General features: G+C 38.5%; 3 protein-coding genes and 1 long non-coding RNA gene across 6 annotated transcripts in view; 1 reads left to right on the forward strand and 3 right to left on the reverse strand.

Moving 5' to 3' along the window:
• Window positions 1-4,383: 4,383 nt before the first annotated feature.
• Window positions 4,384-24,571, reverse strand: LOC115220690 (TAR DNA-binding protein 43). Of its 3 annotated transcripts, XM_036510265.1 has the most exons (6): window positions 24,454-24,571; window positions 24,116-24,354; window positions 18,241-18,294; window positions 9,066-9,232; window positions 8,750-8,890; window positions 4,384-8,633 (listed from the first exon to the last, which is right to left on the reverse strand). In XM_036510265.1, the coding sequence occupies exons 2-6, from the start codon at window positions 24,351-24,353 to the stop codon at window positions 7,974-7,976; spliced, it is 1,260 nt and encodes a 419-aa protein (XP_036366158.1). In that variant the 5' UTR covers window position 24,354; window positions 24,454-24,571; the 3' UTR covers window positions 4,384-7,973. The 3 variants fall into 3 exon arrangements, with proteins under 3 accessions (XP_036366158.1, XP_029646681.1, XP_029646682.1); XM_029790821.2 differs by having other exon boundaries at window positions 24,116-24,561; XM_029790822.2 differs by lacking the exon at window positions 18,241-18,294 and having other exon boundaries at window positions 24,116-24,559.
• Window positions 24,572-47,267: 22,696 nt separating this feature from the next.
• On the reverse strand, window positions 47,268-53,626 carry LOC115220693 (TAR DNA-binding protein 43). The gene is made up of 4 exons (XM_029790824.2): window positions 53,016-53,626; window positions 51,220-51,383; window positions 50,253-50,393; window positions 47,268-49,872 (listed from the first exon to the last, which is right to left on the reverse strand). The coding sequence occupies exons 1-4, from the start codon at window positions 53,251-53,253 to the stop codon at window positions 49,228-49,230; spliced, it is 1,188 nt and encodes a 395-aa protein (XP_029646684.1). The 5' UTR covers window positions 53,254-53,626; the 3' UTR covers window positions 47,268-49,227.
• Window positions 53,627-80,030: 26,404 nt separating this feature from the next.
• LOC118766680 lies at window positions 80,031-82,991 on the reverse strand. Its single transcript, XR_005002602.1, has 2 exons — window positions 82,898-82,991; window positions 80,031-80,309 (listed from the first exon to the last, which is right to left on the reverse strand). It is a non-coding gene; the product is annotated as an uncharacterized LOC118766680 (long non-coding RNA).
• Window positions 82,992-93,130: 10,139 nt separating this feature from the next.
• The window catches only part of LOC115220994 (alkyldihydroxyacetonephosphate synthase, peroxisomal), a 70,937-nt gene continuing 19,888 nt past the window's right edge, over window positions 93,131-144,179 (forward strand). The window contains exons 1-14 of the mRNA XM_029791212.2: window positions 93,131-93,443; window positions 101,330-101,419; window positions 109,417-109,507; window positions 109,975-110,095; window positions 114,021-114,095; window positions 117,458-117,529; window positions 122,014-122,093; window positions 124,654-124,734; window positions 126,255-126,380; window positions 131,165-131,273; window positions 134,393-134,520; window positions 139,148-139,199; window positions 140,845-140,984; window positions 143,224-143,273. Coding sequence (XP_029647072.1) covers window positions 93,262-93,443; window positions 101,330-101,419; window positions 109,417-109,507; window positions 109,975-110,095; window positions 114,021-114,095; window positions 117,458-117,529; window positions 122,014-122,093; window positions 124,654-124,734; window positions 126,255-126,380; window positions 131,165-131,273; window positions 134,393-134,520; window positions 139,148-139,199; window positions 140,845-140,984; window positions 143,224-143,273 — 1,397 coding nt within the window. The 5' untranslated portion in view covers window positions 93,131-93,261. The remainder of the gene's footprint in view (window positions 93,444-101,329; window positions 101,420-109,416; window positions 109,508-109,974; window positions 110,096-114,020; window positions 114,096-117,457; window positions 117,530-122,013; window positions 122,094-124,653; window positions 124,735-126,254; window positions 126,381-131,164; window positions 131,274-134,392; window positions 134,521-139,147; window positions 139,200-140,844; window positions 140,985-143,223; window positions 143,274-144,179) is intronic.

Raw genomic sequence — 144,179 nt, forward strand, 5'->3', positions numbered from 1 at the left:
ATTCGGGGTTGATAAAATAAGTACCAGTTGAACACTGGAGTCAATGTAATAGACTGACCCCTTTCCCCGAAAGTGCTGACCTTGTGCCAGAATCTGGAAACCAATATGTTCCAAATATGATATTAAGTCATTAAAGACACGCAAAACAGTTGAGAATCAAAACAATGCTTAGAATATACAATAACATATTCCAATGAATTTGAACATGAATATGCTATTCGCTGATCTCTTTTTTAAGTCCTGGGTGCTATTCAAGAACTAGTTGACAGGTATTTTCTAGTAGATCGATCGACCATGTAGAGCTTCGCGCGTTGGCTTTGATTTTAACCGTTAAGATATAAACAAGTGGTGTTTACTGTTTGTTTTTTCTAGTTTTAATAATTATTTTACAGATATAGTATATCTAATAACTCAAGCTTTATAATACACTTTCTTGCAGAGTAAACTAACTTTACAATCAATAATACCATCGGTCCAAAATCAGTATTTTCCTTTTTAGTCTACAACTCTCTGCATTTGACATTTTCATCAACACGAATTGCTTCAGCTGATATCGTATTTTTTCCTTTAAAAAAAAATCATATCTATTTCTATTATTTCAGTTTTATCTTTCTTAATATGTTAAGTGTATTTTCCTTAATTAGACAGGAAACAAAATTGATGGGGAACCTTCCTAACAAGTGTAGTATACAGAATAAATACAGCCTTCCTAAATGGCTATATCCGATTCACAAATCTGATAAGTAGTATCTTGGGTATCTTTTTGCCAGTTTTCGCTCGACCCACCCTTATAAATGAAACGGAGTGGAAACCTGTCGGGTGGCCTGTACGAAGTCGCGTACGTTCCATTTGTGGATTAGGTTCAGGGTACACCTGTCCGTAGAAACTAATAAGCAGAATTGATCAAATAACTGAATACTTGTCGTCGAAGTCGACGGAGATTGTTTTGCTTCAATATTTTAATTATAAGTTTTGTTATGTAGTAGCATGTTTTATTTCGATTGGAAATTTATTCCATACCATTCGTCTGTGAAGTTCACTTGCAGAGTATATCAACACCCAGATACTAATAAGGATTCGGCTTCGACATGCCGTCGAAATGACAATGTTTAAGAGTATTTTCGAGCATTAGACTGCGGCCATGCTGGGGCACCGCCTTGAAGAAATTTTAGTCCAATGAACCGCCCCAGTACTTTATTTTCTTAAACCTGGTACTTATCTTATTGGTCTTTTTGTCAGACCGCTAAGCTATGGGGACGTAAACACACTAACATCGGTTCTCAAGCGAAGGGGTGAGGGCAAACATTGACACAAAGACACACACAAATATATATATATATATATATATATATATATATAACGGGCTTCTTTCATTCCGTCTACCAAATCCTCTCACAAGGCTCTTGGTCGACCTGAGGTTATCGTAGAAAAAGAAACTGATATAAAGTGATACGCAGTGGAGCTGAACCCGGAACCATGAGGTTGGAAAGCAAGCTTCTTACCACACAGCCACGCCTGCGCCTATATATATTCATGCACAGAACTGAAGAGTCGTCGCACAACAGTATCCTCACCTATGGTCAGTTTGAGTTGTTACTAAGTCATTACACCGTCTTGCACATGGACGAAACAATTGACACAACCTGAGCGCGTTCGTTGCGTACACTTAAGCTAAATGTCGCAGCCAAATCTCCCTAAAATAAATTGTCTTAAATAAAAGACCGCAGACAATAAAGTTCTATATACATAGATCTGCCTTGCACTTCAGACATAACTGATCCGAGTTATAATAAGTTAATCTGTAATTTAATGATATAGGCGTAGGAGTGGAGGGGTCAGTCCCACTGCGTGGCACCTTAGGCAAGTGTCTTCTACTATAGCCTCGGGCCGACCAAAGCCTTGTGAGTAGATTTGGTAGACGGAAACTGGAAGAAGCCCCTCGTGTATATATATATGTATATATGTATGTGAATGCATTTGTGTGTCTGTCTGTCTCCCCAACATCGCTTGACAACCGATGGTGGTGTGTTATGTCCCCGTAACTTAGCGGTTCGGCAAAAAGAAACCGATAGAATAAGTACTAGGCTTACAAAGAATAAGTCCTGGGTTCGATTTGCTCGAATAAAGGCGGTGCTCCAGCATGGCCACAGTCAAATGAGTGAAACAAGTAAAAGAGAGAGAGACTGAACCTAATGTCTCAGCTTGGTACTTACGTTCCTAGGCACCAATTAGTTGCAGCTATTGGTAGGTCATGTAAATCGTTGGGCTCCAGAATACACCTTTCACAGACGATATGACGCAGAGGAATGAGTGAAAATATATGTAAAGCCCTCCGCCTGGTAACTGCAACAGAATCTGGGTAAGCTTCTTGATCAACGGTCGAGCAGGATAACGATTTGATGGTCTCGGCGCTAGAGATGGCGGGGATTTACCTCCCCGCTAGCGATATAAACAAGGGTGCACTTTACACCAAAAGCTAATATGAGAGTTCCTCTCGTCGCATCTACTGCAGTAAAGTTTGTTCTGACAACGGGATAAACATAGCCTTCCAGTACGTTTCTAAACAGATTAATTACTAGACTTAATGGTTTTAAATCTTCAATGCAATTTGTAGGACAATCATGAGTCCTACGCTACGAGACTGGAAACCAAGCAACGTGTTCTCAACAACCTGCAATACGAAAATTTCCATAATCCAAGCAGTTATGGAAATTCCGAGGTTCGAGACTAATCTACGGATTACACGCAATTCTAGCTTTTCCAGTATTCCTGACCACTGTATTTGCTATAATATAATGGTGATGTCTATTCTGCTTCAAAATGTTTTAAGGAATAATCTATAATACAACAGTGAGGTAGAATCTAAAAAATGATACTTTGGAAGAAATTTCTACGTCTCAAGATGCCACCTGTTTCCCCTATCGCAGTAAGGAGCATGCTGTGATTCAATGGCATCAAGAGCGCTCCGGGTTGGAAAAATGCACTTTACTTGAAAGACATTTCTCAGCACTTTCACGTGTTAGTTGGTTCAGCGACATACTCATCTTGATCTTTGCTTCAACATCCACAGAATAGTGACCAGGTATCTTTAGAATTGATAATCCCACTTTGGATAAAATGGTTTGTTGTTCACTTCGTTATAGGTGCGTGGTTTTATTTTACTAGTATAACATGCTCACGCTAGGAAACGCGGTACACAAAACCAAACCCATTTTAATATCAGTAAACTGGAGTTTTATGTAAGCTAGTTGAGAATATAGGAAATGACGAATGGTCGCGGCATTTTCTGACATCTTTCCCATTAAGCCAATTTCACGTTCACTTCCAGACTCGCTGACTAGTTTTAAAAATCAATGCAAAACTAGTTTGCTGCTAGAGTAGCCTCCCCTGATTTGAATGCGAACGAATACAAGATTATACCAATACATTTTTGAAATCGTTAAAATTTCGTGCAAATGCCTAACTCTAAATCAGTTCATTGATTTCACAATTTAACCGACAAATTGTAAACATGAAGATTTTTTCATTTTCTTGCGTAATTTGGGAAAACCCAGTCCTAAACCTTTAACGATCAAATCAACGAAATGTGCACAATATTCCTTAAAATCTTGGGGGGGGGGATATCAACCATCTCCAATAGAACAGCGATGGCTTCAGTTTTATTGGAGCTGATTGAATTCTATTATGTCGTGTTATTTAAACCTATCGTTAACATCGCGAAATTTGTCCAGGCCCAAACTGCGATCCCTCAAGAGCAAATCGCCTTTTAGGCCTCAGCTCCTAGCAGCTATCTTTTTTTTTTTTCTTTTCTTTTTACTACCAAATCATTTGCTATCTCGAGTTCGTATTTCAGGACTGCCATTTATAAAAGCCATCCCTACACATGTGACGCAAGTTACTAAAGATTTCGCGCGATAACTCAAAACACTTCAATGTCGAGCTGGGAAATTTAGTGAAAAGGCTTTGTAGTGTTTGTAGGACGGAGCAGCTAGTTAAAGGGGAATAAACCATGGTGGAGACGAGTTATCTACCGTAGACAGCCTTTTACAATATTATACCTTTAAAGGAATTACAACAGTGGCTTTTCAGAGAGATGCGAAACTATTTTGAAGTTGTAATTCAGGCACTCATGACCACACATTCACGAAAAAGTAACAAGAACACAAGTTTTTTATGAGGTAATTTATTTTGAAAAATTACCACCGAGTATACTACAAAATTTAGCCAAACTTCAACTCACCATGGTTACTTTTTACACTTATGTGCTATTATTTCTTAATGGCATTTTGGTGCCTTGTTTAGTACTTCAGAAATTAAGTTTTAAATTTTCTCTAGTATGATTTATTAATGTTCCCCGTCAATTTTTTTTTTGCTCTCTCTCTCTTACTGCAAAAAAATTAAACGTCATTTATTTAAAATATGACACGTCCATTTTCTCCCGCTTTCTCCACCAAAAGATTCCAGGAGATGTTTTGAGTTGAAAACTCCCCCCACCACATGGATACTCACCTTGTACAACTTACCAATAAGCAATGCATCATCAGCCAAGTGACTGGCATTTCTTAACGCTTAAATGGCTTTCACCTTGTAAAAGTTGAGATAAGGATTAAGTTTTGATCGGTCTCATTTAAAATGCTTGTTGCTATGGTTATTAGTTATTCTTATGCAGAGGACCAATTAGGGTCTGTAAACCCCTGTGAAGAGTGCTCCTGAGTGATAAACAAGCGAAAACGAAGTGCATGCACCAACAGCAAATTTGACTTGGAGCCTTGTTAGTGTCTTAACATTGGGATCTTTAGAGTACTTTAGAAGCAGTGGCCAATACAGATTAGCCTGTAAATTCTTACATGCAATCGAGATTTTATCAGCGATTATGTGGTCTACTAAAAAGCAATAAATAATAGGTGGCTTGACCCAAACCCCGTCATGCTGAAATTATGTGCAAGCAAAGCGAAACTTCTTAGTTTCCAGTCCAACACAGGTGCTCGTGTTCTTCTCTAGTTGCTCCAAGCACTAATCTATTGGATGCAAAGCAAACCTACCTGAATTTTGTGTGTAATAAGGAAACAGGAAAATTAAAAACATGCAAGGAAATTTTGAAATACAAACCTTATTCTGAGAAACACAGCTTGTGAGGTTACGTAACTGCCTGCAAACGTCTCCAACACTGACAATGGAAAAACTCTACAAGCATAGACTTCCTCCATCTGGCTTTCAAATTTTCCACATTTACATGTAAGGAGCAACTTGTTCTGAACAAAGCTAAGATGAAACACTGCTACAAAATCAGCTTTCCTAGTCCTTTAAACATAACTGAACAGTCAATAGCTGTTAATATCAATCAATTATTCAGTTGCTTTGTTAGCTCTATGCTATACTTCATATAGTGATCAGCTTATTTTGTATCAAATTAATTACATCTAATTAATAGAAAGGAAACTTTCTTTTACGATTAGAATCACCTTCTCTACTTCATTAGTTACTCTCTTTTATAATTGTTGTCAATTCTAAAATTAAGACTTGCTGTTGAACTTCCTGGTTTCTGTCCTGGCAGTGTTGAAACAACATAAAATAAAATATACAACCCAAATCATTAGTACAATAAATGTCTAGTGCTTTGGGGAGAGCAGAAAGATCAATGGCAACTTTTCCAAGGCCAATGACCAAAGTGACTTACCTGTGAGTGTGTTTACCTGACATATCAATGGAAGAGGAATTGGCAAAAGATAATATCAATAAAAGCTTATGCTTACTAAATCCCCATTATCCAAGAGTTACTTTTCAACTGCAAACTTACTAAGCTAAAAGGGACCATAGTGGCAATTTAATTTAGTACTAAATTGATTCAAATTTAATAAAGCAACTTAACATTTGTTATATTTGCACACATAAAACACAATGACTTCATCTTCACTCAAACAAAACTTGTAATAGTGTTTAAAAAGATCTAGTAGTTAAGTCATTGACTAACACTTATTCCACAAACAGTTACAAGCCAGATATTCTACACAGAACCACCTTCTGCTTTCACCTGAGTGAACGCCATGTAAAAACTAGTTTCATTTGTCAGCCACTTCACCAAACTCACAATTCATACTTTGCGGAGTGCTGCCATATGCCATGGTAGAAAAGGGAAAAGTTAGGTAGCCTCAGGTTACCCTAACAAATCCTAACTCAGGTATAGGATTCCTGCTGTGACAAATTTTAAATATTAAGATTTATAAACTTTTGGCTGCATTGACTGGCACAAGATAGCTACATATGCATATTCAGAGTGGAGCAAGTATTTTTTTTTTTTTTTACTGGTGATACTCTTTCAAATGAAAATATTTAACACTAAGAAACTCATCTGAACCTTAGCTATATGTGTGTGTGTGTGTGTGTGCATGTGTATATAAGTTGTGCAAGTAAAACTCAGTACAACCTTTCTCGTGAATTGAGATATCACATTAGGTTAGTCTTACCTCTATGAAGTTCATTACAAACTTTACATTAGCTTATAAATTCAACAGTTCCTACACATTATATTGGGGGTACTTCTATATTAGGGTTTAACATAAAATTGATTAACACCCTAATATCATAAATTCAGTACATAGATATTTTCAGAGTATAGTCAAGTAAGTGGTTAAACTTGCATAAGCATTTATCTTATACATTAATCATTCTGCTATTGCATGTATTTTGCTTTGATATTTCATTTGCTGTGGAGTCAGTGGCAACACACGCATAACCAATGACAATTACTGGATTCTGTAGAACTAAGGAACCAATAATAATCACAGAAATTTCTAATTCATTATAAATTGACTTACTTTATATAAATCCATATTTACTTTATATAAATCCTACTCTATTCAGCAGAACTAAAATTTATGCAAATTTCACAATAACCAAGTGTGTTACATAAACTTATGTGTGTGTGTCGTATGTAAGTAATTTAAATCCATCCCAGTTTCACTTCGGTGGATATAAAACTGACTTAAATACGGTGCAGGGGATAGACACACAAACCTATTATATACACACACTTATTTCTTAAGGAACTGATAAAAAGGACCATATATAATGGTAATCATTCTAGTAAAAAATCAAACTGAATAATTTAATCCTTATACCACTATGATCTCTTGGGTTAATGACAGAAGTTAGCAATAAGGGAAGATTTTTTACAGTTTGATCGCAAAGTGGGAGGGAGGAAAATGTTAATGATGAAATCTAGCAATTCCAAAGTAATAAATAGAATAAGGGTTTGGCACAGCTATTGAATACAGTAAGTACTATACATACTTTCATTTTAGGGTTTTGTTTTTCTGTTTTGTTTTCCTCGTCCAAGCCAACTTCGACACCAGACACATTGTGCCTCCATCTTGACCTGCTCTCCTCCATTCGTCCGTCAGGCAAACACATTACAGTAACAGCTATACAAACTAGCAAATGATCTCACACACAACAACAGTGCAAGCATACACGTCATATTTATTTCCTTATACAAACGGCATTCAACCATACTGCAGACATTAAGAGACACACCCTAAGACAGCCATTCCGTGTTCATCAGCATCAGATAATCCGGTGAATCTATCTCATCAAGTCTGTCGAATACACTCAATGTCATGCACTCAGCCAAATGACGCTGGATATACGATGAGTAGTGTTCCCACTTGTCACTGCTGCTATAATGATCCACAGCAGAAACCACACATTAAATGGAGCCAATGAAGAGAAAATAATAATCATAATGGGGTGGAAGGAACTCTCACATCTAACACTTGCAGCACTAAGCACAGGAGTTGGAACTTGGAGATTTAGGGTTGGTTGCTTTTTTTTTTTTTTGATTTTTTTTTTGCTTTTTTCACTTTTCTGGTTGGGAGTGGGAGGGGCTTTCTTTAAAAATAAGTTTATCTGGAACATCATGATTAAATACTGAAATCTGCATACCTCCAACACTTCATTTTAAAACAAATTGTCCTTCAGTTCCAACCACCACCTGGTTTGCTATGCTGACCCCAGCCACCTGCCTGTGCTGAGCCGCTGTCTGAGGTCTGGCCACCCCAACCAAGGAAGCTATTGTTATTAGCACCTTGACCACTAGTATTAAAACTACTTAAGCTCTGATTGCTGTTTTGGTTTGAGGTATCACCTGCTCCTTGGCCAAGCCCTAAAGGGCCCCATCCACCTTGGCTACTAAGCATGGCCTGAGCAGCAGCCAGCATTGCAGGGTTCAACTGGAAAGCACTCAAGTTCAATCCCCCCATATTATTCATATTACTGCCCATATTTTGACCTCCACGTTGGTTTCCCTGTCCCCAACCACCTTGACCATATCCCTGGTTATACGGAGGCTGAACTTGATTTTGACCTTTCTTATCTCCAAACTTGTCGTAGTTTTTTGGGACTGCGCTACTGATATGGACACTGATTCCCTTAACAATATGGTCCTCCCCACAAAGACTTTGAGCGACTTCTGGATTAGAGAAAGTTACAAATGCAAAAGCTCGAAAAGGCTTGGGAATGAAAACATCAATGACCTCTCCAAATTTGCCAAAGTGGCTACGCAGATCATCGGCGGTCATATCTTCAGTGCATCGACCAATGAAAACTTTGCGATTCATCGTTTGTTGACCTCCATCCTGAAATAGAGAAGAAAGGAATCTGTAATAAATTTACATACTTTTTATCTCATGTAAACTAATGGATATTTATGAAATAACAGTTCAAATAGCATTTTGTGAGATTATGAAAATACCTTTGAATTTGGGATTCTGACATCACACCATCTTCCATCAATCATGTGCCGTTGGGAAATGCATTTCAACTGAGCCTCATAATCAACAAAACGAACAAAGCCAAATCCCTTGGACTGGCCACTTTTAAGGTCTTTCTTCACCTGCAAATGTAAGGAAAAACCAACATATTAAGTTTCCAGCAATATTTTTAAAAACTTTACATACTACAATCAAACATTTTATTACAGAAACCGTTAATAGATATTAAAACATAAATTCTAAGAGAAGTTCATTTATTTATAAACTAGATACAATGGAGTAAAACAGACAACATACCTGCACCATTAGAAGTTCTCCATACTGAGAGAAGTAATTCCTCAAGTCCTCTTCTGTACTTTTCCATGGCAAACCAAGCACTATCAAGTCACTACACTTCTGCATATCAAGACGTTTAGTTTTAGCAGTAGGATTTTCTAAGCCATCATCCCCTTTACGCTTGTTATCTGAATTGGAAACAAAAAATTTACAGAAAAACTAATGAGTAAACTCAGTTTATTGCCAAAGCACAACTAATTATAAAAATTTACATTAAAATTGAATATTTGGCTAAGATCATAAAATTGTTGTTTTACATTAATAATGCAAATATAACAGTTCTGAAATAAATTAATCAAGCAAATTACAAAATAATAATCTTGAAACTACTTTAGCACACAAAGTTTCAAGAATATTGAACTGTGTATGAAGTTACAGTACATACTTTCAAGCGAAATTTATTAAATACTTTAAAATAAAAAGCCCTACAAAAAGTATGAATTGGTAAAATAAATAATTTTATGACAAATACAATTGGTTCTAACACTGACAAAAAGTTATAAACTTCAGAAGATTAGTCAAATTGACCCAATATACAACTGGTACTTGATCACAACAGGTTTTGAACACAGATTGTTAAGAACCTAAATAACTACCACAAAGCATTTAATAAACACTAACAATGCTGCCAAATCATTCCACTAGACAGGAGTGTAATGAAATAAAAACTTATCAAATCACTCCATAAAGAAGAATATTCTCCAGACTTAGAATCCAATAACCAATAAATAAATATTCAATACATGCACTAACACACACACACACACACACACCACCATCTTCATTCTCTTAACATCCAATTTTCTGTATATGCACCAGAAGAAAATGGTGCTCTTCCTATTACCAACTTTTGAAAATGACCTTAGTTTTAGAGTATTGCTAACAAGCATCAATATATATAGGATGGTTGCTTTAGTCAAAGTAGGGGGAAATAAATACATAGACATACATACAACTTCTTAAAGACACCATCATATGTATGCTTCCAAATATCATATCTATGTATGCGATTACCATACCTACGTAAATACAATGTTACCATGTGCACATATATACACAAACACGCATATACATAAATACATGACAGGATACTATTTATATACATAATACATATAGATTAGTACAGGACAGCACACTATTGCGTGTGTGTATGTATGTATGTATGTATATATATATGAAAGAGAGACAGACAGACATTTGTATATATCTTGTATACATATACATAGGTATATCTAAGTCTACATACATAAACGTGCATACACAAATAAGCATATGGATGCAACATGTGCATACACACACACACACACACACACATACATGTACACATACGTTAAGGCACTTTGGGCAAGTGTCTTTAGTATAAAGCAACTGATATCATTTGAAGGTCGTCGTGCACAGAGAGAGGAGAGAGAGAGAGAGGGGGGAAAAAAGAGAAATATGTACACACATGGTTGTCTTCCCAAAAGCAGTTAAAAATCAATTATTTGTTGGTATTCCTTGCAAAAAAAATCATCATCACATACTGTACTTGAGAAAGGTATAGATTAGCAACAAGTATCCAGCTGTAATACAATGCTTTAGAATGTTTGTCCATTCACAGAAAAACAAACAAAATAATTGAAATTCACACTTAAAAATACATATGCATTATCTAAGTGCAAGCACATGTAATTGTTTCATCCAAGTATTTGTGTGTGCAACTATACACATGCAGAATACACAACTCGTCACTTGAGTATGGCTTTTACTGCAATATAGCTAATTACTAAAGAAAGCCTTAATATTCACAAGCATCTCTTAATCCCATTTCAAAATGAGTATTAAATCTATCTGGTTTGTAATAGGCCAGAGTGGTGGGTAATCAGGTGGATGAAACGTTTTCTGAAGTGAGTGTTGCATTTTCTGAAACATTTCACTAGGGACAAAAACTGGATATCAGCTTCATGTTGTCAAGCAGCAAGTTTGAATTGAAAGTATTTTTGAAAGAAGACCTTGAAAAATCTATGAAAATATGTGGCAAACATAAAAACCACACATATGATTATGAAATAGATATTTCTATTTCCGAAAGTGAAACAATGCTAACAGTTCCAATAATGATAAAAGTTAATTTACACCTGAATATAATAAGAATTTTAAAACTTCAGTTATTTTTAAGAAACTACATGCAGCCAGTGTCTCCAAAGGAAACAAAACCATTAGATTTTTTTTTTTTTTCACATTTTTCTTTGAAGCAATTACTGTGGAAACAAATCATTTTTCAGAACATAAAGAGAAAAAACAGTTTGAAGTTTCCACATGCTTGGAAGAAAGTGAGAAAACAGATAATTTTTAATGTGTGAGTGTGTGTGTGCATGCACATGCATACATATATAAATTTGATTTATAAACATTTTTTTTCAAATTTACTTCATTATCTCTATCTATCTTATGTGTGTGACAAATTTCAATTAATTTGTATTACAAATCATTAAATGGGTTTGTATTTGTGTATGAGTTTATTTCATTTAGTTAATGACATCTATTTCATTTCCTAGTTTTCTTCAAAGACAAATTCCAGAATTTTCTTCTGCTTTACCTTTCTTATGCGCAATCAGGTTTGACCAATAGATAATCCAGTAATTTGCACAATTTCTCTAGATTAAAATTTTGTAGTCTAAGGAGGGTCATCATGCCAATATTAACACATGCACTGGTTCAATTCCACTCCTTTATTCTTAGTCAGTTGGCTAATCGATTGTTTGTTTAATTTGGTTAAAGTCATTTGTTTGGTTTTTGTTTGTCAAAGCTCTTGTAACCTTTCCAATGACTTTTAAAATTTGGTTTCAGTCTGATGTGGCTTGGTCTCTTACGGCTGAATGCCCTTCCTAACACCAACCACTTTACAGTGTGTGCTGGGTGCTTTTAACATACCACTGGCACAGTGGTATGCATATGCCTATCTACAACTATACACACACACACATTGTATGATGCTCATTTAGAATCTGCAATGCTATACGGTGGTTGAGAATTTGGGCCTGAATGCAGACCCTACAAAGACTGGAAAGAAATAAAGCAAACATTTTGTTGGATCTGCAGTGCCAGAGTACATGAACAACACTACAACTGTGCCAAGAGAAACTAGGAATAACAGGAATCAGATTTAGTGTGCAAGAGAAACAAGTGCACTGGTGTTGGTTCATAATGCATACAGAAATGGCTTATTGTATAACAAGGGCCAATCACAGTCGGTGGAACTTGTGGAAGATGTAGAATGAGGTAATAAAGGCCAATGTCAGGAACCTGAACCTCATGAAGGACATGATTGGTTGTATGTAGTGTTCAAGACCCATCCAGCACTACAGGATCTGGAGTTCAAAAAGCATAATGCACACAAGTTCTGGGAGTAATGTTTAAGCAAACAAGTGGGTCACTCACCAATGTCCTTAACAAGTCAAAATGCAGACTCCACACAACTGGGTCCCTCCTTCAAATCACCCCTCATTTTTACCATCCTTACTCTCCCACTGATGATTATCATCTACTTTATACTAGTTTAAATCCATTCCTTACTCTTACCACACTCTTGCAATCATACAACCAACTCTCCTGATTCTTCCATTCTCCTTCTTGGACAAGCTGCCTCAAGGATAGATTCACTCACTCCATTACCACTAGTTATTTCTCTTACCTGCATCATTTAAATTACCCCCACACACCTACATAAAATGTGAGGTGTTCATTTATCTCCTCGATAAACTTCCAACCAGACTTTAACCTTTCAAATCCTTACATAAAGCACATACCGTATCTCAACTCCTTAGATACATGGTCATATCCTTAGTGCTGATGCCATAAAAAGATCACCTACACCCAGCAAAGTAGGATGGGCACCGAACTGTAGAAATTATGCCAAAACTAAGACACTGGAGCAAAATATATTTCTCCAACCTGCAGGATCCACTTAAAACATCCCATCTCTTAGCATAAAAAAACCAAGAATATATACTGAAACAGGCACGTGTGAAGATTCGTGTATGTATGTATATATATATATATATAAAATTTGTATATTATTTTACTGTCCAATTTTCTATGTTCTCATGGGTTGGATGGAATTAGTTGAAGCAGATTTTTCTGCAAACAGATGAATTCCTGGCATCAAGCCTGCCTCAGCTGTTTCTAAGGTAATATTTTCCCATGACCAGACATTTTCGAATATTGAAAACAGCATCACAGTAACACTTGCTTATAATTATCACAGTCAAGGAAAGGATACAGGAACACTAGCACACGTGCGTACACACACTAACCAATTGTAGTTAGTGTGTACACACGCACGTGGCTGGATTCTTTTAGTTTCAGTCTGTCAAACCTACTCAGGCTTTAGTCAGCCCAGAGCTATAGTAGAAAACATTTGCCCAAGGTGCCATGAAGTGGGACAGAACGCAAAACCAACACAGGCCTGTCTGTGTATACACATATATGCATTAGGTGTGTGTTTGCTGTGGAAATATTTCATCAGCATGTAAGAAATTTCTTTCTCTACAGATAAACAGTTAACTATTTAGGGTATTGTAAAGAAAAAAGAAAAATGAAATGTCTTAAACTATGAACTATTTTTTTTGTTTTTGTATGAATCTTTAACTTTGTCCAACCAAGAAGAGGTTCTCTCCCCTTTAATAGCAATTTCATCAGGGGCAAACCGTGGTTTTTATATACAGTAATCCCCTGTTACGTTTCAAACCCCCACCCCAAGATAGGTGAAAATCCGAAGTAGAAACTGTACTGTATATTATTTTTATTGTCTTGATAATTTGAATACATATATTTTATTATAAATGTAAAACAGCAGAGGAATAGACGTAAGCTTAAATAATAGGTGAACTGCAATATGGCAAGGGATTACTTTGTGTGTGTGTATACATATATTCATATTTAGTGATTCAAGGGCTGAGAGTTTCGTGTGCATTAACTTTTATATGTACCTATTATCCTTAATCTCTCCTGTTCACCTTGTACTTTCTCTCTCTTACCTGGGGGAGTCGTGTATTCAACTCTCCAACAAGACAACTCTTCCCATACCTCAATCATATTTTCACTTTCAATACTTATACCACACTCAGTTGAGGGGGACTTGTCTTCGAAGTAATTAATGACCTCGCTAGTGCCCCCCTCCACTACCGCCCCCCCAAAAAAGCAGACACTGTCCAACCATGCCACATGGAGAAAGGGATGTCAAATAATAATAATTATGCATATACTTGTGTATGAACATATACATATGCATATGTGCGTATCTATATATATATATATATATACATACATACATACATATATATACACACACAGTGTACAATTCAGTTCAATCAACTGAATAACCCATTCCAAATTCACATGCAAGCTGTCAACCATTCCAGATATACTCAACATAATTCTCAGGAATAATCAGCATGCTAGTGTGTGAAACAAGGTTGTGCCTTTCAAATTACTGGTACAATCCACACAATTCTGTCAATCCACTTTTACAAGATTCAGATTAAACTGAAACTACAGAAAATGACCTCTAAGATGCCAAGCACTGAATTAAAGTTAGGATTTTGTCGTTATGAAGGGAACATAACCATTTGGCCTTATGGTGTGTGTGTGTGTGTGTGTGTGTGTGTGTGTGTATATATATATATATAAATAAACATTACGTTGTATAATTAGGGTTCAGTAAAAAAATTTACTTTACCACACACCGAACTTTTAGAAATAGCAGCCAAAAATTTTTAGCTATTTCCTCTACTATAAGAAAAGTCTCCCAGACAATTTCCCTCTATACCTACATGAATTATTTTTGAGTATACATTGTCTGGGAGACTTTTCTTATAGTAGAGGAAATAGCTAAAATTTTTTGGCTGCTATTTCTAAAAGTTCGGTGTGTGGTAAAGTAAATTTTTTTACTGAACCCTAATTAAACAACGTAATGTTTTAAATATACCGTAAATGGTCTTTTTACATACTGAACACTACTTAGTAAAATTATTAATTAATAATTAATTAATTTTACCCTTTTATTATTGACTCTCTCTCTCTCTCTCTCTCTCTCATATATATATATATATATATATATATATATATATATATATATATATATATATATATATATATTATATATATATATACACACACACATTTACATAACCACAGGCACAGCTGCATGGTTACGCAATCCACCCCCCAACTACATTTTCAATTTGGTCAAGTGTCTTGAGCAGAACAAAATATTAACTGGATTTGGTAGATGTAAACCAGAGAAAGAAACCATCAGGTATGTCTTGACACCATAGAAAAGTTAACATAAACCATCATCATCATCATCATACAACCAGTCTCTTACTTCCCAGCCACAGGGAAATAAAATATTACCTCTCTTACAAATGAGGGGGTTGGGTAACATGAGCATCAGGCTGCAAAGAATTTTGCCTCTGCATTCCGAAACATGGGTGGGTTGAGATTAAAATGACAAATGTTATATATACATGTATATGAATATAAATATTACCTCCCATAAAAACAAGGGCATCCAGATATAGAGAATTCCGTGTGATCCAAGCATAAAGAAGAACATTAAAATAATAATCACTACATAAATACATTATACAAACATATATATAAGACCAAATATGCACAACCACCGCTACATACCCAAGAGGTATACTTCAGAAGTAGGATGGCACAAAATGTGACATGGATAGAGCTGGCACATAGAAGGCACTGAGAAAACCTCTACCCAATTTTTATCCACTTAATTTTATTTACAAGGCTGAGGATGACTTCAAACTTTGGTAAATGAGACATTCACAACCATCAAATATCATGTCTATGGTGCAAACAACTTTGCCACTTCAAAATGCAAATCTCATACATTATATATATGCTCAGGAGTGGCTGGTGTGGTATGAAGCTTGCTTCCTAACCACATGGTTTCGGGTTCAATCTCATTGCATGGCACTTTGGGTGTTGACTATAGCCTCGGGCCAACCAAAGCCTTGAATGGATTTGGTAGACGGAAACAAAGAAGCCTGTAGTGTATGTGTGTCTGTACCCTCACCCCACCATCACTTGTCAACTGATTTTCGAGTGTTTACATCCCTTGGCAGTTTGGCAAAAGAGATTGATTGAATGAGTATCAGGCTTACAATAAGTTCTAGGGTTGATTATTTTGACTCAAGGCGGTACATCAGCATGACCACAGTCAACTAGCTGAAACAAGTATATATATAGGTGTGTGTGTGTGTGAATCTACAACTTTATGCACATGTCTGCACAGATTTACAGAAAAATGTATATCACAGGTATCTATGCACATTCACATCTGCATTCACCTGTGAATGTACAGATGCGAATGTGTTCACGTGTGTATATATATGCATATGTTCACATGTATGTATATATATATATATATGCACATTTTCACGTGTACATCATCATCATCGTTTAACGTCCGTTCTCCATGCTAGCATGGGTTGGACGGTTCGACCGGGGATCTGGGAAGCCAGAAGGCTGCACCAGGCTCCAGTGTTATCTGGCAATGTTTCTACAGCTGGATGCCTTTCCTAACGCCAACCACTCCGTGAGTGTAGTGGGTGCTTTTTACGTGCCACCTGCACAGGGGCCAGGCGAGGCTGGCAACGGCCACGTTCGGATTGGTGTATTTTACATGCCACCGGCACGGAAGCCAGTCGAGGCGGTGCTGGCATCGGCCACGAGTCGGATAGTGCTTTTTACGTACCACCAGACCAGGGATCCTGGCTGGTTTAATTCGATTTCGATTTCGCTTGCCCCAACATGTCTTCGCAAGCAAAGGGGGTTGGCATGGGTGCCTGTCGTCGGATGAGGTTCTATATCGACTTCGCTTGCCTCAACAGGTCTTTGTGTCCAAGGGAGGAAAGGCATTCATAAGTGGGCTGGGCTCACTTGTCCTGCCTGGTCTTCTCACGTACAGCATATTTCCAAAGGTCTCGGTCGCTGGTCATTTCCTCAGTGAGGCCTAAAGTTCGAAGGTCGTGCTTCACCACCTCGTCCCAGGTTTTCCTGGGTCTACCTCTTCCACAGGTTCCCTCAACTGCTAGGGATTGGCACTTTCTCACACACCTATCTTCATCCATTCTCGCCACATGACCATACCAGCGCAAACGTCTCTCTTGCACACCACAACTGATGCTTCTTAGGTACAACATTTCTCTCAAGGTACTAACGCTCTGTCAAGTAAGTACACTGACATTACACATCCATCGGAGCATACTGGCTTCATTCCTCACGAGCTTACGCATGTCCTCAGCAGTCACGGCCCATGTTTCATTGCCCTGTAGCATGGCTGTTTGTACACATGCATCATAGTCTGCCTTTTACTCTGAGCGAGAGGCAGCAGAGTCACCAGCAGAGGTAAGAGCTCCCTAAACTTTGCCCAGGCTATTCTTATTCTAGCAGTTACACTTTCAGCGCACCCACCCCCACTACTGACTTGGTCACCTAGATAACGGAAGCTATCAACTACTTCTAGTTTCTCCCCCTGGAAAGTGACGGAAGTTGTTTTCTGCAGATTTTCGGAGGTTAATGCTCCCGAGCATCTGCCACATACAAAAACTATCTTCCCAGTTAGCCTACCTTTGACATTGCTGCACCTCCTATGTGTCCATAGCTTACACTGGGTACTCTTCAGATCGAGCAGGGCCATCTTCCTGAAGACATTTGTGGATTGTCTACCTTCCTACTTATTAGTACTTTGGTTTTAGCTAGGTTGATTCTAAGGCTCCTCGATTCTAAACCCTCCTTCCACACCTGGAACTTCTCCTCCAGCTCTGATAGTGACTCAGCAATTAGAGCAAATAATGATAGTTAAATTTCATTTTACATTGAAGTAGCTATGTTTAATAACATTTTTAGACTTAATCTGCAGACAATTTAAGATTAACTGTATCTTGGGACTCTTTAGCAGAGTTCACTTTGTTACAAGTATTTAGGCCAGGTTTCTAGAGTGATGCTAAATTTTGCTCTTCCCCTTCCAACTAGACCTTAAAAAGCCTGCATTTATGAAAACAACAATTCAATACAAGTGAGAGACAATCTCTAGTTTTAAAGTTCATTAAAAAACAGATATATTTACCGAGTTGTCTTTCACAAGTTTCCCCATGGTTTATCTCAATGCTTGTAAGAGCCACTAAAAAATAGGATGGTCACAGTGGAAATGTTTTTGGTCATAAGTCAGCATTATATATATATATATATATATATATATGCACATGTTCACGTGTATATATATATGCACATGTTCACGTGTATATATATATATATATGCATATATTCAGGTATTTATATATGCACATATTCACGTTTATATATATGCACATTGATGTATATATATTCACACAAGTACATATTCACATATATGCACAGATCCACATGTATAAATGCACTCACATGCACATGTATATATGCAATTCATATGTACATATTCACACGGACATGCGTGCATATTCACACATACACTCGCATGTATTGACATATGCACATACATACACATTCACATGTACAGACATTTACGCATACCTATATATGCACATATTTACATATAAAAACATACATATATATACACATATATATTTACACACACAAGTACATTTTTACACACCTGCATATGCACATATTTACACACACACATACATATGTATATTTACATACACATACATACACATGTACATATGCATATATCTATATACATATTTATGTTTATATGCACATATTTACATATACATACATGTATATATGCACATATTTACACATGCATTATATATATATATATATGCACATTTTACACATATAGATGTACAATGTAACGTATGCACACATATGTATAAATATACAGGCATTAGTTAGTTATGTTAGTTAGTTAATTTGGCTCAAAAGCAAATAGCAAGGCCATGTAGGGGGACATGGAGTTAAGTACAGGGTGGTGTTCATGTAAAGAGTTCAGGCCACTTGAGGTCAAGGGAGGCTTTGAACACAGACATGCACTCACAAGCATAAATACACTCTTGCATTCACCTCCCATATTATCCATTGCATCTCCCCACCACTTTTCTCACTATCCAGAACCAACTCTGTGGCTGTCCCCTCACTAGAACCACTGAATTATTTTTCCTCGTGCATTATGCCCATTTTATCACTCCACTCCTGCAACCTACCCAAAGGTCTTCTCTCCCTCTCTTTCTTTCCTGCCACCACCGTCAACAGTGTTACCATATTGGTAGCAACCCAAACTCAGGCACCCTTCTCCCCTCAATCCCAACAGATGTCGCCAACGTTCCTTCTTCCATTTCTTCCCCTACACGCTTTTGCAAACCTCTATTCTCCCCACCCACTACTGAACTTGCTGAGGTGCCACTCATTTTACTCTTTTAAATGTGAACAGCCATGTAGTTCCTCTACAAAAAAACTGCACTACAACCTCTTCCTCTATACCTTAAACCCTATCTAACAGGGGCAACATCTACTCGCTAAGTTCGTTGATTTGCAAGCTACGTGGTGGCACGTGGCATGAATAAGGCTCCCAAGACACACTGTAAAGTGGTCAATATAAGAAAGTGTATCCAGCCACAGAAATCATACCAAAGACATTTGTATACGATGCAGTCCTCGTCAAACCATCCAACCAATGTTCCATGAAGGCATGGAATATGGGCATTTGATGATGATATAACCTGTGTGAAGACCAGAGTCGCAAGAGACTGATTCTACCAAAATAATATATCATTCACCTCTATTATGGTACTGAATACTTCGTTGACAGCCAACACTAAACAGATTATGTATATGTGTGTGTGTAAAACTATACATATATATACACACACAATTATATGCACATATACACTTACATAGCAATATAAATGAATATATACATGTGTAATATCACAATACATCTCTGATTATATATATAAAATACACACATACCATCATCATTTAACATCCATCTCCATGGTGGCATGGGTTGGACAGTTAAAGTGAAGCTGGCTAACCAGATTGTGCCAGCCTTTGTCTGTTTCGGTATGGCTTCTATGGCTAGATGCCCTTCCTCTGGATGCTTTTCACATGGCACTAACATCAATCAGGTCACCAAGTAACTCACAAGACAAAGACACCTTCGACAGGAAAGTAGAGTAGTATGGGGGGGGGGTTGTGTCAATTGATGAGAACAGAGGGATGGGTGTCTTGCTATAGAGACTAAATGGATACTCCAGATGGAGTGAGTAGGTAGAGAATACAGAGAAAGGTTTCATTAGAATATGGAGCAGAGAGTGTGAGGCAGAAGAGGTGACTAGAGCAAGTGATGGTAAAATATAGGAGTGGCTAGTGGGGGGGAGGGGTTATGACAGGCAGCAAGATAAGCAGGACCAGGATGGAGTGTAGCAAAGGGGAGAGAGCAAGGACTGAAGGTATAGAAAGGGAATGATTGGTGCAAATAGCGGAGGGGGGGGGTGAGAAATAGAAGTGGTTCCAGAGAAGTGGGATCAAAAGAGATGTTACGAGATGGGGCAGTACCCCCAGTCCTCACACATACAAGAATACTCAAGTATTTTAAGATATCACGTCTACTGTGGTAGGTATCTTCTCCATAAGGATCAGTATACTGAGATCAGCTTTCAACAATACTTCATCCAATATCTTCTTGGGTCTCCCTCATCTCTAAGTTCCATTCAGTGAGTGATTAGCACATCTTTATGCAACTATATCCTCGTCCATATGCATCACATGAACTAGTGGTCTTCTCTTGCACACATATATAACGCACACAACTATATATATATATATATATATATATATATATATATATATAATGCGCATGCACACAGTCAACAGCTGAGATTCAGAGATGCTCCATATAGAAAACACGTATTAGTGCTCAAATAATTTGAGTTTACACTCCAAAACCTTTATTGAGGACTATGTCCATAGAACAAAGAGTGGCTACAAAAGGATTCCAAATGAGCTGATATGGAGATGATGTAAATAAACAATACTTACACGGGTGGTATTCTTTTGATATGACTCCACAAAATCAAAATAATTCAATGTGGCTGTTTCTGTGTCTCGTCAATGGGAGGAGGAGAAGAAAGCTAAGGGGTTGTACTTGTGAGTGCGTGCTTGTTCTCATGTTTGTGTGTGTCCTGCTCTGTTTTTATGTATTTATGTGTTGTGGAACATAGATATAACGAAATTATGCCAGCAATGTCTCATTTTAAACTTGAAGAAAGCCTTGTTATTTTCAACAGAGACAATACTTTTATGAATCTCATAAAATGCGTGAGGCAGTCCCTCTTTTTCTCCATGCATGTAGCTTTCTTCGCCTCCTCCTCCCATTTCGTCAACTGACAGTTGACAAGACAGACACGTGCTTTCACGGAAACAGCCGAATTAAAGTGTTTTGACTTTGTCGAGTCATATCGAAAGAATACCATAAATTTTAAATATAGGGTAAAAATTAAATATCAATTTTTTACCAGTGGCCAGCGCGAGTAAAACTGTCCGTAGACTACAAATATTATATTATATGTGTGTATAAAAGAAATGGAAGTCCAATCCCAATAGCTTTCCGTGGTTTGGGATTCAACTCCCATTCCTAGTGTGATGGAAAACCACTTAGTGGCTTTCATCAGTGTATAACTCTTATACACACACATATATGGGGTTATATATATACACACACACACACACAGATATATATATATAAATACAATAGGTATAAATATACAAATATTAACACATTTTCAAATATATCTATACATATATACACACACCTGTATATAAATTTAACAGGTATAAATATACAAATATATTAATATATATTCACAAATATATCTATACATACACACACGTGTATGTGTGTGTGTGTATACATACTACACTGGTGGCAAACCATTGCCAAATGCATTTTGATTTCGCAAACTGTCGTGCGATTTCATGTTCGCTTTGGTAGCCAGCTTTTGACAGAAAGATGTCGGTCGCAAAGATTGCATTTCCAACTCTTAATCTGTCTGATACATTCACAAAACCTCTTTTTTCAAGTTCGTTTTAACTGTGCTGAACGCTAGAAATACCTTCCTTCACCAAAGACTACCGTCCATCTCGACTATCAGACAATCTATCTTCCCAGAACTGAGCATCTTTTCAACACAAATGCACAGCTATACACATACAAATACATTTAGACATATATAAATGTATGCACACACTCGTATATACACATATTAATGCATAACCATAAATGTATATATATATAAACATGTATACCCATATATAAGCATATACAGGTGTGTGTGTGTATGTATTATTCATATATACATACATAGGCGAGCGTCCGTATCTATTCCTACATTTTAACGCTACGCAAATGTTGTGATCGCAACCAATAGTGAAACTAGATTTCGATACGTTTCTGATGGCATCAAAGACTCACTGATTTCAGCAGCGAACACATTTCAGCAAGAAATATTTATTTAGAGCATTAATTGCATGTAATAATTATGCCCAGCTTCGCATAGAAGACCTTTTCAGAATTTTCTTCTCAGAACAAAATGCGTTTTATCTGCCATCCAATACGGAAATAATATTATCGATACCCGATTGATTTGTTAAACCTACCCACATACGCTCTCCACTCAGGCCCCTCCCTCCCCGGCTACTTTGTTTCGTCATAACTTTTTTAAAAGTGCGTACTTTAAAACGAAAATTTCAAACACATTTTTGATTGTGGAGATTAGGATTATACCAACATTATTTTTTTTTTTCCTCATTGAAATTGTTTCGGATCATTCTGTTTCTTATAATTATCTTTAAATTACATTTTTCAGAAATGTATAGTTCTTCAGGAGTGCAGATTAGATTAGGGTTTAATATTAAACGGTTCGTTTGCTTTCACTTTTGTGAAGTACGTCGAATAGGAAATCAATAAGGATTTGAATTATTTCAAGTTTTGTGTCGTTTTAGGGGGTTTTTGTTTCTTTTTTATTAGAGTCAGAATTTATATAATGCTAATTATATTTTTGTTTTTCTTTTTGTTGGGTTTTTCTATGCCGGCAGCAAAAAAAAAGGGGCTTGCAACAAAATGAAGAAAATGCACCTTTTGAGGAAACTTATAATTAAGGCCCTGAAAGAAGATTCACTTGTAACAATTCTTTCATTTGCACCAAAGTGATGCTGTAAACTCGAAATCGCCATATATATGTGTGTGTGTGTGTGTGTGTGTGTGTGTGTATGCGTGTGTGTATGTGTGTGCGTGTGTGTGTATATATATGTGCATGTAATCTACATTTGTTTTAATGTGCAAATTATTCTTCGATCTTATTTCTATGTTCTCGTGATTTTAATATGATAATTATTTGCCAAATATAAGAAATATAAAATTTGCTCAATAATTTTTCTACCTTTAAAATATTTGATCAGTTTCGTGTTTAATATATGAAAATATATAAATTACACAGAAGAAAATTTCATCTAGAAAATTAAAACTTTGTCTTGTCTTGTATGAAAATGAGGAGAAAGGTCAAAAGTAGGCAATAATTTGGGAGAAAAGTGTCTTTTTCGATTTATTTTGTCAACCGTTGAATGCGATTACAAGATTAGTCGTAAGGTGTAAAGGGGTTTATTGTTGTAGCCATGGTAGGTAGGTTGGTCCTTTAGCGGTGGAGAAGGCAAACAAAAGGGTTTCGTGAGCGGAAAAGAGAAAGAATGGCGGACAAAGACGAAGAAGAAGGAAATAAATTAGGAGGGAAAAAAGAAAAAATGATCAGACACAGAAAAATCTTGTAATTTAACGACGAAAAATGGTGAAAGAAACTATGTTAGCGAATTAAGAACATATAAGAAGAGGTTTTTTAAGAAAAAACTTGTGGGATTCGTCGAAAAAAGTGAGAAAAAAGACGTAAAAAAAGGCGAAGGTGAGAAAATGGTGAGGAGGAAGAAGAATGTATTTAAGGGTTTCATACCTTTAGGGAATACGGAGATATAGACAAGGTTTCCCCATCCCTCATCTGGCGGGTGAAGACGGCCGTCGGTGAGCCGGACCCCGCGCATGCCACATGTTTCGGGGTTTCGATATTTGAGGCCGCAGGCTCCGGGGAACTGAGCGACCAGAGTGGTGAGCAGCAATGCCCCATCTTCTTCGGTTGGGACTTCGATCGGTTCGTCGTTCTCATCTTCAGCAACTTGGATGTACTGGCTCATCCTGAAGAGTTTAAGCAACACAAATATATATATATATATATATATCAAGTACTGAAGAAATTTAAGTTTAGGGGGTCTTTTTTTTGGCTATTCTTTTTACCTCGGGATGTCGTTAGTTGCGATCAAAAAAGATAGAGAAACCAACGAAGACGGTCGCACGAGTGGAAATATGGCGGAATGCTCTTCAACGATTCTCCTGGTCTCGCGCTACGCTGACCTGATTTCAAAAGAAAAAATTAAATTTTCACACACATAATTATCTTACGTATACAAAATTACTTTTAAATAATCAAAACTTAACGATTAAATATATTTAAATGTAAAAACTTGACGTAATAATTATATTTACCGAAGCTGCGAGAGAAACGACGCGTTTTGATTGGTTGATTTTTCGAAATCCCGCTGTTCTTCTTTTATTTCTTCCTCCTCTCCAACGGTTTCCAGGCTGTTCAAAGGTCAACCGTCTCCCCCCTCCTTCCTCCTCCAATGTCTCCCTAAAATACTTCGTCATTTTTCTTTTTCTAATTCCTTGCAATATTCAGATATTAAAAATAAGAATCTTTATACTTAAAATGTAGTTTTATAATAGAATCAACACTGATTTTTTTTCTAAAGATATTTTATACTATGCTCAACCCCCTTAAATACCCGCCCTTTTTTTTTTCTTCCTTTACATGAAGAATTTATAAATTATGCAATTAATTAAAATTTTACTTCACAAAAATATCAGATTAATTACTCAGTTAAATATTTTATTTCATATTAATATAAGGAAATAAGCCTCAACTTTTCTCAGTTTACGCATTTAAATTTTATTCCATAAACGCATCATCTAAAAAATGTTCTCTAAAACCGTTTTCTCTCTCAGATTCCCAAGTGCTGAGGTGAATTTTAAAATTCTAACGTCTACCGGAGGACGGTTTTACCATAATTTTCGTTATGCCATGGAAAATAAAATATATTTCGAGTCTTTATATTGCGTTTAAATTAGAAAATTGAGAAATATTTGATAATTTCTTTTACACACATTTAGTACAATTTAGTGGGATTTCGTTTTAAGAGTATCTACGGCTGGCAGCAATAAGCCAGGAATTCTTGTCTGCTACTACTGATTAGAATAATGTCAGTTGATCAACGAATCTCAACTGGGAACACCACATCAGGCTCACCTTGTCTCTATTTAGAGTGCTTGCCCGAGGTATTTTCCCTCAGCCATATTGTTGAGTCATCATACTCACCATATTACCTGTTTCAACACATATATATACATATATATATATATACGGGAGAGAGGGAAATTATACATATATATACTGTATATTTATATACGCACATACATATCTGTGTGTGCGTGTAAATGTATATATATATATATATATATATATATATATATGTATTTGTATTAAATCGTTGGACTGCGGCCATGCTGCAGCACCGGCTTGAAGGGGTTTAGTCGGCGTCATCGACCCTAGTACTTATTTATTTATTTTTAAGCCTGCAACTTATTATATTAGTCTTTCGGCCGAAACACTAGATTAAGTTACAGGGACGTAAACACACCAACACCTGTTGTTAGGCGGTAAGGTGGGGACAAACACCGACAAAAAGACATACAAAGACACATGCAGATGTATACATGTATATATGTATATCTATATATGTGTGTGTGCGTTTCTTTATATATATATATATATATACACATACATACATGTATATATCTGTATGTGTATACAGATCTATATATATATATATATATATATATATATATAGATATATATATATATAATATATATATATATATTATATATATATATATATATATATATATAATATATATATATATATATATATATACAGATATATATATATATATATTATATATACAGATCTATAAATATATATATATATATATACCGTATTTTAACGTATAAGAGGAACCCTATTTCATCAAAAATTATGTTTAAAAGTATGGGAGTTTCTTATACATGGATATTATTATAATCCCTTACAAAACTGTTTTTCGAAATTTTAAGCCCAAAAATACAATATATATATATACTCATTACTCTTTTACTTGTTTCACTCCTTTGACTGTGGCCATGCTGGAGCACCGCCTTTGGTCGAGCAAATCGACCCCAGGACTTATTCTTTGTAAGCCGAGTACTCATTCTATCGGTCTCTTTTGTCGAACGGGGACGTAAACACACCGGCTTCGGTTGTCAAGCGATGTTGGGCGGGGGGACAAACACATACATTCATATGTATATATATATATATATATATATATACATACATATATACGACGGGCTTCTTTCAGTTTCCGTCTACGAAATGCACTCACAAGGCTTTGGTCGACCCGGGGCTATATATATATATATATATATATATATATAGGAAAAAAGCATATATATATACGTGTGTATTTATGTGTGTACTTTATATATATATATATATATAATTAATAGATATAAGGGTAGCAAAAAAATTCTCCGCTACCAGCGGTCTAGTGAGAAAGAAAAGATAGTCAAAGACTATATAATATACATTGAACAACATAAGGAATGGCCCTGATAGGCCATTCGACTCACTAGAAAGAGCAGCCAAACTCAAACCGCTAAATAGTTGTAATTCTGAAATTGGAAGAGAAATAAAAACATTTCTCTTCCAATTTCAGAATTACAACTATTTGGCTGCTCTTTCTAGTGAGTCGAATGGCCTATCAGGGCCATTTTTTATATTGTTGAATATATATATATATATATTGTACTTGGGGATGGTCATTTTATTTTTTGTTTCCTTGCCAAATAAACACACACACACTCGTTTATTACTTTTATTTTATTTTTTGAATGCCTGTCCATTGTCAGGAAATCTTTCATCACACATCTGTGACCTCTTCAGCGACTTCGTTTCGGTGTGTGTTCTTGCACCCACTCCATTCTGTTCTTCTATGATGTGTATCTTTATGTGCGTATGCGTTTGTGTCCCTGTGTGTGTGCGCGTCCGTGTGTGTTTGCGTGTATGTGTATGGGTGTGTATACTTGTGTGTGTGTCACAGCTTTTAGGAGCAGTGTGGCCTACCCCTCAACCCCAACCTCTCACCGCATAGTGCTGCTGCTGTTTCTAAGACCCCAGAAAAAAAAGGGAAGATACAGTTCCTGTGTTCCTCTCCGTATGTGTGTTTGTCCATGGTGTTGCTATCGTGGTAGTTGTTGTTGTTATTGCCATCTTTGGTACTGCTACTGACCATGTTAGTTGTGTTGTTGACAGCATGCAGCTGTCCATGAGGTTTCATGGTCGTGTGTGTTTGGGTTTGCTTTGTGTGTATCCATGCCCTTTATATAGTTTTAATTATTTTACCTATCTCAGATCTTTTCGGTTTGAACGGCAGTTTTTTTCTAGCGGTGTCATATGAAATTGTCACCCATAATTATGACCCTAGTATCGATCTATTGCATTTCAATATGTTTTAGGGTTAGGCTTAGGGGTTGGGGGAAGGGTATCTTTTTTCTTCAGAAATGTAAATAAACCCAATCTGTTTTTTAAACGAGGGACATATTCATACGGCACAGAATGTTTTTTACCTCAATGGACGTCATCGATTGGTTGAAATTGCAGAAATTGAAGAAAAAAACAACAAATATCTTACAAACTATAGAATTTTCTCAATAAAGCCAAGAGAAAAAAATGCTTTATAAACACATTCTACCAGTATACGAAGTTTTAAATTTTTTAGTTACCTAGAAATTATGTTAAAAACTGCCATTCAAACCGAAAAGATCTGTTTTCTTTATTCTTCCTTCTTGCCTCTCTCTTCAAATCATTACTGTCTTTAGTCATGTGGTGTGATGTGGTGAAGGGTGTTACTGTTCCATTCATGCTTTCTACTGAGGCTCTGTCTGTCTACTGTTATGTGTGTAGCCTCTGTGATCTGTCTAAGTGTCGTGTCAGTTCTATGTGTCGATAGTGCTTCAACCTCTATGTTATTAATTGAACCGACATGCTCTACCTGAGCATGTTGGTAGAGCACTGACGAGCTTTTCCCTTTTCTGAGCTCTGGCCAATGTTCACCTGTACACTCCCCTATGCTGTGTGCAGTCTTTCCTATGTAGGTAGTTATGTTTCTGCACCGGCTGCCAGTAAATCGTAAGCTATACACTATATTCCTAACCTTATAGTTAACCTGTGGCTTCATCCTACATGCAACACAATTGTACAGGGGCACCGGGCCTCTCCACTACTTTAATTCATAGATTAGCCTTAATGTTTTTCTAAACAGGTGTGCAAGTTCGCCGCCAAGGGTAGCATCGACGAACATGACACTCAGGTATTTTTTGCTGTCATACCAAGTGTTGGCCCTATTTATCTTATTACTGGTCCTTTCCATGCTGATCCTGGATTTACTCCTGTACAGTGGGCAGATCTCCTAAGCATCACTCTCTATGATGGCTCCTTTGTACTTAGTCCCTGGCTCCTTTGTACACTCTAATCCTGTTCCTTTGCCTGTAGCCAGACAACTGCATGCGGTGGATGAAGCATTGTATGAGTCTTTCCAATTCCATAGGGTCGCACACATGAGACACATGTATATATATATATATATATATATATATAATATATATATATATATATATATATATGTTTATATATATATACATATACATATATATATCAGAGGCATGTAAAAAGCACCATTCGAGCGTGGTTGATGCCAGTGTCGCCTGACTGGCCCCCATGCCAGTGACACATAAAAAGCACCTGCTACACTTTTGAATTGGTTGGCATTAGGAAGGGCATCCAGCTGTAGAAACTCTGCCAGATGAGATTGGAGTCTGGTGCAGCCATCTGGTTCGCCAGACCTCAGTCAAATCGTCCAACCCATGCTAGCATGGAAAGTGGACGTTAAACGATGATGATGATGATAGCAATAATAAATCTCTGAGCGAGATGTAAATAGTAGCAGCACAGCCAGTGCCCAATCAGTATTTGTGAAGGGAAATCATGGTTCCCATCTCTAGCCTTACGTGATACACACGGACTCGAGTTTCACTACTCAGAAATCCAGGTCCATGTGTATCACATAAGACTAGAGATGGGATCGGACACAAACAGTATGTTGTTAGCCAGCTGGAGAAGATGTCATCCTGGGGCTATAAACTATAGTAGCATCGTCCCATATGGGTCAGCCACATTTAGATGACAAATATACTTCACGATAAATATATATATATAAAATAATCCAGGTGGCCAGCAGCAATTTAAAACCAACAAGGAAATAATTCACAGTCACTAAGAGTGACAAGGGTGCAGTGAGCACAAGCATTGCTAGAAATAGGAGTCGTAAGCTCCTTAGCCACAAAAGCACATAGTCTCTTTGTATGGATAGAGGAGATGCATTAGATTAGCATGTTAATTTTGTATAGGAAATTAATACTCATCAGTAATGCTCACTCCATCACAGCTGGTAGAGACCAACACACCCTGTCAATGTTATGGAGGATGCCATTGGAATCAGAGACTGATTTCACAAAATGTGGAAATTATAAAATAATCAAGGTGACTAGCAGTAATTTAAAACCAAGGAGATAATTCACCGTCACTATATATAAACTGACACAGAGTATGATCTAAAAAAAAGAAAAAAAGAAAACAACTAGCCTCTCATCTGCATCTTCACAAAAACTGCAATGGTTTTTTATGAGCATGTGGTTTGTATAATTTTTTGTGGGTAGGAGTGGCTGTGTAGTAAGTAGCTTGCTTACCAACCACATGGTTCCGGGTTCAGTCCCACTGCGTGGCATCTTGGGCAAGTGTGTTCTGCTATAGCCTCGGGCCGACCAATGCCTTGTGAGTGGATTTGGTAGACGGAAACTGAAAGAAGCCTGTCGTATATATGTATATATATATATGTATGTGTGTGTATATGTTTGTGTGTCTGTGTTTGTCCCTCTAGCATTGCTTGACAACCGATGCTGGTGTGTTTACGTCACCGTCACTTAGCAGTTCGGCAAAAAGAGACCGATAGAATGAGTACTGGGCTTACAAAGAATAAGTCCTGGGGTCGATTTGCTCGACTAAAGGCGGTGCTCCAGCATGGCCACAGTCAAATGACTGAAACAAGTAAGAGTAAAAAGAGAGAGGAAGGAGGCAGGACATTTGATCACAGTGTAACCATATTTTGTTTATAGAAATCTCACAGATTGTAGTTTAACATTTGTTACTAGGCTGTTCTAAATTCATGGAAATATTGCTTATAATTTAAAGCATTGTTATTAAACTTTTGAAAATAGTGACACTACCCTGGTAGGAGATGTATTGATGGGGTGATGAATAACCGAGAGGAAGGATGGAATGATGGTCAGAATTTGGTAAGTTCAGAACTTAAAGTTCATTTATTCGTTATTTCATTAAAGACTGCTACTTTGGCTGTGCAGACTTAATCATGAGTGGAATATATATATATATATATATATATATACGTAAAAAGCACCCACTACACTCGCGGAGTGGTTGGCGTTAGGAAGGGCATCCAGCCGTAGAAACTCTGCCAGATCAGACTGGAGCCTGGAGCAGCCCCTGGCTTCCCAGACCCCGGTCGAACCGTCCAACCCGTGCTAGCGCGGAAAATAGACGTTAAACGATGATGATGATATATATATATACCGTTATTTTATATATTATGACATTTATTTCAATTAGGCTATTATACATTTTATTATGTTTATTTAATAGATAATTAAATTACATTAAGAAAATATGAAGTATGCCATAATGATAATTTAACAATCTTGAATAATTTTAATTCATAAATACCTTGCATGATACTCCTCCGGCTGTTTATGGTTGGCCAAGATCATCCTGCCCAGAGTGCGGAAGGACATCGACATCTTGTTGGGGTTCAGTGTCTTGATCTGCCTGACCATGCTAATTAGCTGTTAGCAGATTAGTGAAACTGTGCTCACCATTGTGTATATATGTGTATGTGTGTAAATATCAAATGGAAATAGTAGTTGTGATACCTGTGCCGGTGGGACGTAAAAAGCACCATCTGAACGTGGCTGATGCCAGCGCCGCCTTGACTGGCTTCTGTGCCGGTGGCACGTAAAAAGCACCCACTACACTCACGGAGTGGTTGGCATTAGGAAGGGCATCCAGCTGTAGAAACACTGCCAGATCAGACTGGAGCCTGGTGCAACCTCCTGGCTTCCCAGACCCCGGTCGAACCGTCCAACCCATGCTAGCACAGAAAACGGATGTTAAATGATGATGATGATGATGATACACACACACACGTTTTTATATAATTGTTTTGCAAGATTTTTGATGTGAACAGGAGGAGACACATGGGATGGAGGGTCACAGGTGTATGATGAAAGATTTCAGACATTGGGAACTACATGCAGTGGTAGCATGTTGTCAACAAATAGGTCTACAATCTTTCTGTCCACCATAGACTGATGGATGTCAGTGCCAGAGGTTTGGGCAAACGCTTCGCCAATCCTGGGCTGGCATAATTCCTTTGTTCATGTGATAACTAGCTACTGGCACTGCTACCAGAAGATTGCCTGTGTTTCGCATGAGAAGAGCCGGCCTTGATCCTCTTCTCAAACTAGATGGTATGTGCTTGGTGTTTCCTCGACATGTGACTTCAAGTTGTAGAGGCTCGCTGCTTGTCCCCTGATAGTGGTCACTTTGGGCTGGTACATGATGCACTGGAAGTACAGGATTTTGGCATTCCTCTTATCCCTTAATAAGAGGTGGGGCCATGGCTTCTGAGATGCCTGGGTCTCAACCTGAGTGGCTTCTGCCTCACCCACAGCCGTTGCAGACTCCTCAACAGGCCCTTCATCCTCAGGCCCAACAAAAACGTTTTCACCTTCCATAATGATAAGTGATAACTTGATGAGTTAATAATGTACACTGCTGTTGCTGATACCAAAAGACTGTCAGCAATGGGACAACGTCGTAAGTGAACACAGCTCAAAACAGCAGAATTACACAATACTGCTCAGCTGACTATCTGTATGCATGACAAGATGTGATTGGTTGATGCAACAGCAGCCAGCTGAGCAGCATTGTGTAATTCTGCAGTTTTGAGTTATGTTATTCTTCCTACTACCGTCTGCTCATAACAATAAAGCTATTTCATTGAACAAGAGGGTTCTCTTTCATTTTGCAAGCTAGAAATTGAGCTTCACACATACTGGTGCTATAGAATAAAGCAGAAATAAAGTGGAATTTAAGAGAGCTGATAACAAGGCACTTCTTCTATAGTGTTGGTGCTATAAAAAATGCACCTTGTAATCTCTGTAAAGTGGTTGACATTAAGAATGGCATCCAATCATAGAATGCATGCTTGAACTGAGACACTGGAGCAAAACATTAACCTCTGGTCTGTTGGTTTCTGTTGAACCAGCATGGAAAACAGACATAAACTGCTGCTGCTGTATCATCATCATCATCATCATCATCATTTAACGTCCGCTTTCCATGCTAGCATGGGTTGGACGGTTCAACTGGGGTCTGGGGAGCCCGAAAGCTGCACCAGTCCAGTCAGATCTGGCAGTGTTTCTACAGCTGGATGCCCTTCCTAACGCCAACCACTCCGAGAGTGTAGTGGGTGATTTTATGTGCCACCGACACAGGTGCCAGACGAGGCTGGCAAACGGCCACGCTTGGATGGTGTTTTTTATGTGCCACCGACACAGGTGCCAGACGAGGCTGGCAGACGGCCACGCTCGGATGGTGTTTTTTATGTGCCACCGACACAGGTGCCAGACGAGGCTGGCAGACAGCCACGCTCGGATGGTGTTTTTTATGTGCCACCACACAGGTGCCAGACGAGGCTGGCAGACGGCCACGCTCGGATGGTGTTTTTTATGTGCCACCGACACAGGTGCCAGATGAGGCTGGCAAAAGGCCACGATCGGATGGTGCTTGTTACGTGCCCACAGCACGGAGGCCAGTCGATGTGGTACTGGCTACGGCCACGTTCTGATGGTTTTCTTATGTGCCCCGTGCCACCGGCACTGGTACCACAAGATACAAATTCCATTGATGTTCATCTATTTTGATTTGTTTTGATTTTCACTTGCCTCAGCAGGTCTTCACAAGTGTCACAAGAAGGAAGGTATGCACAGGTGGACTGACTACGTCCCAGGTAGGGGCCATGGGTTATGGCCTGACTAGTCTTGCCGGGTCTTCGGATGGTGTTTTTTATGTGCCACCGACACAGGTGCTAGATGAGGCTGGCGAACGGCCACGATCGGATGGTGTTTGTCATGTGCCCACCGCACTGACTACAGCACTGATGAATTTCTTGTGTGCCACAGGCACTGGTACCACAAGATACAAATTCCATTGATGTTCATCTATTTTGTCTATTTTGATTTCATTTGATTTTCACTTGCCTCAACTGGTCTTCACAAGTGTCACAAGAAGGAAGGTATGCACAGGTGGACTGACTAGTCTTGCCGGACAGATGAGATCCAGAGATTATCCATATATTCCATCTTTTAACTACACTACATTAAGATCTGCAACATAAGATCTTCTCTACCCTAGTGACGGAGGCTCATCTTATCCAATGTTGATTGTGTCCATTACAGCCACATATTGTGATGAACTAAATCTACCATCATTGTTATGGATTGCCGACCTCCCAGAAATGGCTGTCAGAGTTATAACACCTTTCTTCCACTCAATTAATTTTCTCTTTGTTTGTATTCTGTGTAAGCTGGACATATTATAAAATATCTATATATTTACATTTAAAAATTCAGCAACTGAAAGTCTCCACCTTTTGCATGTATACATAGATAGGTATATTGTTGACAGCATAAGAATAAACTTTCAAGACAACACGAAATAATTTTTTTTGAAATAGTATATGCATCTTGAAACACCCAGCGTTTCCATACTATTATTTATAGTTTTACATGATCACTTTAAGATATATTATTCCCAAAAGAAAATATATATATACACACACACATATATACAGCGTGCTATGGGTAGATTGTTACCGTTTTATATTTTCAATTTCACGTATGTGCATTGTTTGTTTTTGATTTTGTTGACTACACAGTATAGTAGGGTCAGTTGGATAACATTTGTGAGAAAAACAGCACCATGACACAATTTACTCTGCCAGAAATTTGGAAATGTCATGCTCTACTGCTTGGCATTCACACTGGAATCTCCACTACAAACATTTCAGTTTTTGGGTGTCAATTTGAGGATATGTACTGAGGGTGATACAAATCAAACATCCATTCACCATCATGTTGTTTGTAGTGACCACTAGTGATGGTGGCGTTATGCCTCCATTCATCTTCCCACATGGCCTCAGACTCAACACGGAGATCTTTATAAAGTTCCCAGTGGAGGTAGTGCTGCTCTGGGTCAAGAGGGTGGCTGCTGGAACACCCTATGTCTAGCAACGGGACTCTGCACTATGCTACACAAGCAGGAGAACCCAATCATGGATGTCAAACAATTTCTGCGACCACATCACCCCTAACATGTGGCAACCTAACTCCCCAGACTGCAACCCCCTTGATAATTATGCATGGGGTGCTGCTGAGCAAGAGACCAACAAAAGTTCTTGTAACACCAAAGATGAAGGCAAGGATTATGGCAGCATTCATCAACTTAAACAAGGAGACCGTCCAGAAGAGTTGCAGGAGATTCCAAAGTTGTCTGGAAGCTGTGATTGAAGCCAATAGTAATTTTATTGAATAGATTTACTCTTTAGTATTTCAAGACATTTTTTTTGTAATTTTGGTAAATATTTCTGTTAAAATGACATGTCAGCATTATTTTCATTTTCGCATAATTTAGACGACAATTTATTCACTGCACCCTGTACATTAGACACTGGCACCGGTGTAGCAGTGTGGTAAGTAGCTTGCTTCCCAACCACATGCTTCTGGGTTTAGTCCCACTACATGGTACCTTGGTGTCTTCTACTAACAGCCTTGTGAGTTGACTTGGTTGGCGGAGATTGAAAGAATTCCATTATATATATATATGTGTATGTGTTTGTCTTTGTGCCAGTGGTTGCCCCTCACCAGCGCTTGATGACAGGTATTGCTTTGTTTACAAGCCCATTAGTTAGCAGTTTGGCAAGAAGACCAATGGAATAAGTACTAGGGGTCAATTCATTCAACTGGAAATTTTTCAAGGCAGTACCCCAGCATGGCCACAGTCTAATAACTGAATCAGATAAATGATAAATCTGAGCTATATGTATGTACATATGTGTATATATATATATATACTAGCAGAGATACCTGGCGTTGCCTGTATTATATGTGATTGAAGAATTAGGCTTTTCTGTAATGAACTGGAATACCTATAATTCGAATTTCATCAAAATTGCGGATGAGGGTTCTTTCCCTCTGTACACACATTTTTTTTCTCTCCTTATTTTCTGTGTCCCTTTCTGTAGAAGAGCGTAGGCTCGAAACGTAAAAGACTTTTTCTATTCCTGAGCGTTATACTAATACATGTTTCTTTTGTACACCTCCTGTCTTCATCTTTTGTTTTTTCGTAAACTCTCCCTACGTATATCACACACTCACGTGGTCGCACATGTTGATCCTGTCATTTCTTACCACTATGAACTTCTCCACTGGACTCTTTATCTACCCTTTACGGATTCTCGTTTGGATATTTACCCTCCGGCTGCACCTCTCCTACCTACGGATCACTGTGGACTCTACTTTTGATGAGAAATCCTTGCAACACACCTCGACGTCAAAAAACCTTTGAACTTTACGTAAAACTGTTATTATTGTCATTACTTTATTTTTATACTTTCTAAACTTCCCTGTGATCGTTAGCCACTACACACATTTTTTTTCTCTCCTTGTTTTTTCTGTGTCCCTTTCTGTAGAAGAGCATAGGCTCGAAACGTAAAAGACTTTTTCTATTCCTGAGTGTTATACTAATACATCTTTTGTTTTTTCGTAAACTCTCCCTATATATATATATATATATATTATATATATATATATTATATATATATATATATATTTATATATATATACATAGACACACACACAAAATGATAAATTGATAGATACATCTGAATGGACAAACAAAAGTATGAGACACTGCCTAGTGCTTTTTTTTTTATTTTGATAAACCTGGTAGTTATTCTATTAGTTTCTTCTTGTGAAACCACTAAGTTATGGGGATGTAAATAAACAAACAGCAGTTGTGAAGCAGTGATGAGGGAGAAACACAGAGACAAAGACACACGCATACACTTACATATATATATATACGATTGATTTCTTTCAATTTCTGTCTACAAAATCAACTGACAAGGCTCTGCTTGGTCTGAGGCTATAGCAGAAGACACATGCCAAGTCACCACACAGTGGGACTGAATCCAGGACCATGTGTTTTGGAACCAAGTTTGTTACCACATAGCCACATCTGCACCTATGTACATATTACATATACATCTACACATATATATATATATATACACATTTGTGCAGATGTATAATATATATATATGTATGTATGCCTGTATATAAATGAGATAATAGTTTCAGTAATAATCTGACATTACAATAGAGAGATGTTTCTCTTTTGACATGTAATACTGAAATAGTGGAGAAGATATGATATTGCTGTGGGCTCGCACTAGGCAAAAAGTTGAAAACTTTTTTGGCCTATGACACTACATGGACCCTAAGTAAGCCTTGTGTAAAATTTGAATGAAATCGGTTGAGTAGTTCTGAAGTTTTAGGGATTCACACAGACATTCTCATCTTTATATATATATATATAGATATACAACAGGCCCATGCATTTGCATACACACACAAATCCCCTTGTTAGGTTACTGGTATACACACACATAATTTTAAGCTGCCCACACACACGCTTGAGCACCTTAGTTCAGCCAGGTCATCACTATTATCTCCCCTTCACTCAACATCTTTCTTCCAGTCATTTCATCATGTTGAACTGTTCATCCTTTTACATTTTTTTCTCTCTTTGCCTTTTTTCGCCCTCAGTCCTTTCTATCAAAACGCATTGGCTCGCAACGTCACAGACTTTTCCACTTTTATCAAGTATGAAACTAATACATCTGCTTGCTGATTTTTCACCCGTTTTCTGTAAATCTGAACTCTATATATAAATATATATTAGTTTGTCCTTCAAATTTAATAATGCCCTAGCAACTCCCAAAACTAAATAGATACATTATAACCTAGTTAGTGACCAGGTCACAACTGATGCAATGAAAATTTTGATATCAAATAATAATGTTTAACCCTTTAGTATTTAAACCAGCCAAAATAGCTAATCTGTTTTATGTTCAAACTGACCAGATCCAGGCCCTCACACCTACCCTACAATGTTATTCTACATTAAGTAATTACACCATCAAGATCTTGAAGATATGAGATAATGCATGATTAATTCAAATCAATGGGAATTAATAGGCATTATGTTTGATTGAATAATCTGAACACTAAAAGGTTAAGGAAACGTTTTGTATAGTTTTGAATGGTTTATATGCCCTCCATGCTGTAATTGTTTTACTTTTAATACAAAGATTCAGATGAAATCCCTTGTTGGACAAGTATATCTCTTGAAATTTAAATAAAAAATGTGAAAAAGAAATAAAGAAGAAAAAACAGAAGCTGCCCAAAGTTATTTTTGTATGTTGGTGATCAGTGAAGTCAATGATTTGGTGCCTCAACAGGTGAGCATGTATCCATGCAGGGAATCAAAGAACCACGGCTGCTACACTTACACTACACCTTCAATATACCTCAATGTATAGTGCATTGTTGCAAATGTGATACCCTCCAAACTCACACACTATTACAATAACAGTCTTGCTGATTGTTGTACCATATTTAGCCATCCATAATAGAATTATGACCATAACTGACCATACGGTGCTTCAACAAGGGCTGCAGTCATTCTGTAGTGAAACAGAAAAGTGCAACTACTCCCATCAACACACCTTCCTTGCACATAAAACAACAGAAATGATGGTATTTCAGAGTCAAAAATGTGTGGAATACTCCAGCAACAAGACTAATTAGCCATTAATTGTGGGAGGAGGGTCAGTTATGTAGCCCATAATCTTATTCCTCTGATTAATACAATGTATTAAGAATGAGCCATGTGCACGATAAATTCCAGACAACTGAACTTGAACAAGAATTTAGGAGACTGCTCACATCAATGAAGATCTCCAGACCACACAGTACCGGCTAATTTGGTGTGTTTACACCATAAACCATCATACCAGATGTCTGCCATAAATCATGGTTTCTAAGTCAGAAGGGAGAATATTGGCTGCTGCCAGCTTTAACCCTTTAGCATTTAAACTGACCACACCTGGTCAAAATTTTTCTACCTGACCTAAGTCCAAATTGACCAGGTCTGGTTTCTCACACCAACCCTACCATATCATTCTAAAAACAATTAAGTTACCTCATCAAAATTTGTATCTATGAGAACAATTAAGCATTAATTTTGATAGAATAATGTGAATGCTAAAGTGTTAAAGATGTGGAGACAAAAGCAATTTTTTTTCATGCTTCGTTTGAATGAAAACATGCTAGTGAGCAGACACACAGATATTCAATATTCATATGTACACATTATTGACATTGACTCCCTTGGGTTTATTTACCCTTCAACAGGTCTTGTTTTTCATCCCGCATGACTTCCAAAATCACCAAACTAGATCTGTGTGGTTGCCATCTTAGTCACCATATGCAAAACACAGGTTATGTTACCAACAACACTCAGTTGTAATTAACATTCATGCGTCCCACGGCAGCAAGCTGACAAAATCCCTTGCACACCAGGCAAAATGCTTGGCAATATTTCATCTATCTTTACATTCTAAGTTCAAATTCTGTCAAAGTCAACTTTACTTATCATTGTTTCTAGGTAAATAAAATAATTACCAGTTGAGTACAGGTATTGATGTATTCAACTTACCCCATCCCTTGAAATTACTGGCCTAATGCCCAAATTTTAAACTAATATTAATTTGTCCTAAGGTAGCAAGCTGGCAGAAGCATTTAAGGCGGTGAGCTGGTAGAAACATTAGCACACCGGGCGAAATGCTTAGCAGTATGTCATCTGCTGTTACGTTCTGAGTTCAAATTCTGCCGAGGTTGACTTTGCCTTTCATGGTCAATTAAATGAGTACCAGTTACGCACCGAGGTCAATATAATTGACTTAATCCATTTGTCTGTCCTTGTTTGTCTCCTCTGTGTTTAGCCCCTTGTGGGTAGTAAAGAAATGGGTATTTCATGTCATTACGCTCAGAGTTCAAATACCACAAGCTCGGCAGTATCTTTCATCATTTAAGATTGATAAAATACGTACCAGCTGCGCACTGGGGGAATCAATGCACTTGTCTTAATTCCTTCCCTGAAATTGCTGGGCTTGCACCAAAATTTTAAAGCAATATTAATTTGTTTTTTTTTCTTTTCATTTTGCTAATTCTTTATATAAAATAATAACAGGAGCAACACAACACATTTCATTAAGCAATTTTTAACAATTATAGCAGGCATTTATCTAAATTTAATTGCAGCAAGAATTCGGGATCTTTTCCTTTTGAACGGCAGACAATTTCTAGTTAACTAAACACTTTAAAACTCCGTATACTGGTAGAATGTGTCAAAATAAAACATTTTTCTCTTTTGGCTTTGAGAAAATTGTAATTTGTTTGTTTAACGTAGTTTAATTTTTCGAATTTTAACCAATCCTATGCTCTCTTTTGAGCTAAAATCATTTGCTGCATCTAAAACTGAGACAACTTCCTGTAACTAACCCTAAATTTTTTTTTTCTTAATTGTTACGTGTGTAAAAAAAAACTAGAGCAATGGAATTAATTTAACAATTAATAAAAAAAAATTTAGGGTTAGTTACAGGATATTGTCTCAGTTTTAGATGCAGTAAATGATTTTAGTTGAATGGAGGTAATCGATTGGTTAAAATTGCCGAAATGCTCGGATTTTCAGACAAAATACCTTACAAACTATAGAATTTTCTCAATAAAACCAAGAGAAAATGATGTTTTATAAACACATTCTACCAGTATACGAAGTTTAAAAGTGTTTAGTTAACTAGAAATTGTGTTGACATCTGCCGTTCAAAAGGAAAAGATCCGACATTTGCCCACGATCTCTTCTATTTGTAATCTCATCAACAAGTAAGCTAGTCTGGACTCGAGAACAATACAATTGAATAAAAATTTGCCTTTCAACTTCTGGGCTCCTCGAAGCTTTATTTGCAGTAAATCCATTCTTCTGCTGAGATGAATCAGTGTTGTATTGTCATTGCAAACGGACAAAAACGAAAATGTTAAGAATACTGAAGATTGAAGAATTTACTTCAAAGCACACAATGTCTTGTGATCTTATTTCTCATTTCTTCCAAGAAATCTCTTACAACTGAAAATTTCATATTTGTAGCAAGAGCCACATATCTATCACTATAATGTATGCCTTTTATTTGCTTGTCACCAGCCAACCTTGAAGAATGTTTTGGTCAAACAAATCGACCCAATACTTATTCCATTGGTCTCTTTTGTCAAACCTCTAAGTTATGGGGATGTAAGCACACCAACACCAGTTATCAAGTGATGGGATTCTTTCAGTTTCTGCCTACCAAATCCACTTAGAAGCAAGCCTTAACACACCTGTACCCGTGTCCAACATTTTGAAATAAAACCATTAACGATAATTTTCTAGATTTTGTATGTTGCATGGAAGGTGTAATCGTTCATGTGTGATGTTAGTATGCCAGAAGTACCAACTAAACCAATGACCTACCTAAAGCAAATTAACATTCCTAATTTCATCTATTGCCCAAAAGATTTCTATCTTGGTTATCGTTATTGATTATAACAGCATGAAAACTCATAGAAGTTAGCATCATTTCTAATTTAGTTCTAGCTGTTCTCTGGGACCAATGAATCTTAAGGATGTGGGCCTAGTCCAAAGATAGTTTAAAGACTGAATGCTTTAAGAGACAAAACCTCAAGAAAAAGGATGGAAACAATGGTATTCCATAAAACAGAGTCATCTAATTCATACTGTATGAGGAAAATTTAATAGCAATTCCTTCTCTTAAAATACCTTTGACCCCCCCCCCCACAAGCATACTGAAAAATAATTTTAAAAAACCAGTTTTGCTTCAGACATTTATATGCACTTGTAGCAACGAAGGTTTGTAATTATAGCAAATTAAAAAATGCACCAAGTATAATTATCCAAGGTAGCTGAATATTTTCAGTATGAAATATAAACTAAAACACTCACAATTTTTGTCAATCAAGATTCTGCTAGGAAAAAGTTTTTTTTTTTTTTACATATCTTTATAACTTTGTGCTTTTATGATAACATTGCTCATTTTGAATATATATTGCTTTACATCATTCAATTTCTAAAGTATAAAAGGGTATCCAACTGTAGAAACCCTTGCAAAAGCAGATGTCAGAGCATGACCTTACACCTATCATATCAGATCAAAGCCAGCCAACCCATGCCAGCATGGAACATGGATGTTAAATGATGATGAGATGTTCAGGTAACATATTTGTGGTGTTTATGGATTACAGAATGTTTACAATCAGAGCTGCTGAGCAAACATTACTCTCACCAACATCACATACAGATTGAGTCACCAAATATTTATCAAAGTAGTAGAGAATCAGGTTTTGGTGAGTCGGCAAGTTCCCAAATATATTCATAAAATGCTTTTACAAGAGACCTGAATGACATTCCATCAAACAATAGCTTAGATGGGTATGGACTCCTCACCACTGAGTTACAATAGTTCAACCTGGCTAATAACAGTTCAGTGTCCTAACATTGTTTTAGAAAATGTCCATCATTCATATCTGTAGTGATTCTCTATTTCAAACCTGTGAAGAACATCCTACAAAACTTTCCTTGCAATATCTCAGAACTTTTCTGCCCAAGCTTTTTCTACATTAACTTAAATTAACCCTACATCAATGTCATCAGTATTGGAAGGCCTTCAATGGGTTATGGATACAGATCATCTCCTTGGAGTAGATCTAATAACATAACTGATAAAATCCATTTCTATAGTTAGATGCTTTTGTTGGCAGGCTATCACCAAATGATTTCTGCTTTACATTTCAATTTACTAGTGAGTTAAACATCTCTTATTAGAATATCTTCCTATAAAGTTGACAGGATGAATGCAATATACTAAGAAGCTTACATTTGCAACTCATACAAAATTCTTTTCAGAGTTGAAGATATCAGGAATTTTCGAAGAACCTGTCACTAAGCCAAGTCTTGCAAGAATAAATACTGTTCTTCACACCTAGCCTTTACGTTAACAATCAAGTTTTGATATCAGTCACAAATTTTTGAATCTCTTAAATCTAAATTGAGGTAAAAAGAAATGAAATAGAACAAGTTTAAAAGCTTAATTCATAATTGCTAAAGAAATAGAAAACCAAAAGGTCTTCTGGTATATGTATATGAAGAATGTGTGAAGTAGTAGAGATTGACTGTAGATCTACAAAAGGCTGAGAAAATTAGAGAATGAACTATGTCTAGGAGAAATAACTATACTGATAAAGACATGTGATACCTTACACGAGCTGTGTATCAAATAAAAGTGCCATGGGTTGTCAATGGAGGATATCCTTAATATAAGTGAAGACAAGCTTTGTTGAACAACAGAACTGTTCGAGCCATACCAGTATAAAGGTATTTAAAACACTTTATATCACCAATATTAATATTTGTTACAATATATCACTATAAATTCATAAAAATTTTGCAAAATTCAGAGAAAAAAAGAATTAACATATCTTCTTTTACTAAATATCTATCTGTTCACTGATATGAATTAAGACAAAATATACATAACCAGTTATAACCTGAGGGTAAAACAGTTGAGTTTGAACCATCTTCAATGTGGTTTGTATCTGCAGCAACAAACTAGATCAATGTTTATCAAACACTTTTACATGGACCCCCTCTAGACATTTGAGGCTAAAAAAAAAACTTTAAACACTTTGTATATTGTAGAAGTATAACCAATTGATTGTACACATTTTTTAACTGCAAAATCTTATATGGACTGGTTGAGAATCACAACTAGATCTGTAAATAACAGGACATGGCTAAGACAGTGTTGAAATGAAGAGGATCTTGAGAGAAAGTAACCTTAGCTGAAGTACTTGAATTGTATCAACCTTGTACTTGACTGGTACTTTAATAGACCTTGAAAAGATTAAAAGCAAAGTTGTCCTCGGAATGTAGAGCTGGAAGAAATACAAGGTAATTTCTGTCCAATCCTAATAATTCTACCAATTATTGCCTTTTAAAAATAGATAAAATTCCTAAACTCGCTAATACAGTAATTTCTCTCACAGCTAAATCACTTCACAGAAACAATAGGGATGAAATTGTGCAAGAGATGCTGAAGAATCCAATAGTAGCAATTCTACAAAATACTCAAATTTTCTCATATAAAGACATTACTTCAGCAAAGTTAGGACCACAAGGGAGGGGATTTTTACTAGAGTACCAATTTCCTAACTCCTTATCAATTGTTAACGGCAAATATCTTTAATCTATCATTCATACCTCAGTATTCTTTGCATTATACTGCACCAACCAACACCCAACTCTTTCATGCCAACTTCTGCTCATCACTGCATCACTACTTACACCGCCAGAAACTGGTATAAAAGGGGGCAGCAATAGAAATTCAGAGACAATTTGAGAAAGGCCAAAAGGCATGCAATTCCAAACCTGTAAAATTTAGATATCATTAATCTTAGCCTCTGTGAGGAATATCTGTAATATATGATAAGACCAGTATTCAAATTTGGTGAGTACACAACTGAGAACACTACCGCTTAGAACTACTTGAATTCACATATTCCACAGTAAAAGCAATATGTCCATTTTTCACCTATCCAAATAAAAGTATTTACAGAAAACTGGTTTTTGTAGATGCCTCAGCAGACATGGAGAAAGATTAGATGCTCACCCAATCAACTCAGTACTAGTACATTAATCTTGAAGTACCCATAACATAGGATTTCTAGAATTTTAGTTACTATGCGACCTCTGCATGATGAACTGCTTGGTTTTGGGTTCAGTTTTATTGTAGAGTACATAAGGACAAGGTCTTTAGTTAATCGAAGATTGGAGTGAGATTTGCAACTGGAAACTGGTAGCTTCTGTTTTGGTGCTGAGTAGTGGTCTTAATCCATTGCTTGGTCCTTGGTTTTTCTTTAGCAAAGTTCAATGTTGCAAGCATCTGTATTGGTACTATTTCAGATGAACAACCTCCTCAGAGCCTGAAAAGAATCCAACAGACCCAACGAAAATCTCCCACCATTTCGTCATATTCAAGCATCAACTTAAGAGAGAACCAAAGTTGATGCATTGCCTGTTTCTCAACCTATTTCACTAACATAGCACTTAAAAGGAAAAAAAAAAAAAAAAACTAAATAGAACTTTACTGCAAAATTTATTTACTTGTTAGCTACACCTGAACTTAGAAAAACAGTTTTCAAAGACTACTTGCTGAAAGGATTCTGCTGGGATGGATATGTATTCCTTATTCATCCAAGCTTTTAGAAACATCTTCAGATTCAATTCTTAAAAATTTGGGACGAAAGTTGTTTTTTTTTTTTTACTAAATCACAAGTTTTTGTAGAATGCCTACATTAAATATGAGAACATTTGAATGTGCAGACCCTTTACCATTCAAACTGGCCATATCAGACCAATATCTCTCACAATGTCATTCTAAAAATAAGCAATTACATTTGACAAAGTAATCCAAAATCGAAAGGGTTAAAATTGTTTTAGTGCTATTTTACACCAGGCTCACTTTCAGCTATGTACCACAGAGCTATCATCTCCATTTGAAAACCATACAATTTCAATGTCTTTTCAAAATCACTTTGGTAGAGACTATGGGACTCTCAGCTCACCTAATGATTAGTATAGATTATACTAATCAACAAATGCTATACTCATTTTTTTCACATACAACCAAGATTTATCTTTTGATGTTACAGACCTACTTCAGGTATTTAAAGCCGTACATGTGAAGAGATCTTTGCTTAAACCCTCAGTAAGAATGCTTGAAACTTCAAAGTATTTCAACATATTTTGTAAATGCTTACTCTAACATACAATAAAATGTCACCTTTTCAGAACGACAAGCCATTTACACTCAATCTGAAATAAATTGTAACTTAATGTTTAACAAATGTCGATCTATATTTTAAAAACTTAATCAGAATTTGGCCAATACCACACTATCCTGCATCCTAGTTACAGACATTTAGGATTTGAGATTCTATCTGGTAGGCAAAGTCAATGAAACCTCTGTAGTTTATAAAACAGTTTGTGTATAGAGTTCCAATGAACAGGCTATGCTTTGAAACCTAACCCTTCCATTACCAACCCACCCAAAACTGATTTTGCTCATGTTGCAAAAACATTTCAACACTAATCTCACAAGTATGCTTGTGAAATGGGTTTTCACTCTAAACAACTAAATTACACTATCCAACATTATTTTATGTGATGTCTGACGGAAGTCTAGAGATCTTTCCACTTTGAAAAAAAAAATTTTTTTTTTAGACAGAAAATACCAGTATCGTATCAAGCATTGAGTTTGAAGCCAAAGGATTTTCAAAAGATGGCCTCCAGCAAAATAAACAGTGGCCATAAACCACGTGCATGATTATGAATCAGATATTTCAATTTCTGAAAGTAAAACAATTCTGACAAGTTAGGATAGCAATGAATAAAAAAAAAATTGCACCTGAATGTAGCAAGAATATGAAAACTGCTTTCCTTAGCTTTTAGTAAGAGACTAAACCTAGCCATGTTCTAGGCAAATGAAAGCATTAGATCTCTCTGCTTGCAGGAACTACTGCAGAAGCAAAATTATAATGCAGAACAGAGGGAAAAAGATTTTTGCTCTCCCACACTTTACATTTTTTTAATCTGCTTGTTAGGTGTGCAACAGTTTGATAATTCACACTGAATCCTGTAGCTGATGACATTTCATTGTCTAGCTTTCTTGAAAAATTCCAACACTTCTATATTAAAATTTTGTGGTATACTCAAATGTTAGCTAGTAACTCCTTTTCTATGGTGGATGTTTAAAAAAAACCCATTTAACTTTATATTTTGTTTAATGTACTATTTATCTGTAATCAGATTTTCAATAGATTTGGATAAGAACCTTTGTTAAATTGTGATCTGAGTATCACAAAATGTTAATCGGTAAGAGTTTAATGAAACCAGCCTAAATTCACAATTTTACAGCTTATAAGACTAAAGGGGTGTATTTTGGTTAGAAATATAGGTTGATGCTAACCATTAAGTTAAAATTGGATACTGCAGCTGTCATAACCTATGCAACACTGCCATCCATATGTCAGATCGACAGCAATTCAATGCAAAGCACAAATTGAATTCAGGGAGACAGGTTTCTCTTGTGTGCAAAAGATATTTGATAATGCACAGAATTGTTATTTAATAGTAGTGGCAATTTTAATATTAATGCAAGTGCAAAAAGCAAACCTAACTATATTAAGCAATGAGAACACCATTACTATATAATTGTACAAGAATAAAAAACTGCTACTATTGACCCCATATATGGCATAGCTAATATGGTTTGAAATAACCAAACCGGATTTGATTACTTACCTTTTCCAAGAGTGTGATATATCTGAAAGAGAAACAAGCACTAACAAGAAGTTTCTCACTGTGTGGCTTCCAAAAGGCATAGGGGAAGGAGAAAATTGCAGAAATATGTAAAGTAAATTTCAACACCTTAAAAAATGCTATTTAAAATTTAAAAAAAAATAAAAAAATATGAAAGGCCAACATCTAAATTTATCCCTGAGATACAGTCAATGGCACTGTATTAAATGTCAGTTTTTTTTGGTTTTTTTTTTCATAAAAATAAAAAAAGGTGTTTACAAATAGCCAACTATGTTATCACAGACAGGTTGCAGACAGCAGCAGCTGTTTTAGGGCAGCAGTGCACGTAGCTGAAGAAACAGGCACCGTAATGGAGGAAATTGTTGAATTTCGCTGTGAAGAAAAACAGTTTCGTCATCATTACGTCGAAATAGGTATCACTTGATACGTCCCTCTCCACCAGTTGAAATGCTGATGAACCATGGCAATCAGGGTTCTGTTGCTGGGTGAAGAACCCATGTCGAGTCATTTGAAATATTAAAAAAAAAATGCAATATGAAAATTACTCAGTTGGAATGACAAAGTATATTGGGAGGGTAAATCAATTGGAATTCTAAAAGTATGAAAGTCAGTAATTTTCCACTATTATTGGTATAATGCAGCATCACTAGTGTTCATACCCATTTCTCATTACTTGAAAATGAAACTTTTTTTTTTTTTAAATGCTACAATCCAAATGGGATCTGAAATCTCCCAACAGGGTATCTTTAAACTCATCTGAACAATTTGCCAAATTGATTTTAATATGAACATTACCCTAAACACTATAAATTTTCACAAAACAATTGTAACAATCATCTCTTATAATCATTATGATGCCAAGCATAAAGGGCAGTTTGCTGTGGAGTGGGACGAAAAAAAAAAATGCAATTTTACCGATACTTGAACCTGTTTCATTTTTAAACAAGTCCCAGACATTCAACTAAATACACAATTTTCTTTGTATTCTTGCCCAGCCCCTGCAACAAAGAGCAAACTCTCTCAACTGCCACAAAACACAAGACCTTCATGCATTTTATATTTATTTACTTTCTCTACAGATCAGCTCCCATTCAACACGCAAAAAAAGGAGACATCCGTCACCCATTCAACAAAGTTGATTCAGTTCGTTCACATCTGTCATGCGTGCATCAGTCCGTGCGTGCAATCCAAACGACTGGCAACTATTTACATATTACCAATGGTCACCCACCACACAACTAAAATGATCTTCACTGACCCAGACCAAAGCTAACACTCATTCAAAAGAAAGAAAAAAAAAATAAAGGGAAATGTTTACAAATAGGAGATATGGAAAAGAAAAGTCAGTAAGGGATTCTTTTCAGGCAATACAGCAGCAGAAAAATCAAACGATGAGGGGGGGAGGGAGATGAAAGTATATTTTAGTGGAATTTCTAGGAGAGTCACATTACTGAGCAGAAAAGAAAAAAAAAGAATGAGTAGATGAAATGATAGAAAGCAGCTCATCCAAGAGCGAAATGAAGGAAACGAAGAAGGAATGTATAGGGTAAGGGGAGACAATTTAGACAGTTCACAATGTCTCTCTTCAAAGTAAAGCTGCACAAAATTTTCACTCAACAATACAAAATTGCACTGAATCAAGTGAAAATGCAAGATATATAGATGTATATAGAGGGACTGTTCTAAAAGTGCTGCTGTCTAAAGTTGGTCGGCAGTTATGGGAAAGTGAAGTATGACAGATCACTCACAACATTCAACAAACGTGTATAACAAAAGTATGAAGAGGGGAAAGAAAGGAGAGGGGAGGGGGAAATATCAAAATAAGATGACAGCCCAGGTAATAAATTTTCAGTGTGTATACATCATATATAAATATACATATATAATACATATATGAACATATATACACTTGCATACACACTGAAAATTAGGAAACTGGACTGAGAGTGATTAAATGAAAAGACCTTGACTTATGGCAAATTTGACAAGATCAAAAAGGAACGTGACAACTGCTAAAGAACAGTGAATCAGGTATGAATGGGACTGAGTGAAGAAAAGACAAAAAGATGGAGGAAAAAATATATTAAAATGCATTGCAAACAATGATCAGCCGTTAATTCCATCCACCAGATTTTGATAGTGAACCCCCCCAATTTGCTGAATGCCCTTGACCATTTTCTGCTGGGCCACCCCAACCCAAATAATTGTTATTGGGACCACTACCAATACTACCAAAGCTTTGGTTGCTATTTTGACTGTTAGACTCTCCCCCTCCACCTTGTCCCATTCCTAATGGCCCCCACCCCCCAGGCCCACTAAGCATGGCCTGAGCAGCTGCCAACATTGCTGGATTTATCTGAAAGTTGCCAAAATTCATCGGGGGTCCATTCATATTGCCATTACTATTGCGGTTTCCCTGATTCCACCCACCCTGTCCATAACCTTGATTATAGTTGCCTTGAGGACCACGCCTATCCCAGTTGCCAGAGTTGCCGCTATTGTGTTTATCTGCAGGTTTCGGCAGTGCACTGCTCACATGAACGCTGACATTCTTCACAATGTGGTCTTCGCCACACAAAGCTTGAGCAATATCAGGATCAGTGAATGTAACAAATGCGAACGCCCGGAATGGTTTGGGGATAAAGACATCAATGACTTCACCATATTTAGAGAAGTAAGTGAGAAGGTCATCTTCGGTCATGTCTTCTGTACACCGGCCAACAAACACTTTACTGTTTACTTGCTGTTGACTACCATCCTAGAAACAGAAAACGAAATGATGCACATAAATACAAGTGAACACAACAGTATAAATAGTAGAAATATACGAAAGACAAGATCAAATTTTTAAGGAAGAATATCTCGTGTCTAGGTACAGATAAGTTTACAAGTTTTAATGCTCTTGTTGGCAGAAATTAATAGTCAAGACTTTCTTTCCATTATAAACATGGTTTGCCATTACAATATTTTAAAAGAAATACTTTCACACCAAAACCAAGTCCTATCGTTAATAAAATATGGAGTGGTGCTATTGGCTCACAAACTAGAGAGAGAGAGAGAGAGAGAGAGAGCTAGCTGACAAAATGGAAGTACAAAGAAATGTATAACAAAGGTTTTTAGTGAGAAAGAACATTTTACCCTGGAGTTTGGAATCCTCACATCACACCAACGCCCGTCAATCATGTGTCTTTGGTTGATACATTTTAATTGCGATTCATAATCTTGGAATCGAACAAAACCAAAGCCCTTTGACTGCCCAGTTTTCAAGTCTTTTTTAACCTGTAAATTATACGACGAGAAAATAGAAAAATCTAATATATTAAAAAATATAACATTTGAAACAACTTAATTATTTCTTAACCTCAAAACTATTCTCTTTCACAGCAAAGCATTACCACTTAGCCCATTTATTTATTTGCCACTATTGGCAGAGTGGGAAGGAAGGTGGACTCCACTAGCAGGAGTTTTAAAAACTGGATTTGCAACAGGAAATCATTTCCATGATTGAATTCGCCTACTTTCTGAAAGACGTAATGTCTTAGATAAACATTTAGACATACCACTCGTCATCCCAGCCCGTATGAATAAAAGTAGTGGAATAGTTACAGCCGACAGTACTCCATAAGTCTCTGAATGTTCATGTCGACAACACTCATTAAAATGAGAGCATCAACAAAACAGCTAACTCGTGTCCGAGTCCCATTCTGGAAGAAGAGAGCAAGAAATAAGACTTCACAATCATTTTCACTGGTCAAACAATTTCTTATGGCGTTCTCGAGACTAAGCAGTTCAAAATACCGGTCTTCCGAATACGAGTCGAGGATCACCACTGGTCAGTAAGAGAGTTAGGTCAAATCCTCGAGGTGACAAACACTGTATATCCCGTTAAAAAAAAAAAACCTCACTATTGTTCCAAAATAGAACGCCACACCTTTGCAAGGTGTGAAACAAAGAAAAAAAAGAGTTAAAATCCTGGTATTTCTATTTTATCATATACACACATTTTCCCTCCCAGGATCAATAATTAAGCAAAGTATTAAAATTCATTTATAGCCCGACACCATTACGGAGATTAAATATGTAGAAGAAGAGATATTAACTTTACCTGCACCATTAACAGTTCACCAAACTGTGAAAAATATTGTCTCAGATCTTCTTCAGTACTTTTCCAAGGTAGGCCCAACACAATAAGGTCGCTACACTTTTTGTTGACTCTCTTGGCTTTGATGGCTCCGCTGTCCATGCCATCATCACTCTTCCTCTTGTTATCTGCACAATAACACAACATAATAATAATTAATACTCGTCAGCCTTGAAAGGGAAAATACTACTCCATGGCAACACAACAACACCAAACAACAACAATACCGTACACAGAAACGGAGCAGGGGGGGGGGGTGAGCAATTATCTGGAAACTGTATTTGCTGCTGATATGTGTGCGCGCGCATGTGTCGTTGGGGGGTGGGGGCATCGCCGACTGCAATTAGCAACACAGGTCAATTGCCAGGGGATTATTTCTATTGCAAAGTGAATTTCACAAGCGTACACCACTCCTTATTATATACACGTGTAATAAAGGAATGGATTAGGATACGGACGAACCGATTAAACTTAGATATAAAAGATACTAGGATGAACGGTAAGGCAGGAAAAAAAAATCCTGTTTAGTGCCGAACATGTAGCAATATGGCGGATATATTGTTTCCCTTTGTGAAGTGACTGTGTCTTGCCTTTCGATATCTCACACACAGCGACCCAATTTCCAGTTTCAAGTGAATACTTTTCATCATCTTTAAGAAGAAACACGATACCCTTTTAAGGGCATAAACACTAATCCTGGTCCTCCCCTCTCGCAAAGTACCAAAGGATTTACACACTTTCATTATTTATAAGATGGTGATTTCGAGAAAAGCGTTTTCAGCCGAAAATTTATTCTCCTCGCCTCCCTCCTTTTTTTTTTTTTTTAACACAAACAAAAATTTTCATTACATCCAGTGTAATATGGAAAAGAGAAAGCTGTTTACTCTTTATGTAATAAACCAACATATATATATACAAATAAAAAAAACCTATTTCATGGTTATCAACGGACTAGCAACAGGTTTTGTTTTTTTTTAGGTTTCCAGGTGATAAGAGAAATAAAAAAGGCTGCAGTTTTATAAAGTCAGAGGTTAAAAGGAAAAATGCGGCAATTCACAGAATCAGGAACAGTATATAATATATTATAGTATATATTATATTGATATATACTACATATCAAAATAAGAGCAGAGAATACTTTGAAAAGGGGCGAATATTAATTAATTAAGTACAGGAATATTTACAAAAGTAAATTGTAACTATTTTTAGGCAAATATCAATTTGAATACTTTAAAACAAAATTACAATTAACTTAGGTACAAGATTATTTCCTAATTTTAACCTATTTGACATTTGAGTCCTCAGAACACACACACACCTCTTAGTTTGAGTCACCCGAGTGAAAACGCTTCATATATAATATATGTGTGTATATATACGAAAAAGGAGCAATATAATATATAGGGTGGTTTCTGAGATATATATATATATGTATATATATATATATAGGAAAAAGGAGCAATATAATATATATATAGGGTGGTTTCTGGTATATATATATATATATATATAGGAAAAAGGAGCAATATAATATATATATTATATATATATATATATATATATATATAGGGTGGTTTCTGGTATATATATAGGAAAAAGGAGCAATATAATATAAAACTGATCATCAAAGCGCATAGGAAATATAAGGAAATATCCCAGTGTGGTGCTGCCAAGGATTTCCAGCATTTAAAATTGTATAGAATGAGTTTTAAAGATGATAAAATGGTTTTTCAGAGATGAGGTTGGTCAAGTTAACTTACCTTTTGGAAAGACACTGAAGTAAACACGATCTTCCCATCCGTCTTCGGGAGGATACAACTGTCCGAGGCTGAGTCGAATCCCGCGCACTGCACATGTGTTGGGGTTGCGGTACTTGAGACCACAAGCGCCGGGGAACTGGGCAGAGAGGGTGCTCAGCAAGAGAGTACCATCCAGCTCGATGGGGATCTCGATCAGCTCCGAATTCTCGTCCTCGGCAACTTGGATGTATTGACTCATTGCAGAAATAATTGTTGTAGTGTAGTGTAGTGTGTCGGGGGGTGAATAAAACGGGGAAAAAGAATAATAAAAAGAGAGAAGATATAAGAGTTTTGTATCTCGGGGAGAGAAGCGGAGAAGAGAAAATGCTAGAAATAGGTGTTAAATAGTGAGCGATAAAGTCTACAGGGAAATAAACGAAGGATAACGAGAAATCGTTGTTGTTTTTGAAAGGAGGTTGTTTCAACAAAAAAGGGTCCCGAGAATGAAATAAATGTATCAGAGCAAAGCACACTCTCACTCCCTTCCGATTTCCTCGTTCACTCTAGCACACAACCGCACAACAGGAAAGCACTATGGCGTCTCTTCCCCAATGGCCTTCTGGGAAGAAGTGGAGGAGGAGGAGGAGACACGAAATAACGGGCCAACGAGACTTCGTTGAAAATAAAGCGAGAGGCAGAGGAGGCAACGGCGGCGGCGGGAGGGGGAGGGGAGGGAGGAAGGATATTATACATATGTATATGTATGTGTGTGCGTGTGTGTGTAAATGTCAGTACAATGAATATACATGTATATACATTTGTGTGTGTGTGTCTCTCTCTCTCTCTCTCTCTCTCTATATATATATATATATATATACTAGCAGTATCGCCCGGCGTTGCTCGGATTTGTAAGGGAAATAACTATATAAGCATTTCTAGAGAGTTATAGCCAAAAAATAGCAAACAAATGCATTAAAAATGGAAAAAAAAATGATGGTAATTTTTTTTAAAAATCGTTGACTCATCGTAGACATTTTTAGAGAGTTACTTCCCTTATATAATAGCGAAAAATGCATTAAAATGGAAAAAATGATGGTAAATTTTTTTTTAAATTGTAGACTCATCGTAGACGCGCGCTAATACCCAGAAGGGCTCGATATGAATCACGACTATAAGATACCCGGTTTTGGTTAAACTGCACCGCAAAATGTGGGAGTAGTTAGGAATCTAAATCGTAGGAGACAGACACACAGCTTCACTTTTATATATAAAGATTTATATATATATATAAAGTTAATCCAAACAAGAAAACACCAAAAAAACACAGCAACGCGAGGACGTGGAACAAATATAGTATTATTGGACGCTCAGGGAAGAAGGAGTGTTTAACATTTCGAGCGGAGCTCTTCGTCGGAAGCATAAGAGAAGGAAAGATCCCGAGAAGGGAAGACAGAGGGAAAATAATCGCCAGCGGTACTCGTGTGTGTGTGTATGTAAACATACATCTGGATACATACTCTTTTTACTTGTTTCAGTCATTTGACTGCGGGCCATGCTGGAGCACCGCCTTTAATCGAGCAACTCGACCCCGGGACTCATTCTTTTGTAAGCCCAGTACTTATACTATCGGTCTCTTTTTGCCGAACCGCTAAGTAACGGGGACGTAAACACACCAGCATCGGTTGTCAAGCAATGCTCGGAGGACAAACACAGACACACAAACATACACACGCATATATATATATATATTTACATCAATTATGTGAATTTATGTGTATGTTTATAAACACATGCATATACACATATGTATATGCTTTTGTAAATATATGACACACACACACATATAGATAAATATGTAAAGGTAAGATCCGAGGATCAAGGTGTAGGAAGTTAGTAAGCTTCAAGCAATCCATCGAAAATATAAAAAACAACTTTCATGAACAACAGTGGTTTATTGGCGCAGAAGGTTGTGAATTGTTTCTACATTTCGATCAAATCTCCAACAAGTTAACATGGAATCTCCTAACGACAATGTAAACTTCATATAATCAAGGTATCCTTGGTCTGAAGTATGCTGTCTACCCTCTACTGAGGTTCCACTAGCTGTGAAATATATGTAGCCTGAACTCTTTATCTACGCTATTCCCTAATTTTTACCTATTTGACATTTGAGTACTCAGAACACACACCTATTAGTTTGAGTCACCCGAGTGAAAACGCTTCATATATAATATATATATATATATACGAAAGAAGGTTTGAAAATGCAATTTAAAAGATGTTTATTTACTTTACCGGTTTCACTCTTTAGAAAAAGATTGTCAAAAGTAACATGAAAAAAGTTTGGTTGTGTTAATCATTGGCTGTCACAAAATGCTACAAATACATATATACAGTCTTTGGTAACAAGGACATGTTAAGGACATAAAAAAGTTTAACAAGTTCCTTAAAATATTGGGCACAAAAGATTCCAACATCAATATACATTCTCAAGAAAATGTTAAAGATAGATTCCAGAACGAATTATTAAAAAGTTCAGTGGAATATTGGTATTGTATCTGTATATTCATACACGCACATATATATATGTATATATATATATCATCATCATCGTTTAGCATCCGCTTTCCATGCTAGCATGGGTTGGACGGTTCTACAGGGGTCTGGGAAGCCAGAAGGCTTCATCAGGCCCAGTCAAATCTGGCAGTGTTTCTATGGCTGGATGCCCTTCCTAACGCCAACCACTCCGTGAGTGTAGTGGGTGCTTTTTACATGCCACCCGCACAGGTGCCAGACAGAGCTGGCAAACGGCCACGAACGGATGGTGCTTTTTATGTGCCACCGACACGAGGGCCAGGCGAGGCTGGCAACGGACACGAAACGGGGCGGTGCTGGCAACGGTTGCGAAACGGAAGGTTCTCTTACATGCCACCGGCACTGGTAACACATCTGCAATTTCCATTGATCGATTTCGATTCTGATCCTCACTTGCCTCAACGGGTCTTCACAAGTAGAGTTTCGACATGCCACCGGCACTGGTAACACATCTGCAATTTCCATTGATCGATATCGATTCTGATCCTCACTTGCCTCAACAGGTCTTCACAAGTAGAGTTTTGTGTCCCAAGAAGGGAAGGTATGCATACGTAGGCTGGCTCCATCCCATGTAGAAGGCCACGGGTTATGGACTCACTTATCCTGCCGGGTCTTCTCGCGCACAGCACACTTCCAGAGGTCTCGGTCTCTAGTCATTTCCTCAGTGAGACCTAAAGTTCGAAGGTCGTGCTTCACCATCTCATCCCAGGTTTTCCTGGGTCTGCCTCTTCCACAGGTTCCCTCAACCGCTAGGGTGTGGCACCTTTTCACACATCTATCTTCATCCATTCTCTCCACATGACCATACCAGCGCAAACGTCTCTCTTGCACACCACAACTGATGCTTCTTAGGTCCAGCTTTTCTCTCAAGGTACTTACACTCTGCCGAGTATGAGTATGACATTACACATCCATCGGAGCATAGTGGCTTCATTTCTTGCGAGCTTACGCATATCCTCAGCAGTCACGGCCCATGTTTCACTGCCATGTAGCATGGCTGTTCGTACACACGCATCATACAGTCTGCCTTTCACTCTGTGCGAGAGGCCTTTTGTCACCAGCAAAGGTAAGAGCTCTCTGAATTTTGCCCAAGCTATTCTTACTCTAGCAGTTACACTTTCAGCACACCCGCCCCCGCTGCTGACTTGGTCACCTAGGTAACGGAAACTATCAACTATTTCTAGTTTTTCTCCCTGGAAAGTGACGGAAGTTGGTCTCAGAGCATTTTCAGTGTTTATTGTTCCTGAGCATCTGCCACATACAAAAACCATCTTCCTAGTTAGCCTTCCTTTGACATTGCTGCACCTCTTATGTGTCCATAGCTTACACTTGGTGCATCTTATAGAGTTTCTACCTACACCTTTTCTACAGATCGAGCAGGGCCATCTACCTGAAGGCGTTTGTGATTTGTCTACCTTCCTACTGATTACGACTTTGGTTTTAGCTAGATTGACTCTGAGGCTCTTCGATTCTAATCCTTGTTTCCACACCTGAAACTTCTCCTCCAGTTCTGATAGCGACTCAGCAATTAGAGCAAGGTCATCAGCATAGAGGAACTTCCAAGGGCATCCTGTCTTGAATTCCTCCGTTATTGCCTGGAGGACTATGATAAATAGGAGGGGGCTGAGTACTGAGCCTTGGTGGACCCCTACCTCTACCCGGAATTCTTCACTGTACTCGTTTCCAACCCTCACCCTACTAACAGCGTCCCTATACATGGCCCGTACAGCTCTCACTAACCATTCATCTATCCCTAGTTTCCTCATTGCCCACCAGATAAGGGATCGGGGGACCCTGTCGAAGGCTTTCTCCATGTCAACAAAAGCCAGGTACAGGGGCTTATCTTTGGCTAGGTATTTCTCCTGCAGCTGCCTTACCAGGAATATAGCATCAGTAGTACTTTTCCCTGGCACAAACCCAAACTGCATCTCATCTAAACTAACTCTCTCTCTAATTAGTTGGGCTATGACCCTCTCCATAACCTTCATCACCTGATCTAACAGCTTGATACCTCTGTAGTTATTTGTATCTAGGGCGTCACCTTTACTACCTTTGTAGCTGTTGACTATGATGCTGCTACACCAGTCATTGGGTATGACTCCTTTGTGTATCACCTGATTAACTATACTGGTGACTAGGCTATAGCCGACACTACCAGACATTTTGAGCCCAGACATTTTGAGATAAATATATATATTATATATTATATATATATATATATATATATTAATTATATATATCATCATCATCATCACATCATCATTTAGCGTCCGTTTTCCATGCTAGCATGGGTTGGACGGTTCAACTGGGGTCTGGGGAGCCGAAGGCTGCACCAGGCCAGTCAATCTGGCAGTGTTTCTACAGCTGGATGCCCTTCCTAACGCCAACCACTCCGAGAGTGTAGTGGGTGATTTTATGTGCCACCGACACAGGTGCCAGACGAGGCTGGCGAACGGCCACGCTCGGATGGTGTTTTTATGTGCCACCACCGACACAGGTGCCAGACGAGGCTGGCAGACGGCCACGCTCGGATGGTGTTTTTATGTGCCACCGACACAGGTGCCAGATGAGGCTGGCAGGTGCCAGACGAGGCTGGCAGACGGCCACGCTCGGATGGTGTTTTTATGTGCCACCGACACAGGTGCCAGATGAGGCTGGCGGACGGCCACGATCGGATGGTGTTTTTTACGTACTCCCCAAAGCACGGAGGCCAGTCTATGCGGTACTGGCTACGGCCACGTTCGGATGATTTTCTTGTGTGCCACCGGCACTGGTACCACAAAGATACAAATTCCATTTATGTTCATCTATTTTGATTTGTTTTGATTTGATTTGATTTTCACTTGCCTCAACAGGTCTTCACAAGTGTCACTTGCCTCAACAGGTCTTCACAAGTGTCACAAGAAGGAAGGTATGCACAGGTGGACTGTCTACGTCGCCGGGTCTTCGGATGGTGTCTTTATGTGCCACCGACACAGGTGCCAGATGTGGCTGGCGAACGGCCACGATCGATGGTTTTTTCTGTGTGCCACCGGTACTGGAACCACAAAGATACAAATTCCTTGATGTTCATCTATTTTGATTTGTTTTGATTTTCACTTGCCTCAACAGGTCTTCACAAGTGTCACGCGTGTCACACACTTGCCTCAACAGGTCTCCACAAGTGTCACACACTTGCCTCTGCCTCAACAGGTCTTCACAAGTGTCACACACTTGCCTCTGCCTCAACAGGTCTTCACAAGTGTCATAAGAGGGAAGGTATGCACATGTGGACTGACTACGTCGCCGGGTCTTTGGATGGTGTTTTTATGTGCCACCGACACAGGTGCCAGGTGAGGCTGGCGAACGGCCACGATCAGATGGTGTTTGTTGTGCCCACAGCACGGAGGCCAGTCGATGCGGTACCAGCTACGGCCACTTCGGATGGTTTTCTTGTGTGCCACCGGTACTGGAACCACAAAGATACAAATTCCATTGGTTTGATTTTCACTTGCCTCAACAGGTCTTCACAAGTGTCACACACTTGCCTCAACAGGTCTTCACAAGTGTCATAAGAGGGAAGGTATGCACAGGTGGACTGACTACGTCGCCGGGTCTTCGGATGGTGTCTTTATGTGCCACCGGCACAGGTGCCAGATGAGGCTGGCGAACGGCCACGATCGGATGGTGTTTGTTGTGCCCACAGCACGGAGGCCAGTCGATGTGGTACTGGTTACGGCCACGTTTGGGTGGTTTTCTTGTGTGCCACCGGCACTGGTACCACAAAGAATACAATTCCACTGATGTTCATCTATTTTGATTTGTTTTGATTTGATTTGATTTTCACTTGCCTCAACAGGTCTTCATAAGTGTCACAAGAAGGAAGGTATGCACAGGACTGACTACGTCCCAGGTCGGGGCCACGGGTTATGGCCTGACTAGTCTTGCCGGGTCTTATAATATTAATTATAGACAAAACCACTATTATGCAAATCAAACAAAGAAAGACTTAATCCAATACATAAAAAATTTTATATAAATTAAATAAAATTAAATTTAATTTTATTTAATTTATATAAAATTTTTTATGTATTGGATTAAGTCTTTCTTTGTTTGATTTGCATAATAGTGGTTTTGTCTCTAATTAATATTATATAATATTTTACTATAAAATTGGATTCAATCCTAAATCTGATTTTTCCCTGTAAATTTGGATTTATTCCCTAATATTTATTATTATATATATATTTATATATATATGTATATATATATTAATAGTTATTGCCAAGCTAACAGGGCAGTCCAGAAAAATAGGACGAATGCTGCCGTTGATCAGCTCCAAGAGGCCATCGCCTCTAGCTTGCTATGTGACACACAAACCTGCGTCCATTATATCCTTCGAACAGGGGAGGTCAGCAGCTTCTCCTTGCTGGTCTGACATCCACAGACTAGTTTCAATGTGTTTACCTCTTATCAATGTGGAGTAGCTGAACCCAGCAGGCGTCACATATATATATATATACGAGTGTGTGTGCATGTATGTATAGTCAAAATTTACTGAAAACAAAAGACGAAGACAGGTATGGGAACAACAAATAGGTGTTTTAGTTAAACACTCAGGAAGAATGGAACAGTCTTTTACGCTTCGAGCGTATGCTCTTTGACAGAAAGGATTAAGAGGGCAAAAAAACAAAGAGAGAAAAAAATGTGCATAGTTCTACAGATGAGTATATATATATATATATTGAGTCTAGTGTAGTCTGCTTTTGAGCAGGTCCTGTGCATGGAACCTTCTCCAGCACTCTCTACATGACCTGGGTAGGTCTACATCCCACTCTGCTGCCATTAAGTAAATTACTGGAACCTAGGCTACTGTGACAAGATTAGGGGTGAATACTGGAGTGGTTTACCATTGCCATTTCCTGGCAGGTGGGATTTGAACCTGGAATATTAGATAGCTAGAGGATATACTATAAAGCATTTCTGCTGAGAAGGGAAATAAAGAAAGCTTCTAACAATGCAAAAGTTTTTCACAAAACCTATATTTTTCGGCTACAAAAGCCTATCTTCTGAAGGAAGCAATCCAAGAAATGTGTTCTTACATCAAGCTTGTAATTTAATTTTAAACTGCTTGACACTTGCATTAGGTGCAGCAACTCTCCAGCTGTTGGTGCAAGCAATACATCACAGTGATTATAATACATGCCACCAACAAAGTCCCACCACCATCACCACATAAAAATACAACACACCTACCACGATAAAGAGTTGAAGAGTTATTTGCACCAACAATTAGTGAGTTGCTGCTGCTGTTGTTGTTGTTTCGCAACTACTGGCTGGATAGTTGGTTAGTGCTGCTCCTCAATCACCACCTGCTTCTCCACCATCTTCAGCCATTTCTCCCACACCTTGAATGCCAGTCTGGCCTCCTTCGCAATTGCCTCAGGGTCCATCAGCTGACTGCGGATCGACGGATGGATAGCTGGGCACACCAACATCATGTGTTCTCCCGTTTCTTCACCCATTTTGCAATAGCAGCAAATAGAGTCCTCAATTCTTTCAATCTTGTGCTGCCAGCTTCTCAAATCCGGATGGTGGCCGCTTCACAATCTGCTAAGCGTGACTTGTTCTTGGCGAGTCAACTGTCATTCCTTGATACGATTGAGCTTTTCTTCTCTTTCACCATAAATCTTTCGCAACAGTTCATGCTGCATTGGAGGGCTTCTTATCAATCGTCTGATAGCCACCTTTGCTGCTGCATAATGCCAATCTGTCCCCTCTTGATCTTGTTCAGATCCCTCCGCCAGCTCATTCCCTACAATCCCGTGATGACTGGGGCACCACGTGAACATCAGGTCGCATTCTTGCTGATGAAGAGTGTGGAGTAATTCAACAACTTCTCTTTCATCACCATCTTGTAAGGGACTGGAGGGGTTCAAGCTCTTCAGCTTTAGGAGCACTGCCTTGTTGTCGCTAACAATTCGGACCTTCTTTCCACTGCAACCATTGATTAAGAGGTTCCGAGCTTGCTTCATGGCTTTCATCTCCGATTGGTACGAAGAGCACCATTTTTCCCCTGGCAGGCTCATTGCTGAAACTATCCTCGGCTCTGACGGTTGACCCATTGTGGTGATGACACCGCCTCATCCATTTTGATTTTCTGATGACGTTGACCTGTCCATGTAGATTGTCAAGTCAAACTCCTCCCAGTCTTTGTTCAATCTAGTGATGGTGTTCCACTGATCTTTCTCACTATCGCTTGACTTCTCCCTTTCTATTTCAGTTTCCTTTTCCTGTCTACAGCATGAAGAACACCAACATCAACCCTAAATGCTGGGAGTAAGATGCAGATGACAGAGCAGCATAGCATCACCTTATCAAGATTGTTGCAGAAAAACATTGTTGAAGAAAGGAAGATAAATGGATATGGCAAAAGACCAGCCAAAGTCTCAAACAAATCATCAGATGTGACCTCTATGGACAACTGTTCCACACAAAAAATTAGAGGAACTGATATATATATATATATATATATATATATATGAAGAAGCACAAATGAAAAAAGAAATACTCAGAAGCAAGCCTGCTGCTAATATATTTCTGTGTTTATTTTTAACACTATATATCTATAAGTGATGTTATTCTCAGAATGAATACTGCAGTTTAGAAGGCTTTTAACAGCATATATGCTTTAAGTATGATATACAGATGACTAGTTTGAACTAATGCCTTTTCTGTGGTTGATAACAAATTTTATTCACCTACCAGCTAAATATGACATCAGTGACCTTTTAGTCACTGTATTATTGCATCACATGGCAATTAATACTTGTAGACACATAAATTTCAATATTTTGATGTTTGTTCTTCTACTCCTCTACATATTTATACATACAGATTCATACATACTTACATACATACCTACATATATATGTGTGCATGTGCATGTGTACACACACATACATACTTGTGTGCAGATAAGAATCTATTCATGTATTTAGGGTTGTAAATATGTGACTATATATGTATAATTAAATGTGAGAGCATGTAAAGAAAATAGCACAAGTGTCTGTGTATATATAAAATACTTATCACAATGTATGTGTGCTTGTGTAAGAATATATGTGCATGAAAATGGATGTAATTAATTATTTTCTTGGATAGTTTCATCAAGGTTATCGGAAATATTGAAAATTTGCCCTTTGATATTCAGACAATAAGTTTGCTGATCAAGTGACAATTTATATCTGTGATGACTGGAAAATGCTAGATTGTCACAGTCAGCTGCCAAGCATCTTTACAAATGGTTACACAATGTGATACATACTTGTACTGATAAACCAAATGGTCAAGCCAGAATGAAGCTAATTACCTTATCAAATCCTACTATTCCTCCTCCATCAATTTTCTTCTCTCTCTCTTCCTATATTTGCCTTGAATGTATATGTTTAGTAGGAACTGCCTACTTCAGAATGGTATGAGAGTACTTACTAGCGAGATTGGCTAATCAGTCAGCATGTTAGTTTTTGTGAAGTTCTGAGGAATCACTTCCAGTGAGAGCAGTGAAAGAAGATTTACAAAGTGACAGAGAATAGATCAATAATTGGTGACATGTTAACAAAATGACACAAGATTGGTTAAAAAGTAAGTTGATGAAACAATTGTTAGCAATGTATGAAAAGGAATATTATGAACTCCATTCTTAGACGATTGTCCCCTCCATTCCTCTCCAGCTGAGCATTGCCAATCTTGTAGGCTAATAGGTGCTGGTGCCACATAAAAAGCACCCATACCCATGTAAATGCACCAGTGCTAGTGCTGCATAAAAGCACTCTGTAATATGGCTGGTGTTAGGAAGGGCATCCAGCCATAGAAACCGTGCCAAAACAGACATGGAGTCTGGGCCACTCCTCAGCTGGTCTGCTCCTGTCAAACCTTCCAACTCATGCCAGCATAGAAAACAGATGTTAAATGATGGTAATGATGATGTATATATATATATATATGTGGCCGTAGCCAGTACCGCATCGACTGGCCTCCGTGCTGTGGGAACATGGTGGCACATAAAAACACCATCCGAAGACCCGGCAAGACTAGTCAGGTCATAACCCGTGGGCCCTACCTGGGACGTAGTCAGTCCACCTGTACATACCTTCCGACTTGTGAAGACCTGCTGAGGCAAGTGAAAATCAAATCAAATCAAAACAAATCAAAATAGATGAACATCAATGGAATTTGTATCCTTGTGGTACCAGTGCCAGTGGCACACAAGAATCCATCCGAACGTGGCCGTAGTCAGTACCGCTTGTGGTACCAGTGCCGGTGGCACACAAGAATCCATCCGAACGTGGCCGTAGTCAGTACCGCTTGTGGTACCAGTGCCGGTGGCACACAAGAATCCATCCGAACGTGGCCGTAGTCAGTACCGCATCACTGGCCATCCGATCGTGGCCGTTCGCCAGCCTCATCTAGCACCTGTGTCGGTGGCACATAAAAACACCATCCGAAGACCCGGCAAGACTAGTCAGCCATAACCCATGGCCCCTACCTGGGACGTAGTCAGTCCACCTGTGCATACCTTCCTTCTTGTGACACTTGTGAAGACCTGTTGAGGCAAGTGAAAATCAAATCAAAACAAATCAAAATAGATGAACATCAATGGAATCTGTATCTTTGTGGTACCAGTGCCGGTGGCACACACTTTGTGGTACCAGTGCCGGTGGCACACATGAGAACCATCCGAACGTGGCCGTAGCCAGTTCCGCATCGACCGGCCTCCGTGCTGTGGGCACGTAACAAACACCATCCGATCATGGCCGTTCGCCAGCCTCATCTGGCACCTGTGTCGGTGGCACATAAAAAACACCTTCCGAAGACCCGCAAGACTAGTCAGTCCACCTGTGCATACCTTCCTTCCTTCTTGTGACACTTGTGAAGACCGGTTGAGGCAAGTGAAAATCAAATCAAATCAAATCAAAATAGACAAAATAGATGAACATCAATGGAATTTGTATCTTGTGGTACCAGTGCCTGTGGCACACAAGAAATCCATCAGTGCCGTAGTCAGTGCGGTGGGCACATGACAAACACCATCCGATCGTGGCCGTTCGCCAGCCTCATCTAGCACCTGTGTCGGTGGCACATAAAAACACCATCCGAAGACCCGGCAAGACTAGTCAGGCCATAACCCATGGCCCCTACCTGGGACGTAGTCAGTCCACCTGTGCATACCTTCCTTCTTGTGACACTTGTGAAGACCTGTTGAGGCAAGTGAAAATCAAATCAAATCAAAACAAATCAAAATAGATGAACATCAATGGAATTTGTATCTTTGTGGTACCAGTGCCGGTGGCACGTGGCACATAAGAAAACCATCCGAACGTGGCCGTAGCCAGTACCGCATCGACTGGCCTCCGTACTGTAGGCACGTAACAAGCACCATCCGATCGTGGCCGTTTGCCAGCCTCATCTGGCACCTGTGTCGGTGGCACATAAAAACACCATCCGAGCGTGGCCGTCTGCCAGCCTCGTCTGGCACCTGTGTCGGTGGCACATAAAAACACCATCCGAGCGTGGCCGTCTGCCAGCCTCGTCTGGCACCTGTGTCGGTGGCACATAAAAACACCATCCGAGCGTGGCCGTCTGCCAGCCTCGTCTGGCACCTGTGTCGGTGGCACATAAAAACACCATCCGAGCGTGGCCGTTTGTCAGCCTCGTCTGGCACCTGTGTCGGTGGCACATAAAATCACCCACTACACTCTCGGAGTGGTTGGCGTTAGGAAGGGCATCCAGCTGTAGAAACACTGCCAGATCTGACTGGACTGGTGCAGCTTTCGGGCTCCCCAGACCCCAGTTGAACCGTCCAACCCATGCTAGCATGGAAAGCGGACGTTAAATGATGATGATGATATATATATATATATATATACGAGACCAAAGTGTACGTAAGCTGCTATATATATATACATATATATATAAAAAATACAAAATGGGACAAGAATGCAAGACATCCAGATAGACAATACAAAGAAAACAAGGTTGGGTCATTTGGAGTTTTCTTTCCTCAGTTGAGTTCCAGATTATCTTTGCAATTTGGGCTGGTTATATTTGAGATTGCTCCAATCTGGCCAGACCCAAGAAAAAACTAAGCTAAGAGTATAGATTCCTTGGAAGAAAGCAGCGAATGTATATGGAAACAAGGACGGAAAAAAAAATGGAGAATGTTACACAAATACAAATAACAGGACATCACAACAGGTGTCTTTCGACTAAGGACAAATTAAATTAAGCTGGCATGCGTGGAAATAAAGCCTTATGGCAGGGATATAAGTTTTCACAGGCACAGGGAGGAATATAGATGTTGCACAGACAACGGCTGAACCAAGAAAGAACAGCCAAAATTGCAAAGATAATCTGGAACTCAACTGAGGAAAGAAAACTCCGAATGACCCGTCCCTGTTTTCTTTGTATCCTCTATCTGGATGTTTTGTTGTCCCTTCTTTGTATCACCTAACTGTCTAGATGTTTTGCGTTCTTGTCGTATTTTGTATTTTATATATATATCATCATCATCATCATCATCATCGTTTAACGTCCGCTTTCCATGCTAGCATGGGTTGGACGGTTCAACTGGGGTCTGGGGAGCCCGAAGGCTGCACCAGGCCAGTCAGATCTGGCAGTGTTTCTACAGCTGGATGCCCTTCCTAACGCCAACCACTCCGAGAGTGTAGTGGGGGATTTTATGTGCCACCGACACATATATATATATGAGACCAAAGTGTATATACGCTGCTATATATATATAAAAAAGAATACAAAAAATGGGACAAGAATGCAACAGGTGACAACAAGACATCCAGACAGTTAGATGATACAAAAAGGAACAAGGGAAAACAGGAACAGGTCATTTAGAGTTTTCTTTTGTCAATCGAGTTCCAGATTGTCTTTGCAGTTTCAGCTGGTTATACTCAAGACTGCTCCAATCTGGCCAACCCCAAGGAAAATGTAAGCTAAGAGCACTAGATTCCTTGGGAGAAAGCAGTGAATGCATACGAAAGCAAGGATGAAAAAACGGAGAAATTGTACACAAATACAAATGCAAACAGCAGGACATAAACAACAGGCGTCTTTCAACTAAGGACAAATTAAATTAAGCTGGCATGTGTGGAAGTGAAGCCTTACTGCAGGGACATAAGAGATGACAGGCATGGGAAGGAATATAAATGTTGCACAGATGGTAGTCAAACCAGGAAAGGTCAGGCTTAGCCAAACACCGGTCACGTGGAAGGAGAGGAGAGCGGTAGAGGCAGAGGAATAGAAAAATTAGAGAGGGATGAGAAAGAAGAAAAGGGACAGAGTGAAGTGAAAGAGGAGGGAAGGTAAGAATGAAGGGAAGGCCAGGAAATGTGAGAGAGGGAGAGCGAAAGAAAGAAGAGAGGAAAGAATGAAGTAAGTGTGAAGGGGCTGAAAGAAAGAAAGAATGAAAGAATAAGAGGGTCATACAAAATTTATATATATCTATCTATCTATCTATATATATGTCGGTGGCACATAAAATCACCCACTACACTCTCGGAGTGGTTGGCGTTAGGAAGGGCATCCAGCTGTAGAAACACTGCCAGATCTGACTGGCCTGGTGCAGCCTTCGGGCTTCCCAGACCCCAGTTGAACCGTCCAACCCATGCTAGCATGGAAAGCGGATGTTAAACGATGATGATGATGATGATGATATGTACTTACATATAAGAGACCAAAATGTGCATACGCCGCCGTTATATGTATATAAAAGGGAATACAAAAATGGGACAAGAACACAACAGGCTACAACAAGCCATCCACACAGTTAGATGATACAAAAAGGGACGAGAAAAAACAGGGACGGGTCATTCGGAATTTTTTTTCGTCAGTTGAGTTCCTGCAAAGATAATCTGGAAGACGACTGATGAAAGAAAACTCCAAATGACCCATCCCTGTTTTTCTTTGTCCCTTTTTGTATCATATAACTGTCTGGATGTCTTGTTGTCACCTGTTGCGTTCTTGTCCCATTTTTTGTATTCTTTTTTATATACATAGGATGCCATGATAGATCGTTAGCTTCTGCAGGCATTTTTTTCTCTCCTTGTTTCTTTTCTGTGTATCTTTCTGTCGAAGAGCGTAGGCTCGAAACGTAAAAGACTTGTTCTATTTCTATTCCTGAGCGCCATACTAATACAATTGTTTGTTTGTACTCCACCTGCCTTCGTCTTTTGTTTATTTTCGTAAACCTTCCCGTTATATATATATATATATATTATATCATGTATAATAAGCACAGGCATAGTTGTGTGATAAGAAGCCAGCTTCCCAATCACATGATTCCAGGTTCACTCCCACTGCATGGCACCTTGGGCAAGTGTTTTCTACTATAGCCTTGGGCCAACTAAAGCCTTGTGTGTGGATTTGGTAGACGGAAACTAAAAGAAGCCCGTTGTGTGTGTGTGTGTGTTTGTGTGTGTGTGTGTTTGTGTGTGTGTGTGTGTGCGTGCATGTGTGTGCATGCGTGTGTTTGAGTCTGTGTTTATCCCTCCACCACTGCTTGACAACTAGTGTTGGTGTGTTTGCATCCTCATAACTTAGGCTCAGCAGAAGAGACTAATAGAATAAAATTCTTCAAGGCAGTGCCCCAGCATGGCCGCAGTCTAATGACTGAAACAATTAAAAGACAAAAACAAATAAAAGATTATATATTACATATTATATATATTATATATATGTATATGTACACTTAATATGTATTTGTTTGGTATTTTGTTTTGTACTTATCTCTCGTGTGTTTGTGTATTTTTCATTCACTGGTGATGTCCTGTACTTTATGTGTACTTTACATATATATTTATGGATCGAGGACTTTCCATCTGAAATACTTCGATCTAATGCACTGTGGTCTAAAGTAACTTTTGTATCAATACGCTATAGTTTAAAAGCATTTTTGTCTAAATGCCCTTTAGTATTAAATACATTTTTGTCTAAACTCACTTTGGTCTAATAACTATTTTGCCTATAGAATCTCAAAAAAAAAAATGTAAAAGCTCTGAATATTCTAATAATCCTTTTTCTACAAAGAACTATTGCCTAACGATTATTTTGGTATAATGACTTGTTTGTTTTATGATACTAACTGGATAAATTTCAGATTCCTAAAAATCCTTTTTGTACAAAGAACTATCACCTGATGATTATTTTGGCATAATGACTACTTTGTTTTATGACACTAACTACATAAATTTCAGTTTCCTCGTTAAGTTGTGAGACATGTCCCCCTCTCCACCATGTCTTATTGTTTTTGAGTTGTAAAGCTTATTATTCATTCTTCGTATTTTAGTTACAGATTAAACCCCAACATGGAAAGTACTATACACTTCATGAAAACAACTCTTTGCTATAATAGCTACTATTATACGAAGAATAGCTCAGCTAAAAGTGCTACTTATTGGCGATGTGAAGATCAAAAGTGTTCCACCTATTTTATCTTAAGCAGAAATCATAAAGTTATGAAAACTTCAGAACGCAACCATGCTGGTGGTGGTGAAAAAGTGAATGTGTTCCAAGCATTAAACAAAATCAAAGAAAAAGCTCTTGCAACATCAGAAAAACCTGCAGGAATAATTTCTGGTGCAACTAGTGAGGTCCCAAAAGGTTCCCAACCATTGCTTCCTACCAATGCTTGCATCACTCAAAATATTTGAAAAGTAAGAAATAAACAGCTGTTTACTCAGATGCTGCCATTCATATTTGAATATCGCTCTATGTGGCATGGACTCTTTGGCCTGTCTTGATCGAGGTGGCATGTTGTACCAGAACACCACTTCCAGCAGTGAGACATGTCCCCCTCTCCACCATGGCCTTAATCATTCAATGATGTCTCTCCATGATCCCATTACCACTTGGCCTGTATGCGTTCTGAAAAAGTGGTGCACTTTCCCCCTGTCAAGCATCTCCTTCAGTGCCTCTGAATGAAATGCTGTGCTGTTGTCCATCAGCAATTCATCCACAGGGCAATTCATCTCCCGAAATTCCAGGACTGGTCTAACTTCGCCCTTTGTTGGCTGCACCACTGCCATTAGAGGTAGCATTCTGCTCATCACCTCCTGCTTCCGCGGGATAAGGACACCTTCCTTAATCCACTTTTCTACCTCTTCTTCAAACTTGCTCCTGGAGTGTCCTTTCAGGGTATGCTGGTAGCAGTTCACCCTGTTCTTCAGCACCAGGGGTCCCTCTTTCCAGTGCCACTCAATCATCCATTGCTGACCGTCAAATGCCACCCAAAAATCTTTGTCTTCAATGGCGTAGGCAGTGCAGCTCCTTGCGGAGCTCTGCTCCTGCTCACATTCCTGACCCAGGGTGCATGACGCCTCCATAGCACTAATTGAAACCATGTCTCCCCCAACACTGACACCTTCAAGGTGGTTGATCGCATCCATCTCCATTACCACGTCAATCACGTCTACCATGTGGTCAATCATGATCGCTCACAGCCTTAGCATTGTGCCTCGCGCCACTATATCCACATCACTGCTACCGTTGCATTTGATTTTGTTGCTGTTGACTGCCCAAACGCTACTTGTCCCCTTCCATTTCTTTGTCTCCAGGGTCATGAGAGTTGCCATGCTGCCCATGTCCACAAGGGCCTTGAACATGTTTCCCCTGACCACAGCCTCAACTACGAGAAGTGACTTCACCAACACCTCTACTCGTTCGCAGGGGAAGTTTGAGAGGCAACATCTTCCCCATGGCCTTTTCCCTGGCTACAATTTCGGGCAATATGCCCAGTCTGTTTGCACTGGTAGCAAACCAGTCCAGACTCTGAGCAGTCCCTCACCATGAGCGGTCCTTGGCACTTGGCACACCAGCCTGTGAATGGCAGGCCCCTTCTCATCCTTTACCAGCCATCGTGCAGTTTCATGGGCTTCTGCAGCTGCCATCACCACTGCCTTCTGCTCAGTGTTTTGTGTCAACACATGGGCTTGAACAATGAGTGAGCTCATTGCCATTTTGTTGCCACCTGGCAACTGTTGTAGTTGTACCGACGTGTCATCGGGAAAGCCATTCACAAAGGCCAGTTGTGCTACTTTCTCAAGTCCCTCACTGGTGAGACCAGACAACACAACCAGCCTCCGTACCTCTGCAGTGTATTCATCAACCTGTTCCCCTCTCCATCTGATCGTTCCCAGCTTCTCTCAAGCGCTGCTCGACCTTCGCCATGCTCAGTTGTTCTTCTTCGTCCATTTTGAGGTACAGTGCCAGTGTACTCTTCTCCAAATACAGCACCATCCAAATACATCACTACATCTTTGATGCTTTGTAGCCCGGCCACAACTTTGACCTTTCGAATCCAGGCTACTACGTCACCTTCACCATAGAAAGGTCTGATGACATTACTCCCGATCCTTATCTTCACTGCCATCATATTAATTCAGCATTTAGTCTCCTTCGAAATAGTCCCCTTCTGAAGCCCGTATTATTTCCATTGTGAAAATCAAAAATCAAAATCGAAATCGATCAACATCAATGGAAATTGTAGCTGTGATACCAGTGCTGGTGGCACATAAGAGAACCATCCGAACATGGCCATTGCCAGCGCCGCCCCGACTGGCCTCCGTGCCGGTGGCACGTAAAAAGCACCATCCGAGCATGGCCGTTGCCAGCCTCGTCTGTCCCCCGTGCAGGTGGCACATAAAAAGCACCCACTACACTCACGGAGTGGTTGGCGTTAGGAAGGGCATCCAGCTGTAGAAGCACTGCCAGATTAGACTGGGCCTGGTGCAGCCTTCTGGCTTCCCAGACCCCAGTTGAACCGTCCAACCCATGCTAGCATGGAAAACGGACGTTAAACGATGATGATGATGATGATGACGATGGAAGCATTCATGGAGTTCCTTTTTTGGGATAGCAAGCAGTTGCCTCATTACATTCTCATAAGTTTCCTTGACATCTTGAAATCTTGTTCTTTTCAAGTGGGAATTGATTTTTGGAAAGAGGAAAAAGTTGTAAGAAGGCAAAATCTTGGTAACACGGTGGTTGTTGGGCCTAGGGAATGTTGTGCTTGACCAAAAACTGTTGCACCAACAGTTGTGGTGTATGATACCTTCCTGTCCTACATGATTAACCATAAGACTTATAGCCCAGATCCTTGTAACTGCTAGATATTTTAGACATCTCGGTAGTAATTCCTAATGGACAAGGGTCTTTCTTTCCTGCACCAGACTTCTATGTCTGTTTTGGTATAGTTTTAATGGCTGGATGCCCTTCCTGACACCAACCACCATGAACTGAGTGCTTTTTACATGGTACAAGCATAGGCAAGGTCAGTTTCGGCATGGTTTTTACAGCTGGATGCCCTCCCAAATGCCAAACACTTTACAGTGTGGAATGGATGCTTTTTATTTGGCACCAGCACTGGTAGGGTCACCAAGTAACTTGCATGACAAAGATCCTTTGAGAAGGGAGGGGGCATTGGAGGAGGGGATCTTGTGTCAGATGATAAAAGGTTATAGTGAGACAGCAAGACAGAAACAGGTGTCTTGCTGTAGGGGAGGTACATGGTTACCTGGCCATGGAAGAGAGAGAGAGAGGGGACAAAAACAGGTGTGCTGTTGTAAAGGAGATATGTGATTACCCAGCCTGAGGGAAGAGAATGAGGAATGAGAGAGTGGGAATAGGTAAGAGTGCGGGAGAGAGATGGTAGCAAAGTGCTGGGCATACTCACAAGGTATGGGGATCAGAATATAAATGGGATGGCAGAGTAAAAGAAGAGAAAGATAGATGGTGACAATGCCCTTGTGGTATGGTGATCATAATATAAATGGCAGGGCATTGCCAAAGAAGTATGAGTAGAGAGTGGGGGTGGGGAATGTAGTGAGTGGTGAAAACCTGGGTATATAGATGGGGTGGAAGGCTACTTGATAACAATGATACAGTGAGCAGAGCTGTGAGGACAGGGCTGAGGAGTGAGAAATAAGAATAGTCCTTGAAAGAGGAAAAGTGAGGAAAAGAAAAGATGTAGTTTGGTTTGTTGGGACAGGATGTGCAAACAGTTTTCTTTTTACACACAGGAGTGGCTGTGTGGTAAGTAGCTTGTTTATCAACCACATGGTTCTGGGTTCACTCCCACTGCATGGCACCTTGGGCAAGTGTCTTCTACTATAGCCTTGGGCCGACCAAAGCCTTGTGAGTGGATTTGGTAGACGGAAACTGAAAGAAGCCCGTCGTATATATGTATATATATATGCGTGTGTGTGTTTGTCCCCCTAGCATTGCTTGACAACCGATGCTGGTGTGTTTATGTCCCCGTTACTTAGCGGTTCGGCAAAAGAGACCGATAGAATAAGTACTGGGCTTACAAAAGAATAAGTCCTGGGGTCGAATTGCTTGATTAAAGGCGGTGCTCCAGCATGGCCGCAGTCAAAATGACTGAAACAAGTAAAAGAGAAAGAGTACAGTACTTCTAGAACTCAGTTTCACTCACAGGGGTGGGTCCTGACGTCTCAGTCCTCTGTGAAGCCCAACATCATGAAATATCTACCTGGGTCTCCCTCTTCCGTGAGTACCATCCACTTTCAGTGATCAGTATATCTTTATATACCTGTCTTCATTCATATGTATCACATATCCAAACCAATGTAGTCTTCTCTCTTGCATGCTGCATTTGATTCCTCGTATGCCCAACTTTTTTATGAATATGTTTGCACTTTGTCATACATGTACACTGATGTTGCACATCCAAAGGAGCATACTGCCTTCATTTCTCTCTAGTCTATGCATGCCTTCTGCTAATTTGGTCACCTAGGTAGCAGAAGCTATCTACAGCCTCAAGATGGTTTCCTGGGCATTATATATATTAGGTCATCTCATAAATAATGCAGTTTTTTCAATTGCATGGACTAAAAGTCGGAGGAGGACAGGATAAACTACGTGCATCAACTTGCTATAAAAGCAGGTAGTAATTTTACTTTTGTACTTATTCTTAATTCAAGTTTTGAAGAGTGCTGTTCGATTTTAACAGCTATTTTTTCAAAGCTATCATGGAAGTAACAAGGAAATATATCCAGCATATTTTGCTTTAGGAGTTCAATAAAGTCGATGATGCAATGGAAAGTGCAAGGAATATTAATCCATATATGGGGATTGGACAATAAGCATAAGCATAAGATGTGGTGTGCAAGAGAGACAACTGCACTGGTATGGTCATGTGGTGAGAATGGATGAGGATAGCTGTGTGAAAAAGTGCCACTCCCTAGTGGTTGAGGGAACCTGTGGAAGAGGTAGACCCAGGAAGACCTTGGATGAGGTGGTGAAGCATGACCTTCGGACATTAGGCCTCACTGAGGCAATGACTAGTGACCAGGACCTATGTTTGTTTGTGCACATGTTTGGATAGTGGAGACATGTTGTTCATTATCCTAACTAAGTCTGCTATCAGTATGTTAATTTTCATGTTGTGTAACAAAGCTGAGTTCTTGTGAACAACATATTTTGAAGTTATGGGTTTCTTGTAATAGGAGTGGAGGAGCTGCACGCTATTGTTCACAGTCTATAACCAAAGTTCACTATCAAGGACAGGAAATCTATTATTAGGGTGCCTGGTGGAGTAATCTATAGTTATCTTGATACTTTGGTAGATGGAGTTAGCTACTTGCCGGAAGTTCTCCATTGTGTTCCTCTCAGTTTCTACTCTACCGTTACTGGAGTTAGTCCTAACTATGATATTAATGTCATCTACATATCTACTGTAGAGTAGAAGAGTTGTGGCCTGTTCTGCTAACATATGCTTAAGTTTTCTGTCCCACCAGGTCACGAAGAGGCCGGCCACATCACCAGCTACACCGACACTGATGGCGACACCTTGAACCTGCATGTGTAGTTTTTGTTAAACTTTACTATGTGGTTCTTCAAGGTGGTTTTAACACTAGTCTCTATTCTACTCTACAGGTAGAGTAGAATAGTTAGTGGGCTGTTATGTAGATAGATATATGTATATGTGTGTGTGTGGGTGTATGTATATATATATGCATATGCACATGTATATAAAAGTAAATAGATCAACATACAGATGGTCGGGTACATAGGTTATATGAACAGACAAGCACACATGCACACATACACAAATGGAGACTGAAACACATGACCATATATACACACACACTATACTTCACATATGGAAACACACGTCCACACATATGGAAATGTACATCCATACACAGTTTGTATGTTGCAAAACACACACACATACATAAAAATACGCAAGCACATGAATATGCAGAATACATACATACAAATAAACATATGCACACACACATACATGAATACACACACATGCATACATAGATACATACTTACATACATACATGCATGCATGCATGTGTAGGCAAGGTACAGGCACACTCTGACCCACACACATGCGCACAAACAAACAAAAAAGAACGCAGTGTGAATAATGGACAGAGTCAACGACTATTGAAATGGTTGCAAGATGCAGTGAAAATTTTTTAAAAAGAAAAAAGAAACCAGTAGAAATTTTACCAGTGAGTGTGTTAAACTATAAGGCACTAAAAGAGAATGACTCTCCTCAACCACAGAGTATATATATATATATATATATATATACATATGCAAACATGTATATAAATACATAGTGAAAGTAGTAGAAATGAAACTAATATATATAGATACCATAAATCCTCGAGTATAGTCTGCCCTTCAGTATAATACGCAGGGGGATTTTTAGGGGGCTGTACCTCTGTAAAACTTAAACTTTGTGTATAATATGCACCCCTTCTCTAACTAGAGTCAAAGAGGTCTATATAACGTCCTTCATCATCATCATCATCATCATCATCATCATCGTTTAACGTCCGTTTTCCGCACTAGCACGGGTTGGACGGTTCGACCGGGGTCTGGGAAGCCAGGGGCTGCACCAGGCTCCAGTCTGATCTGGCAAAGTTTCTACAGCTGGATGCCCTTCCTAACGCCAACCACTTGGTTTGTCAAAATGTATATGTTACCGTCCTTTATTATTATTGTACATATAACATAATGCAAACGTGTAGCTTTTTTGTGCATTTTGTTTGCAGAAAATAAAGAAATAACAGTAATAAGATTTAATAAATGTTGCTTACTGCAAGTTATGGATGATTCTTTTATGACTTCAATGCTTTCAGGCTTAGATTAAGGTATTTTCACACCCAACATCACAAAATGCGTCTGAATAAACATTGCTGGACAACAAATAGAGTCTTGGACATTGCTTAGAAAATATTTTTCATTTTTAACCTCGAATATAGTACACGCTAGGGATTTTGACCTTTAAATTTTGGGGAAAAAATGCGGATTATACTCAAGGATTTACAGTACATAATGAAAGTAATTGAAATTGAAACCATATAATAGTGAAAGTGTTAATTGAGATGTTATTGTTTCACTTTTGACAGGTAATACTCTCATGTGGCGAGAATGGATGAAGATAGGTGTGTGAGAAAGTGCCAATCCCTAGCAGTTGAGGGAACCCGTGGAAGAGGTAGACCCAGGAAAACCTGGGACGAGGTGGTGAAGCACGACCTTCGAACTTTAGGCCTCACTGAGGAAATGACCAGCGACTGAGACCTTTGGAAATATGCTGTACGTGAGAAGACCAGGCAGGACAAGTGAGCCCAGCCCACTTATGCATGCCTTTCCTCCCTTGGACACACAAAGACCTGTTGAGGCAAGCGAAGTCGATATAGAACCTCATCCGACGACAGGCACCCATGCCAACCCCCTTTGCTTGCGAAGACATGTTGGGGCAAGCGAAATCAAAATCGAATTGAACCAGCCAGGATCCCTGGTCTGGTGGTACGTAAAAAGCACTATCCGACTCGTGGCCGATGCCAGCACCGCCTCGACTGGCTTCCGTGCCGGTGGCATGTAAAATACACCAATCCGAACGTGGCCGTTGCCAGCCTCGCCTGGCCCCTGTGCAGGTGGCACATAAAATACACCAATCTGACCGTGGCTGTTGCCAGCCTCGCCTGGCACTTGTGCAGGTGGCACGTAAAAAGCACCCACTACACTCACGGAGTGGTTGGCGTTAGGAAGGGCATCCAGCTGTAGAAACATTGCCAAATAAGACTGGAGCCTGGTGCAGCCTTCTGGCTTCCCAGATCCCTGGTCGAACCGTCCAACCCATGCTAGCATGGAGAACGGACGTTAAACGATGATGATGATGATGATGAACAATTTTTACTAACTGGACCCGCAAAGTCTTCACAGAAAAAAAAAAATGTAAGCATCTGTAAATAGTAACTTCATTTAATAACTATTGAATAATTATGGGCATAACTACAGATGTATACCCCACCGACTTTGTTGCCTCATAAATTCCATAAATAATTGCTTAGATCCTGTTGATTGAGTGTATGTTAAGATTTGTTGGAAAAAAAGTTTTCTGAAGGGCTAGGGAGAGGAGTTTTGGAAAATTCACACAACCTGACATGTTCTGTCTCATAACTTTCAGGAAAATTGATATTTTTAATGAAATTTTACACAAATCCCTTCCAAATGGCATAGAATAACTGTCACAATAGCTTTATCATCCAAAACGAAAAGTTTTCTAGTGTTTTCTCTCTGAGAATAGCTTCATTCTCTTTCACTATCATTCTCTATCCACTCAATATCTTTCTAAATATCTTACTCCCTATTCTTTGCCGCCTTGCCTCCTACTTCAACTATACTTCTCCTGCTTAACAAGTTTCATTTCTCTCTTTTTATCTCTTCCTTTCAACTAAGTGTGACACACACCACAAGTATGTACATAACTAGATAGGTATTAGTATATTAATATAACAATTTTTATAACTTGGAAATAAATTTGGGAATAATCGAAATAAATTGCAAAATCCAGTGAAAATCACCCATGAAATAGAAATAATTATTTGTATGAAAAGTAAGGACCCACGTCATCAAATTGTCTTTAAATTAAGTGGCAGCAGAGGAATTATCGGCAAACTTTTAAAAGGTAGGCTTAAATATTAATGTAATACTTAAATGCAGCGATCAATTTTCATTTCTTCTGTAGTTTATTGTTGCTTATCGCATACAGCAGCAGTATGCCTTGTAAAAATAAATCTCTGCCAACAGAAGACCAGATTACAATCAAAAGAGCCAAGGCTGCAGCGAGGAAAAGAAAGTCTCGTGCAAATGAAAACCCAGATCAAACAGCAGCCAGAAGAGCTCCCAATGCTGAGAATCTGCAAATACTTATGGACTCTCAAACTTCTGAACAAGCTGCATCCAGGAGAGCATCAAATGCTCTTACCAAGAGGAGAGAAAGGGCATTAGAAACACTTGAACAAACTGAATCTAGGAGAACTTCCAATGTAGCCAACATGAGAAGAGTGAGGGACTCAGAATCACTAGAGCAATCAGAAAGCAGGAGAGCTTCCAATGTTGTACAGGAGCTAGCTCAAAAGCTAAACAGTAAAAACAGAAATGACAGTTTTCTTTCAGACATAAATTCAATTTGTACATGTCTGATTAATGACAAAAATATTTCCGATGACTAAAACAAAAAAAAAAAATGAATGAACATACATATATACATGTATATGAGTGTGTATACACACACAACCTATCTCTTTTACTTGTTTCAGTCATTTGACTGCGGCCATGCTGGAGCACCGCTTTTAGTCAAGCAAATCGACCCCAGGACTTATTCTTTGTAAGCCCAGTACTTATTCTATAGGTCTCTTTTGCCGAACCACTAAGTAACGGGGACATAAACACACCAGCATCAGTTGTCAAGCAATGCTAGGAGGACAAACACACTTATATATATATATATATATACATATATATGACAGGCTTCTTTGCGTTTCCATCTACCAAATCCACTCACAAGGCTTTGGTCGGCCCGAGGCTATAGTAGAAGACACTTGCCCAAGGTGTCACGCAGTGGGACTGAACCCGGAACCATGTGGTTGGTAAGCAAGCTAACTACCACATAGCCACTCCTGTGCCTATAATTCTAGAAGTTTTGGAACTTGATTTTCAGGGAAAACCATTCCAACTGTCCTAGATTATTGTAATTCTTGTATATCATTACTATACATTTAATAAGCTGATATGCCAACTTTTGTTATTCCAAATTGAAGAAGACAGCCGCAACAATACTTTCAACACACCCTACTAAACACCACTTGTCATAGCTGACTAGTTTGCAGAATTCGCTCATGAAGACAATTTGGAAGAAACTTCAGACTCCTTATGGCTTAACTTGTATGAGCTGAGCATTTGTTTTTTGCTGGCACAAGAGTCCACTGGGAAGCTCATGATGATCAACTTTTTGAACAGTAGGGGCATCAACTACATCTGATGGGTTCCCTCTGGCCAGTCAACAAAAAGTACTTTGTGGAGGTTTTGAGGAAGAGATTTTGTCACAATAGGCCAGATACCTACATCAGTAAAATGCCCCAGTCCGTAATTCCATCCTAACGAACTACTTGGTAGAGATGAAAGTCAAAACTCTCTCACCCTCCTTAGACCTTGCTTCCAGTGACTTTTGGTTGTTCCCTGAAGCTGAAGAAGATAAAGGAGGCTGTGACAAGTATTCTGAACACCTTCACTTTAGAGGACTTCCTGAAGTGACTGGAGTGCTACAGTATGTGTATTGAAGTGAGAGGATCCTAATTTGAAGGAGATTAGAGTTTTGTATTCTTTGAAATTAATGAATATCTCTCCTGAAAAAGTTTCAAAACTTCTGGAATGTATTTTGTAAAACTCTCTATTAAATCGTGGTCGTCGTCGTCGTCGTCATCGTCATCATCATCATCATCATCATCGTCGTCGTCGTTTAACGTCCGTTTTCCATGCTAGCATGGGTTGGACTATGGTGTGTGTATTTATTATTATACAACTTATAAATTTGCAGGTCTGCGCAAATTAGCTAACAGAAAGAAGAATTGAATGATGATTGACCGGGATTTATGAGTGGGAAGACCTCGATGGTATTAGCAAAAAAAAAAAAAAATCCTATAAACACTTCAAGCGGAATATTCCCGCTTCTTATTATCTGATTGAAAGCATACGTTTCCCACAGAAATACTGAGAACATTCGGTTTTGAACATTTGAACGGAATGGTGGAAGGAATATGGGATTGCATGATTTATTTCCTTTTCAATAGCGTGTAAAGAGAAGAACGTGAACTGGCAAATCGAAACCGGCTCACTGTAATTATCAGATCTACGTCAATATTACTCAAACAGGGCTCTTATAACAGATAGGGCTTGCCGCGAACCCTGATATTTCAATTGAAATACTAACACATCAATCTCCATAAATCTTCTCCCTTATCAAATACCTATTAACTGTTCTTCCTACTAAACAATAAAAACAGAAACGACAGTTTTCTTTCAGACATAAATTTAAACTCAAATTCTCATATATATTTTTTAAAATCTTGTACTTTAATCACGAAAATTGACTACAAATGAATATTAATTTCATCATGTACATGTCTGATTAATGACTAAGAATATTTCCGATACCGGCGTGAATGAACATGCACTGCTAGCTATTAGTAAGCGCAGTCATAATAAAGCTTCCTCTTTCACCAGTCGTATATCATTATTCTCTTCCCTTCATTTGTATTTTTTAATGTTTATTTTAATTTCCCATTTTACTGTCTTCCTTCTTCATCGAAAATATTCATGTAATTACAAGGTTATTCACGGCTGCAAAGAAAAGAATAGTGAAAACTCTAAGCATCGTCTGTTAGAACATGGATGCGGAAATGACGTCGCCATATTAAAGTTTATACATTATTGTCATTTGTCATGTAACCACCACGGCTTATTGTGGAAGGAAGGCTGAAAGAGAAAGTTGGGTTAATATCAGTATGATTCAGAAATGTTAGTGTCGTTCAAAAAATCGAAACACACACACACACACACATATATATATTTCGTTTCTGGATTTGGTTTGCAAGATTATTTATGTGAGTTCGTGCGTTGAAGCATATTCTGTTGTGGCCGGAGAGAGTCATTGTCTTTTAGTGCCTTTTAATTCAATACACCGGTAAAAGTGTTAAATTATAAGGCACTAAAAGAGAATGACTCTCCCCAGACACAACAGTATATATATATATCTATATATATCCACACACACACATATAGATAGATAGATAGAGAGATAGATAGATAGATAGATAGACAGATAGACAGACAGACAGATAGATGGATAGATAGACAGACAGATAGATAGATAGAGAGAGAGAGAGAGAGATAGATAGATAGAGAGAGAGATAGATAGATAGATAGATAGACAGACACAGACAGATAGATGGATAGATAGACAGACAGATAGATAGATAGATAGATAGACAGACAGACAGACAGATAGATAGATAGATAGATAGATAGATAGATAGACAGAGAGACAGATAGATAGATAGATAGATAGATAGATAGATAGATAGACAGATAGACAGATAGATAGACAGACAGATAGATCGATAGATAATGTGTGTGTGTGTGTATTGTTCTCTATAAGGAAGTAGTTCTATCCTTGTTCGAAAATGACGGAGAACATGTTTGAGCACAGGTTAGCTTTATTATAGGACACTAACTAATCAGCCTCTTATCTTGACATAGTGTACCTATGACTATGCCATTACGTTTTTTTTTTTAAGACAGTAGGATGTGATTTGAAGGAAATTTGTCAGACTGCTGTGTGAAGGCTGCTAGTTGGAGAGATGTAGATGTAAGAGTGGAAGGATTTTATTTTGTACTAATTGGATTTCGTTAGTTTTGTTCTAGTTATAAGAATGCGTGTTTTCTTAGATTTAGGGGTACTACTAGCGAACAGTGGTCCCGGTGCGCGCACTCGCGCATCCGTGCTAGCTAGTCATGACTAGTCGATCCTTACTTTGTGTTTTTGTGTTATTTACTTTGTTTAAAAAATTATTTAATTTGTGTTTTTGTGTTTTATTTACTTTGTTTAATAAAAATTATTTACTTTGTGTAAAAAAATTATTTATTTTGTGTTTTATTTACTTTTGATAGGTAGTCGTTGTAGTATCGACTAGTCACGACTAGCTAGCGCGAGTGCGCGCACCGGGACCACTGTTCGCTAGTAGTACCGATTTAGGTAACAGCAATATATAGAACAAATCGTTCGCTAATGTAAATTAAATAATCAGTGTTTGACAAACAATAATAAATCTCTGACTGAGAAGTAAATAGTAGAAGCACGGAATCGTGAAGTATATTTGCTACCTCAATCTGGCGGTCCCATAGGGGACGATGCTACTGTTGTTCATAGCCCCAGGAAGACATCTCCTCCAGCTGGCTAACGACAAACTGTGTCCGAAGGGAAAATCATGATTCCCATCTCTAGCCTTATATATAAAAATAACTAGGGAGACTTATCTATTGAGAATAAAGAGATTTCAGTGTGGATACGATATCATGCAGATAATGATTTAGGAAGTACCACTCCCTCAATTTCAAGTATCCTATCCATGCTCTCATGTATAAAATTAGAGTACACTTTTTTTTTGGCGTTACAGCTTTTAATTTTTAAAAAAATTTGTTCCAATTGTTTTGAAATTTGGTGTACCGATTTAGTTTTGTATGCTAATTATGAAAATGAAATTCATTTTTGCCATAAATTAGCAAATTTTGGGTAATTTTAGCCAATTGAAAGTCACAGATGCATTGGTGCTTATTTCCATAGTAACAAGAGCTGTTGTCACCATCATATGTATTTCTTTTTTTTTTTCTATCCTTATGTATTTTCTCAGAAACTGTATTTTTTCTCTAACCCTTGCCACTAGTTCTAACATACAGTTTGTTGCTTTTGTAATTTTTCTCAAAATATTTCATTGAGGCACAGGAGTGGCTGTGTGGTAAGTAGCTTGCTTACCAGCCACATGGTTCCGGGTTCAGTCCCACTGCATGGCACCTTGGGCAAGTGTCTTCTACTATAGCCTCGGGCCGACCAAAGCCTTGTGAGTGAATTTGGTAGACGGAAACTGAAAGAAGCCCGTCGTATATATGTATATATATGTATGTTTGTGTGTCTGTGTTTGTCCCCCTAGCATTGCTTGACAACCGATGCTGGTATGTTTATGTCCCTGTCACATAGCGGCTTGGCAAAAGAGACCGATAGAATAAGTACTGGGCTTACAAAGAATAAGTCCGGGGTTGAGTTGCTTGATTAAAGGCGGTGCTCCAGCATGGCCGCAGTCAAAATGACTGAAACAAGTAAAAAGAGAAAAGAGAAAGAGAGGAATTTTTTCCTTTCTAAATTATTTACATACTTTTTCAACTGTTTCACATGACTTAAGTTATTAAAATAATTTTTGTCGCTGTAATGTTTTGCTTTCATTTTGGTTATTGAAACTTTTCGTAATGTTCTTGCTTTCACTTTGTGATAGACAGCTTTCACCCACAAAATTGTCAGCTTCCAAATTTCTGTTTTCTGATCGGGTAAAAATGATCAAACTTGAAACTATTTTCTAAAATTTTTCTAGAAAATCGGATTCAGCATGAAAAATTACTTTAATATTACAAAATTTGAAAATTTTCACTTTATTGTAAAATTTCAAAATCTGTGACAGCAACAGAAAAGATGCTAATTCTCAATTATTCTCTTTCAAATCTCTTTTGGGATTGATAAAATAAATAGCAGTTGAGCACTGGGACCTATGTAATTGACTTCCTGGATCTTGTCAGATTTCTTCGAATTTCTTCAAATTTTCACCAGATTATTTTTAAAAAATGTAGTTCTAATGTAGTTTTGCTAGCTGATGAGAATCATATTCATTTTCTCAGGAAATTAATAATAGAATAGTTACAAGCATTTAAAAACTATGTGATTTTAGCCAATCAAAGCGGTGATATTATTTACATTATTTATATTTGATGGATATTTGTCCTCATCTTTTTTGTTGTTAACACAATGTTTTAGCTGATATACCCTCCAGCCTTCATCAGGTGTCTTGGGGAAATTTTGAACCTGGGTTCTCATTCCTAAAGTTTTTTTCGATGTTGTTGTTGTTATTATTATTATTATAATTACTCCAAGATTCTGAGTTCAATTCCAGGCAGTGACTTGAAAAATAATAATAACAACAACAACAACATCGAAAAATACCTTAGGAATGAGAACCCAGGTTTGCAATTTCCCCAAGACACCAGATGAAGGCTGGCGGGGATATCAGCCGAAATGTTGTGTTAACAACAAACAAGATAAAGACAAATACCCATCAAATCACCTCAGGGTAATACTATACCAATACATTTTTCAAGTGCATTTAATGTATCTCAGTGCCAAAGATTTGGCTGCTATTTCTAGCACGCCCTGCTACCAGATAACAGCTATTTGCAATAAAGGACCCGAAATACTTGTTATGTGGTAGCAAGGCGTGCAAGAAATAGCAGCCAAATCTTTCCTTTTCTTGGGAAAGGAGCCTTTTACGCATGATTTCAATGTCACATTTGTTGAAAGCATGAGAAATAACCTGGAAAAGAAGAAAAAACTCACGAATCAAAACTCTGTTGCTAGGAAACTCAGACTTTCCAGTGACCCAACGAGTAACAGGTAGTCTAGTAACTTCTGAATTCCATTAGAAATTTCATCACTAACATTTGCATGTGTTTACAATATGTTACCAAAATATTTAAAGGAAGATATATTTTCCAAGTTTTACTTGATACTGTTATATAAACTGTATATGCTGCCACCGCTATTGGAAAATGGGCCTCAACATTCACTACCATTTGCAACACATACTTTCATTGCATCAGGAAAAGTAGCAGACCTCTTATCAGGCTTCCAGAAATCAAGAAATACTGAGCAACATCATTCAATATATACAGGCGCAGGAGTGGCTGTGTGGTAAGTAGCTTGCTTACCAACCACATGGTTCCGGGTTCAGTCCCACTGCGTGGCATCTTGGGCAAGTGTCTTCTGCTATAGCCCCGGGCCGACCAATGCCTTGTGAGTGGATTTGGTAGACGGAAACTGAAAGAAGCATGTCGTATATATGTATATGTATGTGTATGTGTTTGTCCCCCTAGCATTGCTTGACAACCGATGCTGGTGTGTTTACGTCCCCGTAACTTAGCGGTTCGGCAAAAGAGACTGATAGAATAAGTAATGGGCTTACAAAGAATAAGTCCCGGGGTCGATTTGCTCGACTAAAGGCGGTGCTCCAGCATGGCCGCAGTCAAATGACTGAAACAAGTAAAAGAGTAAAAGAGAGAGAATATCTTTTATCTTTTACTCATTTCAGTTATTTGACAGCAGCCATGCTGGGGCACTGCCCTGAGGGATTTTAGTTGAATAAATTGATTCTAGGGCTTTTTAAAGCCTGGTACTTATTCTATCAGTCACTTTTGCCAAACCACTAAGTTACTGGGATGTAAACACACCAACACCAGTTGTGAAGTGGTGATGGCAGACAAAGACAGACACATATACATCATCATCATCGTTTAATGTCCGTTTTCCACGCTAGCACGGGTTGGACGGTTCGACCGGGGTCTGGGAAGCCAGGAGGCTGCACCAGGCTCCAGTCTGATCTGGCAGTGTTTCTACAGCTGGATGCCCTTCCTAACGCCAACCACTCTGTGAGTGTAGTGGGTGCTTTTAACGTGCCACCGGCACGGAAGCCAGTCAAGGCGGCGCTGGCATCGGCCACGTTCAGATGGTGCTTTTTACGTGCCACCGGCACAGAAGCCACAAAGGCCCTCATGCTTTCCGAAATCCGCCGAAACTACACCTGATTATATATACACTTTAGATGAGTTGTAGTGCACCTGAGCACTGTACACAATTATTATTATTATTATTATTATTATATAAGAAAAAAAGAGACTAAAATATTCAGGCAGATTATATATAAAGCACTCAGTTTTAAATGAATTTGGTTAACTATATCCAACAACCAGACACCAATAAATGCAAGTAGAAAACACGTCCAAAGTAATGCCTCGTGTATGACATGTAGATCCAAATATCATTTAGAAGAATTTCTAGAAATTCAGAGTATTAGACAACAGATATGTGGATAGAGATTGTTGGCTTTATACGGTGAATTCTACGATTAAAGATGTGATTTTCTCTATCCAAACTTTTGCTGTTACACACACACACGACAAATTTCTTTCAGTTTTCATCTACCACATCCACTCACAAGGCTTTGGTCAGCCCAAGGATATAGTAGAAGATACTTGTCAGCTGTGGGACTGAACCCAGAACAATATGGTTGGGAAGCAAGTTTCTTACCACACAGCTGTGCCTATCTGTTAAATAAAATCATGTTCTTTACTATTCTTCATCTAATTTTCACTCTATAGACATTACACTGTATACATGATACAGTAAGATATATCTTAAGAATTTTAAGTGGATTAGTAAATATCAAACAGATACTGCTTTAGAAGAGTATTAATTTGAATCTATTAAATACAATTTAATAGATGGAGGGGATGGATGAGGAGCAGATGGTAAGGAGGGTGATGAAGGCTGAAGAAGTAGGCAGCAGAATTAGGGGCAGACCTCGGTTTGTATGGATGGATGGAGTGAGGAAAGCATTGGTGGGTGGTTAGAGGTGTTGGAGTGAGAGAGAGGCAAGAGAGTTTATAAATGATAGGAAAGCTTGGAGATTGTCTGTGGATGGATGAGTGAATTTGATTTTGCTCAAAAGGGTATGGAACCAGTATGATGTGGCGGAAGTAAACTAGAATATGCTGTCAGGCCCTGCTGCTGATATTGGGGGTTGTGTTCTATGCCTTGACCCAAGAACAGGGCTCACATCTTTGAGCTGGGAAATGAATGGAATGTTTGGTGTGTATCTTGTTGTGGCTACCCACTCCTAAAAAAAATGGGGAATAAGCCCGGGTATATATGTCTAAAAAAAAAAATAAATACAATTTAGTTCATTACATTTCATAGTTAATTTTATATTTTAAGTATATACTTCGGATGTCTTCAAGAAACTGGAAAATGCAGAATTCCTTGTCACTTCTGGTCCCTAGCTTGCAGGATATTTGGTCTGTTCTTGTACTTAAAAATTTGTCAGGATAACCAACTTTGCTGAGAATTTCCCATAATGCAACACAGTTCAATGAATTAAAGTCCTTAATGAGGACAACGGAGTAGTGATAGATGTTTGGACTTTAGCTATGCTGTGGTAATGTCTTGAAGGGTTTTAGCTAATTACATTGACACCCAGACCTTATATTTAAGTTAGGAACTTTCTTTTTATCAGATTGGTAAGTAATGAGACATAACCACAGACCCCATGTTTTCAGACAGTATTAAACATAAAAACAGATGTGGAAACTGTAACATACCTATTTCTTTATTGCCCTCAAGGGGCTAAACATAGAGGGGACAAACAAGGACAGACATAGGTATTAAGTCGATTACATTGACCCCAGTGCATAACTGGTACATAATTTATCGACCCCGAAAGGATGAAAGGCAAAGTCGACCTCGGCGGAATGTGAACTCAGAACATAACGACAGACGAAATACCTATTTCTTTATTACCCACAAGGGGCTAAACATATAGGGGACAAACAAGGACAGACATAGGTATTAAGTCGGTTACATTGACCCCAGTGCGTAACTGGTACTTAATTTATCGACCCCGAAAGGATGAAAGGCAAAGTCAACCTTGGCGGAATTTGAACTCACGACGTAATGGCAGACGAAATGCTGCTAAGCATCTCGCCCGACGTGCTGACATTTCTGCCAGCTCGCCGCAACTGTAACATACCAACACATACACACATCATATCATCATCATAGCTACAATGTTCATATAGTCCCAAGCAAACACAGACATCCTCTCAGTCCTTCCACTCTTAGCTCAGTAGAACATCCAGGATATAAGTCATGAAAGGATATTGTACCAGCATTAAGCCAGTACAACCCCAAAGGATGAAAGGTTAAACTTGATCTCGGTGGGGTTTGAACTCAGTGTGCAGAGAGTTGGAAGAACAGTTTGCAATAAATCTACCAGTACTCGAATGACTCTGCAATTGACCAATTACACACATGCATGCACATCTATTGTTAGAGCCTGGAGGACTATGACAAACAAGAGGGGACTGAGAACCAATCCCTTGTGAACTCCTACCGGCACTGGCATCGGCGTGATGTTTTGTATTTGAGTGCAAAGTTACTTAAGTTGTGTTCTGATATTTTAGACAAATTCCTTTGTCAGAGAGTAAGGAAAATTTTTGTTTGTCCTAAATCCATGAGAGCATCAATATGGAGGGGGAAGAACTGGGAAATAGCTGGAAATTAGCTGTTTTGCATGCAGAGGAGGAAAGTGGCAAGAGAGAGAAGAGAAAGAGGATGAGAATTTGGAAGCAGAGAGAAAATAAGAAGGAAAGGATTAGAATGAGAAGAAAGGGAAGGAATATTGATAAGGTTAAGGCAGAAAGTGTTTATTTCATTTCTTTGCTGGTCTGATCAAGAATTTTGTCAATAACATTATTCACACATGAATAGCTGGAATCAACCTGCTGGCACCCAATCCCCCCACCCTGACTATGCCGCAATGTGGATTGCAAAGATACTTGCATAATTTGGTTCCTTCTTAATACTTATAGCAATTCCATTGACTCATGTCTAAAGCTTCACTTGAAAAAGTGAACGAATTGGAGTTATGTGGTATTTTGCAATAGTTTCATTAACAAGTGAGCTGTGACCTGTTGGATTAATATGCCTCTACTTTATGGACCTCCTTAAATCAAAACTATGCATACCATGAACTGGTTGGACAGAATGATGCAAGCATTATCATAAGATGGGATGCATTTGATGAAGGGAAGTTCATTGCTGTTAGGTAATCCACAGTTTCAATAGTGTCCAAAAGTATCCCATGCTGAATGAAACCTTAAGTGTGGCACAAAAGCATAATAAAAACAGACAAATGAGTTATGTGGTATTTTGCAATAGTTTCATTAACAGTCTGTATTGAAGCATAAACATAATACAGTCAGCTCTGCAATATGCAGATCATCCATATAAGATTATATATGTTATGCAACTCTCAACTCATCAGGCTAACCAAACACACACATGAGCTGTGGCATGTTGGATTAGTCAACAGATTCTCAATAAATGAAATTTCTAATTTGAATAACCAGCATTTAAAAAAATATAAAGTGGGTGGGACTACAATCTGTCAATTAAATGATGGCAGGGAGCAGAATGAGAATGGATGTGAAGAACAGTTAAGGACTTCAAAGCATTTCTATTCCAAAAATGTCATTCGACTTAGCAACCTCATTCATCAAGGCTAGTAGTGGCACAACAGTGGATAGTATACCAGTGGATAGTAAACACTAAGCATGACATCTAACTCTGTTGAAACATGTCAAAGAACAGCTGCAGACTATAATCTTAAAAAAGAAAAAAAAAAGAGAACATTTACAGTGTTATATTGCTTTAGAGAGTTAACTACACAAAGGATTGTCATGGTTGATAAATTCCGGCATTACTTATTCACTTGATTAATTAATCTTGATAAAAGTACTCTGATTAATTATTGAAGAACTAATAGAGTATTAGTTCCAATCAATGAAGGTTCAGGTGGAGGCACATGGCGTAGTGGTTAGAGCAGCAGACTTGCGGTCGAGGGATCGTGGGTTCGAATCTCAGACCGGGCGTTGTGTGTGTTTATGAGCGAATCACCTAAGCTCCACGTGGCTCCGGCAGAAGGTAATGGCAAACTTCTGCTGACTCTTTCGCCACAACTTTCTCTCACTCTTTCCCGGTTTGAACGGCAGTTTTTTCTAGCGGCGTCATATGAAATTGTCACCCATAATTATAACCGTAGTATCGATCTATTGCATTTCAATCTGTTTTAGGGTTAGGAGGAATGGTATCTTTTTTTCTTCACAAATGTAAATAAACTTAATCTGTTTCTTAAACGAGGGACATATTCATACAGCACAGAATGTTTTTTTACTTCAATAGACATCAGTGATTGGTTGAAATTGCAGAAATTGAAGAAAAAAACAACAAATATCTTACAAACGATAGAATTTTCTCAAGAAAGCCAAGAGAAAAAGATGTTTTATAAACACATTCTACCAGTATACGAAGTTTAAAATTTTTTAGTTACCTAGAAATTATGTTAAAAACTGCCGTTCAAACCGAAACGATCCGTTCATTTTGATTCTCTATTTTCAGGGTGATCCAAGCACACAAAATACCTATTTTGCAATTTCGTGTCGAAGTGCAATGAAGTAACAAGTATCTACTAACAAGTGCCCATGTGCAAAGGACAGGCTGAAGCTAGTTACTCGTTTGAGTGTTTAAAGTTTAGTATCAATAAAAACCAAATACATAGTTGATCAGTATATTACTGCTTATGGTATATAACTAGTCACAATGTTACTGTTGGTTTCACGCTGTGAAGTGCAGCAGTTGATAAGAAATTAATGGTAACATTCTCACCAGCGGTATACAAATATAACCTCTCTCTTTCTCATGTTGGGTGAACTTTTCCCGACTTACGAATAACTGATAAATACACACACACATAAATGATCTCTCTCCCTCTCTATACTCTTTTACTTGTTTCAGACCGCGGCCATGCTGGAGCACCGCCTTTAATCGAGCAACTCGACCCTGGGACTTATTCTTTTGTAAGCCCAGTACTTATTCTATCAGTCTCTTTTGCCGAACCGCTGAGTAACGGGGACATAAACACACCAGCATCGGTTGTCAAGCAATGCTAGAGGGACAAACACACACACACACACACACACACATATATATATATATATACATATATACGACGGGCTTCTTTCAGTTTCCGTCTACCAAATCCACTCACAAGGCTTTGGTCGGCCCGATGCTATAGTAGAAGACACTTGCCCAAGATGTCACGCAGTGGGACTAAACCCGGAACCATGTGGTTGGTAAAGAAGCTACTTACCACACAGCCATATATTTATATACATACAAATTACACATATTAATGATATATATATATATAGTGTTTAATTTGAATTTGACCTATGTTCGTTATGCATACACAAATGTCTGTACTGGTGCGCCGACTGTTACCCTTAAGGGGTGTATAGCAAAGGTTGATGGTAGAAGTTTAAGGGATGAATCTAATATAATATGAAAGCATGGTCTTGATGGGCGTAGGCCTTTTACATTAGCAAACAAAAATTTAGAATATATACCGGCTAATAAACCTATATAATAATAGTTAGTATGGATGTTATAAATTGAGAGATAACCTAAACAACAGCGAGCATCTTGGTAGCTATAATGATATAAAGAAACGTCCTCTTCTAGGTTGTAATATCTTATAGGGCGAATTTAAGAAAATTGGAAGCGCGGGAACTGTAGATGTATCGTATCACCCAGATTCTTCAACAGATCAGATAGGAGCCAAAGTGAAAGTTAGAGAAACCGAAAATACATCGGAAGAGCTCGACCAATGTTGGCTATCTCATCCCAGCCTCAATCACCAAACGTTTGTATTACCAACACGTTAGCTTACAATAAAATAAATATAAGTGAATAATTAAAACCGGCATATATATATATATATATATAAAATAATATAGGGTGAAATTAATTAATTTGGAATAATCATTAATTTCACCGAGTAGATTTCGGCATGTAAAAGCCCCATTCGAGGAATGTTTAAGTAATACTAAGTAATTAAGGGTTTGACTGCTATTTCTAAATTCGGTGTGTGGTGAGGCAAATCGTTGCTAAACCCTTACTTTCTTAGTATATATATATATATATATATATATAAAATAATATAGGGTGAAATTAATTAATTTGGAATAATCATTAATTTCACCGAGTAGATTTCGGCATGTAAAAGCCCCATTCGAGGAAGGTTTAAGTAATATTAAGTAATTAAGGGTTTGACTGCTATTTCTAAATTCGGTGAGTGGTGAGGCAAATCGTTGCTAAACCCTTACTTTCTTAGTATATATATATATATTATATATATATATATAGAGAGAGAGAGAGACGAGTCAAAGGGGAAGACTAGGATTGTTCGATCGGCTAGAAATAGCAGCCAAATTCATCCTGCTGTCTTGAAAAGAGAGGGAGATTGGGGAGAAGGTAGTCCTAGATTTGTAATATCGAGGAGGAGGATCGAATGGCTATGGTTGGATTGCGGTTGCACAATAGCAATAATACAGAAAAATTAGATCAATATTGAAGGATTGACCATATAAACCAGAGACCAGTGAACAATCATATCCATTGCTTGTATTTATTATTGGCAATAATAAAAAAATATTTTTAAATATCTGCTCACTATTTGGGTGTGAAGAGAAAAAAAGCAAATATTTTTCATGGAAGAAAAGTATTTTCAAAAATTATTTGAGCGCTTGAAAAAAATTCATTGTATTCATTTAGTACAAAAAGACAAAATAGATCTTTTTACTATTTTACTCACCACACGTTAAACACACGGTTATGGATGAGTGATTCTATAGAATTGACACTGAAATATCTATATATATCATCATCAACGTCTACAAAAATTTATTTTCTTTAAAATAAACTGTTCCGAAAGACAGTTTAAATAAAGAGCATTGCTACTTTCATTGTCTTATTATCTGTGTATCAGACAAAAGACAAACTATGTCTATTTTGTGTGTGACTTTTCGCCCACTCTATGCTTTAATTTTTAAAATAAATTGAGTAAAACAAATAAAATGATGAATACACACACGTACTCGTACATGTGGAACAAAATGATTAATAATACCGTAGTATGTCAAATATGTAGGTGCGTGACTTTTGGCCCACCCTGTATAATATATGCACCTATATTAATGTCGATATATTATATAAACCTTATTTTATATGTGTGTGTGTGATTTACCATAAGTAGTTTCATATCTATATTTCTTATTTTTACCCATCAATCTATCACTACTTGAGTAAAGCTTAAGTTTCAAGCAAGTATATATTCATTTGTTAAAAAACCCAAGCGACGTCAGGTTCTTGAAAATTAATTAATTTTACGATAAACGTTAATTACTCCCTTTCCCTCTCGTTTATATACTGCAACACACATATACGTATAGATATTTTTATACGTCTACGCATAAATATTAGTGTATATATATATATATATATATGTGTGTGTGTAAGTGTGGTACTATTTGAGAACAGTGGTCCCGGTGCGCGCTCTTCCGTACTCGCGCATCCGCGCCAGCTAGTCATGACTAGTCGATCTTTACTTTGCCTTTTTGTTATTTACTGTTTAAAAAATTATTTACTTTGTGTTTTTGTGTTTAATTTGCTTCGTTTAACAAAAAGTATTTACTTTGTGCAAAAAAATTTATCTATTTTGTGTTTTATTTACTTTGCTAGGTAGTCGTTGTAGGATCGACTAGTCACGACTAGCTAGCGCGGATGCGCGACTGCGCGTGTGCGCGCACCGGGACCACTGTTCGCTAGTAGTACCTGTAAGTGTATCACAAGCTGCGGGTCTATGTGTATATATATATATATGTGTGTGTATCTAGGTGCGTGTGTGTGTAGAGTTCATAGTCCGCCATATCAGTGTTGTAGGTTTAACGGAATCTTTGAATAAAAAAAACGAACAGCTTTTTCTCGACCTTTATTCTGAAACTGATCGTCACATGTGGTGGAACCATGTCGGACGACGGACGTATACCCGACGTGAACGAGAGTGTAAGGGCTTCCAGTGTCCCCCAACACGCCACAGATAGTTCTGAATTGATAACAGACACAGTGCAAGTGCAAATGAAAGACTCTAAAGATAATTTCGATAAATTATATGTCGATCAAGAGGCACCAACGATACCAAAACGCCGGTTAGTCGCACCGATTCTCTTCAATTATGTTTCTTACTATTTTTTATTGGCCCCACCCTTTTTGTTATTGTAAAAAATTTACTTATTATATAAGCTGCAAATTATTATAGCCGGAGAAATTCGCATTTTTACATAATTGTCCGAATATCGATGTCTAAATTCTACCCCAGAAATGTTAACCGGAAGTGACCTCTGCAGAAGCAAATGGAAGGAATCATTCCATTGTAAACATTTTCTCTTTGATATTTACATTACACGTTTGCTTTTGTTTACCTGTATATAAGTAACCTATACATGTAATATCATATAAGGTGGATCGGTGGGCAGAACGTGAAAGATTTACACCTTTTTTGACTTTGAGGGAAAATATATTTCTTACAAATGTCCACTACTTTACTAAAACTATATCAGTTAAGCAAGTGACCGTCTGTAAATGCATTAAAAACACTAAAACATATTCAGAAAATTCAAAAAAGTTCAAATTCCGCCGAGGTCGACTTTGCCTTTCATCCTTTCGGGGTCGATAAATTAAGTACCAGTTACGCACTGAGATCGATGTAACCGACTTAATCCGTTTGTCTGTCCTTGTTTGTCCCCTCTGTGTTTAGCCCCTTGTGGGTAGTAAAGAAATATATAACATATTCAGAAAAACTATTTCAGAAAATTGTCACCGTGCTCTTTGTGCATATAAACGAAAAATTTAGCTGGGACAAAATGAATAAAACAAGACTAGATAATTTTACTTCTTCAGTTCTTCAGAATTACAGTTGAAAAAAAAAGACTCCTTAATTCTCCAGAATTACATTTGAAGAAAGACTCATACACATCAATATCTATCCTTTGAACATCAGAAATGCAACACAAATTAAAAATATCTAGGTCAAATAAAAGAGGGTCATGGAAAAATGGCACCTGATATAAAATTAACGAAACTCGACTAAATCTAAAAGCTCCACTTTAAAATTATATCTATATCTCCTTCAAGATCTGCTGGAGTGGCACTCTCCCTGATATATTTGCACACCGTGCAGTTAAAGAGAAGAAATAATTTAAATTAGTTATTACTCATTTTGCCCCTATTTAGAAATCATTTTCTGAAAATCGAAAATTTTCAAATTAGACATTAATGTGGGAAAATATTGACTTGGAATCAACATAGCAAAGAATATTGATTGTTAAACACAAAAAATTACCCAGATATTTCATTAGCAACCTCAACTACAATTGGGTCAAAGTTGAAGAAAAATTTCTTGAAATAAGAGTACCAGTCACCTATGTTTCAAACTTTCTCAACTTCAACAACAGCAACTATGCTCAACAATTTTTACTCTCAAAGATGATGCAACAGTAGAAAATGATGATACAATACTTGCAATTTAATAACTTCAAGTTGGTAGGGAGAAAATAATGAGAAACGAGAAATTACTTGTTTTGCCCTGGCTACCAATTTTACATCCCATCCTATACAGTAAACGAAAATAAAATTGTAATGTAAATATTGGAGAAAATGTATTTAGATTAATCTTGTAACAGTTTGTATACTGTTGGTTTTTCTCTCGAAAAATTATTGAAAAGTGAGCAATTCTTCAAGAGATCATAGAACTGAGCCTTGTGGTGGTCATTCATACATATATAAAAGGGCATTAGTGGGTGTCAGTGAGGATAAGAACAGGGAATATATATGAATTACTTATATTTTGTTTGAATTTCCCTGGTTTTGGTAACATTATTCATTGAGTCTGCAGTTACATATATTGAGAATCTGTTTTGGTAATTGTAGTGTTAACTGAAACAGTTAATTATATTTGTAAACAGTGGCAATTGAAATGGAAAGAAGGTGGTTCTAACTAGGAATCAAAGCTTGAGAGTTGAAACAAATGCTTGCTTGACCTAATTGAAATAGTAGCTAAATGATCTGAGCTAAATCTCCTTTAGATAATTAATACCTTACTGAAAACTAGAAAGATATTGTAATCCTAGATATATTGTGTCTGATGGCGTGGCTTCAATAAAAACACCTGATGATAGCCTTGTTCAATGAGGGTTGACCATGGATGGCATTTTACATATATTGTGTTTTATGTGAGCTGCCTGGCAAAGTTAAGGACCGTTTGGGCAGTAAGAAGGTCAAGTTATGTCACTGTTGCCAAGACTTATTTATTAAGTCAAAACAGTGTAAAGAAATATTAGTTACAACTGTCAATCCTTTTTTGGTTGTTGGCAATAATGTGATGTCGTATTAACATAAATGCGAAACGTTTTGAGCCACTGACAATTGAATTTTCAGTATAACTTTGATAGGATTTACAATTTACTGGTATGTTCCAAGAGCAAAGACTTCAATTTGAGACAATAACCAACCATCTAGTTTCCTACAATCCTTAGATAAATTCTTCTAACAGGAACCCCATAAATTGGAGCATCGGTTCTCTTTCAGTATCCTATTCTTATAAAAAGTTATTGCTAATTGGAAATCTATCTGACTAGTAGCAATTGTGATTCTATCAGAGAGCTGCTTATTTACAATTTACTCTAACTATTTACAATGTAGTCTGAATCAGTGGATGTCTACTGACTTTGCCAACACTGAAAAATACCCCCCTCCGACTCACTTTCATTTTCACACACCCACAAATATTGTCAGACACTGTCTGTGTTGTGGTGCAGGTTTTGGTCTCCAAGAATGCTCTTCATTTAGTGTCTGAGGTGGCCAGTACATCACTTTGATAAAATTAGTGTTCAAAGTGAACCCCACCAACTTACATACAAAAAGCATGGAATGGTGGAAAATGGTTTCATGTGCAGGCTCCCTGCTGGGTCGTCAAAGCTTGATCACAATTATTGGCATCTTTTGTCAAAAATGAGTTTTTATTGAATTTCCCACTAAAATTAGTATCTGCTTATAAAAGTTTTGGTCAATGTAGGCACAATTTTTTAAGGAACACAAAACAATTTATTTTTAATAGGCAAAGCTGAAAACAAAATAATTGGATGGTTCAAAATTATTGGCACCTCTATAACATTTGACAATCAATAGTGTATCCTTTATGCTTAATAACTTGTTTCCATTTGTGAGGGTGATTTTCAATTAACTCCAGGCACAAATAAGAAGGAATTTTATTCCATTCTTCAATTGCATATTCTTCCAACTGCTTCAAATTTGATGGCCTTTTGCTTTCACCTTTTTCTTTAGCTTCCACCATAAGTTTTTTTATCTGGTTTAAGTCAGGGCTTTGAGCCAGCCACGGGAATACATCTGTCTTCTTTTCTCTTAATCAATTTTGGATTAAAAGCAAGGTATGCTTGGGATCATTGACCTGCTTGAAGATCCTATTGTGTCCTAATTTCAGTTGCTTTACTGATGACTTTAGGTTTCCAATCAAAACATTGAGATAATTCTCTTTTTTCATTGTTCCTTCATTTTGAATTAATTTTCCTTTAGCAGAAAAGCAGTTCCATGGCATTATACTGCCTCAGCCATGTTTGATGGTAGGGATGGTATTCTTTGGATTGTAGGCTTCCCCTTTTCCCTCCAAACGGTAGTCCTGTTGTTGTGATTGAATAACTTGAGTTCCAAAAGTGTTCAGGTTTCATCAAAAAGTCCCTTGCACACTTCAAATGAGCTAGATCAGATTGGAGCCTGGTGCAGCCTTCCAGCTCGCCAGCCCTCAGTCAGACCCATGCCAGCATGGAAAGTGGACGTTAAACGATGACGATGATGAATCATGGAATATAACATCCTTCAATTTATGAACTTCTTATTATAAGGAATTTGTAGGATGCTAGATGGCTGATTAAATTTTGACATTTGAATCTTTGCTCTTGAAATATGCCTGAACAATTGAAGTAGAAGAATCTTTAAAAAAATTACTTTATGCATAAAAGTGGCTTAAGATATAGTGAAGCACCTGTGCAGTGTCACGTAAAAACGCCTGTGCAGTGTCACATAAAAGTGCCCGTGTGGTGCCACGTAAAAGCATCAAGCACACTCTGTAAAGTGGTTGGCATTAGGAAGGGCATCCAACTGTAGAAACCATACCAAAACAACTTGCCAGCTCTGGTCAAACCGTCCAGTCCAGCTCAGCATGGAAAACAGACGTTAAATGATGATGATGACGAAACAGAACTCTGTAGATTACTTATAAGTAGTAATAATCACAATCAGTGAGAGCTATTTTTCAAGAAAACATGAACGGTACAGGAACAATTAAAAATGTTTCCAAGGTAACTACCTGGAACAAGTATCAAACTGACAGTCTATAGTGGGTTGTGAGAGTAGCACACTTGTTGGCTTTATCATGAGATGGAAATCCTGTGGGAGTCATAGGTTTAGTAATTACGGTGTTAGTCAGAAATACCAGAGACAAAATGCATCAGCTCTCTCTGATTGTAGTCAGATTGGTCGATATGTGACAGCAAATATGAGTTGAAGAGGAAAGCCGATGATACAGCATGTCTTTTGGCTGCCCCACGTGGTAGCCAAATTGGTTGTCCCTGCCTTTAAATGTAGCATACCTTCAACTACAGTAAGTACACATATATAACGTGGCCACCCTGTATAATCTGCATACTCCACACAACCCATGCTGTACCACTGAAGAAAGCATATATAGTAGACACATTTTTCAACTACCCAGATTTAGTTTGAATTAAACTTAGTTTTTTTTCATGAGTTATATTTGTACTGAAGCCATGTTTGCTATTGCTAGGTGTATTAGGCTTCAAGAAATTTGTTAAAAAAATATGAATGAATGCAAACTCAAGCATTAAAGTAGTTGCTCAGTTGAACTGGTTAATTGAAAAAGTGAACCAAAGTATAGAATGTATCCCAAGATAGTGTATTGAAACTGAAAGGTGCCCATATCTAGGCTTGTTTGTCCACAGAACAACTAATATGGACTTTAGTATATCTCAAGGTGAAATGCTAGTGGGGTGAGAAATAGTTAAGGGATGGCCTACATTGTTACTTAGTTTTCTGAGAAACTGATCAAGTGACAGTTTTAATTACCAGCAATGAGGTGATCTTGTCTGGGTGAGATAATGTGAGCATTGAAGGATATGACTCGTAAAAATAATCAAGAAGAGTGATTATATATGAAGGTTTTGATGAATGTTATTTCCATTATGGAAAATTATGGAGTAGAAACTAATAACACAATGTAACACATGTTTTGTTTATTTGTATTTTTTAATGCTCATATAAGCATTTTTTGCCACTAAATTAAAAAGTCACATTCATTTTGACGTAACATCGATAGTTATTTATTTATTCCTAATTTCATATTTGCTCGTTATATTTGTAACTTTTCTCTACAGCACTTTGTTGGTTCAATCTATTCTAGTATTGTAAGGATAATTACTCAACATTTAGTACTTTTTCATATATTGAAAAGTATTTAGGATATATAATATTAGTTAGAACAAAAAGAAACAATAAAACTCTGCACTGTAAATGCCTTGATAACTCTTTTCTTAAGATGAGAAGTGCTTTGACGATCGAGATTTTCTGGAGTGTATACCTTCATCTCTTCTGACTAGAGACCATATATAATCTCCCATCATGGCAGTATCCCATCGTCCTTGGTATCTTCTTTCCATTGTTGTGATGTCCTGATGAAATCTTTCACCATGCTCCTCACTGACGTCACCCAAGTTTTCGGGGAAAAATCTAGGTGAGAGTGCAAAAAATGAACCTTTAAGGACATACGACAACCCATTTTCTTGAAGTTTTCAATAAGCTTTGCTACCAGCTGTTTGTAATTAGGATCCTTGTGGTTTCCTAGAAATCCATGAACTACATCATGAAACGCACACCAAACTTCTTTTTCAACTTTAGTCATCGCTCTTTCCAGTTTCTTCGACTTTAACATTGCATTTACTTGGGGCCCCAAAAATATGTGCCCTGAGTGGTTCACTCCCCACTCACTTAATACTACACTACTGAGTTAGTATGCACTCATGATTGTTACTGTCTGCCCTGGTTGAGTAGACCTCTGGTCAAAGGCAGTCTATTATTGATCATCCCATTTTTGTTTTCAGATATAGTATTTCTAGAACTTCATTATTTGATGCCTCATAGGGGCCACACAGAAGCTCTCACTTTGGCTCAATGTCTGATGTCAGGTTGAAGTCCTAAATTTTAGGATGTTACGACCTGAATAAAAAAAAGTTATGGCTAAAATGCCAATTAAAAGTGAGTTGAAGAAAGCCTGATTTATTTTGATGTTTCTAATTTTATTATTGATACCGGCAAGCACAACACTTGCGTGTCATCATAAGAAGCAGCTAAAAGAATTAGTGGCAGGAAAGGCATCTGGCTTAAATAAGGAATCATGATACTGCCATGGGGCCTGTAAAGCTAATTCTGGCTTTAGTAGAGAATGGCCTTAAAAATGATGGTTATATTCTTTTACGTGTTTCAGTCATTTGACTGTGGCCATGCTGGAGCACTGCCCTGAAGGGTTTTAGTCAAACAAATCGACCCCAGGACTTACTTTTTTTAAAGCCTAGTACTTACTCTATCAGTCTCTTTTGCTGAATTGCTAAGTTATGAGGATGGAAACACACCAATACCGGTTGTCAAGGGGTAATGCCGGTGGGAGGGGGACAAGCACACACAGACTCACACATAATCTCTCTCTTTCTCTCACACACACACACAAGCAAATGATCATTGTAAGAATTAATTCAATGAGTTCAATAAATGTTTTCAAATAAAATGAAATGAAGCAGATTTTGTTGTTAATGATGGAGTATTCAATTATCCCCGACAGCTGTTTCTGTCAAAAAGACCAATGATATTATCAAAGAAATAATGCATATTATTATCATATAATGTCTTTTTGTACTCATCAGTCGATTGTATGGCTGTGTGTAAGTAGCTTGCTTACCAACCACATGGTTCCAGGTTCAGTCCCACTGCGTGGCATCTCAGACAAGTGTGTTCTACTAGAGCCTTCAGCTGACCAAAGCCTTGTGAGAGGATTTGGTAGATGGAAACTGAAAGAAGCCCATCGTATATATATATATGTATGCATGTATATATATATATAATATATATATATATATATATATATGTATGCATGTATATATATACATATATATATAGATATATATATATGTGTGGAGGTGCAATGGTCCAGTGGTTATGGCAGCGGACTCGCGGTCGTAGGACCGCGGTTTCGATTCCCAGACCAGGCGTTGTGAGTGTTTATTGAGCGAAAACAGCTAAAAGCTCCACGAGGTTCCGGCAGGTTGTGGTGATCCCTGCTGTACTCTTTCACCACTCTTTCTTCTGTTGGCCTGCTTGCTTAGCCAGTGGGGTGGCGTCATTCGAAGGCTAAAACAATGCAAACGCATTGTGACCAGCGATGTGTAACTACATCTGATGGACTGGTCAGTCACGTGATCACGTGATATATATATATATATAGCTTCAGCGGCGTCGTTTAGTGTCTGTTTTCCATGCTGGCATGGCAAACGGAAGGCTGCACCAGGCTCCAATCCATTCTGGTAAGGTTTCTACAGCTGGATGCCCTTCCTAGTGCCAACCACCCCGAGAGTGTATTGGGTGCTTTTTACATGCCACCGGCACGGGGGCCAGTCAGGTTGCACTGGCATCGACCACGTTCAGTGGGCTTCTTTCAGTTTCTGTCTAGCAAATTAACTCTCAAAGCTTGGTTAGCCTGAGGCTATTGTAGAAGTCACTTGGCCAAGCTGCCATGTTGTGGGACTGAACCAGGAACCATGTGGTTAGGAAGAAAACTTCTTACCACACAGCCATCTATATGAGCAAATATTAGATATTTTATTTCTTTATGTATCTTTGTATTCCTTTCTTCCTTCATTTCCTAGTTTTACTATCAGATTTTTCTTTTGAACTTCAGACAGGAACTGTTGAAATGGAACGGCTGGGGTTACAAGGATTCAAAATTTATTGTCAACAAAGCAGGTCAAGTGGAATTCACTGGAGATCGGTCAGTAAATAAAACACAATTATGATTATTTTATTGTAAAAATTTACATAACCAACATACAATTCTCATATGTAACATTTTTTCATAACCATCTTTTATTTATTGTTGTGTGTGATTTATTTTAAACAGTTACTGCACACTGCAAAAGTTTGCTTTAAATTATTGATAGTCTTTAGTGGAAAAATGGCCATCACAATCATTTAAGAAAAAGATTTGCCTAGAAAGGTATCTGAGTAAATTGCTAAATTTCATCATCATCATCATCATTGTTTAACGTCCGTTTTCCATGCTAGCGTGGGTTGGATGGTTCAACTGGGGTCTGGGAAGCCAGAAGGCTGCACCAGGCTCCAGTCTGATCTGGCAGTGTTTCTACAGCTGGATGCCCTTCCTAATGCCAACCACTCCATGAGTGTAGTGGGTGCTTTTTACATGCCAGGCGGGCTGGCAATGGCCACGATCGGTTGGTGCTTTTTACGTGCCACTGGCACAAACTATTTAACCCTTTAGCATGTGGATTACTCTGTCAAATGTAATACTTATTAATTCACATTGTCTTGAATTAATCCTGTATTATATTCTAGCTTCAATATTTCGATGATGTGATTGTTTATTTTTAGAATGATATTGTAGGGTAAGTGTGAGAGGCTAGATCTGGCTAGTTTGAACATAAGACAGGTAGAATATTTTGGGCTTGGTATGGCTGGTTTAAAATAAAATTATGTGTGTATATGTATATGTGTGTGCATTCATGTATTCTTTGTAATATTGCATAAATATCACCATGATATTTTTCCTGTTCTTGTCCGATACTTGATTCATGGTTCTTGCGACTGAACTCGTTTTGTGCTATATTCTGGTGCAAGATACAAACTCTGTTTATTTCTGTTCAGATTATTAGAGTAAATAGTTGATCAACATCTGTAAGACTTTGTTCTTCCTCTTCATCAACTCTTAACTTCCATTCCTCCTTTTCAAGGAATTATTGATGAAGTTGTTAGAGTCCTGGTCTACCAACTGAAGGAACAGTTATTCATATTTTGTTACTGTTGCTACAATAATCAATCGATCAACCTTTGACAAAGTTGAATAACCAATTCCAACCAGTTGGGATTCAGGGTTTGGGTTGTGTTATTCATTCTATCAATTACTGAATACAAAATGTGGTTTGTGAAAATTCCATTTCAGTGATTTTCCCTAAGTCACCATCTCACCCTTGTATGTCGATCTGTCATCAGGGTATGGTACCCATTTACTGCTGAGCAAACTGGAGCAACATGAAGTGTTGTCCAAGAACAAAGCACGTAGCTGGCAGAGGAATCAAAGCCACATTCTCGTGATCATGAGTGCAACACCCTAACCACTAGGCCATGTAACTTTACTACACCCTGTTCTTTAGGCTACACACCTCACTGTTGCAAAAGTGCATCTATGACAAATAAACTGGACTTTCAATGGCTAGACCAGATTTTTAATGGCCAGATCTATTGTAATAGGTGTAATGAAAAGGCATATTTTATGTAATAAATGTGTTTCACTTTGTAGTTCTGAGCTTAAATTGTGCTACAGATGAGGAAGAGATATTACCATTGGTAGAATATAGAGGAATTCAAGACTGGCGGCTGCCCTTGGGAGTTCCTCTACACTGATGACTTTGCAATGTTATTACCATTTTGAATATGCCAGTGGTGCGTTTGAACTTGCAAACAAGCCATTCACTGTATTTTGTCAGGGAGAAAATTTCTCGCTGTAGACAAATGGTGTAAATACACCTATACCAGCTTGTAGCAGCATTGTCCAGTTTCTGTGATGGAGAGGAGATAACCACTCCAAAATGCTTGCATCTTACAGTCTGGATAGGTGGCACTGCAAGCTGATTTAGGTGTATTTATGCCATTTGTCTACAGGGAGACATTTTCTCTGTGACAAAACACAGTGAATGGCTTGTTTACAAGTTTCAATGTGCCACTAACATATTCGAACTGCTAATAACATTGCATTTATACACATCACTGCTTTGTGCTCCCGTAACTGATGACTTTGTTCTTATAGCCGAATCCCTATCAGAACTAGAGAAGAAATTTCAGGTGTGTAAGCAAGGTCTGGAATCAAAGGGCCTTAAGAGTTAATTTAACAAAGACCAAAATCCTAGTAAGTTGGAAAACATCAAATTACTAATCCCTTCAGGGAGATGGCCCTTCTTGATATATAGAAAAGGCGTTGGTAGAAATTCCATATAGTGTATTCAGTGCAAACTAGGGAAGCGTAAGAGGTGCAGTGGTATTAGAAGAAGGTTAACAGAGAAAGTAGTCTTTGAATGTGGCAGATGTGCCAGCACAGTAAACACGAGGAATAGACTTCCTCAAATGTCTGGGGAAATCTTTCGAAGTAGTAGATAGCTTCCGTTACCTAGGTGACCGAGTTAGCAGTGAAAGTGGATGCTCTGAAAGTGTAGTTGCTAGAATAAGAACAGGCTGGGCAAAGTTCAGAGAGCTACTAACTTTTGTTGGTAACAAAGGGCCTCTTCCTCACAGCGAAAGGCAGATTGTATGATACCTGTGTTTGAACAGCTGTGTTATACGGCAGTGAAACATGGGCTGCAACTACGGAGGCCAAGTGTAGGCTTGAAAGAAACAAAGTCAGCTGCTCAACTGGGTGGGTCATGTCAGTGTGCATGTATGACAGAGTGTAATTATTTTAAGAGAAAAATTTTAAGAGGCATGAGATGTAGTGTGCAAGAGAGAAGACTGTGCTAGTATGGTCATGTGATGTGTATGGATGAGGACAACTGCATACAGAAGTGCCAATCTCTAATTGTGGAAGGAACCTGTGGAAGGAACCTGTGGAAGGGATAGACCCAGGATGACATGAGATGGAGTGATGAGAAGGGACTGAGACTTCTGATGATGTTGACAAGGGACTAAGACTTCTGGCAATTTGCTGTGCTTGAGAAGACATGTTAAGATATATAAAATCATTGTCCGCCATACATAAAGGCATGTCCTTTACAGCCATGTCCCCTCTCACATGCACATACACACGCATAATCTGTTCTCTGTCAAAACTACACCATAACCCATCTTCCCAGCACCCTTTCGTCCCACTACCCATGATTGCCACCCACTGCAGGCTCCTCCACTCTCCCTCACATGCCAATCCACACGCTTTCCATGCCCTCACATATCTACCACACCTCACTCTCAGCCCTTTTCTCTCACCATCACTTGCTACAGCCATGTCCTCCCCATCGCTAAACATATCCCCTCATACTCTTATAGAACATCCTCCTCTGTCCTCTCTGTACTTCTAATACTCCCCCACTATTCCCTATAGATAGGTCCCAATACATCTCCAACACTACCTACTTTTCTCTCTCATTCTGACTCTCTCTCTCTAGCTTTCTCTCTAACTTTAACCTTTCCTCTCTTTCCTTGTCCTATTGGGATATCAAAGAATCTCCTTTATAGTAAGACAACTATCTCTGTCTCCCCATTAAACTCTAACCTTTCGCCTGGCACACATCCACTGCCCTTAATTCCACTCCCTCTCTCGGCTGACAGGTCTTTGTCTTGCAAGCTATTTAGTGACACTACTGGAGTTGGTGTCGCATAAAAGGCACCTGTGCTGGTACCACATAAAAAGCCCATGTGCCAATGTCATATTAAAAACCACTCAGCACACTCTGTAAAGTGGTTGGCTTTAGGAAGGGCATCCAGCCATAGAAACCATGCCAAAGCTGACAGTTGGAGCTAGGTGCAGCTCTTCAACATGCCAGCTCCTGTCAAATTGTCCAGCCCATACCAGCATGGAAAATGGAAATTAAATGATGATGATGATGAAATGGCAATGTCCTGATGGTTGTTCCTAGAGTTATGAGGACAACTAGTAAATTAAATTTCACATCCTTTATCTGCCATATTTCTTTTTTTGTGGAACTACACTGAATACGTATTCAGCTCTTTTTTTATCAGAATACAAATTTGAAAGACTGACAATCATTGTTATGTAAAATCATATACACATATTTAATTGGATTAAATTCAGTATTAATGTATATTTTGAAGTGTTAATGTGATAGTTTCTAATCCATTGACCAACATTGAGAGCACTTGAATTATGACGTAGTATTACAATTTTCACCATGATGGAAATACTGTGATGGAAATACAGTTGCATATCTGTAATTTATTAACTGTCATAATTTTAGAACCACATAAATCAGCATTCTGTTTAGGAACAATCTCTCATACTTTGTGGCAATTGTAACAAGCAAAACTGCACTTCAAAACCTTGGTGTATTCATCAGTTGAAGTATTTTGCAATATCTCAATTGTGAATAAAGAAACACTCTAAGGTGCAAATACATTTTATGTGAGAGCACTGTTCATATATCTGCAGCTGCTACACAGCTAAATATTGGTTTCAAATTTTGGTACAAGGCCAGCAATTTTGAGGGAGATGGTCAAGTTAATTCAATTACATCGATCCCAGTACTCAACTAGTACTTATTTTATTGACACCCCAGAAAGATGAACGGCAAGGTTGACCTTGGTGGCATTTCAGCTCATAATGTAAAGACAGAGGAAATGCCCCTATCATTTTGCCTGGCATGCTAACGATTCTTATAGTTTGCTGCCTTAAACACGACTAAATATTGCTTTGCTCATAAATGCACTACAAGCTGATTACAGTCTTTGAAATTATGTTAAATTGTATTATATGAAAATCTGTATCAAGCTACAGACCAGATTTGTGAATGGACAAGACTTCAAGCAAACAGAGGGCGACGTAGTGATGGTATATTAGTAGACAGAAGGCGGTGAGCTGGGCGAAATGCCTAGCGGTATTTCGTCTGCCGCTACGTTCTGAGTTCAAATTCCGCTGAGGTCCACTTTGCCTTTCGTCCTTTCGGGGTCAGTTAAATAAGTACCAGTTACGTACTGGGGTTGATATAATCGACTTAATCCGTTTGTCTGTCATTGTTTGTCCTCTCTGTGTTTAGCCCCTTGTGAGCAGTAAAGAAATAGGTATATTAGTAGACAGAGCTATAAAAGCTAAGAGACATTTCTAGAAAGAATGGAAGGAGAGGAGGGCAAGGAAGGGTTTCAGGTAACTAGAAGAGAAGCAAAATGCTGGACATATCTGGATGGAAGCACTCTGTCGGTTACGACGATGAGGGTTCTGGTTGATGCGATCAACGGAACAGCCTGCTTGTGAAATCAACATGTAAGTGGCTGAGCACTCCACAGACACGTGTACCCTTAACGTAGTTCTCGGGGATATTCAGCGTGACACAGAGTGACAAGGCCGGCCCTTTGAAATACAGGTACAACAGAAACAGGAAGTATGAGTGAGAGAAAGTTGTGGTGAAAGAGTACAGCAGGGATCACCACCATCCCTGCCGGAGCCTCGTGGAGCTTTAGGTGTTTTCGCTCAATAAACACTCACAACGCCCGGTCTTGGAATCGAAACCGCGATCCTACGCCCGTGAGTCCGCTGCCCTAACCACTGGGCCATTGCGCCTCCACTGGACATATCTAGCAAATAAGAAATCTGCCAATGTTCTTTGCCATGAGGAATAAAGCAGGATGTTTACTAAAAGTGCATATGGAATGATGGTGCACACACTTTCAGTGACATTCAGAAGACAGAGGCAAGGAAACTAAGCTATGTATAGTTGTTGTGTGTGTGAAAAAGAGGGGTTACCCTAAGCGGGTCAACAGAAAGACCAGCTGTTGATGTTGACTGGTACTGGTTAAAAGGGCCATTAAGGATATGAAAACAGGGAAAGCATCATAGGGTAGACACCAAGATCCAAGTTAAAGTAGGACATGCTCTGGTTACTTGCATAGCCAATGCAGAAAGGTGCTAATCCTCAGTGATTTGTGTAGCGACATCATTGTCAGCTGTTAGAAGGGCAAAGGTAAAGGAAATAAGAAAGAAGTAGCTATAACGGTATTAGATTAACCCTTTAGTGTTCAGATTATTCTATCAAACATAATGCCTATTGATTCACATTGATTTGAATTAATCGTGCATTATCTCATAGCTTCAAGATCTTGATGGTGTAATTACTTAATGTAGAATAACATTGTAGGGTAGGTGTGAGAGCCTGGATGTGGTCAGTTTGAGCATAAAACAGATTAAATATCTTGGCCGGATAGGGCCGGTTTAAATACTAAAGGGTTAATGGACCAATCAAGGAGAAAATTGGTTTAGATGAGATGCAATTTAGTAACTAATGATACCCTGAGGCCATAGCAGAGGAGTTTAAGACTAGACGTACATGGAAACTCCTGTTTCAGGCAAAGAATTAGAAGGAAGATTACACGTCAAAGCAGTATTTAGAACCAAGAGGTATAAATGGCAATTTAGTTCAGATAAAAGTCGGAAACTAAACAGAGCACCACTTCCATCTGGGAAATGGCTATGCTGAATATGCAGAAAGAGAGTAGGCTGGAACTTTATCTGTGACTGACAGAGAAGAAGGAATTCACATTTAATAAAATCTCAAGTATAAATAACAGTAAGATCTGCTAACAAATGAAGTCTTTCAAATACTTAGAAGTTGATTAGTTTCTGCTACTGTCACGACATATTAAGCAGAGGAGGTGGGTGTTGTGAAATCATAGTAACCAATAGATAGGACAGGGTAGAAAAAGTTCAGGGAACTGTTAATTCTGTTGACGACAAATGATTTTCCTTAGCAAGCGAGTGAGAGTATGGATATGTGGTGTGTACAAAAAGCGATAGTTGGATGCAAAAGTGTCATATGATGTTAAGTGGAAAGGGTCTGTGGAAGAGGAGAAAACTGAAAATGTGGGAAGAAGTGGGGAAGTATGATCTTAGGATGCTGAGCCTGTCAATGAAGCTATTGAAGGGTTTGTAACTAGTGTTGAGACTCTATGCTAAAATAGATCCATGAAACAGATGCCAGCATGGAAAAGCAGGCATGAAAATGATGACGATATTTTAGTCATGCTGTGGAATAGTTTCTAGGCTATAGGGCTTGATAATGAGAAAATAATGGTCGAGACCTGAGGCAGTATGTTGTCCGCACATATCATTTTCTATGTTGTCCTTAAAATTCTATGAATACTGCAATAACATTCAAAACATATTTTTGTTGACCACTTTGCTATATTCATGTTGTTTATGATAATTAAATGGCTGAGGACTATTGTTTAGATGTACCTACAATATTCTTGTTAATTTACTTGCTTTGTCAAGGCAGCTACCCGGCAGAATCATTAGCGTGCTGGGTGAAATGCTTACTCTTTTACTCTTTTACTTATTTCAGTCATTTGACTGTGGCCATGCTGGAGCACTGCCTTTAATCGAGCAACTCGACCCCAGGACTTATTCTTTTGTAAGCCCAGTACTTATTCTATCGTCTTTTGCCGAACCGCTAAGTAACGGGGACATAAACACACCAGCGTTGGTTGTCAAGTGATGTTGGCAGGGACGAACACAGACACACAAACACACACACATGCATGCCTATATATATATATACATATACACACGATGGGCTTCATTCAGTGTCCATCTACCAAATCCTCTCACAAGGCTTTAGTCGGCCCGAGGCTATAGTAGAAGACACTTGCCCAAGGTCTTGAACCCGGAACCATGTGGTTGGTAAACAAGCTACTTACCACACAGCCACTCCTGCGCCTTATCTGCATTTCATCCAGCTTTATATTCTGAGTTCAAATTCCACCAGGGTCAACTTTGCCTTTCATTCTTTTGGGATTAATAAAATAAGTACCAGTTGAGCACTGGGGTTCAATGTTATCGACTTATCCTGTCCCCTGAAATTGCTGGTCTTGTGCTAGAATTTGAAACCAATTTACTTGCTTTGTCTTTATAAAAAAGAAAAAAACAGACTAAAAGAATTAAAAGAAACAATATGTTCTTCAACGCTTTTCTCTTGTAATTCAGTATTTTCTCTATAAATTTGACATTTATTGTTATTGAGCACTCTGCATATTTGTTTCCAGCTACCGACTCAGTAAGAAAGTGTTGCCATATCTAAAAGATTTTATGATGAGGACATGTGGTGTCAGTTTAGAGCATAAGATTGCAGCTCAGGTAAGGATTAGCTAATTCCTTTCTCTTTCTTTTTTGACTGTGTTTGTTCCTGAAACTAATGGCCCGGGGTGAATGGTGAGAAGCAAATAGAGAAGAACTGATGCTTTTGTCATAAGTAGGTTCATATGAAGAGTTATTGCTGTAAACATGTGAATGCTAACAATTCATATAAAGTGACTATACTGGTTAATATTTATCTGGTGTGAACTTTTATTTGTGTGTGTGTGCGTGTTGGAGAGAGAGAGAGAGGTGGGGAAAGTAATTAGAAGACTGAAGTTTATGGCTAACGAGTTAGCAGTTTATACTGCCACTGGCACAGAATTGTGGCTGAGGCAAAGCAACAGCAATGATGGGAACCAAAAGCCAATAACCCCGGGAATAGAATTGAAAACTAGGAGTTAACTGGTAACTTGTTGCTAAGACAGCTAAATAAATTGATTTTCTTTTCAATTCTTTTCTTTCTTCAGCCAGAGATTACAGCAGCTGATATCCCACCTCCTGTTAAGAACAAGGAATTCCTCACTGATCTTCGACGCACTGGTATTAATTATTCAGATGACTGCCAAGACAGACTTTTCAGAGCTCATGGTAAGACTTCATCATCATCATCATCATCATCGTTTAGTGTCCGCTTTCCATGCTAGCATGGGTTGGACGGTTCGACCGGGGATCTTGGAAGCCCGAAGGCTGCACCAGGCCAGTCAAATCTGGCAGTGTTTCTATGGCTGGATGCTCTTCCTAACGCCAACCACTCCGAGAGTGTAGTGGGTGATTTTATGTGTCACCGACACAGGTGCCAGACGAGGCTGGTGAATGGCCACGCTCGGATGGTGTTTTTTATGTGCCACCGACACAGGTGCCAGACTTACTCCTTGAAATAGCTCACCTGAAGTCATGTAGTTTACCTGCATTGTTCTCATGTATACTTAGCAGAATAGTGGCTTCCCTTACAGTACACAATAAAGAGGAAAGTATATTTATTCAATATTTCAGCTTTAAAAAGCCTTTATGATTCCAAATATGTAGTGTAGATGATATTCAAATAAGCCAATAAACTATTGTTTTCTTTCAGAGTAAGAGCTTGTAAATAAATTTGGTAATGAAACATGGGCTGTGACTGGCAAGGACATGCGTGGACTTGAAAGAAATGAAGCTAGCATGCTTCACCAGATGTGCAATGTCAATGTGCATGTATGACAGAGTGTAAGCATCTTGAGAGAAAAGTTGGGCATAAGAAGCATCAGATGTGGTGTGCAAGAGAGGTGAATGCACTTGTATGGTCATGTGATGTGTATGGTCGAGGACAGTTGTGTAAAGAAGTGCTGATCTCTAACTGTGGCCAGGAATCTGTGGAAGAGGTAGACCCAGGAAGACATGGGATGAGGTGGTGAAGCATGATCTTTGAATGTTGGGCTTCACAGAGGCAATGACTAGTAACCAAGACCTTTGGCAATATGCCAAGTGAAATTGTAGTTGTGGCTGATGCTGGTGTCACATAATTGGCATCCTGTGCTGGTGGCTTATAAAAACCACTTTTCGAGCATTGGCCAATGTCAGTGTCATATAACTAGTACCTGGGCTGGTGTTGCACAACAAGCACCTGCGCTGGTAGGATGTAAAAAGCACTTTCGAGTGTTGGGCCTCAAGGTGGCAATGACAAATGACTGAGACCTTTGGCAATATGCTGTGCTTGGGAAGGTAAACCCATCAAGGTAAATGAAATCATAGTCACGGCAGATATTGGTGTCATGCGACTGGCACCTGTGCCAGAGGCACATAAAAGTACCCATTACGCTCTCGGAATGGTTGGCATTAGGAAGGGCATTCAGCTGTAGAAACCATGCCAAATGAGACTGGAGTCTGGTGCAGCCCCTCACCTTACCAACCCTCGTCAAACTGTCCAAATCATATCAGCATGGACAATAGATGTTAAATGTTGATGATGTTTCTTTATTTCACTCTGTGTAATTTTATTGTTTTCCTATACTTATATAACTGAAGGAATTTTTTTAATCCTGTAAAATCCAGGTCTGTTGGTGAATCTCCTCAAATTTTCTCTACTCTCAAAATCAGTTGAGGATAGTTTGGTATAATTTTGTCTTTTTTTTTCAGCAGAAGGGAAACATTTGAAGTTAACTCTGAGAATTGATAGGGCATTTTCTGCCATACTTTTATGCTAGGTCTTAAGTTTTCTAGGTACAATGTAAAGCATATCATTTCCTTTCCAGAAAACAAGATGTTTTAATGCCTCTAGTTTTACTGGTGACTTGACAAAAACCAAGAGTTATCGGTTGAGGCACTATTATTCCATGTTCATTTGTTATGAATATTCTTATTTTGACAGTCATGTTACTATTATTTTTTCAAAATATATATGTAACTGTGTGTGTGTGTGTTTTACAGATTTATTGTTTTAGTAAATATTCTCTGTTTTTGCTTATTCAAATATCTGTAATACTTTGAAGCTATAAATGGCAAAATTATTTCAGAACATTTCTTTGTAATTCAAACTTTCAAGCAAATTTGATTTACTTAGTCATTGCAAAAAGTGTAATGTTTAAATGATCATACAGCCTCACTATTATCATGAATAGGTAAATAAAACAATATAAATACGCAAAAATAAATACCCAATTAAATAAATTAAATAATATAGGTGCAGGCATGGCTGTGTGGTAAGAAGCTTGCTTCCTAACCATGTGGTTCTGGGTTCACTCCCACTGTGTGACACCTTGGCCAAGTGTTTTCTACTGTAGCCTTGGCTAGACCAAAACCTTGTGAGTGGATTTGGTAGATGGAAACTGAAAAAAAACCCGTCATATATGTGTATGTTTGTTTCCCACCACTGCTTGACTACTGCTGTTATACTAAAAATATGCGTAGACCTATTCTTCCTAATTCTAAACTCATAGTTAATGTAATGTAGATTATCCTTAAAACCTATTTTGAAACATTTCCTCATTAAACTGGTTGATATTTTAGGGAGTCGGGGACAGTGTTATTAAGGTAATTTGGAAAGTTATTGATGTTAATTAAAAGTTGGATTTTCTATTGGAGTTAAATAATCCATTAAAGAGATTTAAGGTTACATATAAGGAATTTACTATTGGTAAATTCATGTCCCATGTTATCAAAAGACTAAGAGCTTTGGAAAAGACAATCATCTCCTTCTTAATCATGTCCATAGAACTAAAATACAGGAACTGCATCTACAGGGCGGTCTGAAAATTTTGTCACCACCTGTAAATATTGTTTTAATTTTCTATTATCAAAGAGAGGGTTTCATAAGAGCAATACCAAAATACCCAACAGTTGAAGGATGCTGTTTTGGCAGCCTTTGCAACAATCACCAAAGCACAGCTTCGTAAAATATCACACTGGTCATGGCACCGCATCATTTTGTACCACGAAAATGACGGCATTCATACAGGCCTTCTTGATGTGTGATAGTATCAGTATCAATGAAAGTGAATATACTAAAACCAGTACATGTGTTTGATATTATTATATTGTTCCTCTGTTGTTATTACTTTTCAGTGAGGAGTGACAAGACTTTCGGATCACCCTATAGATATTTCTTCTAAGAATATTTCCATTAGATGAACCTATTTGAAAACTGTTTTTAGAAAATAGATTAATTCATGAAAAGGGTGAAATGGCAAGTCTTTTATTTTGGAAAGCAACAACAAACTAAGAAGGAACAATAAAACTTTGGATTCCTCTGCCATCTGGGATGTGGTTATGTTCTATATGTAGAATAGGGTTAGGTAGGAACTGTGTACTTTGTACCAAATGTATACTATGGACACAAGAAATGCTGTAGTATCGTATGTAGGAATACTGAGAAGGACTTCAGAAGTAACAGATATACAAGAGTAGTTAACACCCAACTTTTATCTTTTACTTGTTCCAGCCGTGCTAGGGTACCACCTTGAAAAGTCTTTAGTTGAATGAATTGATCCCAGTACTTATTCTTTTTTGTTAAGCCTGGTACCTATCCTATCGGTCTCTTTTACTGAACTGCTAAGTAACAGGGACATAAATCACACCAACATTGATTGTCAAGCAGTGGTGGGGGACATAGACACAAAGGCACGCACACATATACGATGGGCTTCTTTCAATTTCCGTCTACCAAATCCACTTACAAGATTTTACTCAACCTGAGGCTATAGTAGAAGACACTTGTCCCAGTTGTTACACACTGGGACTGAACTTTGAACCATGTAGTTGGGAAGCAAGCTTTTTACCACACAGCCACACCTGCACCTATAAAATATAAAATATATTTCTAGAAGTAGATGAAAGTTTTTGTTACCTAGGTGATCTACTTAGCTGTGGAGTATCTGCTCCAAATGCAGAGTTGGCAGAGTAGAGTAGAGTGGAAACAATAAGATTCCCATGAAGTGAAGGGCAGATTGTAATAATGATTGTTTACAATATAATGTTTTATGATAGAGGATGTGGGAACATTAATGAAAAGTTTTCAATCTTATCTTGTTTTCTACTTCAGGTCATACATTGCATGAAGTATTTGTCTTGCGAGAAGGAAAATTTGAAAGAATACCTGACCTGGTGGTTTGGCCATGTAAGTTGGTTTTTTGTTTTTTAACATTCAATCTAAAATATGTCCAAGTACAATTGGAGACTAATATGAAGTATGTTAAGAAAATGTGAAAATGTTCAAAACGATATTTAAGCCTTGGGTTGTTTCTTCTCCTGTGTAGGAGCCATATTTATTCAATATTCATGTGAATATTTAAGCCAGTGGTTCCCAAACTTTTTAGAGTTACGACCCACTATTTATCACACCAGTTTATGACGACCCACTTAACCCTACTGAGTATCTTGATAGACGGCAGTTAATCAAAGCTAATGCGTAATTTTATAACTTTTTGCGACCCACTAAGATTCCGTTCGCGACTCATAGTTTGGGAACCACTGATTTAAGCGATATCCGTTCTCTACAATCCCAGTACCTTACAATATACCTTGCCAGCACCTTATAATAACTGAGGGCTGGTGAGCCAGAAGGCTGGACCAGGCTCCAATCTGATCTAGCAAAGTTTCTACTGGTGGATGCCCTTCCTAACGCCAACCACTCTGAGAGTGTAGTGGGTGCTATTTACATGCCACCGGCACGAGAACCAGTCATGCGGTACTGGCATTGACCACACTTGAATGGTGCTATTTATGTGCCACTGGCACGGGAGCCAGTCAGGTGGTGCTAGCAATGACTACGTTTGAATGGTTCTTTTTATGTGCTTCTGGCATGGGACCAGCCAGGTGGCACTGGCATCGACCATGCTCAAATGGTGCTTTTTATGTGTCACTGGCATGGGTGCTAATCAGGTGGTACTCTAATCAGGCCACACAATGACTCACTTAATTCAGCAGGTCTTCGCTAGCATAGTTTATTGCCCAATGATTAAAGGATACTCTTAAATGGGCCGGCTATGCTGCGCTGGCGTAGGCCATGGTTACAGTCTCACTTAGCTTGCTGGGTCTTCTCAAGCACAGCATATCTCCAATGGTCTCGGCCACTTGTAAGGCCCAACGTTTGAAGGTTGTGCTTCACTACCTCGTTCAATGTGAAGGCAAAAATCAAGAAGTAAACCTAGCAAAGACAAAAGTCTTTTTTCTTTTTTCAGGAAAGAATGCAAAACTCTCCTCCTATCTTTTAAGTAATTATGCTTGATATGCAGAAAGGGAGTTAGCAGGAGTACCAAATGGTGTACACATAAATTATGGGTGCACAAGAGGTGTAATGGGATTACAAACAAGCCGAAAGAAAAGGAAGACTTCTCATGTTGTTTGTTCCTTCTTGATCCATGCCTGGCTCATTAAGGCCTGTTTCCCGGTTTCCTTGGCGTATAGGTTCCCCACCTGGACGGGACGCCGGTCCATCGCAGGTGAGCTGCAAGATGCAGGAGGAAAGAGTGAGAGAAAGTTGTGGTGAAAGAGTCAGCAGAAGTTCGCCATTACCTTCTGCCAGAGCCGTGTGGAGCTTAGGTATTTCGCTCATAAACACACACATCGCTCGGTCTGAGATTCGAACTCGCGATCCCTCGACCGCGAGGCCGCTATTCTAACCACTAGGCCATGTGCCTTCACAAGACTTCTCATGTGGCAGATGCCCATGATTAGTTGCCAGCAAGAGCACACATGAAGTATTTTTTGCTGCTTTTGTTGATTCCCATGACTGTGTTGCTATCCAATTCCGTTATTATGAATTTGGTTTGGGAGCTTGAATCATAGTGAATCTTTCATTAACTGATTACATAACCACGGATGCTACTTTTATGGATGCATTACAGTTACTCCCTTGATAGAGCCTGGTGCTCCTAATCGTTGATCTAGGATCCCTCCACTTAGCATCAATATAAGAAGCACCATTGGCTCATTTGAGCTCCTCCACTACCTCTTCACAATCCAACATGCTGCAGTCCCATGACTTCACTATATTCCTGACCGGATGGCTAAACGAGTGCTATGCCTTGCCAGAGAGCAGCCTGTAACTATGCAGAGCACAGTTGTCACTCCATGAGTTATTTTCAAAATATCTGCATACCTTAACATCTGAAATAAATTATAATAAACTAGCACTATGACCTGGTGTTGCCGGGTCATAGTGCTAGTGCATGCATATACAGCTGCGTGCGTGCACACATACACGTGAGTACTGTCCAAATCTCCGACCAATCACATACAGCTTGCTGGCATTCAACTGGCATATCGAGTTTCGGGCAGTTTGGGTTTTGGATAGAAAATTCACAAAAAATTCACTTCTATTGATTTCTTAATGGCTTTACGGGGTGACTGGGGAAATGTAAAGATGTGCACGACCACCCTTGGACGGTTTTGAATGACCATAGAAAGTGTAAGCCCTCTAACTGAAAAATTGTGGATTTGTATAAAGGACACACACAGACAGACATTTTGCCGTTTATATATAGAGAGATACTCAGTTTGCTTCCTGCAAATAGTTAACAGCTTTTGTTACCTCGGTGATCTCATTAGCAGTAGAAATGGATATTCCAGAAGTCAGAGTGAATATGTGGTGGAAAAATTTCTGAGAGCTGTTACTTTCTGCTGGTAACAAAAGGATTCTTTCTCTGAGTAGAAGGCAGGTTTTTATGCTGCTTGTGTAAAGTGTGATGTTGTGTGGTAGTAAAACACAGGCATTGCATGTATTGAATGGGCAAAGACTGGAATGAAATGAGGTGAGTATACTTTGTTGGATGTAGAATGTTGCTATGCATGGATGATGTAGCACAAATGAGCTGAGGGAAAAGCAGTGTGTCAGAAGAATCGGAGATAGTGTGTGAAAGATAGAAGGCTGCTTGAGTGTGGAGATGTGATGTGTATGGAGGATGATATTTTGTTAAAGAAGTTGCCAAACAATCCAAATAGTAGGAACATGCAGAAGTGGAAGATCAAGAGAGACATGGGAATGAGTAGTGAAAGTTGGTTTCAAATTCTATATCTGTCTGCAGTCATCATCATCATCATCATCGTTTAGCGTCCGCTTTCCATGCTAGCATGGGTTGGACGGTTCAACTGGGGTCTGGGAAGCCAGAAGGCTGCACCAGGCCCATTCTGATCTGGCAGTGTTTCTATGGCTGGATGCCCTTCCTAATGCCAACCACTCCGTGAGTGTAGTGGGTGCTTTTTACGTGCCACCGGCACAGCTGCCAGACGGGGCTGGCAAACGGCCATGGTCGGATGGTGCTTTTTACGTGCCAAGTAGTCTGTAACAATGAATATGGCATCCAGTATATTAAATTATTAAAATTTTCAAGAAATGTATTACAATTTGGTATGTTGTCTTATATCATCTTACCTTATAGTTTGTTAGTTTTGGTATAATCTGCTTTCTCTGTTATCAGTAAGATATCAGTTTGATTTATTCTTGAGTTTAAAAAATTTAAGATTAAAATTTCTTTGCAGCATGCCATAGTGATGTTGTCAAAATTGTGGAGCTGGCTTGTCAGCATAAAGTAATGATTATTCCATTTGGAGGTAAGTACACTATAATTTTCTACATATGCTTGCTTATATTTCTCCTCTACCACCTAGTTTAATAGAGAGATTAGCACTAGATTTTTATCTTGGCTTTTGATGCCTTACATATTCCACCACCTGTGAAATTCTTTGGTTTGACATAAATCCATACCTTCTGCCATAAACTCAGAAAATTTTCTTATAATGACTTAAAACTTACAACTTTTTAATTTAGAGTGATAATCAAAATACATGACTGGTATTTATTGATCCCAGCAGGATAAAAAATAAAGCCACTCCTTGTGGGATTTCAACTTGGAATATAGCAGGAGGAAATGGATTTAACATCAATAATGATAAACTTTATTTATCATTAAAAAGATTACCCAAGATGGAACATTACCAAGCAGACTTATGGTGTGGTGTTGTATGTAACTTGTTTCATCAATGTAATGTGGTAGTCAAGTTTGTACATATACATAAAGAACAAAATATATAAGCCAGATATCTTGAATTAACAAATAATAAAACATTTATAGATTACTACAACTGCTGGACAACACTGCCATGAAAATAATATGTTAGAATTTCTTATTTTTACAAAGAGTGGTGACTGTGGTAGTTGGTTACTCTTTTATACGCTTTTACTTGTTTCAGTCATTTGACTGCGGCCATGCTGGAGCACCGCCTTTAATCGAGCAACTCGACCCCGGGACTTATTCTTTGTAAGCCCAGTACTTATTCTATCGGTCTCTTTGACCGCTAAGTGACGGGGACATAAACACACCAGCATCGGTTGTCAAGTGATGCTGGATGGGACAAACACAGACACAAACACACACGCACACACACACACACACACACACACATATATATATATATATATATATATATATATATATATATACATATACATATATACGACGGGCTTCTTTCAGTTTCCGTCTACCAAATCCACTCACAAGGCTTTGGTTGGCCCGAGGGTATAAGTAGAAGACACTTGTGCAAGGTGCCACGCAGTGGGACTGAACCCAGAACCATGTGGTTGGTAAACAAGCCACTTATCACACAGCCACTCCTGCGCCTATATGAAGAATATTTCAAAATCTTGTGATATTGAATTTATTTAGGATTTCTTAGTTTTCACCTATATTTTACTTACCTTTTGTTGTTCTCTGCTATTATACAAGCAAATTTTAAAGAAAGAGTGGAGCTTAGACAACTGTGAGTCATACCATGGCCGAATCATCACATTGTACATGATCTCCTCAAAGACATACATCATCTCGAAAGAATCCAGAAGCTGGCTACCCGCATGGTTCTTGGTCTCAAGAATTTGTCTTATGAAGAAAGGCTGAAGACGCTTGACCGTTATTCTCTAGAAAAACGAAGACGCCGTGGTGATCTCATTCTTGCTCACATCATAAGCGGAAAGTGTAACCTCTCGAAAGAGCTGTTCTTCACTCCTGCTCCAGAGCGTCGGCTGAGGGGTCACTCCGAAAAGCTCTATCTGCGACGATTTCATCTCAATTGAAGGAGAGGGGCTTTCTCTGTCCGGGTTGTGGATCCGTGGAATAAGCCGCTGGACGAGATAGTGAAGATGCCAACGACCACTCGGTTCAAAGTCTCCCTTGACCAGAAATGGTCTGAACTCTTTGCATGAACACCACCCTGTACATAACTCCATGTCCCCCTACATGGCCTTGCTTTTTGTTTTTTGAGCCAAAAAATTAACTTAACTTAACTATCATCAGTGTTTGGAGTCCCAGTGACTGTTAATTAATTTTATTAACTCTAAAAAGGTATTTGACAGCATTCATCTAGAGTCTCTGTGGAGCATTGTAAAACCTAAAGCATCTCAGAGCGGTACATCTCAACCTTTAGAAGCATTTGCTCTGTGAAGATAGAGAAATGGGAAAACTTAATATTTTGACATCCCTGGAGTTTTCCAGGGTTGCATCTTGTTGTCGTTCCCCCTCTTCCCCCTCCTCCTAATTGTGGTTTCATTATGAAAAACTAGTCTGCAGCAATGAATATGGCATCCAGTTGAAAGATTAGATGACATTAATATTCAGAGTCCAGATGTGAAGTGGTGAGAAAACCTTACTGAAAATGAATGCAAAGAAAACAAAGGTAACTGAGATTAGTCCAAGAACAGGGGATGCCACTTTGACAGCTGAAGATCAAACTGTTGAAGATGTAAGTCATTTTGTGTGAATGAATAATGATGGAAACACCGAAACTGCTGCCAAATGAAGAATCAGAAAAGCTTTTGCAGCATTTCAGTGAATGTACAAAATACGTTGCATGTATACACTGGACACCTTAATCAAGATTCACCTGTGCAAAGCAGTCTATAGCTACTTTGAAAACATTGTTTAGCTTTTAATTAGGTTAGTTAATTCATATATTGATGACAATTTGACCTGTTTCTTTGCACTTAGAGCTGTTAGACAGTGCATACTTGAAATGTAGATGAACTTAAGTATATTAAATAGTTTAGTTTTCTTGTAGTGTTTGTTGGAAAGAGAATTTTAGTGACAAGTATGCTAATTTGCTTTTGTGGTTGTGTGGTTAGAAGTTTGTTTCCCAACCACATGGTTCTGGGTTCAGTCCCACTGTGTGGTGCATTGGGCGAGTGCCCTCTACTTTAGCCCTGGGTCAACCAAAGCTTTGTGAGTGGATTTGGTAGATGGAAACTAAAAGAAGCATGTTTTATATATATATATATATAGATCTATGTGTGTATGTCTGCTCCCCTCCCTTTACTGCTTGACAACCAGTATTGTTGTGTTTATGTCCCTGCAACTTAGTGGTTCGGCAAAAGAAACATATAGAATAAGTACCAGGTTTAAAAAAAAAAACAAAGTACTGGGGTTGATTTACAGTTCTATATTTAAGAGATGAATAATTATGTACATTATTTACATTATTTACATTATATTCAATGGATATTTGTCCTCATCTTGTTTGTTATTAACACAATGTTTCAGCTGATATACCCTCCGGCCTTCTTCAGTTGTCTTGGGGAAATTTCGAACCGGGGTTCTCATTCCTAAGGTGTTTTTCGATGTTATTATTATTATTATTATTATTATTATTGTTCATGTCACTGCTTGGAATCAAACTCGGAATCTTCAGGTTAGTAGCCTGTACTCTTAACCACTACGCCATACCTTAGGAATGAGAATCCAGGTTCGAAATTCCCCCAAGACACCTGAAGAAGGCTGGAGGGTATATCAGCTGAAACATTGTCTTAACAACAAACAAGATGAGGACAAATATCCGTCAAATGTAAATAATGTAAATAATGAGGTTGATTTGTTTGAGTAAAATTCCTCATGGTGGTGACCCAGCATGGCTGCAGTCTAATGACTGAAAAAAGGTAAAAGATACTTACATAAAAGATACTTCCATGTTAGAAAGGGTTTTAATCAAAAAAATTTCAATTCTATTATTCTGTAAAATAATATTTGATTAGTTTAAATGTACACTAATGCATAAAAATAATTTTTGATTCCATTAAACATTCTAAAACACTATTAAATTTCATTCAATTTAAAAAAAGGTAAAATTGGACAGAACTTATGGGATGACCTGAGATAAATATATATATATATTATATATATATATATATATATTTAAAGCAGAATAATAAAAAAAGGTTCTTTGTACAGTATAATATATTTGAAAAATATACTTTCAAATATATATATATAATATATATATATATATATATATATATATATATATATTTATGTGTGTGTGTGTCTTTGAGTCTGTGTTTGTCTTCCACCACCATTGCTTGACCAATGGTGGTGTGTTTATGTTCCTATTATTTTGTGGTTCAGCAAAAGAGACTGATACAATAAGTACTAGGCTTGCAAAGAATAAGTCCTGGGGTCAGTTTCTTTGACTAAAACCCTTTAAAGTGATGCTCCTGCATGGCCACAATCAAATGATTGAAACATGTAAAAGAATGTGTTCAGTGAAAAGAGAAAAACGTGAAGTGTTAGCTGTTAGATAAGTAATAGTAGTCCTGCTTGACAAGGGCTGATCTGATTGAGCAGACGGATGTGCAAGACCATGTGAGCCTTGGCCAGCTCTAATTTTTTTTTTATATTTAGAACAAAGATCATACAATATCTCCTTCCTTTCTGAAAATAACAAGGTGTGATTTTAGGGAATTTGGTTTCTGTTTCTAGCAGGTTAAGTGATCACACAGACGTTTCTTCTTTGGCTTGTTTGTAATGGTAGTAGTTGTAAGTGATGGTAGTTTTTGTAGTAGAAGCAGCCTTAGTAGGAGTAGTAATAATAGTAGTAATAGTAGTAGTAGTAGTAACGGTGGTGGTGGCAGCAGCAGTAGTTTGAGCAATGATACTAGTCATTGTAATACCAACAGCAATAATAGTATTAATAATTGTTAGGTAAATGAAAATGCAGTTTTACATGACTATGTTAATCTAACAGCTTTATGTATATTGTTTCAATTCTTCATTTAGGTGGCACCAGTGTCTCTGGGGCCCTGGAATGTCCTGCTTCTGAGAAACGAGTCATTATCTCTGTTGATACATCACGAATGGTAAGAAATTCCACTACACTATATTGTTTTTCTGTTTTTGTCTTGCTATGAACTTTGGCAAGTATTCCGTGTACTTCTGTGAGTTTCAGTTAAGATTTGGCATAATTTAACCCTTTAAGCATTCAAACAGGCCATATCCGGCCCAAATATTTGATGTATTTTATGTTCAAACAGGCCAGATCCAGCCTCTCACACCTACCCTACAGTGTCATTCTAAACATAGACAATCACATCATCAAAATCACGAAGCTATGAGATAATGCAGAATTAATTTGAAATAATGTGGATAAATAAGCATTACAATTGATGAATTAATGTGAATGCTAAAGGGTGAAGCCAGCAGTTTGTAATAATGTTTGTTTTGAAAATCTGCTTGTAATATCTTGTAAGACTCTTCCCTGGTTCCTCACAGCTTGTGTGTTTTGTAAAACTCTGTATTGTCCTGGTTTTATCCCACATCTATTCTTATAGATATTCAATATCTAGAACATAGGTTTAGCCTTCTGTATATTCCCCTAACACACTGTGGGTTAAGACTCGACTACAGATCTGTTGAAACTGGTTTCTAATGATGATGTTTCTTGTATTGATTTACTCATGACATTAGCTGTTGTTTTTGCATCCATCAGTTGCCAGTTTCATCAAGCATAAGCTTTGTTATCATTATTACTATTATTGTTATTGCAAGCTGGCAGAGTCATTAGCATGCCAGGAGAAATACTTTGTGGCATTTCATCTGTCTTTACATTCTGAGTTCAAATTCCACCAAAGTTGACTTTGCCTTTCACCCTTTCAGGGTTGATGAAATAAGTACCAGTTAAACACTGGGGTCAATGAAATTGACTGGTCCTCTCCCTTAATATTTCAGGCCTTGTGCCTGTGGTAGAAAGGATTATTATTATTATCATTTAACGGCTTAAGAAATTTGGGTTAAAAGAAAATATCTTCAAATTAAAGAAGTCTGGTCAGCCCACTTCTGACAAACTTATTTAATGGCGGTGCTCCAGTATGGCCACAGTCATTGGACTGAAACATATAAAAGAATAAAAGAAAGAATACCAAACCAAAAGTGGCATAACTTGGGTGTTTGAGTTGTAATTTTATAGGTTGAAAATAGTGGAACGTTTTCCTTGGCAATGAGTTTGAATATCTTAATAAGGACTTCTACACTGTCTATTAAATAATAATAATAATAATAATAATGAAATTATTGTATACAGTACTCAGGTGCACCACAACTTGTCAGAAAGTGCATATAAAAAGTATATGCAGTAATGTAGAAATGTCTGGAAAGCGAACAATGTATGAGTCAGATACATGCTTGTGTGTGTATGGAGGGGAGAAAATCAAGTGTAGTGTTGGCGAATCTCAGAAAGCATGGAAGTTTTGAAGGATGCAGTGCTCCGACAACTAACAACTGATGCCGGCAGTTTGTTCCATGCTTCAGCAACTCTCAGCATGAAAAAATGTTTCCTGAAGTCATGGGAGCTGTGCTGTTTTCTTACTTTGTAAATATGTCCACGGGAGTTAGATGGGTGGAGTTTGAAAAGGTGCTCAGTGTTATTGTTTGTAAGAAGGTTGATAATTTTATGGGTGTCGGCCAAGTCAGCTGCCAGACGTCGGAGTTTCAATGTGTCCATGCCCAGGGAAGTAAGGCGTTCAGGATATGGCAAATGCCTGATGGAGGGTATTCTGTTGGTTGCACGTCGCTGAACAGCTTCCAGACGATTGATATCCTGGGCAAGATAGGGGTTCCAGACCGGTGATGCAAATTCCAGGTGAGGTCTTACCATAGCTATATAAAGCCGCAGATAGATAGCCGGAGAGCGTAAGAGCCATGTTTATTTGGGGCTGTAAGATTTGTTGTGGAACCATAGCAGTGTCTGCTTTAACCCTTTAGCATTCAGGTTACTCCCAAATATAAATATGCTTATTTTCCACATTGTTTTGAATTAGCCATACATTATCTTGCAGCTTCAAAATTTCAGTGATATGATTGTTTATTCTTAGAATGACATTGTAGGGCAGGTGTGAGAAGCCAGATGTGCTCAGTTCGAATATAAAGAAGGTACAATATTTAGGCTGAATGTGGCTGGTTTAAATGCTGAAAGGTTAAACATCTATTAAAGTTGTATGAAGTGAAGGGAGACGCTGATAAATAATCAGATGGAGAGATTTAAAAAGGTTTACATTGAATAAGATGCAGACTGACCATAATTTCGCCCTTCATCATTTAAACTGGCCATATCCAGCCTAAATATTCTACCTGTTTTATGTTCAAACTGTCCAGATCTGGTTCTTCACCCTACAGTATCATCACTTCACAAATAAACAATCACATCATTGAAATTTCAAAGTTATGAAATAATGCATGATTACTTTAAAATGATGTGAATGCATAAGAATTATATTCGAGAGAAGTAACCCCTGAATGCCAAAGAGTTGAAGAATGGAGGAAAATATTTTAAAAAATTTTATACAATGTTATTTAAATATTTAAATACTTATATTTCCGTCATGTTCACTTTGAGAAGGGAAACTAAATCACTTTTCTTTGCAGAATAAAATTTTGTGGATTGACGAGGAGAATCTGACAGTATGTGCTGAGAGTGGTATTGTTGGACAGGATTTGGAAAGAAGAGTGAGTTGACTTAAAATACTTTAATGAACTCTTTCATCATCATCATCATCATCATCATCATCCCACCTGCCCACATCAGTGAAACAGTTCTAGAAGTGCTGTGTCCCACCCACACATAACAAGAAAACTCCTCACACACCCTACCACTACAAACCAAACTACATCTTCTCTCTTCCTCTCATTTCCACTTCATGCTCTATGCCTACCTACCACTCCCCAATCCTGTCCTCTTGGCCCTGTCTCACTGTATCATTGCTATCCACTAGCCCTTGACCTGTGTGTTCCACTCACATGTAACAAGAAAACTTTTCACACACCCTACCCCAACAGACCAATCTACATATCTCCATCTCTTCTCTTCCTCACATTACTTCCAGCTCTATATATACCCAGGTTTTCACCACTCACTTCTCCTCTGTACTCTCTAATCACGCCACCATCTATATCTCTCTCTGCTTTTACTTGACCATCCCATTTATATTCTGATCCCCATCCCTTGTGAATATGCCTGGCATTTTGCCACTGTCTCTATCCTGCTTTCTCCCACTCTCTCTCTCTCCTTCTGCACTTCCCTCAGGTTGGGTAATCATGCATCTCCTTTGCAGCAGCACACCTGTTTCTGTCTTCATTCCTGATCTCTCTCTCTTTCTCTCCAGTTGTGTAAACTTCTACCACCTCTAGAGTAAGATACCTGTTTCTGTCTCACTATAACCTTTCATCATCTGACCCAAGATCACCTCCTCCAATGTCCCCTCCTCTCTTAAAAGATTTTTGTCTTGCAAGTTACTTGGTGACCCTATCAATGCAGGTGCCACTTAAAAAGCATCCAGTCCACAGTATAAAGTAGTTGGCATTTGGAAGGGCATCCAACTGTAAAAACTTTGCCAAAACTGACCTCGCCTGTGCTTGTGCCACATAAAAAGCACTAAGTCCACTCTGCTGGGTGGTTGGTGTTAGGAAGGGCATCCAGCTGTAAAATCCTGCCAAAACAGTCACAGAAGTCTGGTGCAGGCTTCTGCCTGGCTGACTTCTGTCAAACCATCCCACCTATGACAGCATGGAGGGTGGACGTTAAATGATGGTGATGATGAATTAATGATTTATTACTTTGTTGCTAATTGTGTGTTATATTGTGGACAAAGCACTAAATGTCTTTATCTTAGCTAGCAGTAATAGATAAAATCTGAAAAAGAATTACTACTGAAATGTACTTTATTAAAGTTTATTTATATGTTTAAAACATGATCTTGCTGTTGAATGAAACTTAGAGAATATTTTCTGTAACATGAATCAAATTGATTGTGCTGTTTTGAACTTGTTAGAGTTTTTACATGAAACCAGAATAGGCGAGATGAGTTTTGGCATGGTTTTTACGGCTGGATGCCCTTCCAAATGCCAACCACTTTACAGTGTGGATTGGACGTTTTTTATGTGGCACCAGCACTGGTAGGGTCACCAAGTAACTTTTAATGTTGCTTATTATTGTTGAGTTTTAATGTTGCTTCTTATTATTATTTCAGTTGGCTGAGAAAGGGTATTGCACAGGCCATGAGCCTGACTCAATGGAGTTCAGTTCCCTAGGAGGCTGGATAGCCACCAGGGCATCTGGGATGAAGAAAAATATTTATGGAAATATAGAAGATTTGGTAAGTAAAATAAGAGTTTTTGTGAAAGTTTTAGGGTGGTTTAGGCACAGGTGTAGCTGTGTGGTAAGAAGTTTGCTACACAGCCACATGGTTCTGGGTTCAGTCCCACAACATGACACCTTGTGTATTTGTCTTTTATAGTCCTGGGTTGACCAAAGCCTTGTGATTGGATTTGGTAGGCAGAAACTGAATGAAGTCCGTTTTATATATATATGTGTGTGTGTGTGTGTTTACATCCATGTAACTTAGCGGTTTAGCAAACGAGATTGATTCAGTAAGCACCAGACTTAAAAACAATAAGTACTGGGGGTGGGGTTGGGTCAATTCATTTGACTAAAGATTCTTCAAGGCAGTGCCCCAGCATGGCCACAGTCTAATGACTGAAATGAGTAAAACATAAAAGAATCTCAGTTCAATCATCTTTGGTAAATAGATCTAAATCTTGTAAGAAATGACTCCTGTAATGATGTCTTGCCCAGAAAGCAGTTCATCTGCCATTTATGTTACTCTACTGAATGGGTTATGAAACAGTTTATCAAGTGTTGTAGTTCATGGTACCATTATTATTTCTCTTTATTTTTATAAATGTTTATAAATGTAGTCAGATATGGTCTGGAGCTGTACATTGTTATTTACTAGAGTATTTACTTATACTTGAACACAGTTGATCAGATATCATTATGCATGACATTAAAAAGAAAGAGATTTCTTCATAAAAGACTACCACCTGTGTCACCTCTTGTGAAAGGTAGGAGAGTCCAGTTTGCTGGACATTGTTGTAGAGCTGAAAACAAGGCAATTTCTACTCTTCTCCTCTGGAAGCCATCTACTCACAATACCAGAGGGTGCACACTCTTCTACCCTGATGTAATCTCCAGGGATACAGGCATCCAGCAACAGGACCTCCCTAATGCTATGATGGACCGTGAAGTCTGGCGTAGCATGGTAAATTCCATTGTCTCGACCACGGTCGAACAATGATGATGATGTTATTTACTGATCTCAGTAGTATATGCTGCACTTGGTAGTGCAGTGAAAGAAATAAGACTACTGAATTAAAGTAACAACAACAACAACAACAATAATAATAATCCTTTCTACTGTAGGCACAAGGCCTGAAATTTGTGGGGAGGATGCTAGTTGATTAGATTGACCCAGTACTCAACTGGTATTTATTTTATTGACCCTGAAAAGATGAAAGGCAAAGTCAACCTTGGTGGAATTTGAATTTGGCAGGGAGCTGAATAATGATAAATCTCAGAGCGAGTTATAAACAGTAGCTACAACACATCGTGACGTATATTTGCCATTGAAATATGGCTAACCCCTAAGGGTGGATGCTACTGTAGTTTGTAGCCCCAGGAGGCCACTGCCTCCAGCTGGCTATAGACACACTAGCCAGCTGGAGGCAGTGGCCTCCTGGGGCTACAAACCACAGTAGCATCCACCCTTAGGGGTTAGCCATATTTCAATGGCAAATATACGTCATGAATAATTATAATTATGATAAAAATATGCTGTACGTGAGAAGACCAGGCAGGACAAGTGAGCCCAGCCCACTTATGCATGCCTTTCCTCCCTTGGACACACAAAGACCTGTTGAGGCAAGCGAAGTCGATATCGAACCTCATCCGACGACAGGCACCTATGCCAACCCCCACTTTGCTTGCGAAGACCTGTTGGGGCAAGTGAAATCGGAATCGAAATTGAACCAATCCTATGACTGGCACCCGGCAGATGCCAGGACCCCTGGACTGGAGATACGTAAAAAGCACTATCCGAATCGTGGCCGAAGCCAGCGCCGCCTCGACTGGCTTCCGTGTCGGTGGCACGTAAAAAGCACCATCCGAATCGTGGCCGAAGCCAGCCTCGCCTGGCACCTGTGCAGGTGGCACGTAAAAAGCACCCACTACACTCACGGAGTGGTTGGCGTTAGGAAGGGCATCCAGCTGTAGAAACACTGCCAGATCAGACTGGGCCTGGTGCAGCCTTCTGGCTTCACAGATCCCCGGTCGAACGTCCAACCCATGCTAGCATGGAAAGCGGACGCTAAACAATGATGATGATGATGATGATAAAACACAAACATCAGAAAAGTGGTGCAATCATGTAGAAGAAAAAACTCTAAAGGAATCTGGTAAACCTAAAATTCTACTGGGTTTTGTCATAAATCGAATACTTGAATACAGTTGATCAGATGTCATTTTGCATGACATTAAAAAAAGAAAGAGATTTCTTCATAAAAGACTTTGTAATTCGTTCAGACAAAGAAGTGTAAAAGATCCTAAACCACACTGAATTACAAGTAGGGATGGTTAGGTTAAGGTTAATTTTTTTGGCTCAAAAAGCAAAAAGCAAGGCTATGTAGGGGGACTTGGAGTTATGTACAGAGTGGGCGTTCATACGAAGAGTTCAGGCCATTTCTGGTCAAGAGAGACTTTGAACCGAGCGGTCGTCGGCATCTTCACCATCTCGTCTGGCAGCTTATTCCACGGATCTGCAACCCGGATGGAGAAAGCCCCTCTCATTTGATTGAGATGAAATCGTCGCAGATAGAGCTTTTCGGAGTGACCCCGCAGCTGACACTCTGGAACAAGAGTGAAGAACAGCTCTTTCGAGAGGTTACACTTTCCGCTTATGACGTTGTGAGCAAGAATGAGATCACGGCGTCTTCAGCCTTTCTTCATAAGACAAATGCTTGAGACCAAGAACCATGCGCGTAGCCAGCTTCTGAACTCTTTCGAGATGATGTATGACTTTGAGGAGATAAGGAGAAGAGGCTTGAATCCCGTACTCCACTATGGGTCTCACCAGCGTGACATAGAGTGGTAGGAATATGGCTGCTGTGAGCATTCCGAATGACCGTCGAATCAAAAACAGAACTCCGCGTGCTTTGTTGGCAGCACGGACGCACTGAGCCGAAGGCGAAGATATCAAAGTAGGGGCAGTGTTCAGTAATGAAAGTGCTTGTTGTACCAGTTATTATCAAAGCATGAGGTTCATTTTGAATCATTGGGTATCAAGACAGATATGGGAGTGTTCCATAAATTTTTTTCTTTGGAACAGCTCATGTTCTTGGGAAAGTACTTCTTCCAGTTTCAGGTTTTTTGTTAACATTTGGCAGTTAGCATGGAAAAAAACAACACAAATCAGTATTTTATGTCCTTACTGAGCAATGATATGAAATAGTAATAATAGTTTCGAATTTTGGCACAAGGCCAGCAATTTCGAGGGAATTAGGTAAGTTGATTACATCGACCCCAGTGTTAAACTGGTATTTATTTTATTGGCCCTGAAAGGTTGAAAGGCAAAGTTGATCTTGGTGGAATTTGAACTCAATGTAAAGACAGATGAGATGCTGCTAAGCATTTTGCCCAGCATGCTAACAATTCTGTCAGTTCACTGCCTTAAATGAAATAATAATAATAATAATAATGATGATGATGATGATTCTTTTCCTCTCCTGTCCGCCTTCACTACTTTGGCATAAAACTAGCAAAGTTGAGGGAAGAGGAAGCTGATTACATTGACCCCAGTGCTGAACTGATACTTATGTTATCAACCTCCAAAAGGCAGTCGACCCCATAGAATTTGAACTCAGAACGTAATGAGCTGGAAGAAGTACCATTCAGCATCATCTTATCTGATGTAATGATTCTGTCAGCTCAATTGTTTTAAAATTTGGTACAAAACAGCAATTTTTAGGAGAAGAGGGTTAGTTGATTACATTGACCCTAGTACTTAACCCTTTTATTACCGTATTTATTTGAGATGCTCTGTATTTCTTTCAATTATTTTAAATATAACAAAGAATTTAGTAAAATAACTTAGTTACCATTAAGTTAGTGTTAGGAACATAAATTGTAACTAAGGTTTGGTGGAAGATTTTAATTAAAACCTTATGAAAACAAGACATTTGTACGACAGAGCCAGAGGCGGTTTCAGCTGGGTTGGTAATGAAAGGGTTAAATGGTACTTATTTTATGAACTCCAGAAGGATGAGAGGCAAAGCCAACCATGGCATGATTTGAACTTAGAATGTAAAAAAAAAGCAGAAGGAATGCTGCTAAGCATTTTGTCCAATATGTTAATCCTTCTGACAGCTCACCACTTTCAATAATTATAATAACCCTTTCTATTAAAAGCATAAGGCTTGAAATTCTGGGGTGAGGGGGAAAGTCGATTCCATCAACCCCAGTATGCAACTGGTACTTATTTTATTGACCCTGAAAGGATGAAAGGCAAAGTCAACCTTGGAAGAATTTGAACTCAGAATGTTGCGAAGCATTTTGTCAACCATGCTAACAATTTTGCTAGCTAGCTGCTTTCAGTAATAATAATAGTACTTTCTACTATAGGTACAAGGCCTGAAATTTTGGGGTTGGGGGCCAGTTGATTACACCAACTCTAGTGCTCAACCGGTACTTATTTCATGAATCTCAAAGGATGAAAGGCAAAGTTGATCTCAGAATTGAAATATAAACAAAATGTTTAACCCTTTAGCATTTAAACCGGCCATATCCAGCCAAAAGTATTCTGCCTGTTTTATGTTCAAAATGGCCGGATCTGGTCTCTCACACCAACCCTACAATATCGTTTTAAAAATTAACAGCTTCCTCATCAAAATCTCATAGCTACAAGATAATGCATGATTAATTCAAAACAATGTGGATAAAAAAGGATTAATTTTGGCAGAATAATGCGAACACTAAAGGGTTGAAAGCATTTTGTCTGGCATGTTAACAATTCTGAATCTAATGCTTTGTATTATTTCCATACACCAGCTTGTTCATGCAAAGTTCGTGACACCACGAGGAGTGTTGGAGAAGAACTGTCTAGTACCAAGAATATCAGCTGGGCCAGATATACATCATTTGATCCTTGGTTCAGAAGGTAAGTGAGGGAAAATAAGATAAATTCCTTTTGTCAAATTCTGTTAAAATAGTCATAAAAATTAGAATACTGGACCAAATGTTTTACAACATTTAATTTCATTTCAGTTATATTGTGAGCTAGAAGTTGATTAGGAAATAAAGTTGATGAATAAATGTTTCATTTTTTATGCCTCTTGGGTTGATCAGTAATGAATATGAGTGTTACAGGTGAAATATCTAAGGATGAAACAAACTCAGAACTCAAATGCAGTCTCAGTTTGAGTAAATACTCTTGTGTGGTTATATTGTGTATCATGTTGTGTACTTGATTGATTCTGTTGAGTGCAGCATAGTATGACAGTCTGTGACTTCCGGTTTGGTTATGTTGTGTAGAGTGAAGGCCTATGGTCTAGCGGTTAGAGTATTTGGCTCACAATTGTAAGGTTGTGAGTTTGATCCCCAGCAGCACATTGTCTCCTTGAGCAAGACACTTTATTTCACATTGCTCCAGTCCACTCAACTGGCAAAAATGAGTAGTACTCATATTTCAAAAGACCAGTGTGTCACATTCTGTGTCATACTGAATCTGCTTAAGAACTACATAGGAGGAATAGCAAAAACATTGCAACCCTGGAAAACTCCACTGATGTCAAAATATTTAGTGTTTCCATTTTTCTATCCTTGCACAGCAAATACTTCCAAAGGGTATGGAGTGCCCAGACATTTACACATTAATTTTATGAGCAGGCTGTTTTGTTGAATGGATCAACTGGAACCCTCATCGTTGTAACTGACAGAGGGCATTATTTATGTTGCTTAGACATTATACTAGCACTATGACCCGGCATTGCCGGGTCATGGTGCTAGTGCATGCATATACAGCTGCATGCGTGCACACATACACGCGAGTACTGTCCAAATCTCTGACCAATCTCATACTGCTAGCTGGCATTCAATTGGCGTATCAAGTTTCGGGCATTTTGATTGGGTTTTGGATAGAAAATTCACAAAAAAGTCGCTTCTATTGAATTTTTAATGGCTTTGCGGGGTGACTGGGGAAATGTAAAGGTGTGCACGATCACCCTTGGACGGTTTTGAATGACCATAGAAAGTGCGAGCCCTCTAACTGAAAAATTGTGGATTTGTATAAAGGACACACACACAGACAGACATTTTGCCGTTTATATATATAGAGATGATGTAAATTATGATAGTCTAGATATGTTACAAAGGGATACTCAAAAGAAACTGGAATTTTGCAATATTATTTTATTCACTTAGCTTTACGTGTTTACACTTTTATCGCCTTCAAAATATTCTCCATTTGAAGCAATGCATTGGTCCAGGTGCCTTTTCCACTATTTGAAACAGTGCTGGAACTCTTGCAAAGTGATGCCTTTTGATGTCTCTGCCATTTTCTTCTGCACCTCTTCTGCATCTGCAAATTCTGTGGCACCAGCTGTCATCACTAGCGATGACCTTTGAAAAAAGGTCCAGATCAACTTCCAACTATTCTTTCAGTTCATGACATGCATTTGGTTGTGACTGCTTTTGATCTTCCGTGAGCTAGTGTGGCAGAAATTTTGCTGCAACTCTTTTCATTTGAAATTCCTCACTCAAAACTTGCCGGCAGGAGCCCCAGGACATACCAGTCATATCAAGAAGTTCGTCAATTGTTCGGTGACAGTCCTCCAAGATCCATTCATAAATTTTCATGATGTTTTTATTCATTTGGGAGATTGACAGTTGTCCTCAATGAGGTTGATCTTCAGGTGACAAGTGACCACTCCTAAAGCATGGAAACTACCCGTAAACTTGTGTTTTGCTCATGGCAGTGTCCTTGTAAGCTGTTTGAAGCATGACAACTGTTTCGGCTGCTGTTTTCCCCAGCAGAAAACAGAATTTCACAGAAGCATGCTGTTCCTTCGTTTCAGCCATCGCAAAAATCAAGCAGGAGAGAAGCACGGCAAAACAAAGATGTACTATGTGGCAGTATGACTTCAGCCTTCACTGCTGCCTGAGGGTCACATCAAGTGGCTTCTAGCAGCAGAAGCCTGAACTACAATGAGCTTGTCCCACAGAGAACATTTCCAGTTCCTTTTGGGTACCTCCTTGCATGTAATTGTTTTGCTATGGTGTGTGGTGTGAAGTGATATAATGGGAATTATGTGTATTTCGTAAGTGATATATTTTCTGTTGTTTAGTCCTCTGTCACCGCAGATTGATTGGGCCTATGATTAAAGGCATTCTAGCCAGGCTTTCCCAGCTTTTATATATCAAGGATTACAGTGTACACTTCATTTTTTAAAAAATAGTAGCGTGTGGTCTAAGGGAAATTTGGCTGCTGTTTCTAGCAGGCTGAACAACTGCATATTTAGTTATGTATACAATATAATATAACGCCTGAGCATAGTATGTAGTCTAGCAGCCTGGGTTTGGTGTGTGCATTGTAGTGTCATAATTTCTAACCCTGAGTAATACCTGATTAGGCATCTATTTTAAAAGATGTTACAGTCATAAACAACTTATATTTTTATATATTAGGGACTTCATTCTCTGGTATCATTCTCTTTTTAAGATGGTAGGGTGTGATATGAGGGAGATTTCGCTGCTCTCTGGATATGTAGTTGTGGCATTCTGGGGATGTATTCAATTTGATGTAAGATTTATGTGGAAGACAAATAATTTCACCAACAAAAAAAAGATTTATGCCCACTTAAGCATGGATGTTCTGTTAGAACAAACTTTACTGTGGTAGATACCTTGTAAGAAACTCCTGTATAGGCTTTTGGTGCAAAATGTATTCTTGTTTACATTGCTAACTGGGGGGACAAATCCCTACCAACTCTAGCACCGAGACCATCAGGTTATGTGATTTCGAGCTTCCTTGGTCTCATCAATGATTGATGCTTGATCGCTAGAGACAGCAGCGACTCACCTCCCCTCCAGCGTATATAGAACACCAGTGCCAGAATAGGCACTGATGTTGTGATTAGCCAATGAGCTTGTTAGAAAATACCTATTAACGACTGAGGCAGTTTTAAAGAAAGATTGTTGGATAATTTTTAATATAATCATTAAACTTTTAATATATTTATATAAATATATATTTATATATTTTGATTCTTTAACTGACAGGAACTATGGGGATAGTCACTGAAGCTATTCTTAAAATTCGACCTTTGCCCCAGTGCAAGAAATATGGTTCTGTAGTTTTTCCAACCTTTGAAGATGGTGTTCACTGTCTGAGAGAGATTGCTAAACAAGTAAGTTGCATTTTAGGTCATTATCATTTCAAATCTGCTGGGTTTTATCTGAACAGATTTCAGTGACAATCACTATCACTGCTACTATACTAGCTGTTGCTACAGTGTTTGATACCATAGTAATAAGTATTGGAGTAGCAGTCACTCTAGCTATCGGCACATGTTGGTTCATTGTTATTAATAAAGAGGAGGCTAAGTTATTATGTGATTTACTGGACTAATAACACTATATTATGTTATGAAGCAGTGATATGCTTGTGTTCAAATATGCTTGTGGCATGTTTGGACTAATAAACAAGCCATTCACTGTGTTTTGTCATGGAGAAAATTTTTCACTGTTGACAATGGCGTAAATACATAATGTTATTGGCCATCATACGGTGACTGAAATAACATAAGAGAATCAGTCTCTCTCATCAGTTTGCAGTGCCCTCTGCCCAGTGTCTGTGACTGAAGAGGAGACAACTGCTCCAAAATGGTGCTTCTTGCTGTCTGGAAAGTGGGTGCTGCAAACTGATCTTGATATATTTACACCTTTGTCAACAGTGAATGACTTGTTTATTAGTCCAAATGTACCACAAGAATACTTGAACTGGTAATAACATTGCACTATATTAATTACGGAGATGTACTTGCATAGCAAGTGACCTGGTCTGAGAGTGTGTGCTGGAACGAAAGCAATTGCAGCGTGGAAGGTGTTTGTAAGCCATTTAAGAAACACACAAAAGCCGTTCGATTCACTTCAACATTTAAGTTTAATTTGTCAAAATATTTTCGTCGCTTTAAGACCGCGACCTGTTCCCTGACAAAAATCCGTGCTGCATCCGTGTGTTTCTTAAATGGCTTACAAACACCTTCCACGCTACTATATTAATTGTTATGTATGTATTTGTGTGTGTGTGTAGGATGGCCTCAGGACACTGAACCTTTCGGAGGAGATGGCAAAAGACTGAGATATATGGTGCCTTGCTGTATTCAAGAAGACTTATCCTCCGTGCCATGTAAGAAGAACTTCTGCCAGTGCCACATTAAAAGCACCCAGCTGTAAAGTGGTTGGCATTTGGAAGGGCATCCAGCTGTAGAAACCAAGTCAAATCAAACTAGAACCTGGTGCAGCTCTCTGCCTTGCTAGCTCTAGTCAAACTGTCCCAACCCATGCCAGCATAGTAAAAGGACATTGAAGAATGATGATGATGATGATGATATAAGTATACCATTGACATTATCATCATTGCTTTCCATGCTTTCATGAGCCAGACAGAGTTTATTGAAGCAGATTTTCCGTGGCCAGATGCCCTTCCTATCACCAACAATCACCAGTTTTCAAGTAAGCCAATATTTCTCCATTGCCTGTCATGCTTTCACAGAATATTGGAAATGAATCACACTGCATGTATGACAGTGACATGAATTTCTTTCTAGTCTTCACAGATCCTCTGCATTCAGACACCATGTCTCACCACCATGTGGTATCTTGTAGTCTGATTTCACTCTGAGAGACAAATTTTTAGTTTCCAAGAGAAGTAATAGTTTCTTGAATGTTCTCCAGCCTATTTTTATTCTGGCTACTATTCTTTCAGAATATTCTCTACTATTAGTTTGGTTACCTTGGTAACAGAAGGTAGCAGCTACTTCTAAGGATCTTCTTGGGTATTTGAGATATTTCCTCAAGTACTTTTAGTGTTTCTTGCTTCTGTGCATCTGCCACATTCAGTTTGCTTTCTGTTAACCTATTTCTTTACTACCCACACGGGGCTAAACACAGAGGGGACAAACAAGGACAGACATAGGTATTAAGTCGATTATATCGACCCCAGTGCATAACTGGTACTTAATTTATTGACCCTGAAAGGATGAAAGGCAAAGTGGACCTCGGCGGAATTTGAACACTGAACGTAACGGCAGACGAAATACGGCGACACATTTCGTCCGGTGTGCCAGCTCACCTTTCTGTTGACCTGCCCATACTTCCACTGTGTCTCTGGAGTGTCCACAGTTTGCATTAGGTGTACCAGATGCAATTCCTTCATATTCCTTATCTGTATATCGAGCAAGACCATTTCCTTGATGGATGCAAAGTCCTGTCTGTTTTCTTACATACTAATACTTTACTCTTTTCTCAGTTAACTTTAAGGCCCATTGATTCCAACTTTCGTTTTCTTATCTAGAATTTCTTCTCTAACTTTTACTACAGATTCAGCTGAGAGAATGAGGTCCTCAACATGAAGGAGTTCCCACTGGCATCTGGTCTTAAACTCTTCGTTATGACCTGGAGGACTATGATAAATAAAAGGGCACTCTGAACTGAGCTCTGGTGAATCTACATACTAAATTCATAGCTGCACTTATTGCTAATTCTCACCTTGCTGATAGTTTCTCTGTACTTGTCTTATATATCTCTCACAAGCCATTTGTCTACTCTTTGGTTCCTAAACAGCCACTAGATCATACAGCAAGGGAGCCTGTTCTCCAAGTTGACAAGCATCCTCCACACTAAGTGCTTCTCCTATAGTTGTCTCACTAGGGAGGTGGCATCAGTAGTACTTCTTCCTGACACAAAACTGAAGTGAATCTCATTGAGGTTAAATCTGTTCTTAATCATCATCATCATCATCTTGCGTCCGCTTTCCATGCTAGCATGGGTTGGACGGTTCAACTGGGATCTGGGAGGCCAGAAGGCTGCACCAGCCCAGTCTGATCTGGCAATGTTTCTACAACTGGATGCCCTTCCTAACGCCAACCACTCTGTGAGTGTAGTGGGTGCTTTTTACGTGCCACCCGCACAGGTGCCAAACGAGGCTGGCAAACGGCCACAATCAGATGGTGCTTTTTATGTGCCACCGGTACGGGGCCCAGGCGAGGCTGGCAACGGCCACGATCGGATGGTGCTTTTTACGTGAAGTTTTTCTGTAACTTTCATGACTTAGTCCAGCAATTTGGCCGGCATCTCTTTTACCCTTCTAATCGTTGAATATGATATTGCTGTGCCAGCTATTGTGTTTGGTAATTTCCTGTATAATCTGACTGTGAGGTGATTAGTCTGTATACTACTTCATTAGACATTTTGAGTATCTCAGCAGTAATTCCTGATGGACCAGGAGCTTTCCCTATCTTCATATCCTTAATTGATTTATCTATCACACTGCTATTTACTCAAATGGCTGGTCCCTTATGTTGGGTCTATACTGGGAGGGCCGTTTTCCTCCCATGAATTTTTCATATTTAAAAGCCTTTTAGAGCATCACTTCTATATCTCTTTCTGTTCAGAATCAGTAAGTGCAGATGTGCTATTATCTATCTGTGCACATGTGTAATCCACATTGTTTTGTTCCTCCCTTATACATTCCTTACAACCCCAAAATACTTCATACCCCTGATTCTCATGCTGAAGAACAATGAAAAATCTCTTACTTTCTACTTCTTCCCTTACTAAGCAGTACACCTGTTATCTACCCAACATGCACACAGGTGTGTGTGTGTGTGTGTATATACGTGTGTATGTAGTATATAGTCATGAGCTACTAATAGTTTCTTATGTTGAAGATATTATCTAGACTGGTTTTAAAACATGTCTAATGTCTCCAAGTAATCTTCAGACTCTGAGCACCTGGCATTTACAAGTTACAAATCAGGCAATAGAAAAAGAGAAGTCATGAGTAAAAGAAACAAGATGAAGGTGGATGCAAAAAGTACCTTTCAGGTGCGATGAAAAAGGACCGAGATTCCTGGTGCCTTGCTGTGCTCTACGGCAAAAGTGTTAAGACTGATCCTTCTGGTGATGTAAAGCACTTGTGGCAGTGCCACATAAAAGCATTTGTGCAGTGCCATGTAAAAGTGCTCATATGGTGCCACGTAAAAGCACCCGTGAGGTGCCATGTAAAAGTGCCCGTGTGGTGCCACGTAAAAGCACCTGTGAGGTGCCATGTAAAAGTGCCTGTGTGGTGCTGTGTAAAAGTGCTCATATGGTGCCATGTAAAAGCACCCGTGTGGTTCCTTGTAAAAATGCCCTTGCAGTTCCACCTAAAAGCACCCAGCACACTCTGTAAAGTGGTTGGCATTAAGAAGGGCATCCAGCCATGGAAACCATGCCAGATCAGACTGGAGTCTGGTGCAGCTCCCCAGCCTGTCAGCTCTGGTCAAACCATCCAACCCATGCCAACATGGACAATGGACGTTGAATGATGATGATGATGATGATGATATATATGTACATATTTGAGTCTCTTGTTTGATATGCCTTTGTCAAGTTCACATCTGTTCCCTTCCCTGTTTTTAATGCCTTCCACTCTCCTTAATATTCATCTCCCTATCACTCATCCGTCCAGTTATTTTCTTATCATTCATTCACAAAGGTAAACAGTCAAGACAAAGAGTGCAATTCGATTGTAATAGCTATTGTATCAGGAGTCTTTCAGATGATATTTATGTTCCACCAGCCACCGCTTAGCATCAAATCTGTTCAATATTTACAATCCATCAACTGTTGCACATGTCACCGTTGTTTGTTTGGTAGACTGAGACTTTCAGAAGTCAGTATTTGAATGCATTATTTGCACAGTTTTGTGCTTTGAACAATTAAAATGTTTAGGCTTCAGAATTTTCTGAAGTATTCTCTTACTCTTTTCAGAGGTGTGCTCCAGCTTCAATTCGTTTGATGGACAATGACCAGTTCCAGTTGGGTGAGTAGAACTGTATAAAATTAGATAAATTGCATATTTCAGAAATGTTATTTTTTTTGCGAAAGTTGGTGTTAAAAAGTGTTCTTCAAATTGGCGATGGCATATTTTCTTTGCTCGTCTGGCCCCCGTGCCGGTGGCACGTAAAAAGCACCATCCGATCGTGGCCGTTTGCCAGCCTCGTCTGGCACCTGTGCAGGTGGCACGTAAAAAACACCCACTACACTCACGGAGTGGTTGGCATTAGGAAGGGCATCCAGCTGTCATCATCATCATTGTTCAACCGTGGTCGAGACAATGGAATTTACTATGTTACGCCAGACTTCACGGTCCATCATAGCATTACGGAGGTCCTGTTGCTGGATGCCTGTATCCCTGGAGATTACATCAGGGTAGGAGAGTGTGCGCCCTCTGGTATTGCGAGTAGATGGCTTCCAGAGGAGAAGAGTAGAAATTACTTCTTTTTCAGCTCTACAACAGTGTCCAGCAAACTGGACTCTCTTACCTTTCACAAGAGATGACACAGGTGGTAGTTTCCCATATATTTGCATTTTGGTTGGATGGCGCTTCCACGAGAGATTTTGAGCTCTCATAAGGAGGCAAGTGTAGGTTCCATCCAACCGCCTCTCAAGCTTCTTTGATAACGTCCAGGTTTCTGAGCCATATAGTAGAATTGGTTCGACTGTGGCTTTGAAGATTTCAAGTTTGAAGTCTCTACTTAGATTTGATGACCAGATCTTATGCATGTCATTACAAGCTGACCAGGCCATACCCTTTCTACATCCAGCTGTAGAAACACTGCCAGATAAGACTGGAGCCTGGTGCAGCCGCCATGGCTTCCCAGACCCCAGTTGAACCGTCCAACCCATGCTAGCATGGAAAATGGACGTTAAACGATGATGATGATTCTAATGGCTTTAGAAACACAGAAGGCAGAATATTTATGAATGAAAAGTCCATAATAGAAGTTCTTAAGGATCCCTCCTCTCAAATATGACAGTCTCAAGTTGTCTGTGATTTATTTCAGTCTTGCATTAATGATACCCTATTTGAGAACAAGCTCTCTATCTCTGCCATTGTAGAATACCTGTACATTAGTAAAAGGTAGCTGAGTGCTTAAGGTGGTGGACAACTTGTCTATGGGTCATGAGTCAAAATTCAATGCTGGTGTTTAATTGTGTCTCCAGAGAGAATGTTGTTCCTACAATTCCGCTATTCACCTAAGCTGTTGGGAGTACAGGCATCTGATCATTTGGTAATGTTACCTGTGATACACTGACTGTTTATCCTTTCCACTTAATTTTATGTATTTGGAGAAAAGCACTAACTTGCAAAGGGTCCCTTGAGTTTCTAAAATCTTTTAATAAACTTTTTTGTGATAAATCCAGGAAAATTTGACCAGAGGTGTTGAGGTTAGATGTGATAACTTTGGATTTTGGAGAGAAAATGACATCTGATTAAAATATGGTGAAATGCAGTATTGTAGTCAGGTCCAATCTATGCTATCATGAAATAATGACATTAAAATGAAATGATGATAATGAATGAAATATGCAAATTATGGTGTAAGTATGTTCTGAGAGTCTATGATCATCTGTTTCTGTGTAGACATCATGTTCTCATTACATTGTTTATTTATTCTTAACAGGTCGTGCTCTGAAACCAGATTCTGGTTCCATCTTTGCTAGTTTTCTAGATGGTATAAAGAAACTTTATATCACTAAACTAAAGGGTTTTCATCCAGAGAAGTTATGTGTAGCGACATTGTTATTTGAAGGTACAAAAGAGGTAAGGGTGTTGAATTTCTAAGTTTGTGTTTTGTTACTATTCTTTTATTCTTTTACTTGTTTCAGTCATTTGACTGCAGCCATGCTGGAGCACTGCCTTAAAGGGTTTTAGTTGAAGAAATCGACACCAGGACTTATTCTTTATAAGCCTAGTACTTGTTTTGTTAGTCTCTTTTGCCAAACCACTAAGTTATGGGGACATAAACACCAACATTGTCAGATGATGGTGACAGGGCAAACACAGACACATACACATAAATACACATATATACAATAAGCTTCTTTCAGTTTCCGTCTACAAAATCTTCTCACAAGGCTTTGGTTGACTCAAGGCTATAGTAAAAGGCAGTTGCCCAAGGTGCCATGCAGTGGGACCGATCCTGTAACCATATGGTTGGGAAGCAAGCTTCTTACCACACAGCCACTTCTGTGGTGTGTTGTGCAACTTATTGGTCTTTTGTCATACTGATATTAGTTTAAAGGGACTGAACAATTTATTTTTGTATGAATTACCAGAATTGTTTGTAGATGCAGTTAAGCAAATTGTTCAATCATGATGTTGGGTTTAACTAGTTTTAAACCATCATCACACATATCTTCATCATTGGTATATCAACTTTTATTGCTTTAGTTTGAAGGAAAAGAGAAACAGGCAGCTTCCATTGACTAAAAGTGGTTTGACTTTCATGGTTCGGTGATAAAATATGTCTGTATATTTTATTGGTTGAGAATTGGAGAGGAATCCATCTTTGTAAACAAAATGATGATGATATTGTTGCAAGTAGCCATTTTTAAATAAGGTGCCAATTTGTGGTAGCTGCCAATATGACGTAATGTCGTATTGCCGAAGAAATATTATTGTCATTTTTCCATTGGTTAATATAACTGCTCCATATAAGGATTCTAAGAATTACTTAAAGGAATATTTGTATGTAATTTCGATTCTTTAACCCTTTAGCATTTAAACTGGCCATATTTGGCCAAAAGTATTCTACCTGTTTTATATTCAAAATGGCCAGATCAGGTCTTTCACACCAACCCTACAATATCGTTTTAAAAATTAACAGCTACCTCATCAAAATCTCAGCTACAAGATAATGCATGATTAGTTCAAAACAATATGGATGAAAAAGCTTTAATTATGGTAGAATAATGTGAACACTAAAGGGTTAAAGTCAAGTTGAGCAGTTATAAAAACCCTGGATTTTGGGAAAAACTTCAGTGTTTGTTGGATGTAACTAAACTCCACGACACTCACTCCTTTGAGACAATATTCAGAATGAGAATGATAACGGTGATGATATTAGTTACACAACTTACACTTCGTTACATGATTTACTCTAAACCTGTATAGTATGGCTTATGTTGCTGCATACGTGTATGGCTATATGGTTTAAGTAGAGAATCCACGTGGATTATTTTGGGAACAGTTCTCTAGTATGGTTTCCTGTTGCCTCTTTCAGTCTCTTTGGATGGAGCTGTATTCAGTATTGCAAATTGGAAAAATATTCTTCAGTTCTACTATTCTTCCTGGCTTTACATGGTACTTATATTTAACCACATGGTCTGCACTATTAAGAGTCATGTGATTTTTAATCTATGACTAGCACTATGACCCAGCAACGTCGGGTCATAGTGGTAGTGCATGCATATACAGCTGCCTGCATGTGCACATACACACGAGTACTGTCCAAATCTCCGACCAATCCCATACAGCTAGCTGGCATTCAGTTGGCGTATCAAGTTTCGGGCATTTTGATTGGGTTTTGGATAGAAAATTCACAAAAATGTCACTTCTATTGATTTTTTAATGGCTTTGCGGGGTGACTGGGGAAATGTAAAGATGTGCACGACCACCCTTGGATGGTTTTGAATGACCATAGAAAGTGCGAGCCTTCTAACTGAAAAATTGTGGATTTGTATAAAGGACACGCACAGACAGACATTTTGCCGTTTATATATAGAGAGATTCTGTAGTCATACAGGATGGGTGCAATATTCACCACATGATCTCATGTCTCTGTATAAAATGCCTGATCAAATAGAATTCAATCAGGTTTAACAACAGCTACCTTTTCTCTCTCTCTATACCATTCTGATCTATGTAAGCTACCTCAAAAAAAATATTCCTGAGATATTTTCTTATAATATGATCTATTTTTATTCAAGTTGAAATTTGTCCTAAACATATCTATAACCAACTTAAAATTTTTTTTATATATTTTGTTTTTATTTGAAAGGAGGTTGCTGCATTAGAGAAACAAGTCTATGCAATCGTTGCCAAATTCCGGTAGGTTTTTTTTTTTTTTCATGAAATTTTGAAATCTTGCTAATTCTTTACAAGATTTTGGAAATTAGAAAATAATATTTATCATTACCCTTCTGTTAGAATTGAATGAAGCTTTCTACTATTTTTTTTTATTGTTTTATTCAATATTGTTTTATTCTATTTAAACAATCTTCAATCCCCGTGTACTGGGAAAACATAAAAAGCTGCAGCAGTTATAGTAGTAGTAGTGATAGCAGCAGCAGTAGTAGTAGTAGTAGTAGTAGCAGCAGTAGTAGTAGTGATAGCAGCAGCAGCAGCAGCAGTAGTAGTAGTAGTAGTAGTAGTAGTAGTAGTAGTAGTAGTGATAGCAGCAGCAGTAGTAGTGATAGCAGTAGTAGTAGTAGTAGCAGCAGTAGTAGTAGTGATAGCAGCAGCAGTAGTAGTAGTAGTAGCAGCAGTAGTAGTAGTAGTAGTAGTAGTAGTATCGGCAGTAGCAGTGGTGACAGTAGAAATCAGTGAAAGAATTTCCAAATTTTATTTTGTCTTAATGTTGGTTTCAAATTTTGGCACAAGGCCAGCAAGTTTGAGAAAGGAGCTAAATCGATTATATCAACCCCCAGTACTCAACTGGTACTTATTTTACTGATCCTGAATGGATGAAAGGCAAAGTCAACCTCGGTGGCATTTGAACTCAGAATGTAAAGACAGATGAAAATGATTCTGCCAACCTGCTGCCTTATCTTGTCTTAATATTGAATCACTAAAATGCAGGTAGATATTTTCTAAGTCCCTGGATCAATAGAGCAAAGATAGAAGAGTTTATCTTTATGTTGTGTATATTTAGTAAGTTAGCATTGTTAACTTACTAAAACGATAGAGATTTAAAGTCAGTACCTCATGCTAATGAAATGTTTGTGCATTAAACAA

Source organism: Octopus sinensis, linkage group LG17 (assembly GCF_006345805.1).
Source record: "Octopus sinensis linkage group LG17, ASM634580v1, whole genome shotgun sequence".
NCBI classification, from domain to species: domain Eukaryota; kingdom Metazoa; phylum Mollusca; class Cephalopoda; order Octopoda; family Octopodidae; genus Octopus; species Octopus sinensis.

Coding starts and splice junctions, on each gene's coding strand:
- LOC115220690 (XM_036510265.1), bottom strand. CDS start 24,353: ATGAGCCAGTACATCCAAGTTGCTGAAGATGAGAACGACGAACCGATC. Junction 9,233..18,240: donor AACTTGTGAAAGACAACTCG/GTAAATATATCT, acceptor TTTCCAATTCAG/ATAACAAGCGTAAAGGGGAT. Junction 8,891..9,065: donor GAGAACTTCTAATGGTGCAG/GTATGTTGTCTG, acceptor TTACATTTGCAG/GTGAAGAAAGACCTTAAAAG.
- LOC115220693 (XM_029790824.2), bottom strand. CDS start 53,253: ATGAGTCAATACATCCAAGTTGCCGAGGACGAGAATTCGGAGCTGATC. Junction 51,384..53,015: donor CTTCAGTGTCTTTCCAAAAG/GTAAGTTAACTT, acceptor GTTATTGTGCAG/ATAACAAGAGGAAGAGTGAT. Junction 50,394..51,219: donor GTGAACTGTTAATGGTGCAG/GTAAAGTTAATA, acceptor TATAATTTACAG/GTTAAAAAAGACTTGAAAAC.